The sequence below is a fragment of the Lampris incognitus genome, chromosome 8 (genome assembly GCF_029633865.1).
Source record: "Lampris incognitus isolate fLamInc1 chromosome 8, fLamInc1.hap2, whole genome shotgun sequence".
In the NCBI taxonomy this organism is placed as follows: domain Eukaryota; kingdom Metazoa; phylum Chordata; class Actinopteri; order Lampriformes; family Lampridae; genus Lampris; species Lampris incognitus.
Window position 1 is genome coordinate 42,208,886 of NC_079218.1, and position 129,175 is coordinate 42,338,060.

Consider the following 129,175-nt stretch of genomic DNA (forward strand, 5'->3'; position numbering starts at 1 on the left):
CGGCAGTAAATTCAACATTGAAAGGTTTAAACTGCGTCTTTCACTCCAGGGCTGACCTTTAAACGGTGGGTTTCCACTGAGGCTCACTTACAACAACCTCAGGACATAACAATGCTCTTTTTTATGCCTGTTTTTCATGCTGTGTCAGTGTCATAGCTGTTAATCGTTTACGTGTGTGTTTGTGTATCGGATGATATCTGTGGCGAAACCTCATGACTGTCATAGCTTTACTTTCATTCTCTTCTCTCCGTGTTTAAGCTAGCTAGATTGTTGAGCATCCCTGTTTAGTCGCCTTCTAACATGATGTTATATTGTCAGTACTGCTGCTGTGACGTCATCTATCGAGCACGGTTGGGGAGAAACAGATGCAACATCAGGGGACGTCAGTAAATGATAGTAGGGGAAAATACAAAGGGTGGGGCGTCCAGGTAGCGTAGTGGTCTATTCCATTGCCTACCAACACGGGGATCGGTGGTTCGAATCCCCGTGTTACCGCCGGCTTGGTGTCGGGCGTCCCTACAGACACAGTTGGCCGTGTCTGCGGGTGGGAAGCCGGGTGTGGCTATGCATCCTGGTCGCTGCATTAGTGCCTCCTCTGGTCGGTGGGGGCGCCTGTTCAGGGGGGAGGGGCAACTGGGGGGAATAGCGTGATCCTCCCACGCGCTACGTCCCCCTGGCGAAACCCCTCACTGTCAGGGGAAAAGAAGCAGCTGGCGACTCCACACGTGGTAGTCTGGCACGTGGTAGTCTGCAGCCCTCCCTAGAGCAGCGACCGGGATGGTTCAGAAGAGTGGGTTAATTGGCTGGATACAATTGGGGGGGGGGGCAATAACATAAATACAAAGGGTAAATAGCTGCAGTTGACTCCTAGTAAGCAGTCAGATGCCCTGTACCTCAAGTAGTTATAATACCCAGGAATTTGGTTGGGGGAAAGTGAACATAAATTTCATCATCGGATGAGACACACATTTTTGAATAAATTATGAATGACATGGCAGACAGAAATGGGCAGGAGGTGCCACATTTTGACTGCAACCTCCCCAGCCGTGCTATTAATGCATACGGTGTATAGTTACTCAAGTAATGTGTGTTCGGTTACTCCTGATGTCTGAGCCTGAGCGAAGAATTTGAAGGTGAATAATTAGCAGTCTAGTAGATGTGATTTGTCCAGGTATGTTTGTTTGTATGTGTTGTGTTGTGTACAAATAATCTGAATATCGGCCATGTGTATGTCCATGTTGAGCCTTGATACAAGCAATGGTATTCTTGTGTTGGAGCGGGACTTGGATAATATTTCGTTTTGTGCGTGTGCGTGTGCGTGTGTATGCGTGTGTGTCCTTTCTCTTTTATATTGTAACCTGCACAGAGTACCTGACTGATGAGGCTTACGTCACCAGTGTATTCATAGAGTCAGCCCAGTCGCCAATGGCAGGGCTGTGATTGTTTAAGCCTTGTGCACAGATCGTATTGTCCTATGTGGTACATAAACCCCGCCCATTTACCATTTCAAAGAGGATGAAACGGCGTCCGGGTGGCGTGGCAGGGTATTCCGTTGCCTACCAACACGGGGATCGTCGGTACGAATCCCCGTGTTACCCCCGGCTTGGTCGGGCGTCCCTACAGACACCGTGGCTGCGGGTGGGAAGCCGGATGTGGGTGTGTCCTGATCGCTGCACTAGCGCCTCCTTTGGTCGACCGGGGTACCTCTTCAGGAGGGAGGGGGGAATAACGTGATCCTCCCACGCGCTACGTCCCCCTGGCGAAACTCCCCACTGTCAGGTGAAAAGAAGCGGCTGGTGACTCCACGTGTATCGGAGGAGGCACGTGGTAGTCTGCAGCCCCGCCCCCGATCGGCAGAGGGGGCGGAGCAGCGACCGGGACGGCTCAGAAGAGTGGGGTAATTGGCCGAGTACAATTTGGGAGAAAAAGGGGGGGGGGATCCAAAAAAGAAAAAAAAGGGGGGGGTGAAACCATTTCTATGAGGATTTTGGAAATCCTATTTGACCCAGCTTCCATCTTTGCCCACAGGTTTCGATGGTGCAGCTTTCAGGCTGCACAGAAGCTATGAATGTAAACACGTAATGGACACGGCATGTTCGCTTCTGTCTGTAGTTTGTCACACGACATATGTCTGCTGTCCATTTATGTTTTTGTCAACATATGTTGCACTGAAAGGTGGCACGAGTGGGTTGTCCAAAATTATACACGTATGTTTTCATGCTTATATGTGTTGTGTTAAAGCTAAAATGTCACATTGAACATTGTTGGTTGTTTTTTTTGTGTCTGTTTTTTTTGGGACAGGATATTTTTCTACCTCCGCAAGAGAAACATGAGCGTCTCCTCATCTCTGTCAAGACTTGTGGATAAATTATAGTTGTGTGTTTGTGTTTGAATAAAGGAGAGAAATTTGAAATTGTATTGGCTTTGAGTCTTGACTTTGAGACAGTTTTAAGCTCGCACAGTGACAATAATAAAAACACATTTGTATTTATTTGTAGAGGTGTGTGTGTGTGTGTGTGTGTATGTGTGTGTCTGTGTGTGTGTATGATTTTGTATATAATGCAATGTTAAGCACTGGCTAAAACCCTAATAGCTGAGAGTAGGGATACAGAGTACACACACAACCATACGTGTAGATTTTGCGCACGTGTGTGTGTGTGTGTGTGTGTGTGTGTGTGTGTGTGTGTGTGTGTGTGTGTGTGTGTGTGTGTGTGTGTGTGTGTGAGAACGTCAAGGCTGTGATGGGCAACGGCAGGTGCAGGTAGTCACAGTCGCTATAATCAGCCGCTGTTGAGGAAATACAATCAGCTATACCGTCTCAATGCACACATACAGTATGTACATAGCCTGGCACACACAAACACAAATACACAACTTTTTCATTCGCCACCATTTGCATTCGCTGCCGCTGTTTTCTCTCTTTTATTTTGACTGGATTTGTGTGTGCATACGTGCATGCATGTGTGTGTGTGTTAGCCAGCCAGTCTGTCAGGCCTGTCATTGTTGTGCGTGTGCATGTTCATGTGTGCGTGTGTGGTCTTGTCGATGTACCATACGGCAATGTACATAATGCGCTTTTAACTGTGTCCCCATGTGTATTGTCCTGCTTCATTACTGAAAAACGTTTGCCAAGTAATAAACAACAACCCTTCATTTTCTCTTGAGAGCCATTAAGGTGAGTTGTGTTTTTGTACATATCATTTTTTTGAATTGAAAAGCTCATCTAAAAGTGGACGGTTTCCTAATTGGCTGGCATGATTCAAAAGTAAAACGCCATAATGTGCAGCGATTAGGACAGCTGGCGATGCAGTAAAAGAGTGTGAAGTAGGAGAGTCCGGTTTTGTCTCCTGAGACCACGTGGACATGCCTCACATGCCATGTGAAGCATGGCATCATATGAGGCCGCATGGTCCCAGGAGTTAAGCCCTCGTACCTGCAGGCGTTCGCCCTGCTCGGTGTCGCCGAGCAGGAAACTGAATCCCTGCAGGGGCCACGGGCGTTAACTATGGCCCCTGCAGGGTATGAAGAAAAAGAAAACTTCAAGCAATCATTATATCCAGATTTCTAAAAAATAAAAATAAAAAAATAAATTGGATAGATTAGATAAAAATAAATATATATAAAATCAGTGAAGGTCTATGCTGTTTTGTCATCAGCTGCATGGAAGAAACTGCCTTCACCTCAGGTTCAGGTGTGGTTATATGACGAGTATTTATTTTCCCCATGCAGCATGGAGAGAAGATACGAACAAATCCTCATCAGACCTCTGTCTCTGAACCAGCCCCTGCAGGGAGTACTTATACTCAGGATTACATTCAGGTCAGCGGTGAAGCCTACATTTGCATAGAGGGCACATCATGGCCATAGATATATATCATGCAGTTAATCCTCCACACCTAGAGAGGTCTTGATCTTATCAGGAACGTCCCTGGTTAGCCACAAAACAGGACCTGCACACCTCTCAGCAAACAACCCCGGTAGTGATACCGAAGCGTTACAAAGGCATGTGTGGGAAGGGGCAAATAAGGGAGGATGGGGCATTTAAATCTATGGTCAGAGAATTTCCTTACCAGTTGGCTGGTCTAAACAACGTGTTGCCAGTGGAATAAAGTAGGCTTCTCTTTTGCATTCTTCCTTTTTCCTGCGGTTTTCAAATATATGGTCTGCTTTTGTCTCTCTCTCTCTCTCTCTCTCTCTCTCTCTCTCTCTCTCTCTCTCACACACACATCTAACTATCCATCCATCCATTATCCAAACCGCTTATCCTACTCAAGGTCACAGGGATGCTGGAGCCTATCCCAGCAGTCATTGGGCGGCAGGCAGGGGGACTCCCTGGACAGCCCGCGCGCGCGCGCACACGCACACACACACACACACACACACACACACACACACACACACACACACACACACACACACACACACACGGACAATTTAGTACAGCCGATTCACCTGACCTACATGTCTTTGGACTGTGGGAGGAAACCCACTCAGACAAGGGGAAGAACATGCAAACTCCACACAGAGAATGACCCGGGATGACCCACCAAGGTTGAACTACCCCGGGGGCTCGAACCCAGGACCTACTCGCTGTGAGGCGACCGGGCTAACCACTGCACCACCGTGCCGCCTATATCTAACTCATATCAGTCAAATCTACAGGAATCCTGTGCCTTAATCCCTGTAAGGATTATTTTTCTAAGAAAGGACATTAAAAGCGATAAGTATGAGTGATTTAACATAGACAAACCCAGCGTTTTGTGTCTTCTCTCCTTCTTTTTGCCCTCCCACCCCGCTAACCCATCAGCAGCCCCATCACCATGAGCACAGAGCCCCCCCCCCCCCCCAAAAAAGAAGATAGCCTGGGTGTGTTTAGCTGATTATGAAGCGTTAGCTGAGATTAGCTAACAGGGAACAGGCAATCGTAGATATCATGGGTGGTCACCCATACTCCCACACACAACAACACACCCATACACAACAACACACACACACACACACACACACACACACACACACACACACACACACACACACACACACACACACACACACACACACACGTGTTGACAGAGAGATGCATGGTAATCCCTGGAGATCGAAACAGAAAGGCCCACGGCTCTCCCTCAGGTGTCCGTTTCTCTGGGCGGATGAAATACATACATGTGCATGCACATGCACATGCACACATATACACATGAACTCTGACACACAAACCCTGACACACAGCTCGTCTTTCATTTACTGTTTAGCTAAACATTCAACGTGTTGCCTAAACATTCATGTTTGGAGTGGTATGGTGATGTATATTTCACTCTATTCTGCTGAGTTGCATTTTGGAATATATATATTGTGTGTGTTTGTGTGTGTGTGTGTGTGTGTGTGTGTGCGCGTGTGTGTATGTGTGTGTGTGTGTGTGTGTTTTTCCAAGTATATATCATAATAGAAAGTTTACAGATTCCTAGCTCTGAGTTGACGTCAGAACTATAACTGACCTTGTATTGCCTACTGCATTCCTGAAAAAGAGAGACAGAGATAGTGAGAGGGGAGGAAGAGAGAGAAAGACAGACAGACAGACAGACAGACAGACAGACAGACAGACAGACAGAGGAAGAGACAGACAGACAGACAGACAGACAGACAGACAGACAGACAGACAGAGGAAGAGAGAGACAGACAGACAGACAGCGCGACAGAGAGAGAGGAAGAGACAGACAGACAGACAGACAGACAGACAGACAGACAGACAGACAGAGCGACAGAGAGAGAGGAAGAGACAGACAGACAGACAGACAGACAGAGATAGAGCGACAGAGATACTGAGAGAGGGAGTGAGCGAGAGAGAGAGAGAATGTACTTCATATTTGCACATCTGTCCTCTGTTACAGACGCTAACAGACACAGAGCAAGGGGGTTTTTGACTAGTCAGCGAACTTCAGAAGTAAATTTTCTGAAACCTATCAAGGAAGTAATATTTGATACACTGACACAGATAAAAGGTTTTGGGGTTTTTTTGGGGGGGGGGGTTCAGATAACATCCCCTACTGTGTAAAACGCTGTATCCAGATGAACTGATAAGACCTTCTTTGATTTTCTTACCTGGATTGAGCATTGCTAAACTGTCCCTAGGTGTGGTGTGTGTGTGTGTGTGTGGGCCCTGTGATGGCCTGGCGGCCTGTCCAGGGTGTCTCCCCGCTTGCCGCCCAGTGACTGCTGGGATAGGCTCCAGCATCCCCGCGACCCTGCAAGCAGGATAAGCGGTTTGGGTAATGGATGGATGGATGGATCATTGAGCATGCATCAAGACGTCCCCTAACGTGGTGCTGTTTAGTTGAAGGGGGGGGGGTCAACTTCAGGCAGTCTAAATCAATTTGGTCACTGACTCATCAGAAATGGAGATGCAGATGAGGCAGAGGGTACATGAAGATGGCGGTGCAAATTCACGTTTGCGGCAGCCTCATCCAGTACCGTCCATGCAGTGTCTTTGTCCACATCTGCGTCTAAATTTGTCTTCGTTTGATGGCTGGGAGAGCTGGTGCTGGATCGGCCGGGGGAGCTTGGTCTGCTGCATCCTGTGGGCCCAGGGACCACGGCCCTGCCTGCAGCTGTGCCTGAAGAGGTAACACCGAGGGTGGTCTGACAGGACGCGGAAGTGGGGCAGGCTAAGCTAACTGCTAGCCCATGCAGACCGGCAGTTCCGATAACACCAACAGTCTGGAGGCCTCGCCTGGCCTTGACTGTGTTTTTAGTGTCACCGTGTAGAGTGCGGGGAGGTGTGTCGAAGGATTCTGGCTGGGAGAGCTGGCGTTGGATCGGCTGACAATCACCCTGGCTGGCGTTCGTTCCCCTGGACAGTGATTTCATTTATTTATTTATTTTTAGTTATTATTAGTATATGTGTTCATTTGGATATGTGTGTTCTTGTAGTTCTTGTCGTTTTTGGATGTGTGTTTTTGTCTTTGTGTTGCACCGCTGTGGGATGGGGGATGTAATGAAAGGACACATGACGTGTGTCTGATTCTGGTTGTGATTGTGATGTTCCACCGGCGGAGTGGCTGTGGCTCTCCTGTTATTGTGCACTGTACCGGTAGTTGTCTGTCTCTAATAATAGAGAGGCAAAAAGGTTAACAGCAGAGTTCAGCTGAAGTCACCTTCTTCCTTCGTCCTTACGCAATATGTGTGCACGTGTGTGTGCGCGCATGTGTGTGTGCATGATTTATTGTGAAAGTGTGTATTTATGTGTGTAAATGCAGGCATGTGGAATGTGTTAGTGCGGGGTAGGCCGCTGTGCATGACTGTGTGTGTGAGTGTTTGGGCAGGGGTATCACGTGTTTGTTTACGTGTTAAGTTGTTTGTGTGATGGGGGTTTATGTGTGTATGTTTGGGTGTGCGTTTGTTTGTTTGCAAATGTGTAAGTGAGGCACAAGGTTTTATGGGCTGGGTCATCTGCACGTCTGGCATGTGGCTGCGGTTGTGTGCCTGTGTGTGTAGGCGTGTGTTGCCGGCTGGGTGGATGTGAGTGGAAGTGTGCTCCTCTACAGTGGATCGGTGTTTAAACTCACGTATTACATAATGGTTCTCCACCCTTGGGTCAGACACATGAGAGCAATGGAGTACGAAGCCCCTGCTGAACCACAGACCCCGGCAAAGAGCTGCTTCATTCTGCACGTTTCACGTGTTTTACAAACAGGCGGACCTGATGTTTCTGTTTCACGTGTTTTACAAACAGGCGGACCTGATGTTTCTATGTTTCATGTGTTTTACAAACAGGTGGACCAGATGTTTCTGTTTCATGTGTTTTACAAACAGGCGGACCTGATGTTTCTGTTTCACGTGTTTTACAAACAGGCGGACCTGATGTTTCTATGTTTCATGTGTTTTACAAACAGGCGGACCTGATGTTTCTGTTTCATGTGTTTTACAAACAGGCGGACCTGATGTTTCTATGTTTCACGTGTTTTACAAACAGGCGGACCTGATGTTTCTATGTTTCACGTGTTTTACAAACAGGCGGACCTGATGTTTCTATGTTTCATGTGTTTTACATAAGTTTACTGGACGGATGGATTACCCTCATTACTCCTCGTGTGTCTGTTATTGTTTTGGGTTTTTTACCTGACTGCACAACAAATTTCCCAACCAGACCAAAAAATATTGCTTGACTGTAAGAAAGAAAGAAGGAGAAAGCAAGAGAAATAGAAAGATATAAAGAACAAAAGAGAAGGAAAGAAAGAAAGCTAGAAAGAAAAAGAAAGAAGAAAGAAAGAAAGAAGAAAAAGAAAGAACGAAAGAAAAAGAAAGAAAGAATGAAAAGAAAGAAGAAAGAAAGAACAAAAAGAAAGAACCTAGAGAGAAAAAGAAAGAACCTAGAGAGAAAAAGAAAGAAAGAAAGAACGAACGAAAGAACGAACGAACGAAAGAAAGAAAGAAAGAAAGAAAGAAAGAAAGAAAGAAAGAAAGAAAGAAAGAACCTAGAGAGAAAAAGAAAGAACCTAGAAAGAAAAAAGAAAGAAAAAAGAAAGAAAGAACGAACGAACGAAAGAAAGAAAGAAAGAAAGAAAGAAAGAAAGAAAGAAAGAAAGAAAGAAAGAAAGAAAGAAAGACAAAGAGAGCTAGAAAGAAAGACAGACAGACAGACAATGACGGAGGTGTGTTGAGTGCTGGGTGAGGTGGTGGTAGACCAGAGCTGATGGAGAATATTCTGGATGTCCATCCAGCAGCTTCAGCCAGTACAAACACTGTCAGCTCCAGCGGTGATGTATAGAATCAGAATCATGTTTACTGGCCATGTGGGTTTGCACTACATGGAATTGGACTGCGGTTTCGTGGCTCTCTCAGTGTACTTCACATAGAATAACAACACTACCACACAACACAACACTCTTCAGATACACACAAGGACTGACTTATACGCAGGTGAAATGAGAGGTGGTAAAGTGCAGTGGTGCAGGGAATATATCAGAGATGCTGCAATAGATGTCAGCAGGTTACTGACATACATGCCTGAGGTAGATGGACATGACAGAGTACCAGTATACGTGCAGTGTACAGTACAATATATACAACATGGCTGGATTTATTTGACAATTTGAAGTGTTCATCTGGATGAGCCCGTGGAAAGAAACTGTTTTTCTTTCTGGTTGTTTTGGGTACAGTGCTCTGTAGCGCCTACCAGAGGGGAGGAGTTGGAACAGGTTGTGACCAGGGTGTGATGAGTCTGCAGTGATGTTGTCTGCCCGTTTCCTGAGTCTGGAGGTGTGTGAGTCCTGAATGGAGGGCAGGTTGGCACCAGTGATTATCTCTGCAGACCTAACTGTCCGTTGTAGTCTGTCCCTGTCCTGTTTGGTGGCCGATCCAAGCCAGACAGAGATGGATGTGCAGAGGACAGACTGGATTATTGAGTGTAGAACTGAGTCAACAGTTCCCGAGGCAGGTTGAACTTCTTCAGCTGGCGGAAGAAGTACATCCTCTGCTGGAAAGTAGTATCTCATCTCCATATTGACTAGCTGTTGAAACATATATATGGGTAGCAATACACATCCCCTTAGTAAACGCAAACTCGACTGTGAGCCGAGTGTGCAGTTCCTATATTTTGAGAGACGACAACATATCTACCTACAATACCGAGCATGAGGATCTGTGTGAGTGTGTCTATTGCTCTGGCGCCTGTCAGTTTTACTGTCACATACATGTGCCACATGCTAAGCTTTGCTAGGCTTTGTGGCTGGGCAAAAAAACCACTGTTTGCTTCCCAGCATGTTTTGCAACACATTCTCATCATTGGGGAGTTGTGATTGAATATAAGCCTTTCATAATGGGTGGATTGGGTTCAAGCTGTGGCCCTGTGTGATGGCCTGGCGGCCTGTCCAGGGTGTCTCCCCGCCTGCCGCCCAGTGAATGCTGGGATAGGCTCCAGCATCCCCGCGACCCTGAGAGCAGGATAAGCGGTTCGGATAATGGATGGATGGATGGTTCAAGCTATTGAAGTTATTATTAGAGAAGTTATTCCGCCATCTTGAAAAAATACACGACGCTAGATCAACAGCTCATGTGGAAATGGATGTGTTGGAGGTTTTTCATTGTGTATTTGGACCTACGGAAAGGATTACGGGCGTCCGGGCAGCGTAGCGGCCTATTCCGTTGCATACCAACACGGGGATCGCTGGTTCAAATCCCCGTGTTACCTCCGGCTTGGTCAGGCATCCCTACAGACACAATTGGCCGTGTCTGCGGGTGGGAAGCCCGATGTGGGTATGTATCCTGGTCGCTGCACTAGCGCCTCCTCTGGTCGGCCGGGGCGTCTGTTCAGGGGGAGGGAGGGGGAACTGGGGGGAATAGCGTGATCCTCCCACGCGTTACGTCCTCCTGGCGAAACTCCTCACTGTCAGGAGAAAAGAAGTGGCTGGCGACTCCACATGTATCGGAAGAGGCATGTGGTAGTCTGCAGCCCTCCCCGGATTGGCAGAGGGGGGTGGAGCAGCGACCGGGACGGCCTCAGAGAGCGGGGTGATTGGCCAAGTACAATTGGGGAGAGAAAAAAATTAAAGACCTCACACTGTACAGGAATATTTAATGGGCTGGGTAAAGAGCAATGGAAACAGGGAGGGGCGGCCTGTGCTGCCTGGTGCCGTGTCCCCTGGGCTGCACCCTAAACGGCTCAGGTTTGTGCAGGGAGGGAGGGTCATCTGTGAAAGACTCCAGATGTCACACGCTGTACAAACAGCAGCCGTGCCTGCAGGTCCTCACAAGCGTCCCTGTGCCAGAAGTGGAGGTGAAACCCCAGGTAGCCTCCTTTACACAACCCCTCCACTGACGTTCAGCCCAAGAGGAGTCCCTCTGATTCTGTATATGGTATTTGGGGCCCAGCTTTCGAAGCCAAACACGCCATAGCCAAGGGCTGCTAAGCTCTCCAGACAGTCTACAGGGACAAATTAGGTGACGCGCATCTATACGTTACCCGAGGAGGAACAGAGGTACCACCACCACCACCTCCGATAAAGCCACAGCTCTTTTTAACCATAGTTGGTAAAAGAGACATTGTTCTGCATGTCATGTTTTTCAAAGACAGTAGTAATCATTATTATTGTTATGATTAATTTGAGTAAAAGTTAGGGGTTTTTTTATATACAAATTGCATGGTTGAGCATGTTGCCTTTATAAGCACATAATTGAATGGGACCTTAGGATTGTGCCCAGCAAACAAAATAAACACAATAAGTCATAAAAGCCCAAAGAGTGGTATTTTGGAGCCCATGTTTGGTACAGAACCACCTTGTTTGATAGGAGGTTATGTACAGTGCACACCTGCGTGTATGGGGGGGGGGGGGGATTGTCTGGATGAGAGGGCACACGGAAGAGAACTGAAATAAGTTTAAATAGCTGTCATAACATAGTGGACCGCTGTAGCTGTTGGCTCATACCATGCCAATATTTCACAATTCTTGCTCGCAGTGGAACCAGACACACTATTAAGAAACCCTCGGATGCTGCAAGTCCATGTGTCTGGTTGCGTGTGTGACCGCATGTGTGTGTGTGTGCACAAAAAAGGCTTGTAACACCTGACCATATTAGCTGGGTTAACAGGTCATTGCCGTTGCCAGTAGTGTTCCCTGCTAACATATGGAATCATGCTAGCTAGCTGGGCAGCCGCCCTGGCGATCTTGTGTGTGTGTGTGTGTGTGTGTGTGTGTGTGTGTGTGTGTGTGTGTGTGTGTGTGTGTGTGTGTGTGTGTGTGTGTGTGTGTGTGTGTGTGTGTGTGTGTGTGTGTGTGTGTGATGGCCTGGCGACCTGTCCAGGGTGTCTCCCTGCCTGCCGCCCAATGACTGCTGGGATAGGCTCCAGCATCCCCACGACGCTGAGTAGGATCAGCGGTTAGGATAATGGATGGATGGATGGATGGATGGATGGATGGATGGATGGATGGATGGATGGATGGATGGATGGCTGTTATTCTTATTTAACCAGATTGCTGTTTTTCATCAGCATTTTTCTCATGGCTCATGTATTGCTAACATGTGGCCTGGTTGTGCTTTGGCAATACAACATGCATCATTTCAGTCATGCAAATAAAGTAAACTGAACTGATTTCCACCAAACTAAACTGACTGAAATCAGAGATCCGAAAATTACAAGAAAGCCGACGAAGAACCTGAGAGAGCCACGTTTATCCTATCTGGAACATCCAGATATTATTAAACTGGTAATCTCAAGGGCGATTTGGCCTAATCCCTCTCTCTCTCTCTCTCTCTCTCTCTCTCTCTCTCTCTCTCTCTCTCTCTCTCTCTCTCTCTCTCTCTCTCTCTCTCTCTCTCTCTCTCTCTCTCTCTCTCTCTCTCTCTCTCTCTCTCTCTCTCTCATTGTTCCTGATCTGGTACAATGGGGGTAAATGTTCTTAATGTGAGTCTGCATGTGCTTAAGGGTACGGCCATGTACCGTATGATGGGGAAAACCCTGAACACAGAAAATGTGAAGTGGTCGGGCTGATACACCCTGGAGAGCCCAGCTGGGCCTTGGGGAGAGAGTGTGAAGCCGGTCTGGAGGGTTTTATACAATCCACCCTTGATTAAAAAAGCTGGTGGTCTGCAGTGGAGGGGGGGGGGGGGTTCTTGCATGGCACAGTGGCGGTCAGTGCCTCTGTTTCTGTGTTAGACCCTCATGTGAATGACAACTGCCCCTACTGTGCCCGGAGAGAAACCGCTTTTCATTGGGGTTTTTTAGGAGGTGTGAGGCGGACACCCCTGTTTCTGCTATCAGAACATTTATTTAGATTATCTGGGGGAAGTTTTTGCCAACAGAAATGTATTTTTGGTTTCAAATATAACCAGCAGGGCAGGCAAAAATGGCTTGAGGAGTCTGTACAAGGTGGTGTTGAAGTGTTGCTTAGCAGCATGGTCAAGGCCTTGGGATAAGGGTAGGTTTTAATGATGCCAAGGCAGTGAGGGATCTGGACACCTTCACAGCCATGTGGTGTTATAGAGGGGTGCTGGGTTCAGCCATTATTATTACTGGGGTTGTTAAAAGATGCATGCTGACTGTGTGTTTGTAGTTTGACAAATATTGTTTATATCGTTGAAAAGATTTCCGATCTGTTTTTTTGATCATTTTTTTTGTTAAAGACTTTTTAAAAATACAAAAAATTATCTCTCTTCCTTTATTGCCCTCTCTCTTTCTCTGTCTCTTTTAGCTCTCCCCCTCTCTTTTTCTCAACTCAATTCAATATGTGCTTTATTGGCACGACATACGTTTGTGTACACACTGCCAAAGCATGTAAAACAACAACAACACAACACAACAATGATTATAATAATAACAGCGACAACAACAATGATTATGATATCGAACAAATCTCTTTCTCTTTCTTTATTGCTCTCTCGCTCTCTTTCTCTCACTCTTTCTCTCTTTCTTTATTGCTCTCTCTATGTCTCTCTTTCTCCCTCTATCTCTCTCTTTCTTTGTTGCTCTCTCTTTCTCGATCTCTATCTATCTCTTTCTTTCTGTATTGCTCTCTCTCTTTCTCTCTCTTGATCTCTCTTTCTCTCTCTCTCGCTCTCTTTCTTTATTGCTCTCTTTCTCATTATCTCTCTTTCTTTCTCTCTCTTTAGCTCTCTCTTTTTATTGTCTCTCTCTCTCTCTCAGTCTCAACTGATATGTGAATGGGTTGTGTGATGGAAAATGAAGTCTTTATTGGACAGGTTAATGTGACGGAGTGACCCTTGTTCATATTGTTAAAAAGATCTCCTGTTAAAGTCTGTTTCTTGTTAAATGAAGACTTGTTTTAAAATTCAACTCTCTCTCTCTCTCCCTGTCTGTCTGTCCCTTCTCCCAGTCGCTCTACATGCTAGTGGGGAAGCGGGTGACAGAGGAGAGTGGGTGGGAGGTTGCTGAAGATCCTAAAGAAAAGGCAGGTAATAGTAAATCGATTGAAGGACAGCCAGCCCCCCCCCCACACACACACACACACATCCTGTTAGTCCTTCTCTCAGTCAACTGGGTGAGAATAACTTTAAAGCTCATTAACAGCCTGTCCCCTCCGGGCATTATCAGACCCATTCTGCGGTTTTAGGGTCTGTGCTGAGGGTTGAGGGTATGTGACAGATTACGGCTAACAATAAATCAATATAACCCCTATCAGCCCTACCTTCCACACAGATGGGACAGTTGGACATCTCCAAATAGCGCGACGACTGAAGGCACCGTCTGATAGATAAAAGGGCAGGTGTGAAGCTGTAGGCTTTTGGCACACAGCTAGGGTCAGACAGTAAATCAATGACAAGCCTATTAACTCTGTGTCAACTGTTACCTAGACGGGAGGGTGAGCGATGGGAGATGAAGGACCGGTAGCCGACAGAGAAAGAGGGGAAACAGATCGGCGTTTGGGGTGAGGGGGTGCAGGGGATAAGATGGGAAGGCCAGAAAAAAAAACACAAGGGGAAAATAGCCCAAGGTTTATCAAGAAGAGCCTCCTGCGCGGGTCTGTGAGGAGCATTTACTGTGTTGGTCAATACTCCGAGAAGGTCAGAACAGCCCAAACGATTTCTGGCTCTGTCACTTTGGTGCGTTTTTGTGCTTTCGTGGTTGGGAAGAGAGGGGTTTGTGTGGGCTGCAACACAAGTTTACACCAGTAACAACACATGGCATGGACACATGCACATACGTGTTCGCACATTCAAGTGCATACGTGCACACACAGACACGCTCAGATACACACACAACAAATGTGTTTGCACATGCAGACACAAATTTGTGTACACACACGCACACATGCACACACACACACCACTAACAACAACAGCAACAGAGAAACATCACACATAGATAGACAGATAGACAGAGAGAGATGCATACATACAGATAGATAATGTTTATACACGCACACTTAAACACAGTTGTTTTGTTTTTGTCAAGTTTTCACGGTGTTACTCAAACTCTCTATTGCCATCTACTGGTAGAAAATGATAACGTCACCTTGGAGTTGATTAAATATGGAATCTGGAACGGTATCTTGCAGGCATTTGAGTCACTCCACAAGTAGTCATGTGTTTTAAAAGACACAAACGTGTTGTCTCAAACTAAGCACATGAATGTGTTGTGCGCCAATACATATCCTTTTCTGGGTGTCGGGCATGATGAGCTACTCTGGGACTGCTTAAACCCCCCCCCTTCAATTAACTTTGTACATTTTTTCCCTGTTGGGCTAAATAAAATCACAACAGGTCACGTATTTTAAAAAGCAGTAAACTGCTACTGTTTTGCAGATAGGAATGGCATTGTGCAAAAACACTAACAGCAGATAGAAACCATTCCAGCTTTCTGTTACGGGAACTACCCACATGGAGGGAAGGTGTTTTGAGGTTTTCAAGTCTTTGAACATGATGACCCGAATATATTTGATTTCTAGGCTACGTCAGAAAACCTTTGTCTAAGCCACAGCTTGGGAATGTGTGCAGCAGAGAGAGAGAGAGAGAGAGAGAGAGAGAGAGAGAGAGAGAGAGAGAGAGAGAGAGAGAGAGAGAGAGAGAGAGAACCCTTGAAAAGTCAGGTCTAAATTACATTTAATGGCTGCACCATACTCACGTAGATTAATTGAGAGACTTTGAAATTGTTTGTCATTTTTGATTCCTCTTGTTCCTCAAAATTGCAGAAATCATGTTACCTTACACAGACAAGTAGAGTGCAGTCGTGCACACAGTCATCATATAGGCACAGGCCCCTATCAGCAACCCAAAATGGTGTTTCTGTAAAAAAAAAATCTATCTAAAAATCTAAATCTTGTTAGGTCGAATAGTAATCAATTTATTATTTTTGTTACCATTACATTACATCATGCAGATAAGCATGAAATCAAACCCGGGTATCTGAGCGTACGCTGTACTCGTTTGATTCAACAGGCTTTTTTTTTTTGGCGCATGTTGGCGTCAAATAATTGTAATTCCAGACCGCAGTTTTTGTAAAGCGACTCCTGTTATTTGCGCGCGCGCACGTGTGTGTGCGCGTGTGCGTGTCATATTACATGAAAGTCTCCAACCCTAAAGATAGCAGCCAGGCGGGGCTGTCCTCGCATCCAGGTGTAACACTGCTGCACTTGGCCACGGAAATACACGGTGTAGAATAAAGGGCACATTACAGTAGAATGGAATTGAATGGAATGGAATCGGGGTGGAATAAGTGCAAAAATCCGTTTTCAGTAAAATTTAGACATATTTGGCAGTTGACGCTTTGACTTTGCCGAGTTGAGATTTAAACGTGTTGTCCAGTAAGTCGGTCCACTGGTCACGCAGCAACATAGGACGGGTGTGTGTGAGGTGTCCTTTTTTTTCTGTTAATCTGGATCACCGTTATTCCGGTTTTCCTTTCTCTCTTTCCCTCTCACGCAATTTTCTATCGGTCACCTTCTACTGATGCTGATGCTGGTGATGATGATGATGATGATGATGTGAGCTCGCTCTCTCCGCCTTTCCCACCGACGATGCCCGCGCACCGTCAATCGGGGGGGGGGGAGTGGAGGAAAGAAGGAAGGAAAGAAGGAAGGAAGGAAGGAAACTAGGAAGAGGGCAGAAAGAAAAACAAGAGAGGGGCTAGCTGCGGGCCGGGGGTAGCGAGTCGAGGCTGCGCAGCTGAAACATCCATGGGTGGCTGTGTCGGGAGCCACCACGATTCCTCAGGCAGCTTAAATGAGAACTCAGACGGCACCGGAGGTAGGACAGGCCGAAGTGAAGACGCGTGGTGGTTTTCTCTCCATCTGTCTGTCTCTCTGTCCGTCTCTCTCTCTCTCTCTCTCTCTCTCTCTCTCTCTCTCTCTCTCTCTCTCTATCTATCTGTCTTGTCACACTCTGTCTGTGTACGTGTTTGCCGAGGTCCCCCCTTTAATTGATGCCGCCCCATCTCACGTCGAGACGGGCGGGCAGATGGGAACGGGAGCCCGCTCGCCCCTCTCCGCGGGGCCTTATGCAAAGAATGACGCCACGTCTGCCCGTTATTTCATTAACTTGTTTATCTCAACCTGCCGCCTGTCTCTCTCTCTCTCTCTCTCTCTCTCTCTCTCTCTCTCTCTCTCTCTCTCTCTCTCTCTCTCTCTGCCTCTCTCTCTTTGTTCATTCTTCGTCAGGACGTTTTGTCCACAGACATGTATTACCCGGCTAGCGAGCCTGCCAGTCCCAGCCTAGCAGTTAGCGTGCTAGCTTTGCTCTGACGAAAATATCGAGGTAGATGACGATCTAGCTAGCTAGCTAGCTAAGATAGATATCTGCACGAGTCACAGACAGCGGCGGCATGTAGGAGCACAAACGCACTCAATGGATGACGGGATGCGGATTCGCCAACAGCTTTGCCGGCCACTTATAAGCTGCTAGCTAACAGCGGCGCGTGTTTTCCTATCGATTTGTTTTCTTAAACGAGGCGGAGCGGCGCGTCTCGTGTCCGCAGCCGCAGAGGCGAAACTTAACTTTTAACATGACATCGTCCCGTGTAAAACGTTCAATAATGATCTTTCACGCTCGTAAAGGACGTTTTTAACAAGTCTGCCATACTGCCACTGACCGCGTTTCCACTCGTGTCGGCGCATAAAGGAAGAGAACAGGCTTGTTGTACCGAGGTGAGGCGGGGGGGGGGGGGTTCTGCCGCGAGCGCGGTAGATAATGACAGACAGCCGTGGGACGTCAGCACTGAACGAAAAAGCGCCGGAGAGCCTCGTTTTGAGAATAACGCCGTTGTGCTTGACGGCGTTTGGCTGCTGGACTGTGAAGGGGGCCGGGGGAGGTGTCTGTTTTGTAAGATGTGGAGAGGTGCTGCGCGTAAACGGTGAAACCCAGTGGATGCAGAGATACGTGAACCTGCTTCCCCCGCCTGTCTCATCCTGCGGCACTGTCAACTTTCCCTGGCTTTTGTTAGTCTGTTTCTCAAGAGTTTCTACCCGTCTGCCTTCTAGTGTTCCCCACCTTGTTCCCATGACACAAACTGGACCTGCAAACCCCCATAGCTTTGCAGCAGTATGGGTCCTAACCGGTGACGTTGTAGTGCTATAGCCAAGATAGGTGTGTAACTGCTAGGACGGCCTGCCTTTATTTACAGAGACTATATCAGTGTTTCTCAACCCAGTCCTCAAGGAACCCCTATCCTGCATATTGTCTTTGCAACCCTGAATAGGTACCTGTTTGTAGTTATTCAACCAATCAGCAATGAATTTTGTCAGATGTTGCACACCTTGCATAACTAAGTGCTGCGAGATGATTGGTCGAGTAAGTACAAGCAGGGCTGCCTATGCAGGGCTACAATGAAAATCTGCAGGATAGGGGTTCCTTGAGGACTGGGTTGAGAAACACTGCTCTATATGATCCTAGACCACACTTTTGTTAATGCCAAGTCTCTGTTTTCACGTGTCAAAGTAAGAATAATAAACTTTATATCACACCTTTCTGAACAACATTGCAAGGTGCCGTACACAACAGGATAAAAATAATGCACATAGTCGAGATAAAACAACAAAATACAATAAAAATATAGGCCATGATGCCAGATCCGCTCCACACACCAACAATTGTTTTGCAGAGTAGTTACAGTGTATTACTTTCTCTCTTCTCAGCATAAATATTGCTTGACATAGCTAGGTTGATCTCATGGACTTGCAGAATCACAGGTTATCTGGGGGAGTAGGTGAGTATAGAAAAGAGCAAGCAGAGAAGTCAGAAATAGAGTCAAGAAGTCTGCAAAGCATGCACACAGCGAGACGAGAAGATGTGCAAGAACAGACAGGCAATTTACTTTCTACTTTATATCAATTTAGGTTGAAAGTCATTTGGATTCTTAGCATACAGTCAGATTTGCCATAAGGCCAAATGCTCGCAGGAGAAAGGTAAGTTAAAGAAGACAGTCAGCAGTTAGTTGTAGTCTGTTGACTAGAAACAATCACTTGCAGGTGGTGTCATTCGATCAGTGTCGTGATCAGCGCACATGTGCAGCTCGGCAGGTGTAACACAATACTTTGATCAGCTGGTCTTTCACTGTGTTTCTCACTCACACACACACACCTATATCATGGTATCCTGTACTTCTGTCCCCTTCTTCAGGGATCCAGATGATGTTGTTCATTAGCTATTCTGCTGGAGATGGAGCACAATTAGATAGCAAAACTTTTACCTGGCATTTTTATATGGCAGTACATGTTCACTGACTCTGTTCTGCAGTTTTCATCAGTCCTTATGTGTATGCGGGCATTTGTGTGTGCCTGTGTGTGTGTGTTTGCATGTATTGGTGTGTACATACTTGTTTGATGGTACAGGCCCATGTGTTTGGTGTCAGTTGGGTTTAGCTGTATTGTTTTGTTAGCGATGAAGACTGTCTTGTGTGTGTCTTGTTCTCTCTATCCTGCTGTTCTTCTGTCTCCTCTTAAATCACTTTCTCTTTCCTTTTCCCTCTCTCTCCTTCTGCTCCTTTTTTCTTCCCTTCCTCCTCTCTTAATTTTATACTCCTTTTACTTGTGCCTCATCTATCTATCTATCTATCTATCTATCTATCTATCTATCTATCTATCTATCTATCTATCTATCTATCTATCTATCTATCTATCTAGCTCGGTTTTAATGCTGTGGTCTCCTCCTCTTCTTCCTCCTCAGTGGCTCTAGGGCGTAACCAGCCCCTGAAGCGAGAGCGGCCTAAATGGAAGAGTGACTACCCTATGACTGAAGGCCAGCTGCGCAGCAAGAGAGATGAGTTCTGGGATACGGCACCAGCATTTGAGGGCCGGAAGGAGATCTGGGATGCATTGCGGGCCGCAGCCAGCGCCTTCGAGAGCAACGACCACCTGCTGGCCCAGGCGATCCTTGATGGGGCCAGCATCACACTGCCCCATGGTAACCACGGTTTTTATACACACTGCAGTGCAGGTAGTAGACCTTGGTCAAACAATACTGACAAATACTCTTCCCATTTTTTGTACCAAATGGGAGGAGTATGCCGCATACAGTGAATCCCATAAAGTTAGGACATCGCTGGGAAAGATTCAGTTGGTTATTCTGCATGCTTTTTTTTGTGTGGTCAACATCCTACCTCATCCTGGAATAGCCCTGATCTGACAACCACTCCCCAATCTGTGGCTCTTTTAAGTGTAGTTAAACAAACCCTAAGAATGATTTGTTAGTACTATTTGACCCAGGCCTGATAGAAATTGCCACCAGCCAGCAACTTTCCCACTCTTGCCACTGTGGGATGCATACTTTGTGAGCTGTACACATCAGCTGTAAAGTACACGATGCCTTTGGATTCCAACAAGACAGAAAATGGTGAGAGGACTGAAACACCCCTTGGAAGTGTGCTGTACAGATATCCCACTTGTTCAGAACACGAGAGGTTCAAAAATGGTCAGACATCAATGTTTTCTGAAATGGAAAGTTGCAGGGTTGCAAACTTGAGAATTAATTTCTTTTGTGGGGTTTTCTTAGCCATCTGCTGTCATTTTAGCTAATCTGCATTTTCTTCTTTTCCACTTTATATACTATGGTGTGCTGTACTGTACTATTGTATTTAATTCAATACTTACAGTATCATACTTCATTGTACTGCACCACACCATGTTACATTGTTCTACACTCTACTATGTTAAACTAAATTCTAAATTATATCCCATGTGACCTAGCTCAAACTCAGCCTGAACGTGCAAATTATTTCATTTAATTGCTACGAGGATTGGAATGGGATTTCATTGCCCGACTGATTAATCCCCAAACATCCTGTTGGCTTTCAGTGAAGAGTTTCAAGTTATGGTCTCCCTCCTTTTGTGATCAGTGACTGCATTCTCTGTTTAGCCACTAGAAGAAGTGGCGACATAAGCGTCATGTTGGGGTCATACTTGGAAAGCAATTGCTGCACGCTAGCATTTTAGTACTGTATCTGTTATGACCAAAATAATAACTTTCTATGCCTTTTGAGATGCTATGGGATGAATTGATGTAACTCAAGACAATATTGCGAGGGAAGGTGCCCACTTGTTAAAGCCATGACACGTCTACACAAATGGGCTCAGCACTCTAATAGCCAGTTTATATAGTTTAATAAATGATGCTACCTGTGAGATGGGCCAGTAGGTCGGTAATGATACAGCTTAATAGTCTCTAAGTTAACTGCTAACAGGTTAGCACATTTGGTTTGGATCAAATGTGCCAAAAGGTTAGCACATTTGATTGGGACCAAATCATCAAATTGTCTGAATAAGTCTTCAGTGTCAGTGCTCACTGTGGAGTGCAGCATGAGAATTGTTACACGATCCTTTGTAATGGTAAACAGTATATAGTGCATGTGTAATCAAACTCAGAAATTCCTCATTCATGTGTCACCAGTGTCTCCTCCTGCTGTTTCACTCCTGGTTCGGCCAGGTCAAACCAGAGCCAGCTGAGCTGCAGCTGTGGATTCCGCAGGTCTTATGTCACCGCCTTGCTGGTCCAGTGCTCCAACGCGAGGCACAGTCAGACCCGTCTCATATGTTCAGTTTCTGTTTGGGTTTACATGTATAGCATCAAGTTCAGAGTGAAGTTGCTTTGGTAGATCAACCAGTTGATAGCGACCCACAATTTGTTCACAGTTTTGATTTCCATAGGCTCACACACAGGTAAATGTATTGAAATGGGACCAAGAGTAGACCATTGAGATGTTGTTCAGTCTGTAACGCTGATGTGTGTGTGTTTGTGTGTAGTTTGATGTCAAACCTGTTCTGCCATTCTAAAAGTAGACATAATACTTGATGGCATTGATCGTAAGGACATATCTGGCCCAGTTGGTGTTGTTTTTTTAGTCAGATAATGTCCGTCTACACTAGATGGCTTGAACATTGCCTAACCTCTCAAGTTGAACTGTTGGGTGGAGTTGTTTGGACAAACAGGACTCTCCCTCCGCCACTCTGTCTTGTTAGAGCTGTTTTTCAGAATTTTACTGGATCTTTGGCATCATAAACACAGCTCCAGTGCAATTTCAAATGGACATGTCCAGACGGATTTTTTTTCCCTCCAGTAATTTGTGTTATACTGATCCCTTCCCTGTCTGCTTGTGGCATGCTTTTCATTAGCGATGCTCCAATTGATTGGCCCATTTTTAACTGTATATAATTAGATTAGAGACCCACCTGAATGCCAATCCCCCAAACGGATATTGTGAAGCAGAAATTGGGAGCTGTATGAATTAGATGTTGGCTTTCATGCTGCCTGATGGATTTTATTTCACCTGCTGCTACCACTGACAAATAGATTGGTTAAATATGTTGTATCAGTCCCGAGAGCTTTTTCTTTATGCAATAACTCAATTTAAAATATTCGTGCTGCTGATGAATGTGAAACACCTTATTGAATTTATTGGCATTAAACCAGCTGAGCTCCACAGCCCATGAAACCCAGGTTGTGCTGTTAGCAATAGTAACATGCTAGGCCTGGAAATTATTTTTTTTTCCTACCATCCTAGTATTGTCTGGAACTCTGAAGTCAATTGCTTCAAGCTCAAATGTTGCTCTGAAGTAGTAAATCACTTGTTATACTACTTGTATTACTACAACTGCCGAACATTTGCCAGAGTATTACCAGCTTCTGCGGTTGCATGGTGGATGCAAAAGTGATATAATCCCAGTGAGCAAGACTCAATTGCAACCATGTCAGTTCTTAATATTTTGTTGTCTGGTTTATGCAGTCAGGATTATAGATTGCTTGATGCAGGAATATTCTTTTGTGCCGGGATCATCTCAAAAGACATGTTCAATCATCCTGAGTAAAAAAAAATTTGCCAGCCCTGGGGTTATGGGGATGATAAAATAATTTGAGCCCTGTATACACTGTCCAAGTGTCCTTGAACAAGACCTCTGACCCTGTATCTGCTGGCTTACCCCAAGGCACATAGGATGAGACAAAATAGTTAAAGATGAATGTGTTATGACTTTTGGTTTCTGATCTTATTGCTGTGCAAAGTAAAAATGAATTGATCATGGATCTGGGTGGCATGATGGCTCAGTTGTTAGCGCTTTTGCCTCACAGCAAGAAGGTCCTGGGTTAGAACCCTGGGGTTGTCCAACATTGGGGGTCATCCCAGGTTGTCCTCTGTGTGGAGTTTGCATGTTCTCCCCATGTCAGCGGTGGGTTTTCTCCGGGTGCTTCGGTTTCCCCCACCATCAAAAAGACATGCATGTTAGGGTTAATACTGCTGTCTGTGCCCCTGGCCAAGGCATGGCAAGACGAACTGGAGTTGGTCCCCGGGCGCTGCACGGCGGCTGCCCACTGCTCCTAGCTACACAGTTAGGATGGTTTAAATGCAGAGAAAGAATTTCCCCATGGGGATTAATAAAGTAGTAAAAAAATCTCTCTAGTCCAACTGTGGATTGACTTTTAATGATGGTGGGGACTTTTTTCATGCATAGCCTCCCATCGCCTCTAACAAAATGACAACTTGAGTCACTGCATCAGGCCAGCGAAGTATTTGTCTCGTAAGCAGTGGAAAAAACAAAAAATGTTGGCCAGTCTTTTTCACACATCTGCGTCCTTTTTTAGGTGAGTTTCACCCTAAGGAAGAGGTGATCCACCCAAACTGCTATGTAATGAGGTAATTGATATAATAAGTGATGGTGATGGAGAAAGTGGGCCAAGCAAGATGTTTAAGCGCTCTCTCTCCCTGTCTCTTACAGATAGATAAGTAGTCATGAAATCACTCTGACAGACTGCCCTTAGAGGGAGGTATTTGTTGGCCTAATGTGCTTACCTTGACCATAGCAGCCATCATGTAGAGAACAGCATCCCGTGTACCTCTGTTGACTCATCTTGCTCTCGCTTACTGTAACCATACAGCCTGGCTCAAGCCCCTTTGTCAGGCCCGCTTCCGTTAGTCATAAAACCACACATGAGTGTGGGAAGACCTTTTAAAACTCTGGCTTTAAGAAAAGCCATGGCTATTTTACCGCACAGAGGGGATCAGACATTTCCATATCATTTTGAATGTTCTAGTCTTTAATGTCTTAAAAGTTCGAGATTAAAAAATAAACCTGTGAAATCCAAATTGGATCCAGTGACCTGAAAAATAGATTCTTATGTTTTGCATTTGATATACACATGCTCAATAGACATGCAGCTTTTTTGTGTGTACATTGATTTTGCTTATTCTTATTCAAGAAAAACAACTTTTACTTATGGTGGGCAAAGTTTTCATCCTCGTTTTAGTGACATACTCTATCTTAGTAAAAGCAGCAGAGTAGATTGTAGGATTTGAATTTACTGAATTGGAATATGTCGGGGCGGCACGGTGGCACAGTGGTTAGCACGGTCATCTCACAACAAGAAGGTCCTGGGTTCGAGCCCCGGGGTAGTCCAACCTTGGGGGTCATCCCGAGTCATCCTCTGTGTGGAGTTTGCATGTTCTCCCCGTGTCTGTGTGGGTTTCCTCCGGGGGCTCCGGTTTCCTCCCACAGTCCAAAGACATGTAGGTCAGGTGAATTGGCCGTACTAAATTGTCCCTAGGAATGAATGTGTGTGTCTGTCTGTGCGTCTGTGTGTCGGCCTTGTGATGGCCTGGCGGCCTGTCCAGGGTGTCTCCCCACCTGCCGCCCAATGACTGCTGGAATAGGCTCCAGCATCCCCGCGACCCTGAGAGCAGGATAAGTGATTAAGATAATGGATGGATGGGAATATGTCGGTCATTAGATTTTCCCTTGAGCAAGGCAAGGAACCTGTTCTTCCTCAGTGGGGCACACTTCCTGACCTGCACTCTGGCAAAAGGCAAATGTGTACTTTTTCTTATGCCGGGATCAGACTACATGATATTTTTGTCTTTCACGATGGTCATCATGTCCGTTTAGGCAGTTGTAGTGCCATACATTCTTGCCGTGTGTTGGCTGGGAGACTGGCAGCACTACAAGTATGACCCCAACCAATCATCGTATGCTGCCTTTCATGATCTTGCATGAGTTCATAAGTCTTTGGGGAGGAGGGTCAAGAAATTGTCAGTCATGGCTACAGAGGCTTTATATTTATTTAGTCTGACTAACCACTGTGAATTCTTTTTTTTTTAATATCGCTTGTTGTGCCCTCACCTATGTAGGCACATGTTCATTCACTCATTCATCCAAACTGCTTATCCTGCTCTCAGGGTCATGGGGATGCTGGAGCCTATCCCAGCAGTCATTGGGCCGCAGGCGGGGAGACACTCTGGACAGGCTGCCAGGCCATTACAGGGCCGACACACACACACCTAGGGACAATTTAGTATGGCCAATTCACCTGACATGCATGTCTTTGGACTGTGGGAGGAAACTGGAGTACCCGCAGGATACCCATACAGACACGGGGAGAACATGCAAACTCCACACAGAGGACGACCCCTAGGCGCATATTACTATCTTAACAACAGTAAAAATACTGCACCATTGACTTAAGACCAGGTTTTTGTTGGTCAATTGGGCAATCGCTTTCCACTGCCTCAAGATAGCAATGTGACAATAATGTGCCTGACCACCTTCATTTTAAGACCAACACGCCCATGGGCACTCCGATGAGTGCAAGTCCATTTGCTATTTCAACAACGTGGATAGGAAAATGACAACTGCTTCGGTTTGAAACTAGCAAAGACACACTTGCATTGCATGTTGCGCTGCTTTTTACCGGGTGTAAGATAGAGCCCCGTGTCCCTGTACTACTCTGGACAGTAGAAGACTGCTGCTGATATCCAGCAGCTTAATGTATTTTTAGTAAATACATACAACCTTATCATCATATAGGCTGTAGAAACTCTGGTTTTAGAACTGCAGCCCATGTGCAGCTTCACCTATTGATGCTCAGAACACTAATAAACTTGTGCAATATTATTTAGCTCTGTGTACGTTTTGGTGTTTTTCTGAAATTTTGTTTTTTTTCCCAGACATTCAGAGTCTAATCCTTGTCAGTCAGGTACAGTCCAAACATATGAACATATGACCTGTTTCTTAGATTTCAATTTTTAGTTACTAGAAATCTTTTTATTCTCTACCATTTGCTTACTCAGAGCCTTTTTCATCACTGCTTTTATTATTTGGTCATTGTTTTAATTGTCACACATAGGACCGTTGCAAGCAAGCCAAGTCATATTCCTTGCACGTGTAAATTTACTTAAAGCAATAGAAAACAACATGCATGGGTTGGTAGCTTGTAATATTCAGAGCCCATAAGAAAATTCTTAGGCATGTTGATTTATGAGAAAGTTGCGTTAAAATGTAAAAAGTTATGTAAGTTACGTTAAAAGTTATGTTAAAGAGGGCGTCTGGGTAGCGTAGCAGTCTATTCCATTGCCTACCAACACAGGGCTCACCAGTTCAAATCCGCGTGTTACCTCCAGCTTGGTCGGACGTCCCTACAGACACAATTGGCCGTGTCTGCGGGTGGGAAGCTGGATGTGGGTATGTGTCCTGGTCGCTGCACTAGCGCCTCCTCTGGTTGGTTGGGGCACCTGTTTGAGGGGGAGGGGGAACTGTGGGGAATAGCGTGATCCTCCCATGCGCTACGTCCCCCTGGTGAAACTCCTCACTGTCAGGTGAAAAGAAGCGGCTGGCGACTCCACATGTATCAGAGGAGGCATGTGGTAGTCTGCAGCCCTCCCCTGATCGGTAGAGGGGGTGGAGCAGCAACCGGGATGGCTTGGAAGAGTTGGGTAATTGACCGGATACAATTGGGAAGGAAAAAGGGGGGGGGGGTTAAGTTAAAGTTTATGAGAAAGGAAGAAATTCTATTTATGAGAAAGTTGTGTGTTTTTGTATTGCTAGTCTAATGTCACTAGGTGGCGCTATGTATTCTGCTGAAATAGAGATTTTTGTCATCTCAGATTCAATGCTGAGAAACTCAACCGGTGTCCTCTTCAATACAGAAGGGGCTATATTTTATGTTACACAATTTATAAGCTATATTATAAAATGACATATTTATCTATTTATGAAAGGAAGGACATGGTTTTGGCTGAGCACAAGCTTTTTTTTTTTTTTACAGTGTCTCTCACTCACAAGAGTGGGTACGCTCAGGTGCTGGAGCCACTTCCTAGCTCTATCTGTTCAGAGTGGCATGTGTGTGGGAGGCCAAAAAATTCAAAAGCCTAACCAAACAAGACACCTCCTATCCAACTGGGCAGAGCAGCACTGTCCGGTTGGACGTAGTGCATGAACCAAGTGGGCAGGGCAGCGTTTTCCGGTGAGATGTTACAAGCCACTTCTTTTTTAAAAAAAAAAAGAAAAAAAAAAAGAAATAAAGAACAGCAGTAGCGTTGTATGGCAAGTCGAACTGTTCAGAAGACCCCGTGAATCAGAGCAGGGACATGAAAGGCGCATTTTATTTATTTTTACTTTTGTACTGTACTGCCACCGATATAGCATGTTATTTAGAGGAACTTAATTGATGTTTAATAGACATATAGTAAGTCACTTTTCGCACTACAGCATCATGCCTTCGAACATAGTCACCGTCTCCAGGAGTAACATACGTTTTCTGATGACGATGTCCAACCTTTTGACCGCTCACGTAACATTAACATTGTATATGTGGTGTTATGTACACCTATCATGCTGATGATCTCATAGCGTTTGTAACGTGTACAGGGCAACGATCTGGCACATATCGTTACTGAGCTAATGGATGGAGTGAGGGAAATGTTTGCTCAGGCGGATTCTATTCTCCACCCCCAAGCAACCTCTTTTTTTTGTTATCTTTGCAACAAACGGGTGGACGTCCAAGGTACGGTACCTATAGTGTAGCACTTAGCAGTGTTTTCTATATTTTTAATGTATGGGTTTATTGTAGCAGATAGCACCCAGCAACAACTCCTCTTGAAAGACAAATGTAGGGGGACTTATGTAGGGGGACTTTCTTGTCCTGGTGCACCATATGTGTATTCTTTGGTTAATCATTATCAGTGCTTTTTTTTTTTTTGGCATTTGGTTTCCAGGTATCAGCAATTGGATGAACAAATATCCAAGTTCAGAGACAGTGGAATGATATTGGCTTCCATTGCTGATTGTCTCGGCATCAGTTCCGAAGACGACAAGAATTAGGCATTGTACAGAATTTCCATCCCATCCCAAAATTCTATATCAGGCAAAATTCTTTCAACAAAAATGTCATTGTAGTTCCACACCACAAAGTCACAAAACTCAGCATCCACAGTGTGAAGCTGTGCCTGGACCTGGAAATAGTAAACATAGCTCCTGTCCAGTGTAACATCATCCCCATCATTGATAAGGCAGTATCCCTTTCCTCCAGCACACAGGCGCAGATTAACCTCATCTTGCTTGCTGTGGGGACACTAACATTTAACAGTGAAAAGAATATGTAAAAAAAGGTTAATTTTGTCTGACTTTTTACTTAATTTATTGATTCTTGTATAAAGACAGGTGTTTTTTACCTGACGCTTTTCGACTACCAAGCCTGCAGTCTTCATCAGAGGTGTTGCCGAAGCGTCCTGTCAGCTGATTTATGTGGACATGGTCATCCTACCTGTTACTGCATAAATCAGCTAACAGAAAGCTTCAACAACATTTCTGATGAAGACTGCAGGCTTGGCAGTCGAAACATATCAGGTAAAAAAAAACACCTGTTGTCTTTATATAAGAAATCAGTGAACTAAGCATGTAAACAAGTATGTGTGCCAATATCTTTCCAGTTTAAATGCTCTCTGTCTTTACATTAAAGTGAAATTATGAATTCATATGCTGAACATCTTTTTTAGCACGTTTATAATGAACCATAATATTACCTGCCCTGTGATGGCCTGGCGGCCTGTCCAAGGGGTCTCCCCACCTACCGCCCAATGACTGCTGAGATAGACTCCAGCGTCCCCGCGACCCTGAGCAGGATAAGCGGTTTGGATAATGGATGGATAATATTACCTTTATCTCACAAATCCCAGTTCCATGACAGTCGCAAGTGACTATCCCATCAGGCGAGGCTCCCATGTATGGCCACTTGTGATTCAGCCAGAGACCACTTTCCATACAAAAGAAGCCCTTGTGCTCCAGACCCATCAGCTTCTCATACGCTGTTCTGGCTTGTGCCTCATGTTTACATCCATAACTGTAAACAGTACACAGAAACAAAAAATGAAATGGTAATTTAATATTTAGTGTTGAATTTAGAAACTTTGCAGTGGGTCAGTATTGCAGGCAACATTATTACAGTTCAGTGGTTTAAATATTGGCTATATTCAACCCTACCCCGGCCTAACCCTTGACTTATAAGCCTATACTGGATGTTGACCCTTGTACTAGTCTTACCCAAAATCTTGCCTCTGTCTTATCCTAATTCAAACCCTAAATACCTTGTCACGATTGTTGTGACCTTGTGTGCCTCTGGGTAACATATGTCCATAATCAAGTTCTTGGGTGGTTACAGAGGGTTAGTCTTAAAAGTTTGTTTAAGCTTAGAGGCAGTTATGTGTCCAGCTCTTTGTCAATACCAAATGCTGGATGCACATGTACCCTGGCTTTGAGTTGCCTTCTCTGCAGCCTGGACCTGAGAAGGGGTTAGCTCTTCTAGCTGGAAATCCTGCATAGCTCTCCAAACTATGTGGGGGGGGGGGGGTAGCTGCAGAGTCTCTGGTGTTCTGTATTCAAGAACAGTTTAAGGCAGCATGCAAGATTTGGGGACAAATTCTTTGTAATTCTCCTTAGCCATCAATGCAGCACTTTGGACAGTGTCTGCTAAAGGAATCACAAAACCTAACTTATGTTTCTGACCCTATCTTCACTCTTGGACATTGAAGTGGTTTCTCAACCTTAAGTTGTTCAGTTCACCTCCCAGTGATGGCATCATCCAGTTTTTGTCTTTTGGATTTTGCTGAGGAGAAGTCTATAAGAGGTGCAGGAGTGACAGGAATCTGAAAAATGTGAAAAGCATCTACTCCTGTATTTTCACAATGTGTGTCTGGTGTGTGGTGTGTGTCTGTGTGAGAGTCTATAAACGGCCAAACTAAAGCACTTGGGGCCTTGATTCTTTTTGGAGGTTATTGGGGATGATCAGGGGCACCTATAAAAAATAGCAGAACATTAATTAAAGTTATGCACAATTATGCATAAATATGCAAAATATGTGTTTTTCTAAAAATGGCTAAAAACCACTTTTCTCGGCATTTCAGATGATTCTGAGCATCTTTGATTTTTTCACCTATATAAAAAAAAAATTCTGGGACTTTGAAATGTTTTGGCATTATGCAAAATATGCATTTTTGCAAAAATGTACTTATGATCCTCATTTATTTTGGAGGTGGTAGGTGTTGTTCCAGAGAGGACCAGAAAAATAGCAGAAAATTAAAATAATTATTCTAATTATGCAAAATATGCATTTTCTAAAAATGGCTAAAAACCACTTTTCTCGGCATTTCAGATTAATCTGAGCATTTGGGGGGAGGGAGTTGTAGTGGGGGGGGGGGTTAGGGGCAGGGGGAAGGCGGTTAGCTGGCAGGATGAAGAGGAGGGAGATTTAGACGGGTGGATAACCAAACCGCTACATTGTAGCGGGGTTCTTCTAGTAAAGATCATAAAGTACTGCCCTACTAAGGAATATGATAGTAACTGACCATTTCTAACACACCGTTCTGTGGTCCATAACATGGAAAATTTAAGATATGACATTGCAACTACAATTTGTGGTGTGTCTTAGTTTAAGACAAACATAGAAATTGCAGTTGCAGTGTTTGATCATAGTTTCCCCATGTTAGGGTCTGCTGAAGTACGTTTTAGAAATTGACAGTTACTGTCATTTCCCTTAGTAGGATAGGGTAGGCTACAATTACATCTACATACATCTTATACAAAAACAAAAGCAATAATGTACATTTAAACACCCTTATTACATGTGGTGGCATCAGCCACATGCACTTTTCTGTTGTGCAGGAGGCTGTATCTCGCATCTTAACACCAGCTTTAATGGGAAAGAGAACTGCCCCTACATGAGAACAGGAAAATCTGTGAATAGAAAAGAATAGACATTTCTTTATCAGGAATCAGGACCACTTTATTAACCACAAATGGAAAATTGTATTTTGCACAGTTCATCTGTGGGTGTGTACTGGTGATAGATTTAAAACAATTGCTACAAGCAATACCACTAACACTTAAATCAGGGTTAACAGTTACACAAAAGACAGTCGAACGTAAATAACTTAGCCTGCCATGCAATTGCAATGAGCTGCAATGACTTCAACGTTTTGTTTTGCGATGTTCCACGTCTTAATGGCATTTCACCGGACCTTTGAGAGTGGTTAACCTCGTAACATTAAGTAAACAACTGTAACATTAACTTTGAGAGGCACCGCAGCATTGCATGTTTGTTGCTAGGTTAATCAAAATCAGGTTTAGTGGCCATGTAGGTTTGCACTACATGGACTTTGACTCCAGTTTCGTGGCTCTCTGTGTACTTAACATAGAATAACAATACTACAACACAACAATCGTCAGATATATACACAAGGATTGACTATATACAGGCGAAATAAGAGGGGATAAAATGCAATGGTGCAGAGAATATACAGTGGTGCTTGAAAGTTTGTGACCCCTTTAGAATTTTCTATATTTCTGCATTAATATTACTTCAAACATCATCAGATGTTCACTCAAGTCCTAAAAGTAGATGAAGAGAACCCAATTCAACAAATGAGATAAATATATTATACTTGGTCATTTAGGTAGGGGCACTACTGCCTAGCTGCTTTGACCTTGAATTTTCAGCAAATAAAACATATTTGAACACACTTCTTTGTCAACTGTCTTGCCCTCAGAATCCAATGAGTCTCTCTTACTTGGGTTAAGGTGTCCTGCAGACCAGAGTGCATCAACTCATTATGAGATTTCTGGACAAGCAACTCCGATAAGCTGTCCTGTGTTGGTAATATCCAAGGGTGTTTTAATCTGTGTGTGCCCACCTCGTCTCCTGGAGTCTGCCTCCAACACACGAGTCCATATTCATCAAAGATAGGGTTCAAATTGGAAATCTTTGATTGTTTGTCAAATCCCTTGTTTGCCTTTAGTTGTTCAATTTCTTGTGCAAAATGCTTCCGTTGAATTAGTTTGATCCAATATCTCTTGGCCATTTCGATTTCTTCAGTGTGCATTTATCCCGCAAGTTTATCTGCTTTTCGGGTGTTGTGTGCAAATCTCTGAACATCAGTGGTTACTCTCAGCGCTCTTTGAAGACTTTTGCTTTTGCTAGCAAAAAAAGTGTTTCGGCAGTTTTACGAGACTCACTTGTGACCATTTGATTTTGCAGAATACACAACAATTTCTGTCTTACATTCTGTTTCACTGGACTGTTCAGATGGTCTTGAGTGCATGGATAGCCAGTGGGGTCCCCTCCATCACAATTAATCGATGGTGAGAAAATTCATGCTTATTCCCTGTGTTCCACATTCAGCAGGATTGTCTTTTCCACTGCTATATTTGCAGTGTTTTGCGAGTGTTATACTTTGAATTTCAGATACTCGATTTGCAGCAAATGGTTTCTATTGCTTAGCTGTATTTTTGATCCAATGCAGAGTAATCATTAAGTCTGTCTAGTAATGTACCTGAGCTTCATTCATTTTCAAATGAGTCATTAAATAATGACCAAATCTCTCTCCAAATACAGCACCTAAGAGTTCTAATCTGGGCAATGTGATTCTTTTCAATGGAGCTACTCTTGTTCTGGCTCAAATTTGACTGGTAGTACAGCCACTATCTGAGCTGATAGTGTGCATATAACCAACAGCACAAATGAACTGAGCATCACTGGACACATATTTCTTTTGTTGACTCTAAGTCTGCACTTGGTTTTAGAGTTTTTTCATAGTATCGGTCAATGTACAGATTTTGCACATCTGACAATACAGCTCACCATTGCTTCCAGCTATTTGACAAATCAATTGAGAGTTTTTGCATCCCATTCAAGGCCTCCTTCCCACATCTTTTGAAATAGGCATTTGATTCTGATAGTAAATGTGGATAGGAATCCAGTTGGGTCAAACATAGTATGTGCCGCTGATTGTAAGACTGCTCTTTTAGTATATCGGCTTTCTCTCAAGAATTCTTCCTGCTCATCAATTTCAAAGACGAAATGATCAGTTTAAGTTCCCCAAGTTATTGCTTACACTTTAAGTGTCAATTTATTTAAAATTTTGACCTTTTCTGTTTGTTGCTTCATCCACTTAGTTTGCAATTCTGGTGAGTTTGTTTTACATTTGCGGTGTCATACCTGCCATTAATATGATTTCCTTAGTCCTCTCTGTTATTTCTGCGGCTGTCGGTACATTGTGCTCTCCAGTAAATAGGTCATCAACATAGAGGCATTCCCTCAAACTACTACTACTACTACTTTCCACTCCTCCTGTCAGTGGTTGCCACAGCGAATCATCCTTTTCCATTTCTTCCTGTCCTCTGCATCCTCCTCTGTCACACCAGCCACCTGCATGTCCTCTCTCACCACATCCATAAACCTCCTCTTTGGCCTTCCTCTTTTCCTTTTCCCTGGCAGCTCCATATTCAGCATCCTTCTTCCAATATAGCCAGCATCTCTCCTCCACACATGTCCAAGCCATCTCAGTCTTGCCTCTCTTGCTTTGTCTCCAAACCTTCCAACCTGAGCTGTCCCTCTAATATAATCGTTCCTAATCCTGTCCTTCTTCATCATTCCCAACGAAAATCTTAGCATCTTCAACTCTGCCACCATCATCTCTACCTCCTGTCTTTTCGCCAGCACCACTGTCTCCAAACCATATAACATAGCTGGTCTCACAACCATCTTGTAAACCTTCCCTTTAACTCTTGCTGGTACCCTTCTGTTGCAAATAACTCCTGACACTCTTCTCCATTCCACCCTGCCTGCACTCTCTTCTTCACCTCTCTTCTGCACTCCCCATTACTTTGGACAGTTGACCCAAAGTATTTAAACTCATACACCTTCATCACCTCTACTCCTTGCGTGCTTACCATTCCACTGTCCTCCCTCTCATTCACATATATGTACTCCATCTTCTCCTACTGACTTTCATTTCTGTTCTCTCCAGTGCATACCTCCGCCTCTCCAGGCTCTCCTCAACCTGCACCCTACTGTCGCTATAGATCACAGTGTCATCCACAAACATTATAGTCAATGGAGACTCGTGCCTGATCTCGTCCGTCAACCTGTCCATGACCATTGCAAACAAGAAAGGGCTCAGAGCTGATCCTTGATGTAATCCTACCTCCATCTTGAATCTATCTGTCATTCCAACTGCACACCTCACCACTGTCACACTTCCCTCATACATATCCTGCACCACTCCTACATACTTCTCTGCAACTCCCGACTTCCTCACAAAATACCACACCTCCTCTTTCAGCACCCTGTCAAATGCTCTCTCTAAATCCACAAAGACACAATGTAACTCCTTCTGGCCTTCTCTATACTTCTCAATCAACATTCTCAAGCATTCCCTCAATGTGGGGACTATAGATAATACTATAGGTAATACTTGTTGAGATTATGTCAGATTGTAGCCGCTAGCAGGAACGGACTTAAGGATGAACTCACGTCATGTACACAGTGTTGCTTCTTTATTTTGTTTGGGAATTTTTAGAAAAAAAATGTATTTTGATATACTTTATTAATCCCCGAGGGGAAATTATGCTCTGCATTTAACATTACATTACAGTCATTTAGCCAATGCTTTTATCCAAAGCGACTTCCAATAAGTGCATTTAACGTAGGAAATCAGGAGAACTACTAGTCATCAGAGGTCATAAATGCATCTTCTCTCTAAACAAGCATCCAAGAGCAAAACCAGTGCTAAAGTAAAAGCGTAAGAAAGAGTTTTTTTTTTAAATGAGTGAGTACAATAAATGCTAAGAGCAAGTAACAACCCTGTTACTTGCTCTTAGCATTTATTGTACTAGTTCTAGTAGTTCTTGAAGAGGTGAGTTTTCAACCTGCGCCAATGGAAGAAGCTGTTCCTTTCATTGCCCTGTAGGCTAGCACCAGAGTCTTAAACTGGATGCGAGCAGCTACTGGGAGCCAGTGTAGGGACATGAGAAGAGGAGTTGTGTGGGAGAACTTAGGGCGGTTGAACACCAGATGAGCTGAAGCTTTCTGAACAAGCTCCAGAGGTCTGATGGCCAACGCTGGGGCACCAGCAAGGAGGGAGTTGCCGTAGTCCAGCCTGGAGATGACCAGAGCCTGGATGAGCACCTGTGCCATCTCGTCGGTGAGGAATGGGCGAATCCTCCTAATGTTATAGAGGAGAAATCTGCAGGAGCAAGCAACCAATGCAACATTTGCAGCAAACGACAGTTGGTCATCCAGGATCACACCCAGATTCCTCGCAGTCCGAGTTGGCATCACCACAGTGTTGTCAATGGTGATGGCTAGGTCTCGGTGCGGGCAACCGTTCCCCAGGAGGAACATCAGCTCTGTCTTGTCCAGATTGAGCTTGAGGTGGTGTGTCGCCATCCACTCCGAGATGTCAGTCAAGCACGCAGCAATGCGTGTCTCTACTTGTGTGTCAGAGGGAGGAAAGGACAAGATTAGCTGGGTGTCATCAGCATAACAATGGTAAGAGAAGTCATGCGAGCGAATAACAGAACCCAGGGATGTTGTGTACAGGGAGAAAAGGAGAGGACCCAGAACCAAACCTTGTGGAACGCCTATAGTCAGTCTGCGAGGCTCCGACACAGATCCCCTCCATGTCACCTGGTAGGGGCAACCTGTCAGGTAGGATGCAAACATTGAGAATGCAGAGCCTGTGACATCCAGCCCCTCGAGGGTCGAGAGGAGGATCTGGTGGTTCACTGTGTCAAACGCAGCTGACAGTTCCAGGAGTATTAGGACAGAGGAGAGAGAGATTGCTCTCGCAGAGTGCAGCGATTCTGTCACTGCAAGGGGGGCCGTCTCTGTCGAGTGACCCACCGTGAACCCAGACTGGTTGGGGTCCGGGAGGTTGTTCTGGTGGAGGTACAAAGAAAGTTGGTTAAAGACAGTATGTTCGAGAGTTTAAGATAGAAAGGGTAGAAGGGAAACTGGTTTGTAGTTTTTGCCGTCAGATTTAATCCATCCTAACTGTGTAGCTAGAGGCAGTGGGCAGGCAGTGGGCAGCCACCGCGCAGCGCCTGGGTATCAACTCCAGTTCGTCTTGCCATGCTTCGGTCAGGGGCACAGACAGGAGTATTAATCCTAACAAGCATGTCTTTTTTGATGGTGAGGAACCGGAGAAAACCCACCGCAGACATGGGGAGAACATGCAAACTCCACAGAGGATGACCTGGGATGACCCCCAAGGTTGGACAACCCCAGGGTTCTAACCCAGGACCTTCTTGCTGTGAGGCGACAGCGCTAACCACGCCGCCCAATTTTTCGTTTATCCATAGAAATCTCAATGCATCGCTGTCTTTTTCATTGATGGAAATTTGTAGAAAATGCTTTCCTTATATATGCCATTAATGCTATTCTGTGCTGTCTAATTTTTTTCAAAATACTCAACAGGTCTGTATTTAAACCAGGACCTGTCAGCAGACACACTCAGGCAAATTTGTAATTTGTGATATTGGGCTATACAAATAAAATTGACTTGACTTGGCTCATTTAATGACTTGTTATCTCTGACATGACAGGAAGTATCAAACACTACCCTTAATGTAATAGTAGATCTGTCATATTTAATGACTGCATGATGAGGCAAGCAGTAGATTGGGTTGTCTGAGGCCTGACTAAAACCTTCCTCTACAATTCCCTCACTCACATATTCTTGTATGACTTCATTGTATGAAGTCATATCTATTGTACAGGACTGAATCCTTTTGGAATTTTCTGATCAAATTATCAACTCTGTTCTTTGCAGTTGTGTAATTTGAAGACATATTCACCTGTTCATCTCTCTGTGGCAACCAAACTTCATATTTGCCTTCACTGTATTTCACACTCTTCACATTTCTGTAGAACTTCTTTATTCATTGAACTTTGTTTATTTTCCAAGAGTATTCCAATAGATTTCACTTCCTAGAAGTTATGCAGTTGATCAGAGAGCACCTTTGTTTCCCCGACACTTATAAGCAGTATTCCAACATCAGGGAGATCTGTGATGGTGTTTAACATTGTGACTATTCCCTGAACGAATCATCCAAATTTGTTTTCCAATGCGACAAATTTGTCATTCAGTCTTTCCATTTGTCCGGAAACCACTTTCCAGCAATGACCACCTCTGATCAATATTCCCAATTCCTCAATTTCCATTCCTCTGATTGGGTTGTCTGCTACTTGAAATCCTCTCTCTTTGAGGTTTTTTTCTCATTTGCTCACTTGCCATTTTGATCTGGGATGTGCAAACTAGGGGTTCTCTAGCAGATCTATGGCTACACCTTGATTTGATTTGAGATTTCTTAGTCGTACTCTCACTTTATGTCACATTATTCTTTTGGGATTTACTGAGCCAAAAGTGTGTAAGTTCAAAACGTCTTCACTAATGACTAACAGGTTAAGGGCTTTCGATAGGCCTTCTCAAATGAAGCTACATTGGCTACCGCTGTGTAGCAGACACCTGACTACTTGGCTCTGGCTAGAAGTTTCTATCCAAACAGTGGCTGTTTGTAGAAGCACTGTACCACAGGTTTTAGCTTCAAAATTGGCTGGAGAAACTGACACTACTCTTATCTGATGTACTAGACTCTGTGCATGTTTCACGCTCCATGCTCTGATTGGCTTGTTGGCCTATTCAGGATGATCGGTGGTGTCTTCAGCCACATTCCTCACATGAGATTCCTTGAACTCTACAGCTCTATATGTCTGGCACCCAAACATATGTAACATTTACCTAGCCTCTTGAGTTTACTTCAGAATCAACTTATTGGCCAAGTGTGCCTATGCACATGAGGAATTTGACTCCACTACACAGCAGCTTCTAGCACTTGCAGACATCCCTCACACACAAAAAAAAGAAAACAAAAAAAAAACAAAACAAAAGAAATTCTTCTTCTCTGTGCTTCTACGGTTTGGTATGTACAAACCCCAATTCCAATGAAGTTGGGACGTTGTGTAAAACGTAAATAAAAACAGAATACAATGATTTGCAAATCCTTTTCGACCTATATTCAATTGAATACACTACAAAGACAAGATGTTTAATGTTCAAACTGATAAACTTTGTTTATTTGCAAATATTCACTCTTTGAATTTGATGCCTGCAATACGCTCCAAAAAAGCTGGGACAGGGGCATGTTTACCACTGTGTTACATCATCTTTCCTTTTAACAACACTCAATAAGCATTTGGGAACTGAGGACACTAATTGTTGAAGCTTTGTAGGTGGAATTCTTTCCCGTTTCTGCTTGATGTACAACTTCAGTTGTTCAACAGTCCGGGGTCTCTGTTGTCGTATTTTGCGCTTCATAATGCGCCACACGTTTTCAATGGGAGACAGGTCTGGACTGCAGGCAGGGCAGTCTAGTACCCGCACTCTTTTACTACGAAGCCCCGCTGTTGTAACACGTGCAGAATGTGGCTTGGCATTGTCTTGCTGAAATAAGCAGGGACGTCCCTGAAAAAGACGCCGCTTGGATGGCAGCATATGTTGCTCCAAAACCTGTATGTACCTTTCAGCATTAATGGTGCCTTCACAGATGTGCAAGTTACCCATGATGCCATGGGCATTAACACACCCCCATACCATCACAGATGCTGGCTTTTGAACTTTGTGCTGAGAACAATCTGGATGGTCCTTTTCCTCTTTAGCCCGGACGACACAACGTCCATGATTTCCAAAAATAATTTGAAATGTGGACTCATCAGACCACAGCACACTTTTCCACTTTGCATCAGTCCATCTCAGATGAGTTCGGGCCCAGAGCAGCCGGCGGCGTTTCTGGGTGTTGTTGATATATGGCTTTCGCTTTGCATGGTAGAGTTTTAACTTGCACTTGTAGATGTAGCAACGAACTGTGTTAACTGACAATGGTTTTCCGAAGTGTTCCGGAGCCCACGTGGTAATATCCTTTACAGAATGATGTCGGTTTTTAATGCACTACCACCTGAGGGATCGAAGGTCATGAGCATTCAATGTTGGTTTTTGGCCTTGCCGCTTACATGCAGAGATTTCTCCGGATTCTCTGAATCTCTTGATGATATTATGGACTGTAGATGATGAAATCCCTAAATTCCTTGCAATGGTACGTTGAGAAACGTTGTTCTTAAACTGTTGGATTATTTGCTCATGCAGTTGTTCACAAAGTGGTGAACCTCACCCCATCCTTGCTTGTGAACGACTGAGCCTTTCGAGGATGCTCCTTTTATACCCAGTCATGACACTCCCCTGTTTCCAGTTAACCTGTTCACCTGTGGAATGTCCCAAACAGGTGGTTGTTGAGCATTTCTCAACTTTCCCAGTCTTTTGTTGCCCCTGTCCCAGCTTCTTTGGAACGTGTTGCAGGCATCAAATTCAAAATGAGTGAATATTTGCAAAAAACAATAAAGTTTATCAGTTTGAACATTAAATATCTTGTCTTTGTAGTGTATTCAATTGAATATAGGTCGAAAAGGATTTGCAGATCATTGTATTCTGTTTTTATTCACGTTTTACACAACATCCCAATATCATTGGAATTGGGGTTTGTACAATCTTTAGACCTATGAGCAGTTTCATTGCAAAACACAATGAGATTAATCTCTTATACTGATTGTGTGAAAAGTAGTGGCAAAGGAAGTGTAAAGCTGGGTTTTTTTTCACTCTGTGCCTGTCCTCTCATACACCTTATCAGAGAAGGCTTACGACCGTGTACCCCAGGGCACTCTGTGGGGGGTACTGCGGGAGTATGGGGTACTGGGGCAGTTGCTACAAGCCATCCGGTCCTTGTATCACCAAAGTGAGAGCTGTGTCCGCATTCTTGGCACAAAGTCAAACACGTTTTCGGTGGGTGTCGGACTCCGCCGAGGTTGTCCCTTGTCTCCGATTCTGTTTGTGAAATTCATGGACAGGATTGCAAGGCGCAGCCAAGGTGAGGAGTGTCTCCGTTTTGGAAACCTCAGAACTGCATCTCTGCTCTTCACAGATGATGTGGTTTTGTTGGCTTCATCAGAACGCAACCTCCGGCGCGCACTGGGGCGGTTTGCAGCTGAGTGTGAAATGGTTGGGATGAGAGTCAGCACCTCCAGGTCTGAGGCTATGGTTCTCTACCAGAAAATGGTGGATTGCTCCCTCTGGGTTGGGTATGAGTTGCTGCCCCAAGTGAAGGAGTTCAAGTATCTCGGGGTCTTGTTCACGAGTGAGGGTAGGATGGAGCGGGAGATTGACAGACGGATTGGTGCAGCATCAGCAGTAATGCGGACCTTGTACAGGACCGTTGTGGTGAAGAAGGAGCTGAGCTGGAAGGCAAAGCTCTCAATTTACCAGTCAATCTTCGTTCCAATCCTCACCTATGGTCATGAGCTTTGGGTAGTGACCGAAAGGTTGAGATCACGGATACAAGCGGCTGTAATGAATTTCCTCTGTAGGGTGTCTGGGCTCAGCCTTAGGGTGAGGAGCTCGGACATCCGGAGGGAGCTTGGAGTAGAGCCACTGCTCCTTCGCATCGAAAGGAGCCAGTCGAGATGGTTCGGGCATCTGATTAGGATGCCTCCTGGGCGCCTTCCTTTGGAGGTTTACCGGGCACGGCCAACTGGGAGGAGACCCCAGGGTAGACCCAGAAGTCGCTGGAGGGACTACATGTCCAATCTGGTCTGGGAACGCCTTGGGATCCCCCAGGAGGAGCTGGGGGGCGTTGCTGGGGAGAGGGACGTCTGGAGTGCCCTACTTAGCTTGCTGCCACCACGACCCGACCCCGGAAAAAGCGGCTGAAGATGAGATGAGATGAGAGAATGCACACTGCTCGTTCCTTTCATTAAATAAATCCAAATTCGTTTGTCCAAGACGGCTGAAAGATGCACATTTTGGACAACCTACTGTTTTTTGTTTGTTTTTTTTTTTTTTTTTTTTTCTGCCATCAGTTCTTCTCGACATAAAGCAAAAAAGAACGCTAGCTAGCTATACTATGTTTTCACTACTGCAGTAATGCTGCGCTTGTCGGCAGATCAGCGAGGGAGGAGGAGGGGTATGATAGACCAAGTAGACAAGTAACAAGCACTTACTTGGGCAGTTAGTATCTATTACTTGTTAAAAGTGTCTAGTTATCAAGTACTTGTTGCCAAAACATGGATAGAAAGAGAAAACCCGTGGCCGGCGGTGCAGAGAAGGTGGCCAAAAAAAAAAAGGAAAAAGGCTTTGCTGGCTGATGCCACATAGTGTGCTAAGATATTGGATTTATTTAAGCAGTCTGGAGGTGATGATGAAGACAGTGGCGAAGAAGCAGAAACATCAAAGAGTTTGAGCAGGGAACAGGTGCTTTGTCTTGCTAACATGCTATGTGCTGTGAGCTAGCTAAAGAACATGTTTTTGTTAACCTTGGGGTTTCAATGATAGAGTCCCGCTGCAGGTTTGACCATTTCCAAGGTTTAACTTGTCAGACTCAGTGCACAAAGAAGTTTTAGAGAAGTTTACAAAAAATTTTCTAAAGTGTTTAAAAAAATGGTTATCAACTTTAAATGGGCAAACTAAACATGTAAATTTGATCATTTTCTTCTAAACTACTCTTTTCTTTTTTTGCAATATAGCCTTTAAAGTATATAATATTTGATAGCCAGCCCAGCAATAAACATAATTTGTTTAAATACTTACCTACAATCTAAACAAACAGGTGAACATGGCTGTCAACAAGAAAGGGAAAGGATAGAGGAGGACGTAGCTGGAAGCAGCACAGATCCAATCAGAGGTGCACTATTGAATATTATAGTTTGACTGTGAAGTAAATTAGAGCACAATACATCATTCATATGATCAGGTTGGACTACTCCATTCAAATTGTTTAGTATTGCATTACAAGAAATGCAGTACTAAAACAGATGAACCTGAGTCAGATAGGGAAAGTTTTGATGTCTTTGCAGGGGCCTCTGTGGAGACCGGTGTATGTGACGACCAGCCACTAAACAACAGAGTTTAAAAGTAATTCATTAATTCAGCTTCGAATTTTTGATCTCTATACACACAAACATGGGGAGGAAAACCTTGGAAAATTAGTTTCATAGTTTTACATATTAGTCCAACACAAAAAATACAAAATGAACAGATTGTGTTTTTTTTATTAATGATTCGTTGATTGTAAGTAGTAGGAGTAGGATGATTCGTTGATCGACAAACATGTTGTCAGTTCGAATTTGGTGTATCAAAATTGGGGCCTCTTAACGGCAAATTCCTGGGATGCTTTTTGTTAGCAGTCGAACGTTGTGTAATGGTGACCGTTATAAACTACTGTGTATGTTGCTGAGGGTGGTCCCCTGGAAATCCCCTGAAAGGGCCAGCTTACTTTAAATCAGGTAGCTAGCTGATAAATGTTATGACACTATTTTTTCTTTTGTTTTCCCTTCCTCCAACTCTTAAGTGACTCTTATTGTCTTTATTCTGAGTCACAGTAATTTCAGTTGTGAAAGTCTTAAAATTTTGTTTCACTGAGACACTTGAACTTGGAATTTAGCAGGCCTATGACGTTCCCTCTTCCATGGTCACCTCATGTTCCCCATCAGTTTCACTGGACTCCGTTGATCACAACTCTCATTTCTCTTTTCTCAATTCCAGCAAACTGTGGAATTGAGGTCAGGTTTTGATTCACAAAAAATAAAATAAGAATTTTGGAGGGCTTTTTTAAAAGAAAAAGGGAGAGAAATTAAAAGCGGGTCAGGCTAAGCTAACTGCTAGCCCATTCAGACTGGCAGTTCCAACAGTCATCCTGGCTGGCGTTTGCTTTCTTGGACAGTGAAAATTTTTTGGGGGATATGTTGGATATATGTTTTTGTAGTTTTGTAATTTTTGTAGTTTATTTATAGTTTTGATATATGTGTTCTTGTAGTTTGGATATGTGTTTTTGTCTTTGTGTTGCACTGCTGTGGGCTGGGAGAAACAATATTTTGTTTCCTTTCATGTACGCACGTGCATGAAATTAAACGACAAATAAATGTTCCCGATTCCTGAAAAAGGAAAAAAATATAAACATTTTAACATTTCAAACATTGTAAAAGTGATGAGAAATTTTCAGATCATGGCTTAATGTTGGTGGATTTACAGTAGCATCGCGTCTTTACGGCGAAACTGCCTCTTAGGAAATGTTTCTTATTTGCTCTATTTTGTTTTAAGTATCCATTTTCCTCGTGCTGTCACAGGAGCGTTGACTGAATGCTACGATGAACTGGGGAACCGTTACCAGCTGCCAGTCTACTGCCTGACTCCTCCCGTCAACATGATCGAGGAGCGCTCCGACGAACCTGACCTCTCCGACCCAGACTCCGGGGCAGCGGACCCGTCCTCGGGCAGCACCGGCGACCCTGGCTGCGGTGGGGAGTGCCAGTTACGGCTGCGGCTCTCCACGGGCCGTGACCTCCGGCTGGCCGTCCGCTCCACGGACACGGTGGGCGTGATGAAGCGCCGTCTTCAGGCGCAGGAGGGAGTGTCCGCCGCAACGCAGCGCTGGTTCTTCTCTGGTCGACCATTGACGGACCGGCTTCGCCTAGACCAGCTCAACATCTCCAGAGACTACGTAGTGCAGGTCATCCTCAGCCAGCCACCACCACCGCTGCCGCAGCTGTCGACTCCAGGGCACACGCAGGGAGCCGCAGGGCCTGCAACTGGGGAGGGAGTGCCCCCACTGCCTCAAGAGCCCACGCCGGTGGAGAACTAGCTAGTGCCAGCCGGGAGACTGGCATGCCAGTGGACTGGTACAACATGAGGACAATGACGATGGAAGAAGGGAGGAAAGAGAGAGATGTTTGATTCTTTCAGCTCTGTTGAATTTCTCTGCTCTGTTCTGTCCTCTTTCTGTTGTCTCTTCTCTTCTCTCCTGAAATCTGTCAGTTATTTTTTGAGGCATGCTGAGAAGGGTAGATGGAGGATGCATGGAGTGTGGGGAGGTGGCTGTCTGGTGGAGCAAAGGACTCTGGGATCTGGACGAGAACCTTCCTCCTGGTTTCACATGTTGACATTTCTACCTTTTTGAAGTCTTTTTAAAACTGTTCTTGTGGAAACCAAACAACGAAAAGGAGTAGGACTGTCAGAGGGGCAACAATTTTAAAGGGTTTTTATAAGCGATGGTCTTGTTCTTATGTTTTTGTGGTGCAGTCTCCTCTCAGCTGTTTTACAGCTGGGCTGTGTTGATGAGATTCTATTAATGTGGCTACAGGGTTATCAATGTATTTCTGATTCAGCCAATCCATGAAAGAGGGGACAACACCAGTAGTTCAGCAGTTGAACAGCATTTATTCTTGCTTATAAGAAAATGGGTTCATTTTTTTTTTTTTTACTTTTTCATTTTCTACTTTGAATATACTCCAAGCTACCTTCCCCTGCTGTAGTGGCTTGGTAGATATGAATTGATGCTGCAGAGCAAATGGGGATCAAAGCCCCACCACCCAGAGAACACTTGTCAACACCGTCCCCTGTCTCCTGAATATTTACATCCAATCACATGGGGGGGGGGGGGGGCGACTCGGCCTGTGAGCAGCCATAAAGAAAGAAACCTGCTGTTGCCTGTTAGAAGGTGCAAGGATTTTGCTGTGAAATGGTTTGCAGACTGCCAAGTCAGGGGACATATCTGGAGTGTTGCTAAAATGCCACCACTTAGTTAGATACTGTGTTATAATCTACTTGACAGACCTATCAGACCTGTCATATACTTTAACATTAGTTAACAGCCTGAGTGTGCGTGCGTGCATGTGTGAACGTATGCGTTAGGTCACATCCACACTTAAATCACAGGGCAAAAGGTTGGATTTCAAAGACCACGGGTGGATATTTTGATGAAATAGAATGTTTTTAATTAAATCAATCGTCATTTCTACCCCTGGATATGTTTCTCATTTTGTTGTACATGTTGACATCATGGGATTTTGTTGTTTTTTACTATCACAAGTGTAAAAAGTCACAATGGGGGAAGCTTTTTAAGTCACACGTTCTCAAAAAACACCAGTCCGTCAGCCCAAACACGCCGAGAACGACGTTTTCTCACATCCATACAGAGACTGAACTCTGGTCACAGAGAGAGCGAAAGGGAGAGCCTTCTTCAGAACTCAATGGCTTCCCTTCATTCACGATTCCCCGTCTTCCTCCTGGTCGAGCTGCTTCACTTCTCCCCGACAGAGCTGGGGAAGCCCCGGGGAGGGAACACTCAGCGGCACAGACACTTCCAGCAAGAAGAGACAGGACGTGAAAAACCAGAAGTGTCGCCACCACATGTGCTGTTACGGACAAGGATGAAAAGTCGCTGCCCATCGCCTCAGACTCACTGACGGGACGAGGCACAAGTCCACCCATCTGTCTGTTCCGCTGGCGCGTTTCGGTCACTTTACCTTGCCCCATATTTATATACAACAGCAGGCATGAATCATGTGTGCCAAAGGTTATGCCGTGCAGGAGCATAGGGCATTTGGGGAAGTGATAGAGAGATGTTGAAGTGTTCAGGTATCATTCCCACTGCTGGAGTTTTTACACTATGTTAAAAAAAATCTAACTTTAAACACTTTTTCTGACAAGTCCATGACTAGATAGATAAACAGATAGCCAAAATTTTGCCCGCACGTAACATGTTCAGATCACAATTCCTTTATCGTAACATTTAACGTTTTCAAATGACACAAACAAAAACACACAGTATTTTTGAACCAAAACAGCCTATAAGACGGAGCCACTGGAATTCTCTAATGGAACCAAATCAGTAATTTGTCACTGATAACGCTGATGAAGGGGAAGGCACAGGAGTGTATGTAGTTCCCCTTTTGTTTCTCTGCCACAATGCACCGGGATACTGGGGCTCCCTTCTCCTTTCCACTTCCATCACAGTGTCGTCATAAAAGTTTTTATATCTAGTGCAAGTTCCTGTGGAGCAGTGCCGTCACTCACCAATACCTATTTCCTGTCAAATCCATTCCGGCACACACACGCACGCACACACAAATACAAACGGAAATTACTAATGCAGCAGAATAGCATTCTTGATTTTTATTTTTGTCCTGAACTGTCAGTCATTGTTCTGAGCAGCCATCATCAACAATTTTGTCATAATGAAAACCATCGTTATTGTCAAAGTTATAATAATCTGTCACACACACGCTTCATGCTGGTTAGAATGTATGATTTTACCTATATCGCCTTTTTTATCCTCTACTCCTGTCTCTCTCTCTGTCTCGCTCTTTCTCTCTCTCCCCCTCACTTTCTCTCTCGTGCTCTCTCACTCCTCGCTCACGCTCTCTCTCTCTCTCTCTCTTTCTCTCTCAGGTCCTCTATGATCACTTGCCTTACTAAGGTTATGACATTCACCACAACCCCTCTGCATGTGTACACATACGCAGATGTGCACTTTTGCACATGCGTGCACATATTTCTGCATTATAGGTGGTTGTTCATGACACATCAGCCAGTTCCTCAACAGGACTTTTTTGAACACAAAGGTGCCTGCCTCACTAAGTCCAGTCAACACACTTTCACATTCACAAACAGAAACAGTCGCCTGGCAGTTCCTCTTGTGTATGTTGGAATTTTTCAACCTTCTGCTTCCATCCTGTATAAATACTTGTGTCACACTGGCAGGTATGACAGAGCCTCTCGGATCACCGATGCGCTCATATTTCAGCTTTGCTTGGTTTTGATGATATCGGTTCAACTCTGATTATCAAGGTAAGGTCAACACCTGCACGCTGACTTACGTTGTTCGATACGCTCTGTCATCACTATAAATCTATCCGTCAACGCAATGTCTGATTACTATATTCAAGCAAACTGTTTAACAACGGCACTTTTTTCTCATGAGACCCTCTGGCGCTTCTGAATTTAGTTTCAATGACGCTCTGAGGTTAGTAACTATACAGTTCGGATTAGGGTTTACACACATTGACTCAGTTTGCCGGCCTAGTGGTTTGTGTGAAAGTGTTTACTTGTCCGTGCATTCGAGTCTATTTTAGTCCTGCTGGTGTAAATTGCACTTGCTTGACGTAACTTACGAGTTAAGAGTCTGTCATTAGAAACCCACGAGTTAAGAAAAGGGTGCATGCTCTGGCAATGAGACCTTCTGTGACGTGTATCAGAAAAACAGAAGCTTAGATAAAAGTTTTTTTTTTTTTGTTGGATAGAATCTGTGTTCTTCAAATATTCAGCTTTGTGGAACGAGACCCTGCAGTCAGAGTGGATGGCTCAGATCAGATCTAGTCTCCCGGAGCTCACATTTGCAAGGAATGGTTCAAATAGCTAGAATGGTTGAAATATGGAAATCAAACGGTGTGTTCACGCCGGCCGGCCGAGCAGGCAGATTCTCCTGCGTTTCACCAAGTTATCCTCCTTTCCACCAGATGAGAGTGTTGCTGCTCGTGGTTCTGTGTGCAGTGCTACAGCGGGGAAGCCAGCAAAATGTTGAGAACATCATGAATAATGGTAACCACATTTCTCTCTTCCTTTTCTCTTCCTCTCTTTTTCTCTCACACACCCCCTTTCTTTCTCCTGCTCTCACTCTCTCGTATCCTGTGTCCGTAAGGAAGCCTATTGGTGTTAACCTCTGTGTGTGTGTTTCTATCTACTCCTTGACTAGTTCTGGCCTTGAGGGTGCCCCATGGTTCACATCCCGGTTATAACGTTCCTCTTACCTGTGGCGAGACCTATGAAAGCCAACCAGTGTTTTGGAAGAAAAATGGTACTACAGTCATAACTACTACTTCCATTACTGTTACTGCTGTAACTAACCCTGCTACTGCTACCAGAAGACATTGGTCGAAGAAATGTTGCAAGGATGAAAAGTGGTGAAACGTTTTCTTACAGTAAAAAGTTGCAAACCAGGGTCAACTGCATTGCTAGTCCAAACATAAACCTCCAAATTGAAATTAAAACTCTTACTCGACACCGCGGAAGAAACTTCTGCCCAGTTTATCAAAATAAATTGAGGATCAACATGTCTTGATGCAAGCTCAGTAATCCAGGTGTAGAAATCCCACAAAGTGTCCAGTGTACTCCAATCCGGGCCCGAGTCTCATGACCCGTTTAAAGTTTCAGCCATGTTTCCACAAGTAATGTGGCTCCAAAGAGGGATGGGTTTTTAATTTATATGTTTTGATGCATAATTATTTGTGGGGGGTTTCCCAAAGCTTCAGGACTCGTTAAGCAACGGAATTTGTACGGAAGAAGAATAAGATGAAGAAAGAGAAGAATAAGTTATGACGAATCATAATGTGTCTTGTTTTGCACAGCAGGCACATAATGATAAAAAGATATATAGTGAAGATAACTAGGTGTGGTTTCTTCAGTTTGCTGCAGCAATCACACAATGACACCTAACGATGCAAAAAAGACATTTATGTCCAAGGGACTATTTCTGTGCTGCAATCTTTGAACAAGATAGATTTAGATTTGTTTTGCTTTGGTAGTATATACCCCATAGAGCATACACTTATATACCCCCCATGGAGGTGGGTCCTCTAACTATGGATGTGTCACTGTCTAAGGTAAACAGCTCAGCTCAGCTTCGCGGGGCAATCAGATTAGTGTATATGTGGAGGAGATGGACGGAGGAAACTACACCTGTCATCTCGGCCGGGACGGACCATACCTCAACCACACCCTGGTACTGGTCCAGGTGGACCCAGACAACAAGTCTGTCATACTGGAGAGAATACATCACAGGAACCATGGAGGAGGTGAGATAAGAAAGATAAAATGGATGCAGAGAAAGAAAGAGAGAAATAGAGAGAGAGGAAGAATGTAGTTACCAATGATCCCTAACAGTGGCGTTTCTGTTCATCTCAGGGTATGTCTACTGTTCAGCGCACAACTACAACGGCTCCTTCCAGTGCACTTGGAAGAGGACGCCATACCGCTCCGAGGCCACTGTGCTGTCAGTGACAGCAAAACGGTGAGGTCACTGCTTTAAACACACACATACACACACACACACACACACACACACACACACACACACACACACACACACTGTACTAGTCAGTGAAGGACCCCAAAATGCTGTCTTTAAATATGTCAAATACATACCCAAAATATCTGAAACTGCTGGTACTGTATCGACCAACTAGTAAATCTGTAAGCCATGTTTATCCTGCTATGCTTACATGACAGAGTACCAAGACCAGCCTGCCATGTTTTTAACCTTTACATGGTTTTTAACCTGTAGATGTCAGCAGACTCACTAAAATGGTGTAGGGTGAAGTTACTGTTTAATGTGTTCACTAAACTGAATGCTTAACAGTAGTCTCTGTGTGACTAGTCTAATGCTACCCGGTCTATCTTTAACTCAGGGATTCTTCGGAGATTTCCTGTGAGGTGGATGCTGGTGGCTCGGGTATGCATTGTCAGGACCCCGGCTGTCCATTTAAAGAGGAGCAACGTCCCATCTTCCTCACTATCTACATATACAATGTGGCACGATTAGAGGCTTACAACACCAACTTCTACCTCAGAGACATAGGTAAGCCCTTTCGAATGCTGCATATGTGTGTGTGAGTTAAAGCTGGTTCAAATATTATTTTCAAATATATTTTTAATGTGTACATTGAAATTAACAAGAAAGCAAGGAAATTGGGGTGCATACTCACTTGCAACATAGCATTCCCAGCACAGTTTTTGGGGTCTAGTGCTTTGCTTAAGGGCTTTGTGGTGGTGACAGTGAACCCATAGATGTAGAGATAGAAGTAAAAAATGGTGGACAGGTACTTGGCACATAGATGTAGAAATGGTTTGGTCTACTTACAGGTGAGACATGGTGGCGTTTTCCCATCACAATCTAATGAACACCAGAGCGCTTTGAAAATATTTAAGTCTTTTGCTTTCTATCGGTGTGATAGATAGTAATAAGATATTTTTTTTTATTCCGAGTTGAAAAAACCTTAGAAGTTATCATCCCTCACACCTTCCTGTTCACACCTCATCCCACTGTCATTAGTGAGGCCAGAACAGGTCTCTAACCTGCAGCACAAGGAGGGCGGCGTGTTCAGCTGGGACTACCCCGAATCGTGGCAGAAGCCCTGCACCTACTTCTGCCTGCAGTTCCAGGTCAAGGTGGTCCGTCGTGGAGAAACATGCGACTCCAATGATCTAATCGAACAGGTAGGACAGAGCAGTACTTAGATACATACATGTGCTAGCGATGTTACTTTAAGATACAAATCTGAGGGCGTCCGGGTGGCGTGGCGGTCTATTCCGCTGCCTACCAACATGGGGATCGCGGACTCGAATCCCAGTGTTACCTCCGGCTTGGTCGGGTGTCCCCACAGACACAATTGGTTGTGTCTGTGGATGGGAAGCCGGATGTGGGTATGTGTCCTGGTCGCTGCACTAGCAGCTTCTCTGGTCAGTCGGGGCGCCTGCTGGTGGAATAGCATGATCCTCCCACACGCTACGTCCCCCTGGCGAAACTCCTCACTGTCAGGTGAAAAGAAGCGGCTGGTGACTCCACATGTATCGGAGGCATGTGGTAGTCTGCAGCCCTCCCTAGATCAGCAGAGGGGGTGGAGCAGTGACCGGGACGGCTCAGAAGAGTGGGGTAATTGGCCAAGTACAATTGGGGAGAAAAAAAAAAGGGGGGGGGATCACCAAAAAAAAGATACAAATCTGAGGATTTACATACAATCAAGTATCCTATGGGGTATTTAAGACAATATCAAGCCAGGGTATATCCAAATCATTGTCATGGTTACTGTTGGGTATAGGACTTTGCCGGGGAAAAACACATACAAGCCTTTTGCGTGTTCAACATGGCAGTCGAATTGTGCACAAAGACCAGGTTCTATGACAGAAAAGGCCCATTAAAGACCTTTACGAGTGGATGACACAACATGGACGGCCAACGCTTAGGTCCAACCATGTTTTGTTTGACGGTAGAGAGGGAACTTTATAACACCCGGGTAACCGTTTCATTTTGAATGGCCTTCGGGTATCCAGGTTGCTCTGATACCGCCACTGCATTTCCTACAGTGTCAGCAGAACCCTCGGGATTGTGACCTTAAGATATCCTTTACCATCTGGAAAAAAAAAACTCATTTTATGTGTTTTTTGCTGTGATAGAATGTGCTCCAGCTTAGTCAAACCTATCCCTTCCCTCTTGCATGCATAGCTCGACAATACCGACAAGATGAACTATAAAGTCAGAAGCAAAGCCAAGAGGTTTGTCTTCTGTGTGCGGGCACAGGACAAGTTCACCGACGGGCCATGGAGCGAATGGAGATACCATGTGTGAGTACACTAACTTGTTACCAAACAGAAACGCAACAATTATTACTGCAGTTTCCAGCCTAAGAACTAGCTGTACTCCGTTTAGGACGGAGAAGTGTTCAAAATGAGTCTGCCATTACTCAGAGTGTCTCGAGTAAGCTGCAGCATCTTGTGTTAGTTCAACTTGTCCTGGCTGCACATGCAGGGTGAAGAAAGCCACAGGGTGAAGAGTCACTCGTCTGGAGAAAGGCAGGATGGCGAGCAGGAAGAAGAGATAACACGAGGGGACAAGAATTATCATGACCTGTTAGTTCTCTCAATTATTATTATTGTTTAAAAACAATCAGCTTCAGCTGTTTGCTTGTACAGTATTTATTCATTATTGAGTGGTCTCTAAAGGAACATGGTCTCAAAGATGTGTAACGTACTTACGAAATAAAAACTTGACCTGAATCTAAAAAAAAAACAAAAAAACAACGTATTTTCATTGCTGCATGTAACCAGTATGTTCCCTATAATGCAATGTTTCCATTTGGCAACGCTTTGTCTGAGCTCAGTGTAGGGCTGCATAATTCAGGTTAAAATTATAACTCGGATCATTTTAAATAAAATATTTATAAGCCAATATTTCATCATCATGAACAGTGGGAGCTGAATTAACAATATATAATTATATTCCATCAACTATGCAGCCCTATCTTAGTGGAGGGGGGGGGGTGAAGAAAAAAAATACACACAGCAGGTGATTTTGTACAAAAAGAGGTTTACTCTCATATTTACAGCCAGGATATCAGAGATGTGGTCAGTCACGGTTACACAAAAACACGGGAAAACATGAATTTCCGTAAGAAATGAAATTAGATCAACGAAGTAACCTGGAAACCCAAGAGAAATATTACCAATTTCCTACAGGTCCCAGATACTTGTTCATCAGCACCCATCACCCTCCCTGCCCTACTGTACTGTCCCTATGGCCCATCACGTCCCCTTCATCAACACCACCACAGAAAAAAAGAAGAAAAAAACTGGCTGATGACAGCGAGTGTTTGACACATTTGTCTCCCATATGATGGGACAAAAAAAAAAAAAACAAATTTGGTGAAAATTGTGCGCTCATTCTATAGCCCCTGTGTTCCTTATCTGTATGATGCGATTGCTTCATCGGTGAAATTCCCCCGTCCTCATCCCTCCCGAGCCTTATCAAAAGGTCTGGACAGACTTCAGTGAGAACAAAAAGAACAAGAGGTTTGGTTTATCGGCTAGTTGAAGAAAAGAACAAACAAACAAAAAAGATCACTGACAAGCGTCTGAGTGCGAGTAACAAAACACTGGAACCCACCAGGCTTCAACACTCAGTAACGCGGTCGCTTCCGGGCATCCGTGTTCGCACACATACACCCATCCACCACTGTAAACGTTTAGCGTCTGTGTACATCTGACAGCACTGCAGTGAAAATATGCCCCTCAGCCTTCTTCACACTGGATTTTAACCCCACTCCCCCACCCACCCCACCCACCCACCCCGGCCTCACAGTACCTGCAGGGGTTATTGCATATCACTAAAACGATAATAGGTGCCTGTTGTTAAGGTGATGAGAGATGACAACCAAAGACACAGGTTTAGCTTTGATTTTACAGTTGCCCCTTCTTTATATTTTCAGTCCGATTGCCCCCCCCTCCCCCCAACCTCTTCCTCATGATGCTGGTGCAGCGCTGCAGGTTTAAGAGGGTGTTATGTGAAGTAGTGAATCATGCAAGTTATACTGGAGAGCTAGACTCCATTCCAACGCGTTTATTTATTCCAAACAGGTTTTAGTCATTTCAGTTTTTAATCCCCCCGACCCCCTACCCTGGTCTTAAACTGAACCGTTTGTCTCACTGGTTGATTTGCTGTTCAGTGGTTTTCCTTGGCCCTTTCTCTGAAACGCAAACTCTGTCCAGCAGAAATATTAAGAACACATCACAACTGGCCGCAGGTATGAGGGCATGACTGGACAAGACCTGAGTGAAATAGTGTCTGCTTTATAAAACGCTGCTTGGAGTATCAATGGAGGAGTAGTGTGTGTGTGTGTGTGTGTGTGTGTGTGTGTGTCCACTTCGGACAATGAGTAACAGGGAGCTTAGATAACCACAGGGGGTTAGTTATCTGTCAGGTAATTACACCTTGCACTATTCAAATTGTGCAGGTGGAGCAAACTCGGTATATATGGAACTCCAAGTAGATTAAAAACATACTAATTATCATAAAGCACTATTTGACCCAGGTCTCTAGACGTCTGACTGAGGTATGTGTGTGTGTGTGTGTGTGTGCCTGTTGTTAAAGTGTGTGTGTGTGTGTGTGTGTGTGTGTGTGTGTGTGTGTGTGTGTGTGTGTGTGTGTGTGTGTGTGTGTGTGTGTGTGTGTGTGTGTGTGTGTGTTTGTTAGGGCTGTCAATATTCCAAATTTGAATAGATAATCGTAAAAAAAATAAAACAGACATTCGAGTGTGAAAATGATCATTCATTTGTGAAATAAAAAGCGGCACTACCGCGGCTGGTCCGCCTCGTGAATTCTCGCAAGAGGCTCGGCCACTGCACTGAATACACCGCATGACGGACAGGGGTCCCAAAACGTCACTTTCACTGGCTGAAAATGAAATTTAGGTCAAGCTGAAATGAGCGACTAATTCAACAACAACCGTGTGGTGGAAGATGGTAGAGACTTCACAACCCGACTCGTCCGCAGAGTGATTTTATCTCCGAACCATCTAAAAAGCCCCTTTTGGAAATACTTCGGATTGTGATCAAAAAACGGGAAAATTGTGGAACCGCGAGATAAAGTCATATGCAAGCTATGTTAGCATTCCGTGTTTATCATGGAGCAGCATGCTCAGAGCGTTGAATGTCTGTTCTATATACCGTAAAACTTCAATTAATACCCCACACTTTTATTTACTTCGATCGGCGAATGTAACCGGCCTGTTGTTGTTGTTTTTTTTCCCCTTTGGATGTTTTCCCCCTTTTTCTCATCGATTGTATCTGGCCAATCACCCCACTCTTCCGAGCCGTCCCAGTCACTGCTCCACCCCCTCTGCTGATCCAGAGAGCACTGCAGACTACCACATGCCTCCTCCGATACATGTGGAGTCGCCAGCCGCTTCTTTTCACATAACAGTGAGGAGTTTCGCCAGGGGGACGTAGCACATGAGAGGATCACGCTACCCCCCCCCCCCCAAATGGGTGCCCCGACCGACCAGAGGAGGCGCTAGTGCAGTGACCAGGACACACAACCACATCCGGCTTCCTACCCGCAGACACGGCCAATTGTGTCTGTAGGGACGCCTGACCAAGCTGGAGGTGACACGAGGATTCAAACCGGCGATCACCGTGGTGGTAGGCAATGGAATAGACTGCTACGCTACCCGGACGCCCAAACCAGCCTATATTTGGGACAGGAGTTGGGACCTTTAATTCCTTTCGCACAAAACTCTTGCTCAGCAAAGATGGAAAAATACATTCAATTTGTTTATTTAAACCCCTAATCCGTATAAAAACTAGGCTATTGAATAACACATCAATTACAAACCCGAGAGAGAGAGAGACAGGGAGGTCTATGGTCTTTAAATGAAGTTTTACAATATAGGACAATATTTCATTTGTTTATTTTGTAATGTGTAGGTATGTAGGTCTTTTAAAAGACATGATTACGTTGAAATAAATATACCTATACAAGTAGTTATGTCTGTCGTTGTATTGGTTTGCCATCCATCCGTCATCTGAATGCGCAAAAATACATCTGAATGGGTTCGAACCCATGTGTTTTTGTTTTTTTTAGAAGGAATAACCAAACGTCATTTTTGGCCAATTTCGACAGCCCGTGTGTGTGTGTGTGTGTGTGTGGTGTGTGTACAGTTAGACACCAAACATGCAGGTATATAAATAGGGTAGAGCATCCCAGTCCTGAGTTGTTGCGGGTCTGTTGGTTGTTGCGGAGTAGTTATAATTGTGAAATGTGTGTAGAATATGTGATGGGGCTACAACATCAACTTATCCTTGAAGTCTGTCAGAGTGGTCCTCTTTCAATGGCTGTGCCTCTTAGACAAGAACCTATGTAAGGGCACACACGCACGCACGCACGCACGCACGCACACACGCACGCACGCACACACGCACACACACACACACAATTGAAAGATTAGCATTGCCATTTTTAATTTACCATGCTGATATAACACACATTTTAGATTTTTTGTGACTCTCAATTCATTAAATTCATCGTGTGGAGGGTCTCTGTGTATGTCTGGAGTCATCGCAAGCAGAATTTCTGCTTCTTTTTTTGTGCATTCAAAATACTTTTTGTCACTGTTTTATTGCTTACTCTTCTTATAAAACTCTTGTGAACCTCTGCTGCATGGACACAAACCACTGTTACTACAGAACGGGTGACATCCGCTCACCCGTATGCGCCTACCTCTCCCAGTGTTTGTGGTTGAGTCCAGTGAAGTCTTCAAGCTTGGCGATCTCTTTGAGGTACTGGGCTAGTTTATACAGCTCCCTGTCCCTTTCTCTGTTCAGATGAGCCTTCATAAAGGGTCGTATCTAGAACACACACACGCAGACAAAACCACATGTGTTTTAGTCAACAATCTGTCGCAATGGAAACGCTCTCATGTCGACCTACTGTACTGCTAATGATCTGTGTAAGCTGGCGTCTTACCAGCATCCCGCGTGCATCAGCTTGATCTTTCTGTTAGCTATTCTTATCCATTTGATTACATATAAATACAGGAAACAATTCATCTTTACACACTAAAGATGTTTTGTGCTCACTCGCATAAATGCAGTGCTTATTCCTAACACATGGGGCAGTGGTCCTCAACCACTGAGTCGCAACCCCCCCCAGAATAATCAGGTTGGTGCTTGTAACCCCCCCCCCCCCCCTTGATATTTAGGATGGGTTTAATACCAAGGACAAATTGCATGTATGTGTAAAAATGTACTTGGCTACCAGACGGTTCTAACAAAAAATATACATACACTAAGAAGGAGAGTAGGAAAAAATAGCAACAATAAGACAACACAGGTGGCTTACACAAAATGTGGACCTTAAAACAATCTGGATACTTAAAGTGCAGTGAGAAAATATTTTCCCCCTACCTGATTTTCTTTGTCAAACAATGGTTTCAGATCTCTTTTTTGGGGGGGGGGGGTGTATTTTTTCCCTTTTTCTCCAAATTGTACTTGGCCAATTACCCCACACTTCCGCGTCGTCCCGGTCGCTGCTCCACCCCCTCTGCCAATCCGGGGAGGGCTGCAGACTACTGCATGTTTCCTCCGATACATGTGGAGACACCAGCCGCTTCTTTTCCCCTGATAGTGAGGAGCTTCACCAGGAGAATGTAGCGCATGGGAGGATCACGCTATTCCCCCCAATTCCCCCTCCCCCCTGAACAGATGCCCCGACCGACCAGAGGAGGCGCTAGTGCAATGACCAGAACACATACACACATCCCGGCTTCCCATCCGCAGACATGGCCAATTGTGTCTGTAGGGACACCTTACCAAGCCGGTAGGCAATGGAATAGACCGCTTCGCTACCCGGACGCCCTTGGTTTCAGATCTTTATACAAAATGTAATAAGATGACAAGAACCTGAGTAAACACAAAATAGTTTTTAAATGATCATTTCATTTATTGAAGGAAAAAAGTTATCCAACACCCATATGAAAAGTAATTGCCCCCCTGAATTTAATAACTGGTTGTGCCACCTTTAGCAGCAACAACTTCAACCAAACACTTCTTAATTTGAAATCAGTCTTTCATATCGCTGTGGAAGAATTTTGGCCAACTCTTCTTTGTGGAACTGCTGTAAGTGTTTGAGCATGAACTGCTGGTTTAAGGTCCTGCCACAGCATCTCGATGGGGTTCAAGTCAGGACTTTGACAAGGCCACTACTAAACCTTCGTTTTGCTTCTTTTGACCCTTTCTGCGGTGGACTTACTCTTGTGTTTTGGATCATTGTCCTCCTGCATAACCCAATTAGGCTTCAGCTTCAGATCATGGACATTCTCCTTCAGAATTTTCTGATAGAGAGCAGAATTCATGGTTCCTTCAATGATGGCAAGTTTTTCGGGCCCTGAGGCAACAAAGCATCCCCACATCATCACACTACCACCACGTTTGACTGTTGGTATGATGTTCTTATTGTGAAATGCTGTGTTTGCTTTATGCCAGACATAACAGGAGTGATGTCTTCCAAAAACTTCCACTTTTGATTTGTCCGTCCTCAGAAAATTATCCCAAAAGTCAAATGTGAGACTGGCACAAATGTTTCTCTTGGCTAGCAGTGGTTTGCACCTTGCAACTCTCCCATGAATTCCAGTTTTGCCTAATCTCGTTCTTACTGTCGAATCATGAACTGCTTCTTGTTCTGAGATATTGCTGCGGTCTGCTCTTAGGTCCACCAGCCACCAGATGGACCTAAGAGTGTCGTGTGTGTTGCCTCCTTTTCTCATATATCAAGCGTAAACCTGTGGTGATTCCGTATGTGGCGGAGCAGTTGAGACGCATATTTTCCAAACACCTTAGCTGAGGCTAGAGAGGCCTGCAGTTCTTTAGATGTTGTCCTGTTTGTTTTTTGTGGCTTCCTGGATGAGTCATTGCTGCGCACTTGGAGGAATTCTGATAGGCTGTTCACTCCTGGGAAGATTCATCACTGTTCCAAGTTTTCTCCATTTGGAGACGATGGCTTTCACTGTGGTTCGCAGGAGTCCCAGAGCCTTGGAAATGGCTTTCTAACCCTTTCCAGACTGATATAGCTCAACTATTCTTCATTTCTTCCACAATTTCTTTTGATGACAGCACAGTGTGCTGCTTGTTGACACCTTGTAGCCTACTTCACATTGATAAGGTTCTATAAGATATGTTTAGACTCAACAGAGCTGGCAGTAATCAAACCGGGGTGTGTTTGCTCGAACTGAATCCAATGATCAGTTGGTTAATTGGTTTACTGAGTAACTAAGGGGGCAATTACTTTTTCACATATTGGATATTTTTTCCTTAAATAAATACAATTATTTAAATAAAGAATTGTGTGTTTACTCTGGTTCTCTTCATCTCATTAAATTTTGCATGGAGATTTGAAACAATTAAGTGTAAAAAATGTGCAAAAATAGAGAAAATCAGGAAGGGGGCAAATGCTTTTTCATGGCACTGTATGTTTCATGAAAAAGCATGTTGCGTTTTGCAAATTAGTAAGTCTGTAGATCAGTAGCTGATAGTTGCAAATATGTTTTTCTCCGGTCCAGGTATCAAGTATTCATTTTGCGCTCATGTAATAACCTTGACTTTATGCTTTGGAATACGCGGCTAATGACAGAACCAGTGTGGAGACTGACAGAGGCATGTCATTTACACAGTTTCCAAAGCAGATATACTACTTAGGCAAAGCGACCACTGTTGACCTCAGGTAAATGTTACCAAACAACTTTACCACTAGAGGCATTTAAAAATAAAATAGAATATTTAATAATAATAATAAAAACACAAATAAAACTGAGGTGGAGATGATGGTGAATGAGCTACCTTCAGGCCGTTCTGTGGATTCATGAGGAAGTTCCGTCCGATGTCGTCAAACATGATGGTGTTCTTCCTACTGTAGAACTCACCATACTTCCCCCAGATCACACCTAAAGGCTTCACCTGACAACATACATCATGAGTCAAATGCACAAAATCGGGTGTTTCACTCAGCTTGTCAAAGAAAGTTTAATCAGTTCATCTGGACACGACATTTATTGAGAGAGGAAGGTTTCATCACTCATCTAGTGACCTCTTCAGTCTCAACTGACTGCAGGTATACTCACCCTTATAAACAATACAGTGGCACAACAACTGAAAATGATCAGTTTCATATGCAAATTGCCATGACCATTAACTAGTTTCAATGGCCATGTGTACTATTCACAGAGGATTTGGGAATGTTTGCAATCACAGCATTGTAAAATGGTGACAGATGTTCTCTTAGCCCCCCTGGTTCAGGGATGGTTGTTCACTCGTCACATAGATGGCCTCTTTGACTCCCCGTTCGAACAGTGTTCCTCCCCATCAAGGTTGTGCACATCCTCATCCTTGAAAGAGTGGCCACTGGCCTGTAGATGGGTGTAGACTGTGGAGTCCTGGCCTGACTGCGTTAGCTCTTCTGTGTTGTGCCATCCTCTTGGCCAGTCACTGCTTGGTTTCCCTGATGTACAAGTCACTGCAATCCTCCCGGCACTTAACAGCGTACACTATATTGATCCGTTTGTACCAGGGTACCTGATCCTTGGGGTGGACCAATTTCTGGCACAGCGTGTTTTGGGGTTTGAAAGCAATTGAGACACAGTGTTTGGAAAATACGTGTCTCCACTTTTCTGACACTCCCGCTACATACGTAATCACCACTTGTTTACGCTTAGACAGCTGTTGTCCTTTTTCCTCCCTTCAATTGGTTGGTGCACTGTTTGGGCATCTTCCCAGCTTTGACAAATGCCCAATTAGGTTAACCACACTTAACTAGGGCCTGTTTAATGTCGGATTTCTCCCCTTCTCTGGCCGCTGTGTCGGTGGAGACATTGTCACCTCGGTGGTACAGTATCCTGATGGCTCGTGGTCTGTGTACCAGTGGATGATGAGAGTCAAACCTTAACTACTGATCAGTATGTGTTGGTTTTCAGTAAATATCAGCAATTAAATGTCCCCCATCACCAACTGCAATTTCAGTCTAAGAAAGCTAGCCTGTCATTTTTCACATCCTCCCTGGTAAACTTGATGTTGTTGTCCACAGAATTAATGTGGTCGGTGAAATGTGGTACATCCTGAGATTTAATTTTAACCCAGTGGTCGTCCACACATCTGAACCAATGGCTAGGTGGTGTCCCTGGATAGGACATCAGAGCCTCTTTTCCACTTCTTCCATCTACAAGTTGGCCACTATAGGTGAGACTGGGGAACCCATAGTACACCGATGCCTCTGCCTATAGTACTGCCCCGTGTATGTGAAGTACGTGGACTGAAGACACAGCTTCGAGAGCAGACATACTTGGTCAGTGTTAACGGTGGTCCTATTGCTACGGATGGGGTCGTTTTGTAATTTCATACAGACTACCTCCACTGCTCCATCAACAGGAATGCACGTGAAGAGAGACTTATCATATGAGACCATTGTTTCATCCCCCTCCATAATGATGTCCCTCATCTTATCCACAAAATCCATAGTATTCTGAATGTGATGTTCATTACTGCCTACCAACAGGTTAAGAAAAGATGCCAGAAACTTAGAGATGTTATAGATCACTGAGTTAATCATACAAACAATAGGCCATAATGGCACATCCTGTTTATGTATCCTGGGTAATCCATACAGACTAGGTGTAGCTTCCCCTGGGTGCAATCTGTGGTACAAGAGTCTTCCAATAGAATTGTCCTGTTCTAACAGCTTCAGAAAATCCATCACCTTTTTCTTGTAACCACTGCCTGGATCTCATTTCAGGGGCTCATAAGTATTCATGTCGCTAAGTAGTGTCATAACTTTCTCATGATAGTCCGTCTGTTTAATACACCAATGCATCTGCCTTTGTCTGCTGGAAGGATGACAATGCTATTGTCCTTACTGAGAGTCGTGAGAGATTTCCTCTCATCTCTACCGATGTTGAACGACAGCACCTTTGCATTGCTGAGGCAGGCTGAAACTTCCGTCCGCAGTTGCTCCGCTTCCAGGTCCGTGATGTGGTTTTTATGGATCGCTGATTCCGTGGCTGTGATTAGCGAGGATGTCTTTCTCCGCCTGGGCAAATTGTCTGTCGGACAGATTCTTCACCCACTTGTGCACATCGCCAGCGTGTGTCTAGCGTCCATCTCTCTGTCTGCTGTTGAGGGCGCTGTCCGTTGTCTGTCGATGTCTCTGGCGTGCAGTAAGTAGGTCGAACTTCTTTTGAACTGGTTTGAACGGGGTGTCAAAGAGGCCATCTGTGTGAAGTGGGAACGACCATTCCTGAACGGGGGGGGGGCTAAGACTAGATCTGTCACCATTTTACAATGCTGTGATTGCAAACATTCCCAAATCCTCTGTGAAAAGTAAACATTGCCATTGAAACTCTAGTTAATGTTCACGGCAATTTGTATATGAAATTGATCGTTTTCAGTCGTTATGTCACTGTATTGTTCATAAGGGTGGGGATACCTGCAGTCAGTTGAGACTGAAGAGGTCACTGAGATGAGTGATGATACATTTGTCTCTCAATAAACATTGTGCCCAGATGAACTGATTCAACTTTGATTTTCTTTTGCTCCACTGTGGCGGTCTTATATTGACTGTGTGCATAAGTTTGACTGTGTGTGTGTGTGGGGGGGTATTCTGTGCGAGTGTTTTTCTGTGCAGACTAACCTCCACCACTCCTCTCTTGGGAGTGTGCACCGTGATCATGGCTGCACTATCCAGCATGAATGCGATCTTGTAGTTGGGGTTGTCCGTCACTCCAAGTTCCTGCATAAACACACACATACAAGCACAAACAAACAAGCATAAATTAAGAGTTTTCCCTGACAAATTCAAACAGGTAGAACTGATGTACAATGACATTGACCAAAGTAAAACAATCTAACAATTTGTTCTGTAAATTTTTTGAAAATGGAAAACCTTACTTTCATCTTGGCATCAATCCACTTCATACTTGTGGCAGCTAAAGCAGAAAGAGCACAGTTGTGATATATAGATCCCCAAGTGTCAATTTTTAAGTATGATCATCCTCAGATTTAAAAATGACCTATGACTCTGACTCTGTTGAGCACTAGTTACGGATTTCACACAAGGGAACAAGTGGATGAAATTGGATATATCACACACACACATCTACATATCTCTATATCTACATATATATAGTTAGGTATTTCCAGCATGGCCGCTACTGTTTTTTTCTTTTAGTAACAAGAAAACCCATTTTGCACATGACTATTATTTTTGGTTTAATGTGCAAAACTTTAAAGTATTACCAGAGATCACACAAATCAAAACGTTGTGAGCTAATATGTAAAACCCCATATTGTTGTGCCTATGCACTTATAACTTCAAGAGAAGAGGAGAGAAGATACATACACCAGATGACAATGTCATAGTCCTCATAAGCAGAGGTCAGAAACTCGTGGAGGAATGGCCTCATCAACTCTTGACCCGTCTCTGCACAAGACTTGTGATCTAAAAGTCATATAAATTGTAGAAATCAACTCATAGAATCCAATTTTAAAATAAAGACCGGTAAACAGACAAAAAAAATGATAAATTTCTCTTTGGCTGGGCATGGGCTGAGCCTCAAACATTTTTCAGCCCAACTGAAAGAACACTGCGGCCCAGTGGCGCAGTGGTTAGCGTGGTCGCCTCACAGCAAGAAGGTCCTGGGTTCGAGCCCTGGGGTAGTCCAACCTTGGGGGTCGTCCTCCATGTGGAGTTTGCATGTTCTCCCTGTGTCAGCACGGGTTTCCTCCGGGGGCTCTGGTTTCCTCCCACAGTCCAAAGACATGTAGGTCAGGTGAACTGGCCATATTAAATTGTCCTTAGGTATGAATTTGTGTGTGTGTGTGTGTGTGTGTGTGTGTGTGTGTGTGTGTGTGTGTGTGTGTGTGTGTGTGTGTGTGTGTGTGTGTGTGTGCGTGTGCGTGTGTGATGGCCTGGCAGCCTGTCCAGGGTGTCTCCCCGTCTGCTGCCTAATGACTGCGGGGATAGGCTCCCGCGACCCTGAGAGCAGGATAAGCGGTTCGGATAATGGATGAAAGAACACTATTGGAAAACACAACATTTTTTTATATTGCTTTCAGTCCTGCAACAGTGCACTGGTAGAGGTGGATTTTAAATAATTGCAGGTCCGGCTAAAGGCATAGGCCATTTAGGCGGTCACCTAGAGCACCACTTTCTGGTGGGCGCTGGTCGCCATCAAAGGAAAAATAAATAAATAAGGTGGCACGGTGGCACTGTGGTTAGCGCTGTCGCCTCACAGCAAGAAGGTCCTGGGTTCAAACCCTGAGGTTGTCCAACCTCGGGGGGGGGGGTCATCCTCTGTGTGGAGTTTGCATGTTCTCCCCGTGTCTGTGTGGGTTTCCTCTGGGTGCTCCTATTTCCTCCCACAGTCCAAAGACATGTAGGTCAGGTGAATCGGCTGTACCAAATTGTCCCTAGGTGTGAATGTGTCAACCCAGTGATAGACTGGCAGCCTGTCCAGGGTGTCTCCCTGCCTGCCGCCCAATGACTGCTGGGATAGGCTCCAGCATCCCGCGACCCCTATTGGGATGAGCGGCTTGGGTAATGGATGGATGGATAAATAAAATATAAAGAGTTGCCGATGGGTGCCCTTCCTCATTTTCTGCCTTGAGGGAACGAATAAAGAAAAAGATATACAGCACATCTTTCTTAAAACAGAGAGGGAATAGTTCTCTCTTCTCTCTTCTTTACAGCATTAATATTGTAATGATTTACATGTAAAAAGGCACGTAACGCAACCCTGCAGACTTCATTTTAAAAAGTCGCGTTAAGTAGTCGTACAAATTTGTCCGTCCATTTATCTGCTAAGTCTCCAATCTGTCACGGTCTATTTAAACCAAATGATGTGATGTTCAGCTTGTGGCTTTAAACTTGATTCTGCAACAGAACTGAGTTTTAGTTCAAAACCTCAGATGGATAAAAAGTTTGACAAAGTGAATGATGATTAATCTCAGTATATTTTCAGAAATGAGACTTATTCCAACTTAACATGAATTGAGAAATGTGAGTTAACGTTAACAGAGAGAAACTATTCTGCCTTCCATACGTTGTTAACGGGCTGACGTCTGTTATCCAGACTGAACTGCTGAATGGTGTTTCTATCAAATCAAAGTTTCTAATAGAAACTCTGATTTAATAGAAACTTCCTATTAAGTCACCCATCCATCCATCCATTATCCAAACTGCTTATCCTGCTCGCAGGGATGCTGGAGCCTATCCCAGCAGTCATTGGGCAGCAGGCGGGGAGACACCCTGGACAGGCCGCCAGGCCATCACAGGGCTGAAACACACACACACACACACACACACACACACACACACACACACACACACACACACACACACACACACACACACACACACACACACACACACACACACACCCCTAGGGACAGTTTAGTATGGCTAATTCGCCTGACCTACATGTCTTTGGGAAGAAATTGGAGCAGCCGGAGGAAACCCACGCAGACATGGGGTGAACATGCAAACTCCACACAGAGGACGAACCAGGACGACCCCCAAGGTTGGACTACCCTGGGGCTCGAACCCAGGACCTTCTTGCTGTGAGGCGACTGCGCTAACCACTGCGCCACCATGCCGCCCTATTAAGTCAGTTTCTATTAAATCAAAGTCAGCCTGGTCAGAAGACTCAGGGTGCAGATGCTGAAATTTCAAAATTCACCCGACTTTGTGGAGTTGATAGATGAGTCACAGACACGTCTGTCTTCCTACCTGTCTCTCTCCTATACTATCTCTGTCCGTGTCTCTTTATTTTCTCTGTCTGGCTGTCTCCATACCTGTTTCTCTCTCATACTCATCTCTCTGTCGAACAGCTATTTCAGAGAATTTCAGTAGAATTTATTTTAATGGAGGTCTTTACAGGCTCTGCTCTTCTTACTGTCACAGTGCTTTTTAATCAATATGGGCTCTGAATTAGATGTAGACACTGTAAAGTAAATAGATCTATCTATCTATCTAGATTCCTATCTGGGATGTTAATAACAGGTAAAGGTAGTTGGTAATATGTAACAATTTATTCCTTCTTTGATATGTGATTTGTTTGTTTGACAAGTAATTTTAATTCATAAAAATATATATTTTTGTTTAGAAACCACTGTGGTGTTTGTTTTCTATATTTTTACTGTAGAATGAGTGGGTGGTGATGAGGCAGTAGTGGAAGGGTAATGTGGTGGTGGTGGTGGTGTGTGTGTTTGGGGGGGGGCACCAAAATGGCTAGAGCCAGCCCTGAATAATTGTTCCAGTCAAGCAACTTGAATAAAGCCAGAATGACATTCAAATCAAATGATCAAAAACAAAGACATACATCCAGAAATGCTTGGCAGGTACTCAGCAAAGTGGCTAGACAAATATAAGGGCCTGCATGGTCCCAGTGAGTAAGCTTATCTTCAATTAATAATCACATTTTGAAATGGGGATGTATCAAACCCATTTGCCTTTCCTCAGGTTGTGTACAGACAGAGTGTGTGTAACCATTCAAGCACACGGCAAAAATCAGAAATGCAGTCAGTGTTGTGACAAAAAACTAACACGCAAAGACAAAAAAAGCAAGGCTATATTACCGGGGTAAAAGGCACCATTTAGATGATATGATTAAAAATAGGTCACACTTTATTGGGTTTTTGCTACAGTTAATCCCTTTATTACAGTATATGGCAGGGTGAATAAAACTGTGTACTGTCACTGTCACACTCAGAGCATTTATATATAGGTAATAGCCCTGGGCCAGTACAACTCACCAAACAGTGTGTAGTCCACATCCAGCACCAGAAGCCTCTTGCCCTCTCTGGGAGGATTTAGCTCGTCCACCTTATAGTCTTTCACTCTTCTAGCTATTTTAGCTAGGTTCTCCTCTCTAAATACATACAACACATATTTATAATTACAGTTGAGAAGAGGATAATTATGATTAGTGTATAATTATAATTACATAAACATTTTAGTTTACAATGTGAGCCACGTTTGTTGAGCTCTTTTCTATACAAGCACAGAACACACACGCACATAGATCTACCTGTTCTCTACTTCAATGACCTCCTCCTCAATGTCGAAATCATTCACCACATCATCATTCTCTGGAGGAGGGGCTAAAACATCTTCCTTTACAAGAAAAAAAACATGCATATTAAGAGAATACCACTCATTCATATTTGACCAATCAGGTTTATGGTTGATTGGCAGATAATTTTATTATCAGTCAGAAAGTCAGTCAGCTAACAAACCAGCAAGTCAATCTGTCAGTTAGTTGGTCAGCAAAGTAGCAAGCAAGAGAACACCATGCCCTGTTAGTCAACCAGCAAGCTAGATAACGACCCAATCAAACATTCATCAAGAGATTATCTAGTGCTTGGTAGCCTGACTGCCAGCCAATAAACTAACAAATCAGCCAGCAGCAGCTTGCTACAGAAACTGTTATTTTGCAAGCCAGTCAGTGGCTTAAATAACATATTAGTATAAGAACAGAGTTGGTCAGGTTGCCACTCACCAGTCTCCCGTGTGAGGTGAACGAATTGCTAGGCAAGGGTTGAATAGCAACCCAGGGAGTTAATTGATTAGCCTGCCAAACAAATGGCTTTTCAGTGAGTTAGGCAACATTCACACAGAATCAGGCATGTCACAACGTGGCCCAATGGGATCAGTGATCCCCGCAATGGGCCATCGCAGGAATCATGACCCACGTGGACATCTTCAATCTGATCGCCGGCTTACACGATTGGCCACCGCAGTGCGACATCCAGTTGCGTTCCGGCAAAAATTGAATCTGGTTCAACTCTCTTGCCGGACACTGCTGCGATTTTTTGCTGAAACCCCTGCAGAACACACTGCCCTCATTCAAAATGAATGGGAGGACTTGTGTTTTTTGACGCATTGCCCGATTCTGTCTGAATACGGCCTTATTAGTCTGCCAGTCAGCCACCTACCAGACTCTCCTCTCTGGTGCCCATCATCATGATCTTGGTGTTAGGCTTCAGCTTCAGAGAGCCAAGCTTCACCTCATCCTCAGCTGGCTTACCTGATGGGAAGAAAGTAAAAGAAAAGGAAAGAAGAGGTGGAGAGACAGATTTACTGCACTGAGGAACCCAGATTAATGTTACATAAATTAGCAGTCATCTTGAAAGACATACATCTACATAGCAAAATGCGAACAAAGTGACACGTATGTAGAAATCGGGACTGTGAAAAGTAAACTCTTGTGCATCTCTAAAGGCTTATTCGGTGTAGATAGGGGTTGGGGCTAGGGAAAGAGTTGGAATCTCTAGTAGGTTCTCAGGAGGTAGCAACACAAGAAGTTGATTTTAAGAACCCAACCTGACGGTGCAGGGGACACAAAGCATGATTAACATTATAAGCACAAAGGGTCGAGACTTTTACGAGCGCTCACCTTTGACCTTTAGTCCCAGCAATTTCTGTCTCTCTGGCAGCACACCAGTCAAGGTCTTAATCGATTGTTTAAGGTCCAGCACTGTGTCCTCCTCAGACAGAGAGCTGATGGAGTACTCCTGGCCACCCCACTTAATGATCACCGATACCGACATGGCTGTTGGAGGCTGCTCACTCAAACATACACACTTTTAGCAGCTGCAGACAAGAGCACTCGCTCTCAAGCAGCTGGCGAACCTGGAGCAGCAACGTGACACACAGGAAGACAAATGCAACGGATGACCACAGAGCCTTTGAGCTGTCAGAACAGATTTTGTCATTTATCTTGCAAAATCGCGGTGATATGAACCAAAACAAAGCATAAAACAAGACACAGACAGATTAAAAGGTAGCGGGGACTTTGCCTGGCTAATGTTCGAGGGGGGGAAAAACGCCTCCTAGTCGGACCAAACGCGCCTGCGTTGTTGTTATTTTTAGCATGACATAATATTACCTAGCAGCTAAGTAAACAGTCGCGTCCACTACTTAACGTTAGCTAGCAAAGGTTTGGGGATTGTGAGTCCTCACCTTGCTAATTTAGCTTTCAAGCAATATTTTGAAAACCGTTTTCGATTTCCCTTTTTGCAGTTAAATGAATGAAGTTTACTGTCCAATTTCATTCAACGGACTTCATGGAGTTCCAAGCCCTGCCGGAAGTGACGTCAAAGTAATTCCTCGTTGCCATGGTGGTTTTTATCGGCGGCTGGCATCCGAAATTTTGCATTATCGCCACCTACTGAAACGCATGAGCGTCACTGTACGGACTACATTGTACACCCAAAGTGATCCCATTCACGACATTGTCCATTCTGTAACCCAGACCCAGCCCGAGTTGATGCAAATCCTTCCCGCAGTGTAGATCTCCGGATATGTCAAAAAACATTCAAACATCTCCTGGCAGCGTCCGGCACCATCTTGATTCTTGTCGACTCCCCCCTTTATTTCAGCAGCGCAATGAATGACCGTGACGACTAACGCCAAAAACATTTTCTTGTCCGTGCAGATATTCTGGTCAGCTCCATTCCTTTTCTGCATTCTCTTTGCAGCTTCAGCGTACGACAATCCAATTTCTGTTCTCATTTTATTCCCCTTTTTCTTCTTTTTTGGTCTATGTGCTGACCCAATATCGCGATTTCCCTTGCAGGGCCAGGCACTTTGCTTGCGCGTTCTCAACTTTACAATCTCCAACATTGCGGCTGTCCTTCCCACATCTCCTGACATACTGCAGCAACATGTCCATATTCTTGACAGCAAAAGCATCTGAGAGGAGCTCTCTCATGCTGTCTAGCCCTGTAACTCACATAATCAAGGTGTACACTCTTTCCGGCAATTCCCCCTTCCAAAGTCAAACCCCGAATTATTGTCCTCCTCCTCCCCTTCACGGAATCTAGCCGTTCTTCTTGCCCCACACACGCCTGCAACATCCCGAAACGACAGCCTCTACTGACGCTTTGAGATATAATCAATGAGAACGTCCCACTTCTAGTTATCCCGATCGATCGTACGTCTCCCAAGTTTTCCCCCCTGCAAACTTACCGACGTCAATGTGGGTGCCTGGAAATCCCGTCTTCTCTCGTCACGGCTGTCATCCCACAAAAAAAAAATACATCGCCTCGGTTCTCAGTGACTGACAACAATCACGGGAGTGATTCGTCGTATTCTTCCGTCTCTTACTTTCAAACCCTCTTGTGTCTTCGTTCTCATTTCCAATTTCGCTCCGACCCTGACGTCATTTCCGCCATCTCCGACCCCCCCCGAACGAAAATATTGATTAGCCGTCTCACAATGTTCGCCTGCCAACTTCCAAAACAACACTGACCGTCGTTGTTCCTCGTTGCCACGGTTACGCCTTTACAGGAGTGAGGAAGATTGACGCAAAATATTTCTCTCGATACTAATATGTTAAATCCAATGCTATTTAGGTAAAGTACTTGTGGTAACTTTCTCAAAAGAGGCAGCGGACTTAAGACTGACATGTTTCTCTCTATAAAAACGGACTGCGCGTTTTAAATAGCAAAGTCACGTTTATTCCATCCACGGAATGTGACACGGAGGGCATAGAACTGGCTCCCATTCCAGATCCTTCCCTAAAGACATACTCACACTTCCACTGTATCAATTACTGGTTGGTATTGTAACCGGTTATTTTCTTGCCCGGCGCGGGATTCGATACGAGGTGTATTGCACCACAAGGCGACACCACTAACCGCTCGGCTAAAGGGTCAGACCCATTAACTAGCGGCTAACGTGTCTTATTAGTAGTTTACAGTATCTTTACAGTAAATGCAGCCTTGTAAAAATATTGTGATAGGCCTAATATGACCGATTTCTTTCCTGATCAAACCAATTAAAAATTCACTCAATAAATCCAAATGAAGAAAAATAAAATGCAGCCGTTTTCCTCTCTTTGGATTTTCTGCTTGTCTAACTCGTTTCAGAAACAATAGCGTGTAAAAAAATTTGAAATTCAATTTCTAAATGAACCTGTTCATTCCGTTGCACTCAAAACTTTTTTTTGAGTTCTTGCAATCTCAATGCAGTCTTACTTACCTTTATTGAACTTATATTAGCCCGTAACCAAGCAACTTTTTTAGATTAAAAGGGAATTTGCGTCATAAACTGTCAAATTCAGAATTAAGCAGTGTCGATTATACACTCATTGTGCATCACAACAAATGTATTAACAAGTTTGCTGCTAAAACAGTCTGTGCAGTACGATGTATGACGTCACCGGTTATGATCGCAAAAGTTTATTTATGCCCGTATCTTATGCATGCCCAATAATCCAGGTAAGAAAATCACACAAATTGAATCAGCTCGTCTGGATACAACGTTTACTCATCACTCATCTAAGTGACCTCTTCAGTCTCAACGGACCGCAGGTATCCCCAGTTGAGACGCGAATTTTTCAAACAGTGCGTCTCGGTTGCTTTCAAACCCCAAAACACGCTGCGCCAGAAGTTGGTCCGCCCCAAGGATCGGGTCCCCCGGACACAAACAGTGCACGCTGTTAAGTGCCAGGGGGATTGCAATGACTTGTACATTGGGGAAACCAAACAGACACTGGCCAAGAGGATGGCACAGCACAGGGGAGCGAACACGTCAGGCCAGGACTCCGCAGTCATCTACAGGCCAGTGGCCACTCTTTCAAGGATGAGGACGTGCACATCCTTGATAGGGAGGAACGCTGGTTTGAACGGGGAGTCAAAGAGGCCATCTGTGTGAAGAGGGAACGACCATCCCTGAACCGAGGGGGGGGGTACATCTGTCACCATCTTACAATGCTGTGATTGCAAACATTCCCAAATCCTCTGTGAATAGAACACATAGCCATTGTAACTCTAGTTAATGGTCACGCCTGTATATCAATCAATTTGCATTTTACATAGCGCTTTTCTAGCTGCAACAGCCACTCAAAGCGCTTTACAATTAATTCACACACACACACACACACACACACACACACACACACACACACACACACACACAAAACACGAGATCGTTGTTTCCGGTCGTTATGCCACTGTATTGTTTATAAGGGTTTGGGATACCTGCAGTCAGTTGAGACTGAAGACGTCACTTAGATGAGGGATGAAACGTTTCTCTCAATAAACGTTGTGTCCAAATGAACTGACTCAACTTTCCGTGATTTATTCATGCTCCTTTACAGCCATCATAGCTATTAGATAAAAATGAATGCGATCACAATTTAGACTGAAATTCACTTCATTAACATTTCTTTTGAACACACGATTATTTAAGAATGTATTTTTGGGGGGGGGGTTACAAGCACATAAATCATTACGCACCAAGTCTGTCATACAGACTAAGTACCAATGACAGATCTTGTCTGCCTCATAACAGCCCATCCCTCCTTCATGGAAGAACCTTTGTGTCAGGCTGTCCACAACTCGTTTATGTTCGCACACAAGGTTGTCAGATATCACGTCTTCCAATTACAGTGCACCACTCAGACGTCAAAACATTCATAACACCTTCCTCTCCCACACATGCATGATGAATTCTTATCCTCACATATCTCTCTCTCTCTCTCTCTCCCTCTTTCCCTTTGCCTCTCATAAACAGTTTTTATTTGAATAATTGCTACGGCCACCAAGATCTACCACCAAGACACGCATGCGCACTCACGCGCGCGCACACAGGAACAAGAATGACTCAAAGTAAGTTTTGAACGCCAAATGTATTTATAAGAGATTAATGTTTCAGGTGATATAAATACAGAGTCAAAAGAATTTCCAGGACTAGTGTACTGCGCATGCTCGGAGCATCCTTCTCATGATTACATGGTAATGGCTGCTAGGTGAGATGAGCACACGGGCCGCTTCCTCGGCGGAGGTTCCATCATTTCAGGACCGTTAACTCGGGTGTCGCCGAGTTAAAATGGTTGATATCCGACCAGACAAGCAACCCAAAACCGCGTTAAACGTCTCGATCATCTTTCTTGAAATGTAAGTTCGTTGTTTTGTTTGTTTTTTTATTTGCTTTGGGTAGTCGTTAACAGTTTACGCCTAACCAGTTTAGGACGTCTACTAGTTAGCTTGCTAGCTGGGCTAACCCGCTTACAAGAGGCAGCTAATATTTCTCATCAACCATCGTGATGTAGCGTTAATGTAAAAAAGAAATGCCAGCAGGTTGTTATGTCCATGTTTAGGATGTAACTGCAATTGATTTATGTTCTCGGGTACTTTATTTTCTTGTTTCAGTTTTCATCTATTAGCCTCGACTAGCCTGGCTGTTGACACAAGTTAGCTTTTGGCTAGCAAATAGCTGGGGTTAGCTTATTAGATCTAGTTTACATTTGCTGGCACTGTGCCTGGTGCCAGCTCAGTGCGGCTCATCACCTCCACACAGCGCCAAAATGGCTATATATTTAGCACTTCTGTCAACTTTTCACATCTTGGGAGAGAAATAAACCCGTTATTTGGGTATATTTCGTTGCTACACTTACAACACGGCGTGTAGGCTTCGTCAGTTTAGATAGCCCCGTTGCAGCCTTGGAGCACAGCGAGCTGAGGTTTTTTTCCCCCCTCCTCTCTGGTGGAGACGATAGGGTTTACTATAGTTCATGGCGTGCTTGCTACGATCGATGCAGGAGTCACTCATCCTTACTTTTGCGGTAGTGTCTTAGCATTAAGTGTGTTTATCCAATTAAGGTAGATCTGACTAAACGATTAATTGTTGCTGCTGCTGAATTACTACAACTGATCCTACGGCGGTGTTAATGTGAAGTGGGATTCCGCGAAGCGAGATCTCCCCGGCCATCCTGATCATGATGATTCTGGAATTATGTAAGCGAACGGGTTCCTGTCCCGGGCGCTGATTTTTGTTTCCTAGGATGGCGACGGAATGTCACAAGGAAAAATGCCAAATTTGGTTTAATGGTTAGGTGTCTTTATGCTAATGCATGCTCAATAAACCAGGTAAGAAAATCAAAGAAAGTTGAATCCTTTCATCTGGGCAACGTTTTTGTCCAGATGAGCTGATTCAACTTTCATTGGTTACGATTAATGTTTGAATTAGGGTTAAGTTAGGTGTTAGGAACGAAACACTCGATATCTCACACCGACCCCATCCCCAGTTTCGGCAGTACGGGCAGCACTGCGAAGTGAGTTTTCGAGGGAAAGGGCACTGACCCACGTCCATTACTTTATCAGCCACAACCCTGCAGAACAGCACGCCTCGACACTGGTGAAGAGTTAACGTGATCCGGGTAGCGTGGCTGTCTATTCCGTTGCCTACCAACACGGGGATCGCCGGTTCGAATGCTCCGGCTTGGTCGGGCGTCCCTAAAGAACAAATGGCCGTGTCTGCGGGTAGGAAGCCGGCTGTGGGTATGTGTCCTGGTCGCTGCACTAGCGCCTCCTCTGGTCGGTTGGGGTGCCTTTTTATTGGGGGGGGGGGGACTCCTCACTGTCAGGTGAAAAGCGGTTGGCGACTCCACATGTAACGGAGCAGGCCTGTGGTAGTCTGCAGCCCTCCCCGTATCGGCAGAGGGGGTGGAGCAGTAACCGAGATGGCTCGGAACTCGGAAGAGTGGGGTAATTGGCCAAGTACAATTGGGGGAGAAAAAGTGGGTGGGTGGGGGGGGGTTAACGTGAAACCACATGGCAGCCCCTGATGCGTGGTACTGGGTCGCAGGAGGCGAATTTCCAAAATGCAGGGTGGCAGGGGAAGGCTCGTTAATATTCATAAAAGAAGCGCTGCCTGATTGGCCGATGAGCGGCAGGGGAAGGCTCGTTAATATTCATAAAAGAAGCGCTACCTGATTGGCCAGTGAAACTTTTTTTTATTCACAAATTGTTGGCAAACAACAGTCACAAATTAAGACAATAAAACAACACAAACAACAACAAGGACAATTAACATATCGGGATCATAATAAAAATGAAATTAAAATAAAGCAAATCAGCTCTGAAAATGCCCAGTTGAGTGCAAAGATTTATAGTTTTAATGGCTTTCCTATTCATTCAGAAATATTAAGAAAATTATAGTTTTAATGGCTTTCCTATTCATTCACAAATATTAAAAAAGGTTTGCGACTGGAGAATTTAGACTTATGGATATGTGAAACGTTGGCGCTTTGATGTTCACATTGCTCCTGTCAAAGCACGTGATTCCTTCATTGCCCTGACAATGCTTGGCTAGTCAGCTACGTTAGCTAGCACAAGTTATAATCGATCTTCGCCCATTGCATCAATATACTATACATATTTATCAAAACAACTACTTGTCCTATCTCTATATATTAAAGTAATCCTATCACCACCACAGATATACTCAAAACATATCTTCATCATTTTCATAGGCGCAATAATGTACACCAGACTAGTATTGGTTAGAAAGATTATGCATCAGCTTAAGTAACGTTAAGAATTCTGGGGGGAGAGAGTGGAAGTAGGAGCATTTTGAGGATCTGACCCTTAAGGGGGTTCAACATAAAATAATTGTGAAGTATGCGTAACACAAACATTATAGTACTGTTCTGTTATATCTTTTTGAAAACTTAATAAAAACTTCAGTGAAGGAAAAAAAAAGAATTGACTGTGTTGGTAATAGCTGATGTAGAACGTATGTCTTCTTTATTCCCGTTATGTTATACAAAAACATATTCATATAACGTTATCAGTTCATAAAAGTTAATGTCTTAAAGCTTGCAAAATTCATATTCGTATAACTGTCCGTTAACAAAAGTATTAACACTTGCTTACCTTACGCTCAACTCCTCAGGATGTCTTGACAGGAGCAACACAAACGTCAGAGCGAGCAGCAGCTTTTCACCGGCCAATCAGGCCGTGCTTCTTTTATGAATATTAATGAGCCTTTCCCTGCCACCCTCCATTTCGGAAATTCGCTGGCAGGAGCTGTCAGACTTGGTCCAGCCTTATGGAATCAGCCCCACCTCTTAGTCTTGCACCAAATTTGGGGCCCTAATCCTACCAGTTAAGCTACGTATGATAACAGTAATATTGGGCTTGTTAGGAGGGTGGGGACGCTAACCCCTTCTGTGTACTACACAGACCCATGTGACCTCTCCATTATACCCCCGTCTTATCGCGAAGGTCGGTGATTTGTCTGTTATTTGGAATTTATTATTAGGAAAACGGATGAGAAGGTGCTGTATCCTTCACACTAACCGCGCAAAGTAGGATCAGAGTCTATTGGCATTATCCGTTACTAGTTTAAGGTGTCCCATTCTGACTCTGTGGTTATGTGTAACTTAATTTGTTGTTTATTATATCAAGCTATGTCTTCTAAGGTTTAGGTTGGTTGAGGTTATGGTTGGGGTCTAATTTGTTGTTTTATTTTAACCCTATTCTGAAATGGTTAAGTTTAGGTTTTGGATTGGTTTGGGCCTAGTTTGAGAAAATGATGGCAGAGTTTTAACAGGAAATTTGTGTAAATCTTTGGGGGTATTAGGGCTGAGGTTTGGTTAAGGTTAAGGCCAGGTTATGGTTAGTACCCGATTTTTAATGCCTTAGACCATCTTTGGAATGGTTTAAGGTTTTGGTTGGGATTTGTATTAAAAATCAAAATGGTGTCTTGGGCAGGAAACAATGACGGTTCTGGTGGTGAAAAAGCAAGATGGTGGACTTGGGTTTTCAGGGTTTCTCCATGTTGTTAAGTTCCTAAAAGTCTGTTTTTTAAGGGCTACGTTTGGTTGCGGTAGGGGTCAGGTTTATGGTTAGGGCCTACTGTGTCATTTTAAACCGATTCTGAAATGGGAAAGGTTAGCGCCAGGCTATATTGGGGCCTACTGTGTTATTTTAATCCTATTCCGATATGGTTGAGTTTTGGTTTTGGTTTGGTTAGGGCCCCATTTAAGAACAAAATGGTGTCTTGGTCAAGAGACAAAGTTGGTTTTGGCAGGAAAATTGAGCAAGAGTGGTTTGGGTTATGGTTAGAGTTAAGGTTAAGTGTTAGGAGGAGATACATTCCCAATTTCGGCTGTTTGTGTGGTTTTGTGAGCTGAGTTTGCAAGAAAAGGCAAAGGCATCATGACTTATCTGCTGCAATTCTGAAGAACAATGCGCCTCGACATTAGTACAGAGTTTGGGCATGGTCACACATGCGCGAAATAAACATTGGCGAATGTTCGCCTCTGTTCACTTCCGTTCTATGCGAGTAAAGAGGCAAATCGCTTCCACTCGTGTTGTTGTAGTCAAGACCACACCAACCGAGACCAAGACATTATTGAGACTAGAGAGTATCGAGACCGAGACAAGACCAAGACATTTGGAGGTCGAGACCAAGACAAGACCAAGACATTTGGAGGTCGAGACCAAGACTGTATATATCAAAGAAAAATCACAACAAAACAGAACAAATGACCAGTATCTTTTTTTTAATCAAGTTTGCTTTTACATAAATGCAACAGCAACATTTCTTTTCAGCAAGGTATTTTTTAAATTATTTTCTTGAACATTTTGCATTTTGGTGCTCTCCCAGCTATTTTGACTCATTTTCAAGCAATTAAGTCTTTTTTTGTTTATATCTTGCAAGAAGATGTTAATCTGGATTTGTTGAATTATTGTGCCTAAGTGTAAACAGATAAATACATCATCTGAAATAAGATACACTTTCTTTTAGTTTTTGCACGAGTCTTATAAAAGACATGTAGATTTCCAAAGATGCAAAAAAGTGAGCACACTCACATAGAAAAAGAAAAAACAACTTAGGTGCATGGCTATGAAGAACTTTCACAACAACAGAGAAGGCCAGACAATGTCCTTTTTATAAGTATTAATTCTCCTGGGCAGCCATAACAACTTTGCTTCATAAAATTAAAGCATACATTTACTAGGAATAATTTAACTGAAAATTGTGGCATGCCAAGCATGAACAAAATGCGTAAAACCATTAAAAATCTGAGCTCAACACTAAGAATACACTCACAAAGGGGTGGTTGTGAAAGACCTCAAAGGTCCCATTTCTGGGCCAGGGTTAGGGTGAGATGGGATGATCCTGCATGGCTGTAGGGATGAGGAGGTTAAACAAAAGCTTGGTTGCACTTCAGAAAAATTAGAGCCTGAAGCATTTTGTGACCTAAACAGGCTCGGTGGGGCCTCATGATGATGCCTCCTCTACTAAATACCCTCTCAACTGGTGCAGAGGATGCTGGAACTGACAACACCTTCAGTGCCAAGTTGTGGAGTTGTGGAGATCTGTCATGGTTTTTGTCCCAGAAGACAAGTGCATCATCAGTTTCAGTATCCTGTATGGCATCAAAGTATTTACTTATCTGTGCCCTGATACTTGTATCTTGGCCTGTGCTGCGCTTTTTGTGAGCCTTGTAACAAGAAAGAAGGCGAGGGCATTTGACTGGAGGTGAATCACCAAGTGACTCTCATTTCTGGCTCCGTTGTCCATTGCACTACCTTCACAGTCCATCAAGTTTTCAACCTCAGCGATCAAAGTGTCTGAAAAACACAAGCAAATGGAACAAAAAAAAAAAAACAGGTTAGATTAAAGGATATACAGTGTCTGCAGGTATCAAATAATAAACTGCTCTCACAATATTTTTCTCTTGATGTAAAATGTATGTGTGTATACCTGTCAGTGTTTTCTTCAGCTCATCTCTAAACTTCATGAGTGGCGTTGCATTTAGCCCATTAGTAACATCCAGATCCACCCAGCTTAATCCAAACTGTGGATCAAGCATTGTAGCTAAAAATAGACATTATGGCTGAAAGGTTCCTGTCCCCCACTGTCTTTAGTCATATTTGTTTTGCCAAAGATTCCACTGAATCTTTTAATCAGAGACTGATGGAGGGCCTTTACTAATGGCCAACACTGTACTCGTGTCTCCCCCATCTTCACAAGGTGTGTATGCAGGTCCAGAACAGTCGGAACAACCATGCTAATGGTAACGGATTTCTCTCCCTCTGTCAGGTCTGTTGCCTCTGAGAATGGTGCGAGAACTGAAGTCAGCTCTTTAAGCTGGTTCCACTCACGAGTGCTGAATACCACTTCTTCATAGTCCTTGCTGCGCATTTCAGTCAGAGCTTTATGGTCCAGAGCTGTGAGGGCCTGCACTTGTTTGAAAGTGCTGTTCCAGCGAGTGCTGTTTGCAGCAGGAATAGTCTTGGTAAAGTCAAATGCAGCCTCAAATTTGTCTTTGAACTATGAGCTGCTGTGTAACAGAGTTGAGAAGCGTGATGTTTTGGCAATGCTGCGAGAGATGGCTTTAACTTCTTTCATGCCATCATTCACAACTAACTGCAGGGAGTGAGCAAAACAAGAAAGACACTCACCTGGTGACCAGAGTAGCGCTGTGTCCTCCACAGAATTCATGTCCTCCCACAGGTGCTCATCATCTAGATTCTCCTCCTCACTGTCATCTGACTGCTGTTGTGGCATCTGAACTTTAAAAGCACACTTCATATTGGCAGCATTGTCTGTGACAATATAACTTATCTTCTGACGGATACCATATTCGTCGGTGATCTCCTCAAAGGCAGAAGAAATTCGCTCTCCACTATGTTTGCCTGTGAAACGTCTACAGTCCAGCAAGTAGGATTCAAGGGCATAGGATTAATTTGACTTGTTGCACACATGAGCAGTTACTCCGAGGAAGGAACGCAGTCTACGATCAGACCAGATATCAGTAGTGAGGGACACTGTTGAGCTTTTCTCCAGCTTCTCAAGAACAGTCTCCTTAAGTTTCTTTACCAAAACTGGTATGTGTTTCTCACAAATTGTTCTCCTAGAGATTGGTGTGTACTTGCTATCTACAATCTCAAGAAAGTTTTTAAAATGTTAATTTTCCACAAGGGACAGTGGCAGGCAACACCCAATTATCAAATTTTTGACAATGGCATCGCTGATGGCTTGCTGCTTTGGGGAATGGAGACTGTAGATCTGCACTTTCTGGGCAAAGGATGCCATAGTTGGCTGTGTAGCATCTGCCTGTTGTCCAGCCTTGTACTCCAGGAACCTGAAATTGAGGAGGAATTAAAATGATTAAGTCCCACCAATACCAAGAGAGAATTCTCAGAAGACTCAAACGTTACATCTCTAACAGGCATGTGCTTAGTGCAAACAAGCAACAAATTATAGAAGCCAGAGAGACATCATGCATCACTATATAGTCAATATATATTCACTTTTTTAAAATGAATGAAATCAAATGTCACTTTAAATTACTGCTTTTAAACAAGCTTTTACATTTTTTAGCATTACCCTTACTGAGTTTTTATTGTCTTAAAATGTGCTTTTTAATGTTTTTTACAATATTTTTTATCAAACAAATTTGATTAACCATAATCATTCAGCGTTATTGACTTTGAACTAGCTAGCACAGCGTTAGCTTTCTGGCTCATTGTTGAGCCAAACGATCTAATTTCTGCAGCCGAAGCACCAACATGGAGGACGCAGTAGACTAGAAATATCTCCCGATGGTCGCATCTAAAGTTCAACCCATTTACTGCATTTACTGGTGTAGTGAACAACGTTTGCATTGCATAAGAACCTCCCAAGTAACGCCTGGGGGCTCGACTAATACCTGGCGGGTGCATTGTTTGTTATTCTGTTATCTTGCTTTTGACAATGCTATGCAAGCTAACTTGGCTGTAATATACACTCGGTGCTCTGAAAGTTAGCAAAAAAACGATCGTGGGAAGAAAAGAGCTTATTTTGGCTCAATGTCTTAGGATGGGGTGTTGAAATGTTCAGATTTTAGCTTTCCCAGTGTAGCTAATTTAACGGTTAATTTACCTGTCTTTATGCTTCCTCTCAATGTGCCGATAAAAGCTTGACGTTGTCCCGGCGGTTTCTGTGAGTTGTGCACCGCAGAATTTGCACACTGCAGAGTGTTTTCGCTTGCATGTCCTTTTACAGATAAAGTCCTTATGGTTTTGGAAACCAAACTTAATGATGGTTGAGTTTGCCGACATTTTTCATGGCGGGTTTCCCGGGGGCGCAGCGTCTCCAGTCGTCTTGATCCACTCTGTACAGGGGGCGTGTCACTCCGGGTGTCACAAAGAGTGTGTGACACCGGGAAGGCAGCAGCTGCATTCTTCTTTTCTCTGTTATCACAGTGCTGGCCCGGTCTCGACCGGTCTTGATCAAAAATCCCGAGTTCGCCCAGTCCGAGACCGAGACAAGACCGAGTAAAAATGCCTTTGATTCCGAGACGAGACCGAGACCCTTACAAAGTGATCTCGAGACCAAGACCGATCTCGAGTACTACAACACTATCCACTCGCAAAGCAAATTTGCATCTTAACCTATCATGGAGTTCAACTTTGGTGAACTTTGAACGGCAAATTGGAGAATTTGGTTTGACACCAGAAGTGAATGTTTTATTCACCCCTTCACTCGCATAGAATGGAAGTGAACGTAAGGCGAAAAATTCGCAAATGTTAATTTTGCACATGTGACCATGTCCTTAAGGTGAAACCCCATGGTGCAGGCCCTGATGCCGGGCACTGAGTGTCAAGACTTGACCCAGCCTTATGGAATCATTCCCTCTCTTTAGCACAATGGTGGTTTGGGCAAAAGACAAAATGGCGGTTTTGGCAGGAAAATTGCGCAATGGTGGTTTGGGTTAAGACTGGGGTGAAGGTTAAGTGTTAGGAACCATATGCTCTATCTCACACCGACCCATTTCCAATTTCGGCAGTACAGGCAGCTTTGTGAGTGGAGTTTTCAAAATTTCATCAGGTATTTTTCTGTCACAACCCTAAAGAACAGCATGTTTCGACATCAGTTAAGAGTTGACGTGAAACCACGTGGCAGGCCCAGTTGCCCAGCACTGGGTGACAGGAGCTGTCAGTCTTGGTCCAGCCTTATGGAATCACTCTCACCCCTTAGTCTTTACATGTCCTACCAAATTGGGGCCCTTAGGTTAAGGATAGGGTTATCATTAGGGTTAGGCATAAGTTGGTTATGGCAAAGATTAGGGTAAGGGTGTAGAGATTGAATGTAAGTCAATTAGTTCTTCCATCGCTATCCTAGGAAACAAAAACTCAAGTCCCAGGCTGCAGGGATAGCAATGGATGGAAATGTTTCCATGAGCAATACTGGAGGGAAGCATTTGGGAATGAGAAAGAGGGTAGAAAGCCAAAAAAAAAAAAAGCTTTTGTTTCCTCTCGAATGTTGTTAAGTGTCCCACTCAACATGCCCACTTGCTTTGAGATTGATTACACATGTTTAGCGATTTAAAATGGCCTCAAGCTGTTTTTTTTCTCTCTCTAAAAAGCCTTACTATGGGGAAATGTTGAGCCCTTCAAACATCGAACAAAAGTTCAAGTGGAATTTAACTTTAGCGCAGTGAATTGCAGAACAGATCATGTAGTCAGTGTCTCTGCAACTTAAAGTGGTTTTAACAGTAGGTGTGTTTTTCAGAATTTGCCCGTTGTTGAAGCGGTGGTTTTGGTAATCAGGGGTTCCTCCATGGTAGAGAAAGGGGACTTCTTTTCGCATTTACTCAGATCGCGATGAAACGTAACTTTGTGAAACTGCAAGTTCGTCACCAGCACCACTGTTCGTTTGGGAGCCCTGTTTAGAATGACTGGTTTATTGGGTTGTCTTTAAGCTTACAAACAGAATGGCATTGTTTGCATGCATACAGCAACTGGACTGTCTTACTCAGTCTTACTTTACTGTTGCGTTTAAATAACTGTTTATGGGCATTAGAAACTCGTGAGTGTTTTCTAGGTCATATTGGATTACTGTTTTCATTAATTTAGTTTGGTTGCAACAAAATGATGACTTAAAATCATATTAACATACTGTGTCAAGCCTCAACTTAATGTGCCCCTGAACATGTTTTCACAGTTGTGTCCTAAGCACAGTTGTTAAAGTTTATTTGTATAGCCCTAAATAATGGTTGCAGTCTCAGAGGGCTTTACAAACATACAACGAAAAACAGATGTGGTAAATGTCAGTCAACGACGCTCAGTATCCTCACATCCTCAGTTTGAATGAGGAAAAATTCCACAGAAAAAAAAAAATGTCAGGAAGTGTCATAGGTGGGATCACTGTTCTAGAATGGATAGGCATGTAAAATGTACTTAAGTCGGTAAACAGATTTAGATCTAAAACGTTATGGCTACGCTTAGTGATCAGGAAACGATGAAAAGAGGACACTGGAACAACACTGTGTGAAGCAGCACGTGTAGCGTCCTCCCCAAACACCACCACATATCAGCACCGTCCCATGCAGCCTCACCACCACACATTTCCTTAGTTGTTGCACATCAGAGCTGAAGAAATGCTGCAATGTAGACCGGGTACGTTAGTGTGGGGCGGAGAGGAACGCAGACAAAGAGAGAGTGCAGACTGAAAATGTTGTGTCGCCAGAGCTGACGTTAATTTATGGTGAAGAACAAACTGACAAAACAAAGGGCAGACAAGAGTTAGCAGAGAGGCCAGGGCCTGGGTCAGTGGGAACAGAGAAATCAGCGCACACAGAAGCCTCACCCCCCCGCCCCAATCAACGCACTGCCCCTGATTATATTTGTCCACACTCCGAGCATCTATGTATGTGTGTGAGGCAGAGGGAAGCCAACAGAAGAGGTGAATGGTAGATGGGGAATAAATAGATAGGGATGTGCCTGGTAATGGCAGCCACTGCCAAAAAAGCTCTCAGTGGTGATGCTATGTAAAACTTACGTCTGTCCCAGTTGATTATTTCAACAACAGCTTGTTTTACCAAGTCTTAGAGTAGAACCCTGTATTGTTTTCAAAAGCCTCTAATATGACATGACTAAAAATGGGTGTCAGCAGCTTTGGAGAGCAGATGCTGACTCTACTCCAGCAGTGTTTGGTCTGACGGACACATTTCTGTGAAGGAGCCAGTGTCTCTTTTTTTTCCATTTTTTTTTTTTCATCAAACCAACACCGATATAATTTGATTTTGCCCATTTTCATCTTGTTGTTTTTCCTGTTTTGTTGTTGCTTTGCACTTCAGTTGTTTACTGGCTTTTATTTTTTATTTCTGGTTTGTGATGCACAGTGAAGTGTGATGTGCGGCATGGCAGTGGTTAACACGGTTGCCTCACAGTTATGTGAATCGGCCGTACTAAATTGTCCCTAGGTGTGAATGTGTGACTGTGTGTCAGCCCTGTGATAGCTTAGCGGCATGTCCAGGGCGTCTCCCCACTTGCCACCCAATGACTGCAGGGATAGGCTCCAGCATCCCCACAACCCTGAGAGCAGGATAAGCGGTTTGGATAATAGATGGATGGATGGTTTGTGATGCACGGTGATGTGCAGCATGGTGGTGCAGTGGTTAGCGCGGTCGCCTTGCAGCAAGAAGGTCCTGGGTTCGAACCCCGGGGTAGTCCAACCTTGGGGGTTGTCCCGGGTCGTCATCTGTGTGGAGTTTGCATGTTCTCCCCGTGTCTGCGTGGGTTTCCTCCAGGTGCTCCGGTTTCCTCCCACAGTCCAAAGACATGTAGGTCAGGTGTATCGGCCATACTTAATTGTTCCTAGGTGTGAATGTGTGTGTGTGTGTGTGTGCGTGTGTGCGTGCATGCGTGCGTGTGTGTGTGTGCGTGCGTGCGTGTCGGCCTGTCCAGGGTGTCTCCCCACCTGCTGCTGAATGACTGCTGGAGTAGGCTCTAGCATCCCCGTGACCCTGAGTAGGATAAGCGGTTTGGATAATGGATGGATGGATGGTTTGTGATGCACTTATAACAATGTTTTAAAGCACTAATGTAGTATTGTTAAGGCAAAGTAGTGATGTTCTTGGATATTTTTCCCACACGTGTTCACGTTTTGTTAGCTTTCACTAATACTGTAATGGTACACAATGACAACTATCGTTCAAAATCTTTTCTAAATTATCCTCGTTTTGTGCAAAACAAAATTGACATTTTTGTTTCTGGAGATCAGGTCAGCAAATATTGTATGGCTAATTAGTTTATCATGTGTTGAAAATTTTATATTCCGTTTACCACAGCCAGATGTTGGTCATTTTTGTGTCTGTGACTGATTAGTTACACAGATCATAGCTAGGATGGGTTAATTTCCAATAACTGAATTTCCCCAAGGGGATTAATAAAGGAGCGGCATGGTAGCTCAGTGGTTAGCATGGTTGCCTCACAGCAAGAAGCTCCTGGGTTCGAACCCCGGGGTTGTCCAACCATGGGGGTCATCCCTGGTCGTCCTCTGTATTTGTGTTCTCCCCGTGTTTGTGTGGGTTTCCTCTGGGTGCGCCGGTTTCCTCCCATAGTCCAAAAACATGTAGGTCAGGTGAATTGGCCATGCTAAATTGTCCCAAGGTGTGAATATGATGGCCTGGTGGCCTGTCCAGGGTGTCTCCCCGCCTGCTGCCCAATGACTGCTGGGATAGGCTCCAGCATCCGACAACCCCAATAGGGATAAGTGGCTTGGATAATGGATGGATGGATGGATGGAATGACTGGTTAGTTAATCTATAAACACCCGTTGTTATAGCAGGGAGCATGGCTTGGCTCTAAATTCACAAGTTTAGAGAGACTAATAACACTAGTAAGACTAATAAGTTTAACCACATGTCACTATGGCCTGTGGATGAAAAGGTTGTTGATTGTGTGCTTGTCTGATGCATATTTATCTCACCTCTACCTTCATTGACCTCCTTTGTCCCACCCCCATCTATCCCTGTCTCTGGACGCAAACTTCCTTCCCCATCCCTCCTTACTATTTCTCACTGTCTGTCTCCTTTTATTACCTTACCTTTTTTACCCTGTAATTCCTTTTCGCCTAACCCCCATCCTACCTTTTTCTCTCTCTTTCATCTTCCCAGCACGGAAACCCTAAACTCCCAGTCTTAGTGGTCAGTTCTGCGGGCTGGTGGGTCAGAGCCTAAACCGAGGCCATGGCAGTAAAGGACCGTGTGGAGGCAGTGTTGAACGTGGGTCTGCGTGTTCCCAGCATCATGCTGCTGGATGTCCTGTATCGCTGGGATGTCAGCTCCTTCTTCCAGAAGATCCAGCGCTCCAGCCTCTCCAACAACCCACTGTTCCAGTACAAATACCTGGCTCTGTACCTGCACTACGTAGGTCAGTGTCGGCACGCTCAAAAACAAATCCACACACACTTATATTACATACACAAAACCTGTTCTCTGTCCTTTACATGCACTACACAGGTGATTGTAGTGCAGCACCCATGCACGCACACACACACACACCCACACACACACACACACACACACTATCCCGTGTCAGTACAAATACCACACTCTATGCTTGAACCATATAAGGTTGGTTAATATTACTGTCTAGGGTTGGGTGATGTGATGATATACCATGCAATGGTAGAAACTTGTCCACCAGTAGAGATTTGGCTATACAGTTCCACCGTGGTAGCCTTTCCCTTGACTATGGGTATTTCCCAAATGACATTCTTGAGGAATATGGGCTTGGTAAGCTGAACTTGGAGATAAATGCACGAGATCCCGAGCACACAGGATGCTCAATTTGAGATTTGCCGGTATTGCACAATACCCTGAGCTAGCAAGGCTTCTTATCGCGGCGAAAAAGTTAGAGCAAATTTTCAAACCGACATTACATTACTTTTCCAAAAAAATGCAGATATTTGAAATCAGTACAGTTGATTTCTCTCTAGAGATTTTCTCAGAAGGGAATTTGGTCACATTAGTTGTAATGTGAAAATTATAACAACATAGTGGGCTTTACTTTGCTCTGCCACTCTCTTGAAGACCAAACTGGTATTTTTACTTGTTTTAGCCCATTTACTGCTAATCGCTAATGCTTAACATTGCTCCCAACCATTTCCCAAAGCAAACCATAATATTATAGAAGTTTTGAAAGCGTTTGTCCTACCATCCAGACAACCACTGGTTTCTGTTCATTTTTAGTGTGGAAAATCAACTTACAGAAACTTGAAACTTGCATGAGATAGGTAGTTCCTGACCGTGAACATTTAGCCACCTTTAACTTATGTCAAAGTTTTATTATTGTTGGCTGTAATGCTGTTGAAAAGGTGGATTGTTTTGAAATGTTTTCCGGTGCTTTCGTTGTTTCTTTTTTACACCGATATTGGCTTTACGTGATTTGGGCAGAACTGCTTCATGTGATTTCCATGGAAGACCAAAATGGAGCCATTATTGGCCTAACATGCACAGCAGCAGCTGTTGTCTTATCAGTCTTATCGGTTGTGTTATCATGGCCCATCGTTTTTTTTTCCTTCTAGTATAAATGTTTAAAGTGCTTGACTATCTTATCAGTCAAGATGGCTCCTGGTCCAGTCCTTTTTTGTAGTAGTTCAAGCCCCAAGTGTCAGTGTTCAGCTTCTGTTCCTTCATTTTGTGTGGAGTTTGGAGTTTAGTCAAAGATTAAAATTCTTGGCAGCCCTCTCACGGCCCATTTAAAATTTCGCCACATCTAGAATACGTCCTTAAGTAGTGGAGTCTCAGAGGCCTTGTTTACAATGATTTCAAAACAGCTCTGTATTGTTTGGCATGGAACAAATAAATCAGATATACCTGCTGTTAAACACACAAAAAAAGATGTTACCTCTGTTTGTTCCTAAAGCACCACAGACCCATCAGCCTGAAGCCAGTTTGCTTCACTACTTGGGCATTTTTGCAGCCATTATAATGTGGTCTTAGTCACTGATGGCACTTTTGCCATGTGAGTCAAGAACTACCAATTTTAATTTACTCATTAAAATTGAAGTAGAGAAACTGTTGGTATCTCAGATGAATTGAAACCAGTAAGGCCTTGCTCTGGAGAGTAAGTCATCCTTCTTGTCACTCCTCAGGAAATGCCTTGCATGCCTATCAAAACTTTGTGCAGAGTACACAAATGGGTTTTCTTTATCCTTATTTCAGCTACCAAGAACAGACAAACTCCCAGCACACTGTGCTCTTACATAACTGGAACTGGTGAGGTTTTATTAACCATAAAAATAAAAAATAAAATAAAAATCCTCGTCTTGTTTTGTCAGATCTGACAGACGTTTGATTTCTGAGCTTGTAAAGACTTTTTTCTTTTTTGATCCTTTCTATGGTAGCATGTCCTTATGTAAAGGGTGCACCTGATCAGCTGGGCAGATTTCTTGGTTTCTTTTTTTTTAAACCTTTTTTTTTTGACATAATACTCCTTATGTTCAATCATAATTAATTAATTAATCAGCTGTCCTTGCTCGGTCTTTTTTTTTTTTTTAGGGTAAACTGTGCTCCTTGAGGGTTCACTGGCATGCACATTAGGTTTAATTGGCGTTGAGCATACAGTGCGGATGAGCAGGGTTAAGTTTGGGTGCTGAAGAGCTTTCTTTGAATCGAACATTAATTTTTCTTGACACTTTTGGGGGAACAAATTTACAGGAAGTTTGTGTGTTCTTGCATGAGGCCCAATGTCTGTAAATTTTAAAAACTGCAACCAAAATGATGAGCGAGCGTGTGTGTGTGTGTGTGTGTGTGTGTGTGTGTGTGTGTGTGTGTGTGTGTGTGTGTGCATGCGTGTGCATGCGTGTGTGTGTGTTGGGTCTAGTCACAACTAGAACTTTCATATGTGCTGTTAAGATAGTCCCCACCCCCGATTTAACAGCTACGGAGTTAGAGCCTGGTTTGTCGTAGTTAATTTCCATTCACACTCTATTGGTTAATAGCAGCCGTTTTGTTTATTTGACTAGGTGGCTTTATGGCATATTTGTTGGTCTTGCCTGTGTGCAACAGTCAACACCAATCAACAAGCACCAATCTAATGAGTACTGTTTATGCTAGCCAGGACTGTAAGTGCATTGATGATAACCTCCCCTCTTTGTCTCAAACCCATGGATACGGGCAATTTTATTTTAGCGTAGGGTTCACAGCCATACCCTGCATATCCTGACAGTTTTTTAACTCCATGCATGAGTTCGATACAACAGGGTCAAGTGAGTCAGACAACTAAGACACAGCAGAAGAGAGATATTTCCACTGAGATTAATGCCCAGGAAGACCCAGATAGTGATAGTGATGTGGAGGGAAGTGGTAACCCAGCAAAGCTAGATGGTTGCAGTGTGATTCGAGCCATCTGAAAGAACACAGCCAAGCAGGATGTTGTGTATGTGTTTTGTGTTTGTGTGTGTGTGTGTGTGTGTGTGTGTGGTGTGTGTGTGTGCCCCCCTTGTAAAACTTGGCTGTAGTTGGAGAATGAGCCAATTGGCTGGGTATGTGCTGATGAATGCTGTTCCTGGACTAGTGTTTATAAAAGTGAGGGGGACAACGGACAAAAAGAGCACGAGAGAGAGTCAGTGAGACCGAGAATGAAGCTAGATGCTAATTCTTGTCATACTTTTAGTCTCTCTCTGCCTCTGACTCTGTCTGTCGCTGTCTCTCTCTCTCTCTGTCTGTCTGTCTCTGTCTCACTCTCTCTGTCACTGTGTATCTCTCTCTCTCTCGATAAGGCTTTGGTTAGTTGCTATCTCCAACCGTGTACAGTAAGCCTATTGGCAGCAGTGACTGTTAGTCTGATTGACTGTCAAAAAATAGCTCCCCACAATTACGTAAGAAACATCTGTCGCACATAAAGCACACCATGTCTTTAAATACAGTGAGCAGTTACTTTTTCTCTGGAGTGGTTGACAATATGTTATGAAGCAAAAAGAGGAAGTGGGAGTGACATGAATATTTCTTTAATTTTTCTCACTCACATGCACACACATATACACTACGGCTGGGCGGAGGAAGGTGGAGGAAGGTATGTCACAGCACACCAGTGAAATGCCAGTATGGATGATTTAGGCTTAGTGTCGAAGAAAAAACATAACATCTCGTATTTGGGAATATTATGGGTTTTACTCAGATGCCAAAGATGAGCCTATGGATATTACACAGCCTATCTGCAAGCTATGTAAAAGATGTGTGCCCGTGAAGGACATGCGGACCACGGTTTATTTGCACACATGCGGGTTCACCATCCCTCCGAGGCAGCAAAACTTTCAATACACAATATTTATGTGAATAAACCTTTATAAAAGAGTGCGAATATTTTATTTGAAATATTTAAACATTAATATTTAATAGCAATTTCTCTATTCAAACATCGGCTCCCTTTTGAAAGTCCACGTGGTTCTGTGACAATATCACAGCATCATGTTCCGTTTAACATTATCTTATCTTTAATACCACAATTCAAATCATATCCATAATGTTAACTATTCATATAGAGCGCAGAGCAAAGTTTTGGTGAGTAGGCTTATGGAGAACAGAGATGTGGGGTGTCAGAGCCATGGAAAAGAGATGGCAAACTGGTTTAAGGATTTAAAATTCACTCGTCACTCATGCTGATTAACGGGGCTCAGCAGGCGGACATGCTGCTCCATCAGAAGCACCCCTAAATGCACAGTAGGGTGCAGATTCTAGAGATCATTTTTATAACATCTCAGTTCTGATAGTAAGTTGCTAATTAATTGCTAAGTAATTGGGCAGCAGGCATGGCATCCAGCGCTTTACCTGTGCCCCCGTCCATAGGGTTAGTGGTTGTGTCAGGAAGGGCATCCGATGTAAACTTTTGCCAAATCATTACGCGGATTGACAAGACCATACCGGATCAGGTGAGGCTCCATACAGGATTGGCTGAGGCCTGGGTTAACAACAGCCGCCATTGGTACTGTGCCCTGAAAGGGTACCGATGAAAAGTGTACAGTCCGCTGTGGCAACCCCTGAGAAACAGGGAACAAGCTGAAAGAAGTTCTGATAGTAAGTTAGTTAAAATCACCTTAATATCGGCGTAGGAAAAACCAATCGTCGATCATCCCTTTAATCATCGATATATGATCCGATCGTCAATCGGCACAAGCCTAATATACATATACTAGGAGTGGGTGATATATCAAATATAATTGATGTATTGCAGCTTGTTCGAAGTGGGATTCAGTGAATATCTACCGCCAACATCGAGTACAATTGTCACATAATTTTTTTAAGCCGGAGGCGTGAGACTCACTCTGGCGTTTCACTTCTCTTGCTCTCTCCTTCACACAAACACAAAAACCCCCAAAAAAACTCATACATACGTCGCACACACTCGCCCGCCCATCCAGAACACTCTCCTGGGTGCGAGTGTGTGTGACATACACCAATCAGCCTAAACATTAACACCACTGACAGGTTGATGACATTGTAGTAGTAACATGGATTACCCATAACTATCTATACAGCTCTGTAACAGCCCTGTAGTAACATTGATTATCTCGTTACAACGGCAGCTGTCAAGGGGTGGGACATATTAGGCAGCAAGTGAACACTCAGTTCTTGATGTGTTTGAAGCAGGAAAAATGTGCAAGCGTAAGAATCTGAGCGACTTTGACAAGGGCCAAATTGTGATGGCTAGACAACTGGGTCAAAGCACCTCCAAAGCAGCAGGTCTTGTGGGGTGTTCCCGCTAAGCAGTGGTCAGTACCTACCAAAATTGGTCCGAGGAAGGACAACTGGTGCACTGCGACAGGGACATTGGCCCCCAAGGCTCATTGTTGCACTTGGGGGAGCGAATGCTAGCCTGTCTGGTCTGATCACATAGAAGAGCTACTATAGCTCAAATTGCTGAAAAAGTTAATGCTGGAAATGATAGACGGGTGTCAGGACACAAAGGGCATCACACCTTTGCAACTCTTAATAATATTTAAATATACACAATATTTAAACATAGACAAAAGCAATTTACCCAAAACAACCAACTAAAATAACAAGGTGTGCACAAAAGAAAACCCTTTTTTTCCTTGAGCTCAGTCTTTCAGCTGTTGGGCCCAGTTCGATTGGGCCCAATTCATCAAAAACGATGCGCGAGGAAGGGGATCCATTTCACAAGTCAAAATCACTATCACAGTCTGGCTCGCCACCCAGTTAACTGGGATCTCAAGGAATCTCTCACAGCAGATGCTCCTGTATGAAACTTTATGCCTCAGTGGAGTGAAGTGGACTCCTGGCATCAGACGCTTCACAGCATTGGAATTTGCTCCAACTTGCAGTTACCAAAACCTGACCTATAGACGGGTCACATCACATCCACATAGTTCGAGTTACATTCATACACTGTCAATATAGATTATGTCTAACTTCTAATTCAGTGTGAATTATCACCAAAAATCAATAATACATTCATTGAAATGTATTATTAATAAATAATATTATAATATTAATGTTTCATAATATTAAATATTAATAATACATGTATGGGGTTGTGTAGCTGCAGACCGATCAGAGTGCCCATGATGACCCCTGTCCACTGCCGAAAGCGCCTACGATGGGAACATGAGCGTCAGAACTGGACCATGGAGCAATGGAAGAAGGTGGCCTGGTCTGACAAATCATGTTTTCTTTTACATCATGTGGACAGCTGGGTGCATGTGTCGTTTAGCTGGGGAAGAGATGGCACCAGGATGCACTATGGGAAGAAGTCAAGCCAGCAGAGGCAGTTTGATGCTCTGGGCAATGTTCTGCTGGGAAACCTTGGGTCCTGGTCATGGTAATAGTATTCCCTGATGGCAGCGGCCTCTTTCAGCAGGATAATGCACCCTGCCACACTGCAAAAATTGTTCAGGAATGGTTTGAGGAACATGACAAAGAGTACAAGTTCTTGCCTTGGCCTCCAAATTCCCCAGAACTCGATCCGATTGAGCATCGGTAGGATGTGCTGGAAAAACAAGTCCGATCCATGGAGGCCCCACCTCGTAACTTACAGGACTTAAAGGATCTGCTGCTAACGTCTTGGTGCCAAATACCAGAGGACACTTTCAGAGGTCTTGTGGAGTCCATGCCTTGACGGGTCAGAGCTGTTTTGGTAGCACGAGGGGGACCTACACAATATTAGGCAGGTGGTTTTAACGTTTTGACTGATATAGATGAGGTGTGTGGAGCGAGCGAAAGAAGTGAAGCACCAAAGCGAGTTTGTGCTGAGTTCGGAAACGTTAATAGAAGATGGAGGCGGAAGAATTGGTTCCTAAAAGAAACGGCGCTGGATTTGTTGCTTTGAGCTCTGTTTTTCCCACAGCGTGTGCACAACTACCTCCATGGGCTATGCGTTGCAAATTGTGACCCCACTCACTCATTCACTCGCTCGCTCTTGGATGACCTGCGAGAGACGTTTAATAGGACGCACTCGCAACTACTGTGTGGACATATGGAGGACAACAAATAGTGCCATGGGTGTGGACAGTATCATGCTTGTTTTTAAGGGTCTTTGTTGAGCTTGAGCTCTACAAAGACCCTTAAAAAACTAGGCCTACATCATGCTATTATTTATTTTCATTTGGCAGCTGTTAAAAGCCTATGTGTGCTATTGCCCGGTTTAATAAATACTGTTTTGTTAAATTCAAATTGTGATTTCCCCCTTTTTGCATGCCAGTTTAAAATTGTTCCAATAGAAATCACTAATGAATATAAACAAGGATGTTTTAATGCAGACGTGTGTTGCAGGGATCATAATACTAAAATCATCATACTGGTGTGATATTTATGTATCAATGGGTTAAATCATGCATTTATGAAGTGCTCTAGAGATTTTAAAACATCGAGATATATATCGTGTATTGCGATATAGCCTAAAAATATCACAATATTATTTATTGGCCATATCACCCAGCCCTAACACACACCCACACACACACACACAAAGCAGAAAAAGCAATGAGCAAATAATCAAGAGTTGTGTTTGTGAGTGTGCATCTCCATGTGTGCTTCTCTTAGGTTACATCCTGAGCTTGGTGCTGCTGACTCTGCCTCGTCAGCACCTGGTTAAACTCTACCTGTACGTCCTCACTGCCCTGCTGCTGTTTGCTGGTCACCAGGTGTCCAGGTATGTACACACAAACACACAAACATAAGTAAATAAATGGATAAATAACTAAATAGAAAGGATTTAATAACAAGCAGGCTTTAAAGCCTCATATCCAAAGATGCCATCAAAGCAGCATCACAGCTCTGACCTAGAAGCGTTGCAGCTGTGCCGTATTTACCTCCTGGCTGCCAGCTTTTTATGCGGTGTTTTGTCACTGTTCTTGCCCTTTTAAAGTGGATGGATGATATCATACCGCTCCTTATATTTCTCTCCACTTCTAAAACCAACATCTTGTCATCCATGTTGGGCCGCCACAAGCCTCCAAATCAACTTCGATACTCCTTGTCATAGATTCTACAAGTGTCTGAACCCTACCGGAGGGATGGGGTGCCATTCCTGCAAAAGATATTCCCGTTTGGTGTTTTGATGATGGTGGTCTAACATGTCAGTCCAACATCTCCCATAGGTGTGCAATTGAGTTTAGTTGTGGTGACTGCGAATGCCATAGCATATGATTTACATCATTTTAATACTTATCAAATCATTCAGTAACCCCTCGTTCCCTGTGGATGGGAGCATTGTCATCCTGGAAGAGACCATTCCCATCGGGGTAGAAATGTTTCGTCATAGAATAAAGGTGGTCACTCAGAATAACTTTGTATTGATTTGGAGTGATCCTTCCCTCTAAGGGGACAGACCCAAACCATGCCAGGAAAATGCCCCCCACAGCATAACAGAGCAACCTGGACCCCCTCACTGTAGGGGTCAAGCATTCAAGCCTGTACCGTTCTCTTGGTATACGCCATGCATGCACTCACCCACTTGTTGAGAATATGGTGAAGGATGACTCATCTGACCATATAATTTTTTCCACATCTCTGTAGATGAGTGCCTATGTTTTGTTTTGTTTTTTTACCGCTGAACTCTCAAACATGCATTTGTCTTATAATGAGGGGTTTATCCACTGTAACCGTACTATATTATCACTCTATGTAGTTGTCAACAGACTGCTCTTGCTGACAGTCTGATCACGTCCTGCATTGACAATCTCAGTCACCTGAGGAAGAGTTGCTCTTCTATTTTTCCTTACATATTACGCTAATGTGTGACCTTGACAGTCATTGAATGTGCGCTTTCGAACACAATTTCTGACCCTATTTACTGATGTCTTTCCCAGATCTAAATGCAGATGTCACTTTAGTCACTGTTTCTATTGAAACACTAGCCGGCTGAGCAGTATTAGTGACTGAAGCTCTTACTATCTTAGCACCGATAATGAACCCCCTTTCAAAGTCACTTAGATATTTTCTTCTTGCCATCTTGATCCAAAATCAAGGTCAGCTGGGTCTGCTTGGCATTTTTCGACATGCTACGGAACTGGATAGAATTGTTAATTGCTTAAATGTATCATGCAGTACACCTGTGTACAAGCACCTGCTCTCATTATGTGTGTGTGTATATGTATGTAGGTCTATTAATTTATTTGGTAATTAGATTATGTATCGTGTTTATATATTTCTTAATAGTGAACAGCTGCACACAGATCTGGGAAATGTTGTAGTTTGGGTATCACCATTCATTCGTTGTTTTCATTCACGAAACTATTATTTTGGCACAGTAAATCAAGAGATCATATGATATACTGACTTTATATGTCTTTATTGTGTATACACACATCCACAAGTCAAAACAGTGTATTTCCACGCTTCAAAGACAAAAGCGGCTCCAGCAAAAACAAACTAGATGAGTAAATTTAGCGAACTGGCCCATCCACATGTGGCCAGTGAACATAAAAACATCGATTGGGACGGCTCCATGTCGGCTCTGACACACGTGGTGCACATGGAACGGATCAGAACCACTTTTGGTGGACATGGGCCCTAAGGCAACTCTGCCTTGTTGAATTAGATGGGGGGGGGGGTGTACATGTAAAGACCTTGCTAACATGATTGTCCTTTTTACCGGCTCGATGCTAATAATACACCTATGATTATAGGCTTGACACAAGTTGCGTCCTTTTTCTCATAGTCATCATTTGTTTATTGGACGTGACCCAAATAAACTTGTTTTCAACTACCTCTTGTGCCCCTACACACTTACATGCACGTACATCCTCATGCAGGCACAGAAATACCCTAATACACCAAATTTTCGCCCATATTTCACACTGAGGGCACGCTGCCTGCATTTTCACTGTATAATTGGCTCTCAAAGAAGATGTTTTACCATGATACCATGATCCTGGACACCTGGATCATGGATCCAGGTATCCAGACCTGACAACTTAAACATTATAATATTTTTATATTTTACCAGATGCTGATCATATTGTGCACAGGGTTTTCGTCATTTAACCTTCATTGCATCTCCAAAACCACTCTGGCCTCATTAGAATTCCTCACTTAAACCAAGGGACATGGCTAGCCTTAAAAAAGGAACCTCTTTAAGGCATAATGTAGTGGTACCACTCCAAGGGATTACTTGTATACAGGATCTAATATATAGTATCTTGTGCTATGAGTGCCTGTGTAGGAAATGAGCTTGTAGTTCTACATCAAGTTAGAACATATTACTATGTAAGTTTGATTTATTGACTTCTCCTTGTTACAGGGACTATGTTCGCAGTGAACTGGAGTCTGGCTATGAAGGACCCCTGTACCTGGAGCCTCTCTCCATGAACCGATTCACTACTGCACTCATAGGTATATGTGTACACAAATACAAACAAATGCATGAATGTGCATGTGCATACGTCAGCAGCACTTTTATGTAACTTATGGAACATTGGGAGCTCCTGTCTCCTTACTTCCTCTTTGACCCTCTCCTCCCTCATGGTTCTCGTACATGTGGAAGAGTTGAGTGAAAAAAGCATGGAAAATCCTTGAGCTAATTCATATGACTGGGGGTTGTACAAAAGCTGTTTAATATCCACTGTAAAAGGCAACAGAGTGTCTATATAAGTGGTCAGGAATGCATTCCTTTAGTTAGAAAAATGTGCAGTTTGAACCCCTGTGACAGCAAATGTCTCTCCTGTTGAATTTACCTTGAACAAAACAATAAATGTTTGCCAACTCCAGTAATGGCTTCTCTGTGGTTAACTCTGCAATGACTGTCCTTTGGAGCCAGGCGATAGAAGGAGATTTTTATTTTTCCTTTGGTAGGATCAATTAAGACTCACAAAATTGTTGGTGTGAGGAATATTTTCCAGCTAAAGTGTGAAGTGATTCCATGGAAATCAGGCTACCCGGCCAATACAGGCATAAACCACATTGAATATCCAGCTGACTTTTTCAAATCCCATCTCGTAATCCAAGCCAGGAAAAAGGTTGAAATTTTGGAAAGGAAAAAATGTTGGGGGGGGGGCGACTATCTGGGTCTGTAGGGCCTGTTTTAATCTTACTGGAGATAAGAGAGGGAGCCTCCTGTGCTCTATATAGCACATGGTTTCACTTCACAGCCAAAGCTTGAGAAAGCTAAAATAACCTGGTTACTGAGACAAAGATACACTGCCCCAGGGAAAAGGGAGGATAGCGAGGGTAATTATTGTGAGCAGGCAGTACAAAAACACAAAATCCCCCCCCTTTTGAAACTTTTGTGGAGCATTCTTTACTGATGTAACTCATGGCTGGTTCCGGTTTTGGACTGAACTCAGTATTTTCGGGAGGAGGAACAGTTGGCTCTTTCAGTTCAGCTTTAGTTTTACGAAACTAACGAATAAAACATACGTAGTACAGCATTAAAATCAGACATGAGGTCATAATAGCAATAACTGTCTGTCCATCTCTCTCTCTCTCTCTCTCTCTCTCGCTCTCTCTCTCTCTCTCTCTCTCTCTCTCTCTCTCTCTCTCTCTCTCTCTCTCTCTCTCTCTCTCTCTCTCTCTCAGGTCAGCTGGTGGTGTGTACACTGTGCTCTTGTGTGATGCAGACTAAGAGGATCTGGCTGTTTTCTGCCCATTTGCTCCCCCTTGTGGCCAGGCTGTGTCTGGTCCCTTTGGAAACCATCGTCTTCATCAACAAGTTCTCCATGATCTTCACAGGCCTTGAGGTCATCTACTTCCTGGCTTCCAACCTGCTAGTGCCATACAACCTTGCCAAGACTGCCTACAGGGAGCTGGCTCAGGTAATAGACTACTTATATTTAACTATTAACATCATGCCATGTTGTTTCAGACTGCAGTCGCCTGTATAACTTCAGCTTGGCCAAGTCTTCCTAAAGGAAGCTGGTCTGTTAATAGCCTGGTTAATTGGACCCGTTAATACCAAAGTTATGTTTGGTACATTAGTTGCTGGTCATTATAGAGGAGTCTAATTACATTGCAAGGACTGCCCATACACAAATAGGTCTGGTAAGAGTTACAGTTATGAGGTTAATTCATTAATTTTAGCAACTGTGAATTATTGAGATGTAGAGTGTTTTTGCTGTTTTGGACTACAGGTCTTCTCTTGAGGAAAATGTTCCTGCTTTTTAATGTGTCTTTGTCTCTGTCGTTTTTTATCATCTTCCTCTAACTGCATTTTACTCTCTCTCTAACCAGGTAGTAGAGGTTTACGGTCTGCTGGCTCTGGGCATGTCCCTGTGGAACCAGTTGGTGCTTCCTGTGCTCTTCATGTGTTTCTGGTTGCTGCTGTTCGCTCTGCAGATCTACTCCTACTTCAGTACCAGAGACCAGCCTACCTCTAGGGAAAGGCTGCTTTTCCTCTTTCTCACCAGGTAGGAGTATAGGGTATGGATGGTTTAGGTTCAGCGAGCTAGAGGTGAGGGAAGAGCAGATGTGTGTCCAGTTAAACAACATAGATCAACTTTGTCTTCAAAGAGAGACTGCTTCTTTGTCTTTCTTATCTGCTAGGTTTATGGACTTTTAACAACTTTTTTTTTTTGAGGGATGAATCTGGGATTTTCATGAAGATTCGGTGAAAGGGATAGCAGAATTTTGATTACTCTTACAAGACTTAATTGATCCCTGAGGGAGACATATTCTTTTGTCAATCCTCTGTAACACAGAGGACACAAAGCACGGTCAGACACATAACAGCCTATTGGATTGAACCCAGGTCTTCCAGCTGGAGAGCAGTCATCCACACTGCACCCTGCTGTCCCCAGTTTGATTTATTAATGAAGTGGTTTTTTAACAAATAAGTTCGTCATAGGGCACTTCACAGATTACACAAATTAGACTCCCAAAAGTGACAATTAAAGAAGATAAAACGGAACAAAGAGAGACGTCACAATGGCTTGACCACAAACCTCCATGTTCAGTCAGGATTGCACATCAGCATCAATCCAGCCCTATCCCCAAAATGAGTCCACATTTTTTGCAAAGTTGGATTGTGCACTGGTAGCAGGGTACAGCTGTTCCCTTTTCAGAGATCAGAGCAATAGGAGAACAAAAAGGGAGGGTAGAACAATAACACTGGTGTGCAGACATAATTACCTCTGTTTTGAGCTTTGCAGAACAACCTGTCTCCAGAGATAGATTTCTGGCTCAGTTCAATTCAGAAATGCCACTACACAGCAACACCATCATCACATTACCCTTGGTGCGTGCAAGAGGACTTTTCAAATCCTAACCACTTACTACAAATACTCTGATGCTGCCATACTGGGACTACTTAATGCCATTAATTCCATCACAAACTATCAACACTCCCATTTCTCATTTAACACATTTGTGCACAGACAACTACCACCAACTGAATGTGGACAAGACAAAAGAAGTGGTCATTAACACACCAAACACACCCCTCACTGGACTGAACCCCATCTCCATCAATGGCAAGACAGTAGAACAGGTTAACAACTTCAAATATGCCTATTAAAAACATGAGAGACTACATAAGAACAGTTTTCACAGATTTTCTGTCTTTCAGTCATCAGAACTTACACTAGGCAAAGACAGCACATCACACACTCTTAACGATTACACTAACAATCAATCACTCAGGACTGTTTTATTTTAAACCAGCTGGAGGTGGTAATATAACACTTTGGATACCAACTGCCTTTAAATATGAAGAAAAACGCTTGCTGAAATTCTTTCGATCGACCGTATCGTTAGAGCAAAATAAACATGAAGGTTGACAACCTTTGTGTGCAATTTTTAATTTAAAGGTTTATCTAGTTAAAAAAAAAATTATTTTGTTATTTTGAGTTCAGAAATTTCAAGAGTCAGCTGGCCTCAGAAAATTCTGCTTCCCAGTTGTTCCTAGCCCTCATTGGCTGTTGTGGGATTCAGCTCCAGATTCTATCGTTGTTCCTATCATGCTACAGGATTTCCAGTTGTAAACATCCAACATGATTGATGTTAATCGTGGTGGCCCCAAATGGTTTGAAAAGACATTGGAAGGCTAAAGATTTAATCTTAAATGCCTCATACTCAAGGATCATATAGGAAGTTAATCTGTTCTGAGCAGCCTCAAATTAGGGCAAACCCCAGATGCTCAAGAGGGGCAAATTGGGCCGAAAATTGGGCTGATTTTAATAGGCACCAGGCTTAAGACACATTAAAAATAACACACAGTACAGACATCGCTTGACAATCACATCAGACAAAGCATCAGCCTTTGTGTGTCAGCCCTCATTGTGTTAAGACTAAATTACGTAAAGACCTGCGAGTCTACCTGTGCGAGTCCACCGAACAAGGACACTGGCTGGTAATTCCCTTTCTACTATTTTCTCTCGTTGTCGGCTTCACCCACCATGTGCTACAAAGACATCCCTGTCATTCAAGGTTATTGAAAAAAAAAGGGCATGTCACAGACAATGCAACCCTGAGAACCTCTATTCACTCAGGAAAGCCTTCTCTACTCACTCCTCCTTGACTTTTGACTTATGGAATTGTCAATCAGTTGTAAATAAAACAGAATTTATCCAAGCACTAGCTGATCTGTCCGACATTCATTTCCTAGCCTTGACCAAAACCTGGATATGTCCAGAAAACACTGCCACACCGGCTGCACTCTGTTGACTCTGCTTTCTTACACACACCCCGTTCTGTGGGGCGTGGAGGCAGTATGGGTGTCCTCATTTCCAAAAACTGGAAATTCACCAAGCTTTTTCCGCTAAGCAACAACTCCTCCTTTGAATATAATATGCAATCATGGTTACTGCCCCTATTAAGCTATTTGTGGTTGTCATATACCGCCCACCAGGGTGTCAACAGCCTAAGGCAGGGGTCTCAAACTACCGGCCCGCAGGTCACATCCAGCCCATGAGGCAGTTTTGTGTTTTAGATATTTTCAGAGATCTGGACCGCGTATCCATTTTGCATACTACTTTTGTGTTTTTTTTTTGTTTTTGTTTTTTGGGGGGGGGGTTAAATGTTTCTGTGTTTCTAGTTCTAAGTACTCCATTAAGATTAGTTGTGAAACCAGTTGTAGAAGACATAGCCTAATGTCAGTTTTGCAGCACTCTCTCACTCACTCACTCACTTACTCACTCACTCACTCACTCACACATTGTCGCCAGGCAACACAAGTACATAAACCCAGTAGGCTAAGCCCACTGCGAAATATCTCACGTGAGCTTGCTAAAGTAAATTGCTGTCACTGCTTGCAGATGTTTTGTAACAATGTCACTTTCAAAAGCCAAAAGAAAAGTTGACCAGGAGCACCAACAGTTCCAGGAAAAATGGACATGTGACTACTTCTTCACTGAATTTAATGCGTCCGCGATCTAGTTTGCAAGGCAGAAGTTGCCGTCCTGAAGGATTTCAATCTGAAGCAGCATTGCACTTCTAAACATACAGAGAAGTATGACTGGTTCAAAGGTGAGGAGAGGGAGAGAAAAGCAGCACACCTTCAAAAAAGTCTGTCCTGTCAGCAGAACTTTTTTCACAAAGCCGAAAAAGACTGTGAGGCAGCTGTCAACATTAGCTATGTGGTAAGCAAGGCAATAGCGAAGGCTGGCTGGCAAGTCATTTACCCAGGGACAGTTTCTGAGACTGCATGCTGCAGGTAGTGAATATCATTTGCCCGGAGAAGGCATCTTTATTCAGAAACGTCAGTCTCAGCTCAAATACAAAGGCAGAACGGATCAGTGAGTTGTCAGGAGACATTTACAAACAGTTTTGCACTAAAACAAATTATTTCATGCACTCAAAGAAAGAAAGCTGAATCAGTTAATCTGGACACATTTATTGAGAGAAACGTTTAATCTAAGTGACCTATTCAGTCTTAACTGACTGCAGGTATCCCCACCCTTACAAACAATACAGCTGCATGAAGAGGTCACTTAGATGAGTGATGAAACGTTTCTCTCAATAAACGTGTCAAGATGTACTGATTCAACTTTCATTCTTTGATTTTCTTACCTGGATTATTCAGCATGCATAACGACAGGTTTCACACACTATTCTTTGGCACTTGATGAAACCACTCATGTAAATGACAATACTCAGCTTGCTATGTTTGTGAGGGGATATCAATAACTGTTTTGAGTTAACAGAAGAACTGCTAACTTGATATCCGATGCAGGGAAAAATTATAGCCAAAGCTATATTTCAGGTGCTGTGCAATGCAATTGAGGGTGCTGGTCTACCCTGGAATAAATTAGCTGGAATCACCACTGATGGTGCCCCGTTAATGACAGGAAGAAAAAATGGGCTTGTAGCACTGATTCAAAGAAAGCTGGAGGAAGAGACTGTAGATCCTGCTATTGCATTGCACGGCATCATTCATCAGCAGGTACGCTGCAGCAAAGGCTTGAAATTTGACAGTATTATAACTGTTGTGATGAAATGCATTAATTACATCAGATCAAGAGGTTTACAACAACGTCAGTCTGTGCATTTCTGGAGGAAATAGATGCAACATATGGAGATGTGTTGTACTTCTCAGAAGTGTGCTGGTTGAGCAGGGGCAGTGTCCTGAAAAGGTTTTTTTTTTTTTTTAATTGAGGGAGGCGATCAGAGAATTCATGAAAGCAGGCAGGCTACATGTCCCTGAGCTTGATGATCCCAAATGGCTCATGGATTTAGCTTTCTTAGTTGAAATCACGCAGGCACTTAACACTCTTAATTTAAAAGTGCAGGGGCCAGACCAACTTGTCACTGTTGCATTTGATAGTGTGAAAGCCTTCTCTGTGAAACTCGGATTATGGAAAGCAGCTCACAGAGAAAAGATTTGGCCTCTTCCCAACATGCCAGTCAGTTATTGATGATGGTGCTAGGGTCAATGCTGATGACTATTTGACTGCCATGGACAATCTGCAGCAGGAGTTTGAGCATCGCTTTTCTGATTTTAAGACTCACAGCACTAACACAGGCCTAAGGTATTCAGAATTCATGATAAGGGAGAAGTCATTTTGGATGCAGGATGTTTTGTATGATAATCTGTGATGCCTCCTGGAGGGCAATGGCGGGAAAAGGTGGTGAGCAGGGTGAGCAGGATAGTGGCTTCAGAGAGGATTTATTTCTGATTTTTCCCTTTTTCTCACAATTTAGTGGCCAATCGATCCCTATTTTAATTCAAACACCCACCCTCATACTCTATGCGTTCGCCAACTGCATCTCTCCGGCCAGCAGTCTCGAAGGAGACGCCTCGTCACTTCCGTGACAAGGCGAATCCAGGCTGAACCACTGCTTTTTCCGACACACACAGAGACGCATTCATGTGACGAACACAAGCCGACTCCGCCCCCCTCCCGAAGACAACGTTGCCAATTATTGCTGCTTCATCGAGTCTGGCCGTAGTCGGATCTGACAAGACCGGGGCACGAACCCCAGTCCCCAGTGGGCAACTGCATCGACACAAAGCCAATGCTTAGACCGCTACACCACCACGGACCCCAGACCAATGATTTTTGACGCTGTAACTATAGTGTGCATGCACATGTGCGTACATATGACGGACTAGTATCACATTTGACCGAGCTTTCTTTAGGGCTGTGGTTTTCAATCAGGTCCTCAGGACCCCCGGTGCTGCTGGTTTTTTCTATTCTGCCACATAGTTGAATTTACCTGTTATGCCAGATCTAAAATCCCCTGATTAGATGGCTGTGGTACATGAGACAACAATTGAACATAGTTTTTTATCCATCCATCCATTATCCAAGCCGCTTATCCGAGGTCGGGTCGTGGGGGTGCTGAAGCCTATCCAAGCAGTCATTGGGTGGCAGGTGGGGAGACATCCTGGACAGGCCGCCAGTCCATCAAAGGGCCGACACATTCACACCTAGGGACAATTTATTACAACCTACATGTCTTTGAACTGTGGGAGGAAATCGGAGCACCCGGAGGAAACCCACACAGATACGGGGAGAATATGTAAACTCCACACAGAGGACGACCTGGGATGACCCCCAAGGTTGGACAACCCTGGGGTTCGAACCCAGGACCTTCTTGCTGTGAGGTGACTGTGCTAACCACTGCACCACTGTACCGCCCATAGTTTTTTATTTGCTATCTAAAAACGGCAGTACTTGAGGTTGCCAAGGACCAGATAGACAACCAAAGCTTTATGGGATGGGGTGTGTTGGGTAGAACTGTGATTGTAGTTTCTGCTGTGATCATACTCACCAGGGATTCTTTTTTGGTTTACGAGCCTGCTTTTTGGGGATTGGACAACCTGAGTGTTAATTTATGCTATGTCATTTATCTTCCACTTTCCCCTCTTCTCTCTCCCCCTCCCCTGTTACCCCCACCCCACCCTCCTATAGTATTGCAGAGTGCTGTAGTACGCCCTACTCCCTACTGGGGCTGGTCTTCACCGTCTCCTTCATCGCTCTGGGAGTACTTACTCTCTGCAAATTCTACCTTCAAGGCTACCGGGCTTTTATGAATGACAACACCATGCACCGGTCAGTCTGTGTGTCTGTGTATGTTTGTTTACAAAGTTTCTTTTTTTACACACTCTTGAGTTTTCTGGCTGTGTTCCTAAGTGGCTGTGTTCCTAAGTGTCATGTCAAGTCAGATGTATTTATGTAACCTTAAATCACAGTTATGTCCCAGAGGGTTTTACAACTACATTATATTCTCATTCTTACAACAGATGAATAGAATATTTGATAATGTATTGCACCCAGCATCTTTATCCTGGATTTGGATACAGAAAACTCTGCAGAAAACCTTTTTTTAGGACAGAAATAATTGGAGCAATTCTGGAAGACCATCAGAGTAGTGAGCCCTCTTCAAGGATGGATAGGCCTGCAGAAAGGGGCAAGTGGGCAGAGCAGACAACTCAGTAAGATTTACAATAAGCACTAAGTGAGGCACTAAATGACTACACGTAATTATGCTATAACAATACAAATACATAATGTCAAGCATCTCTTGGAAGGGAGTGTGTGTGTGTGTGTGTGTGTACAGGGAGCGCATGTGCGCATGCATGTGACTGTTTGTCTATTGTTAGTGCAGATTGTGTTTGCTTGGGCATGTACTATGAGCAGGTTTCCAAAACTATAATCAATTCATGTTTCATGTGTATGTGTCCTGTGTCTCTGTCCAGCGGTATGACAGAAGGCATCACCCTGCTGATCTTGGCTGTCCAGACGGGTCTCATCGAGCTGCAGGTCATCCATCGAGCCTTCCTCCTTTCTATAATCCTCTTCATTGTCGTGGCATCCATCCTTCAGTCCATGCTGGAGATAGCTGACCCCATTGTCCTGGCCCTTGGTGCCTCCAGAGATAAGTAAGAAAGAGATCAGGCACTCGTGTGCCACACACACATTTTCTTACAAAAACATTTTCTCAGACCTTCAGCTGTGACTCAGAGACCAAAGCCATCTGTAGTCTTAATTTATAATTTTTAACCTTGTTGTTATTTTGGACGAGTCTTTACTAAATTTTATGCTACTGCTGAAGTTGTATGGTGGGCGTGTACCCTTTGTTTATATAGAGGTGTTTATATAGATGGTTGCTTCTTAACCTTTAAAGAGTAACATTATTCCCTAGTCTAAGCTGTGTCCTGCCCCTTTCTCATCTTTGACAAATTCCTCAAAAATTACTTTTTGTTTTGGGGAGGATTTTTCTGTAGTTTCAAGTTTCTGGGAAAAAAAAGTAAAGCAAGTGAAATGGAAACTAAAAATGCTTGTTCTATCTCAACTCCCCAAGGTTAACCATTTTCCGCAGATAGTTTAAACAGTTAAGTATGCAAATTCTGTTACTGGCATAAAGTATGCAAATTCTGTGCTATCTTGTACAGGGTAGGACCCTGTAGTAGAACAAGAGGTTTGCAGCATGAACATGAGGCCAACAAATATGCAAATACTGTGTGGTGCTATGAAATCAGCCTGGACCAAAATCCCAAAGAAACCTTTGCAACACCTTGTTGAAGCCATGCTGCAAGGAACCCAGGCAGTTCCGATAGCACCACACATATTTGCATATTTGTTGGCCTCATGTTCGTGCTGCAAACCTCCTGTTCCAGCACATCTCAGAGGTGCTCTACTGGGTTCAGATTGATTGATTGATTGATTTTTATTTCGAACATGCTAAAATAACAAAATAAAATACACAGGCAGGAATACAAGAACAAATGGAAATAATAGTGAACATATTTTGCAAACTCTCTGTAACAACGCAAGTAATAACTAGACCATGTTCGAAAAGGGCGTAGGATGAAGTAAAGAACATTTCTGGTCCTACCCCTTTCTTATACTTTATCAATCAAATCAAAACTTTCAAGACAAAACAAAAGTGGAAAAAAAGAAAAGAAATGCCGATGCATAGAGATAAAAATTAACAAAACAGTATAAGTCAAACAAGGCACCTTACACGTCATGTATCATGCACAATAGGCCATATGAGAACACAGAAGTCAAAGGCTGCCCCCTAATAGTCGACCACACATTAGTCGACGAGAAGTCTCAGTTCACCAAGTTTTCATTGGTCGCTTAGTCACCAAAAAAAAAACCAAACCTGTATGAAACGCATGAGGGCTTTTAATTTGAAATGATGGACACATTCAGTTATTCATTACTTCTTACCGGTGTTGTTAACAGGGCTCGCTTCGTGTGTGCGTTTGTAAAATTTACATTCTAAAGGCTCATAAATTATTGTCTTGGTGTTATAAATTCAGTTGTGTGATGTTACACTATGTTGAAAATTAACAAAATGTTCAGTCTCCTGTCTGGTTGTTCCAACACATTCAGAATCATTAACACTCTTTCCGGTGCCGTTAACAGGCGTTTGTGCGTGCGCTTGTAAAATTTATATTTTAAAGTCTCATTATTACGGTTTTGTATCTCTCTGTAATGTTAACAATGTCACTTATAACATTGTTACTAAGCCCTGGAATTCAAACCATTTTCTGATGCCCCAAAAAATATATATGTATATAATAAAATTAATGTCATAAACATGTGCCAACTAGTCAACAACTGGCTTGAACTAACGACTACTATCCATCGATCCGTTATCCAAGCCGCTTATCCCAATCAGGGTCGCGGGATGCTGGAGGCTATCCCAGCAGGCATTGGGCGGCAGGCGGGGAGACACCCTGGACAGGCCGCCAGTCCAGCTCAGGGCGGACTCACACATACAAACACACACTTTCACACCTAGGGACAATTTAGTATGGCCGATTCACCTGACCTACATGTCTTTGGACTGTGGGAGGAAACTGGAACACCCGGAGGAAACCCACGTGGACACGGGGAGAACATGCAAACTCCACACAGAGGATGACCTGGGATGACCCCCAAGGTTGGCAACCCCAGGGTTCGAACCCAGGACCTTCTTGCTGTGAGGCGACCGCGCTACCCACTGCACCACTGTGCCGCTAAGTTCGCTGATGATTTTAGATCGAGTTTGGTTTTTTTGGTCGTACGCTACATTTGCTGTAGTCTGTGTGTTTTGTTTGTCATAGTTTTTTTTGTGTGAGAGAGCTGGCATCCTCAGAGATGCTTTCTTTCTCTATCCGACATGAAGTGCAGGTTCAGCCCAATCCATCTTTTCTGATAGAGGCAGTTCTCCTGGCTGTGGGAGACGGAGTGGGACACGCCAACCTGTCCTATGCCTCCAGGATGAACAAAGGTGTGGTTGTTTTTCTTAAAGAGAAGCTTTTTGTGGCTGAGCTAATAGCGAGCGGCGTCTCTCTGAATGGCGTCTATCAGCAGGTTTCCCCACTCGCCATGCCTTTCATCCAGGTCACCGTCCCCGGTGTTCCTGAGCTGCAGTGCTTCAGGAAGCTGGCAAGCAGTTTTAGGGCTGTGGGGTTAGGCTGTATGAACGATAAAGTGAAACATGTCCAATCCCTCCAGAGACAGGTGTTTATGTATCTGAATTGTCCATCACAGACGCCGGAGGTTTCCTTCAGAGGGAAACATGGGAAGGGACATTACATGGTGTACGCTAGCACAGGCAGCATTAAATGTTTTGAGTGTGGGGATGTGGGGCACAAGCGGAACGCTTGTCCTCACAGGCTGGCCGAGGGACACCCTAGAGCCGGGGCCAGGCCAGCGCACCAACACTGGTGCTCCATCAGATGAGCCAACGGATGTTGCTGCTCCGTGGGGGGGCAGCAGCACCCTACTGACTGAGCCTGAGGCAGGAGAGGGCTACAGCAGGCAGGCAGATAATCGGGCAAGGGAACAGTGAGTTGTTTCAGGCAGTGAGAATGTGATTGATGACAGCACAGCTGTCCCGAGTGTCACAACAGACGAAAAGAAAGGAGTAGAGGAAAAACCAGCAGCAGGGAAAACCAGCAGAAAAGGGCCAGCAGCTAGACCTGACTAGAGTCAGGCTGGTGGTGCAAAGGAGAGAAAGGGTGAGTCGTGCGTTATGGAGAGTGTTGCAGGTGAAGATAAGGTGGAGGAAATAGGGTGTGACACTGACTCTGACTGTATCTCTGTTACAGACTCACAGTCATAAAGTAGAGATCTGTACATGCCAAAGGAAATTAATGGTTTCTTAGATGACACCTTTGGAAAATCTGTGAAAGTATCTTTAGTATTTTCCAGATACAGAAAAATTCATTGAACGTTTCTTGACTTTGCAGAAAATAGTTGGTTAAGTAGTTAAGACCAATACAGGAAAAGGTTCCTAAAGGTTAAAGACTAAGTAAGGTCATGATGAGTGTGTTGCACTGGGTGATTTCCTCTTACTGTTTCCTCTACCAGTTTATATCATCTCTTTCTCTGTCTTTTATGCACAAGGGGAAGGATGGCTCCTCCTCCCAAACTGCTATGCCGGTGCCAATCAATGTCAAGGCAGTTATCCTGAATCCCACAGCAACCAACAGAACTGACTTGATCACGTGCCGACTCGACTCCAACAAAAGGGATGCCTAACATATGCTGCTGCAAAGAAGGCCTCCATCACAGAGATGCTTTCTTCCTCGGGCCAACCCAGTCAGGGGAAAATGATTGGCCACAGAGGCGTGGATGCCTCAGGAGAGACCACCTACAAGAAGACCACTCCCTCTGCCCTGAAAGGTGCCATCCAGTTGGGTATAGGTTACACAGTGGGTAACCTGAGCTCCAAGCTGGAAAGAGAAGTGTTGATGCAGGACTTCTACATGGTAGAAAGTATCTTCTTCCCCAGTGAGGGCAGCAATTTGACCCCGGCCCACTATTTCCCAACACTGAGGCAGTAGCTCAGCTGCTCAACATGAAGGTCTACATGCCGCACAAGAAACATTTTAAATCTATGGATTTAAAAACTGTCTGAAGAGGAGCTGAAGATGTTGAGGGAGCAGAGCATTCACACAGAAATCACCTTTTTCCGGAACTTGGGGGAGTATTGTGCTCAGTGGGGGTTGATGAAGATCTGGTTTTCCTTTTCTAATTTGTAACGAGGGAAAATCCTGGCTGTATTGTTGGCTTACGTTTTATTTATTTATTATGTAAATTGTTTAGAGGTCCCTCCTCTGTTGCTCTCCTTGAGGTTTCTTTCTATTTTTTCTCCATGTTAAAGGTTTTTTTTTTAGGGAGTTTTTCCTTATCCGGTGCGAGGGTCTAAGGACAGGATGATGTGTTGCTGTAAAGCCCCCTGAGGCAAATTTGTGTTTGTGATGTTGGGCTGTGCAAGTAGAGTTGACTTGACTTGACTATTAAATTTGTAGTTGAGGTCCTTTTGTCTATATACCATTGTAGTCCTAATGCAGAGATCTTCAACAGGGGGTCCACGACCCCTAGGGGGTCCTCAGAGTTACTGCAGGGGGTCCACCAAATTATTTCATCCCAAACTTTTTTCTTCCAAAAATATGTCAGAAAATATGCATTAACATAAATACAGCCTATAATAAGCAAAGATAAATCCTCCTATTCATTAAAAAAATGTTAAAAAATTACAAGAAAACATGCTCTATAAATATATGAATCTGTCAATAATTATTATTTTAATGGCTTAGCATTGTATACACCATTAGAGAGTGCTTTTATACAAGGCACTATAGGCCACCCTACCCATTATTGTTGGAATGGTTTAATAAGCAACGCAATTTTATACGATATGTAATAGAGGGTCCCTCCACCGTGTCTCTATCAGCCAAGGGATCCATGGCCTGAAAAACGCCGAAGACCTCTGTCTGAATGGATTATGTAAACTAAGTAAATGTGCTTTTGAAAATCAAATCAAAAATCTCTAATCTCTCTCTCTCTCTCGCTCGCTCTCTCTCTCTCTCTCTCTCTCTCTCTCTCTCTCTCTCTCTCTCTCTCTCTCTCTCTCTCTCTCTCTCTCTCTCTCTCTCTCTCTCTCTCTCTCTCTCTCTCTCTCTCTCTCTCTCTCTCTCACTCATAAGGAGTCTGTGGAAACACTTCCGGGCAGTGTCCTTGTGTCTGTTTCTGCTGGTTTTCCCAGCCTACATGGCCTACATGATTTGTCAGTTCTTCCACATGGACTTCTGGCTTCTTATCATAATTTCTTCCTCCATTCTAACCTCCCTGCAGGTACAACACACACGCACACACACACATACCTCTCTGTCTCTCTCTCTCTCTCTCTCTCTCTGTCTCTCTCTCTCTCTCTCTCTCTCTCTCTCTCTCTCTCTCTCTCTCTCTCTCTCTCTCTCTCTCTCTCTCTCTCTCTCTCTATATATATATATATATAATATATCATGCACAGCCATTCATAAATACACACAAAGTCAAACACCTACAGGTAACTCTCTCACACTTCCTACTCTTTCCCTCTCTCACACATATACATAAACAGGATCCAACCGACAGACCAAATCATGAGTAAGCATACTATGTTCATCCAATTCCCCCAGGTTCTGGGAACCCTACTGATCTACATTCTCTTCATGGTGGAAGAGTTCCGAAAGGCTCCGGTAGAAAACATGGATGAGGTCATTTACTGTGTCAATGGCACCTACCGCCTACTGGAGTTCCTGGTGAATACACACACACACACTCTGTCACACACCGTCACTCTCACTGACATTCAGTAACTCAATATCTCTCATTGTGTCTGTCTGTCTCTGTCTAAAAGACTACTTCTTGTCATCAATTGCTTGATTGGTTGCTTGGCTGTGATTAAGTTTTTATGTAGTTTATTTGGAAAACTTGCACCATTTACATAGCAGTGTAGATTTACATTGCCGATGACTACATTCCATAGCACCACAATTTGCTGTGTTTTCATGAGTCCCAAACTCCATCTTGACACGAGTGGTCAGTTAGGATTTGGTAACAGACCACAACTGTTTTTACAGAAAAGTGACAACAGTGGCAAGAGTGATGACCCTGTCATTCTCTGAGTCGGTGGAACAGTAATGAAATTAAACCTCTATTTTTTTCCTGGTGAACCTGCTCAGGGATATCCTGGAGGTCCTTGGACCGTACTCAAGATGTGGCTGCCATAGACTAATGAACATTCCATTCAAATTGATTTCCTCCCCTTGCCAGGTGGCAGTGTGTGTGGTGTGTTATGGAGTGTCGGAGACGGTGTTCGGGGAGTGGAGTGTGATGGGTAGCACCATCATCCTGGTCCACTCCTATTATAATGTCTGGCTCAGGGCCCAGCTAGGCTGGCAGAGCTTCTTGCTCAGGAGAGATGCTGTCAACAAGATCAAAAGCCTGCCGACGGCCAGTAAAACACAGCTTGAGCAGTACAACGACATCTGCGCTATATGCTACCAGGTAAGGACGGGGGCGAGATTATAATGTGTGTATGTGAGAGACTGTGTAATGATTTATGAAAAAAGAGTGTAACGGAAGGAAATGTTGCCCCCATCTCATTATTTTAGCAGGTGTCTTCACTTCTTGTGTGTGTGTGTGTGTGTGTGTGTGTGTGTGTGTGTGTGTGTGTGTGTGTGTGTGTGTGTGCCACTGCATGCCACTGCATGTATTTAAGTGACATTCACCAACCTGATGGTCCAAATGTGCTTAAAAGATTTAGGGAACATATTCAGATGGTTTATTGTTTCTTGGAAATTAGTTAATGAAAATTTTGAAAATCAGATGAAACTTCAATCTATCTCTCTCTCTCTCTCTCTCTCTCTCTCTCTCTCTCTCTCTCTCTCTCTCTCTCTCTCTCTCTCTCTCTCTCACTCAGTGTCTCTCACACACACACACACACACACACACACACACACACACACAGAAAATTAGATTATATTTAAGTTAAGCTTAAAATTTGGGGACAAAAGGGGGGGGGGGGATCCAAAAGAAAAAAGTTAAGTTTAAAAGTAAAGCCGAGGCAAGATTAACCATTGTTGAGATTAAGGGTAAACAAATGATTGAAAAGGTAAAGCACAAGCGCGTGTGTATGTTTATTTATTTTTTTCATGCACTCTCTCCTCCAGGACATGAAGAATGCCGTGATCACGCCATGCAGTCATTTCTTCCACGCTGGCTGTCTGAAGAAATGGCTTTACGTCCAGGAAACCTGTCCACTTTGTCACTCACAACTCAAGAGCCAATCACCAGCCACCAGTAGTCCAGCCCAGGACACACCTGCAACCAACCAGAATCCTGCAGAAATGGGTCAGGGGGCACCATCAACCAGTGGGAAGGAAAAAGATTCTCCCTGTCTAGCTTTTAGTGGAGAGGAAGGTACAGGGGAGGATGGAGGAGGGAATGGACCTGCCTCGTCAGCTGGAGAGAGGTGTTCCTCCTCCTTGTCCTCCAGCGAGCCCCCTGCTCCGAAGGACTCAGTCAAGACACCAGACAGCCAGGACTGCTCATCCTCATTGTCCCCTTCTCCTTCACGTCCTCTCCTGTCTGACTCTCTGGAGAGCCAGGCTACTATCTCAGCAGAGCCTTTACTCGTCCCTCCCCCCTCCACCACCAGCTTTGACACCCTGGACATGTCCTGCTCTTTATCAGCCTCTCCCTCCTCCTCCGTTTGCCCGCAGCTCACCTCAAGGGTCAGTACTTCTACTGCCTCTGTCTCCACGCCTCATCTCAGCCCTGGTTCTTTATTGGACAGCCAGGATTCATCCAGCTAGATGATTGGTTCCGCCTCTGCAGTCTGAACCACTCAATCTCTATGCTGAGGGACGTCTCCTCCCCATGCAGCCTCTAAGCCTCATCAGAACACACACACACATGCACACACATGCACGCTCCTTCCAAATTCTGCCCTCCTACTCCTGTTGCCATAGGCTAAACCAACATCCTTGATTCAAATCCATGATTGTGAAACATTATCTTCGTTTTGAACGAGACAAATCCAATCAGAAAGTCCCCACTCTATATTGTGAGGGGAAGGCAGAGGCCTTGTACTCATTTTAACCAGGTAAGGTAAGGTGATTTTGTTCTGAGACAAAGCTCTTGACTTGTACAACCAGTATCCAGGAATGTGAACTGGAAAACAAACTGACTGGAATATGGTGCCCTCCCGTTAAAAAATAACGGGGTTCCGTGGCCACAAAATCCTGACACGGGGAAAGAAAAAAACTGAAAAATCTCTATGTCAAATAAACCTATCTCCTTTTCTTTCAAATCAAGCCTGTAGTTCTATCACTACAGCCAAGTTCCTCTCATTTCACTCCCAGACATTTCATTTCTTCATGCCCCGTCTTTCTTCGGTCTGCATGACTCACGTTTCACTGTTAGGGTTTTCTCTTCTGTTCTGCTGTATTTACATAGTACCTTGGTTGGGTTTTCAAGCGGGTGCTACGTAACAAAGGGGTATTGGTCTGCTGACCCTCGATAGGCTGAATAGATAACCATGTGTCAATGGATCAACGTGTTGAATTTTTAAGTGGAAACAGACAACTTTTCAACTCCCCCTCCCCCTCCCATTGTTTCCAAGTGGCATTATTGTTTGTGCCGCTGTCGCAAAGACAACTGTATCACTTTCTGTTTGAAGAAGAAAAAACTGTAGAAATCCCAGTTTGAACTACAAATCTCAGTGCTATGATTAAGGTAGAGTAAAGCATCTGGTAGTATTAATAAGTAGGCGGGTTGTGTTACTTACTGATCCAGTAAAAATAATACTTCCTGAATGTCGGTTCGGAACCGTCTCAAGTCCTGGAGCTCTCCTAATCGAGTGAATGCCCATCCAAAGCTCACTCTTGTTTTACCTCTGTTTCTGTCTTCTCTCCCTCTTCGCCTTCATTGCCTCCTCCGTCAGCGGAGTTGTTTTTCTGTTGTCGGGTAGAGTTTACACTGTCACTTCGGTTGTTCCACCATCCGCCATTTCCGCTACTGGGGACAGCTACCAGGGAAAACAAAAGTGTAGCCTCTTCCTCTTTTGGTTGCGCAATGATTGACACACTTCCTTTGTTCCATAAATTGAGCCTTCATTTTGCCAGGAGATGGTGCCCAGTGGCAGACAGAACTGCATATTGAAAGCGAGGCTTATAGGGAGCCAGTCTAAACACCGATGGTGTCATTATTCTATAGCCATTACACTGTGCAATCAACACTTCATAATGATAATTTAGTGCTAATAAGTTGTCTATTTCCACTTTATACGATGACAAAACATTTTTTGAATTTCAGAACATCAAAATTTGTAAAGATCTCCATTGGGCAATTTCAGAGACTACAGATACCCACCTGTTTTGTAGTCTACATCTGTTGATACTGATTGACAAGCTATGGAGACTAGTTATTGCTGCAAGGAAGTTGTGCGACCGGACACCTGGTTCGCAGTGAAATATACAAAGTTTTGTCAAGTATTGCAATGTGAACGACTTCTAGTGTTCACACCGGGCTAGAACAAAATAAGCTCAGATCATTTCATGTGCACCCCAAATTCTTGGTTATACTGTGTGAACATTCAAATCAAAATGTTCAGGCTGGTCCCAGCTTAAAAACCATCTGACTCCACCCTTGCCCCTCTGTCGCCACGCTTTCTTGGAGTTGTCAGGGAAGCTGAATTGCATTTTTATGTTTTGTTTTTTTTTTTTTCCTTTTCTTTTTTTTCTTAAAGACTGTTCTGGCATTATTGCTTGATTGGCCAGCATACAGTGAAAAGTGCAACAGGGCATGCTGTGAATGTTGAGCCCATAACTTGACAATGACATGATGCATCCCTCAGCACAGTGTGCCATCAGGAATCCCAAACTTGATGTGTTTTGATGCTGTCATCTTTACCTCATTCAGTGTCCAGACCACGGTTCTTATCTCCTCACCCGCCATGCCTGGCTAGCTCATACAAAATATACAGGCAAACCCAATCTATCCCAACCAGCCATTGACCCAGTGATTGTTAAGAGGATGATTTTTATGAAAGGCAGGAGTCACGCTCACAACCCTCCTGCTGGCTTCTTGTAAACCAGCAGACCTCACTTCACCCGTTCTTTTTAAGACCATCATCCCACCAGAGCTGCTCAGTCTCTGTAATCACTCCTCAAATGGAACTACCAGCAAAGTGGGCTGTTTGATCAGCTAACGTTAGGAGTCCTTTTTTTTTCCATCTCTCACCCACACGGTCCCTGGTTGAAGGGGCTGGGCAGGGAAGAGAGATGGCTGATGATCTTCAAGGACTGAACGGACACACAATTGGACCTGATGATGGAGGAGCTTAGGACTTAGGACTTGCTCCATTACAATACCCACTGTTTGGTTGTCCCTCGAGCCCTGTAAAGTTTCGACTGATGTTTTCTACCATTGTTTTATTATTTTAATGTTTTGTTGTTGAATTTGCACTAATGTCATTATTAATGCTCCAATGCTGTCCTGTGGCTGTCTGCTACAAAATACCTTCTGGTGTGTCTGTACAAGAGGACAGCAGTCTGTTCTGTTAGTGTGTAATGTATATAAATGTTGCTGTATATGGCATCTATATGATGAGGAAAAGTGTGGATATGTACAATATGACCTGGACTTCATTTGCCAAATGCATTCTAGTAATAAGTTTGTTTGTGGTACTCCGGAGGTCTATGAAAGGTGGCGATCCTAGCACTAGGTTGCTTTTGGGAAACAAAGCTCTGTGATGCGATAGACCAGCCAGTGTTACTGCCTCTCCAGTCTGCATGACGTGGCCTCAGGCTGGTATGAACACTCCAGTGCCCTCTACTGGTAGGAGTGGGAACGGCATGGCGCAGATCGACAGGAGACGCACTGGCTAACCCTTAGCAGTATTACTACTACTATTACCAGTGTTCTTATTGATATCCTCAACACTTCATTATTGTAATTGGTAAACACTGGCCTCGGGACTGAGAATGAATACATGCCAAATGTAGGATCGTCAAACCTGGCCAGTGCTATTTGTTTAACTTTGTTTTGTTTGTTTTTTTTAGATATGAAATGTAGAGTTTGGTGTATTTTGCACATTGTTCCTCTAAAAGGTGAATTTAAAGACTTGTTAAATGACTTCTCATTTTATTATTATTAGGATAGTTCTGTTCCTGATAGAACTACATTGTAAAAACTGCATTTGGAAAGGGTTATGAAACGCTTGATACTCAATTAGGTTGCCTTGCCAAGCACTTGAACAGTCTCAAAGAGATGTCACTTGCAAGATAGACTGTCAGATGTTCTGTAATCTGAGGTAATACAGTAAATTGCAACAGTATTAGCACAGCTGTATGTGCGTGTTGCATTGTGTCAATTCATCAAACTTGCATTGCTGGATCGACTGACTAACAGTGGGCTGATGCTGGTATATCAGGTGTTGCCTTTGCATTTACTTTGGCATTAAACCACGTTAAAAGGATTTTCATTTCTTGCAGCCTGTCAAAACAATGCATTTTTTCTTTGTCAATATTTTTTGCAAATATATAATTTATACCCCACCGTCGCATCGCATTAGCCACACACAGGCTGACAGATGTGTTGGATTTGCACAAGGTTGTATGTTTTCACTTGCTTATTCTCAAGTTCGGTCTCGTTAGTTTCAGACACATCATACACATTATGGACTTGGTCTGTGAAACCCTGAGTCTGAATGGCAGTTTGTATTCTGTTAACTGTTCCACGGTTCTTGAGATTCATGCCTGCCGTTGCCTTGGTTACTTCTCAAAAGACTGAATGTCAGAAATAAAATGAACCCTCCGCTCTCGTCTCACCCTCTATTCTCAACCAGGGGTTTATTTGATGCATTTGTCTCAACTGTATGCGGTAATACGACACGACGGGGCCAGGACATATTCGGTGGTGCACCGTGAGAATACCCTGATGAAACAAGGGGAGGCGGTTGGCGTGTCGTAGCTGAGCAGAAATGTGCAGGAAAGAAAATAGGAACAAGGAGGGTTTTTTGTTAAAGAGTGAGAAAATGGTAGGAGGTTTGGGGTTATCGTGTGGGTCAGAATAAAGCTTCAGATATGCTAATTCAAGTGAGTTGTTAAGAGTGTGGGACCAGCTAAATTAATGTGGCAAGGAGGACGTCGTATACCTGATGTTGCAGCAAAAGACCGCGAGCAGCAGACGTTTCTCTAAAGAAAAAATCTTCAGACAGTTTAGCTGATGTCACTTTTTTGCTTTTAACTTTTAGGGAGCCGTCACACTGTCTTCTGTGCTTATGCTGACAAGTAGTGGCACTGATTTCACTTCCTAGTCCTTCCAGGAGACAAAGTGATCAGTCCAGCTGGGTGGAAAGACTCGCACTGAGAAGGTTTCAGTGCAAAACACGTCCTTCGTTTGTGAAATGAACACAGACTTCCTCAAAAGGCGGGAAGTAGATGATCGGTAATGTTCTTGTGAGTGGGGTGAGCTGACCTCTGAATGACTTCCAACATCTGAAGGTGTTGGTGTTTGATGTTCGGACACCTTCCCCCTTGGTGCAAAAATACTGTTTGGGAATGGATGGTGAACCGGTCCAACTCGCTCTAACTTTTACTGGCGGGGAAGTAAATGAGAGTGAAGACGATGCCAGGGGCCCAAAGAGATGTCAGCCTTTCACTGCAGCATCAGCAGAACGGTATCCGTAGTATCACTATTCAAGTTTGTATATTCGTCTTTATTTTTTCCAGAGAAAGCTATGAAGAGAGGAATTTAAACCTTGGTGTTGTACATAAACACAACAATCCCCCAGCTCAGTCAATTATCTTCATGCCAAACTGCACTTAATTCGTAGAAGATTCAGTGGTTTCTCCCATCTGTGATGGCCTGGCGGCCTGTCCAGGGTGTCTCCCCGCCTGCCGCCCAATGACTGCTGGGATAGGCTCCACAGGGCAGGATAAGCGATTTGGATAATGGATGGATGGTTTCTCCCACTTTTTTTGTTTCACAAAAAGAAGAATTCTCCCACCAATAAGGTATCTCCACTGCTTTTTGCAGTTTGAAAAAAAAAAGCAGGCTGATCCAAATTGCAGTTGACCAGAGTTACGGACCTCGAGGAAGATAAACAAGCGCTTGCTGTGCAAGTTCTTTTGTGTTGTACCAAAGGAATCGCTCAACCTTTTGGGTTTGGATAAGCTCTTTGATGCTGCTTATTTCCACACGCAGTCTTTTCTCAGTGACTGACTTTGTTGACTTCAGTGCATCAGCCAGTGAATGATTGCCTGTGACACAGGTTATTGGTGCAGCATGTTCAGCATCACCAACAGTCAGTTCGGAGGAGAGGAGTGTAGCCAGAAAGACGGCATTATCAATTCCATCCGACACTGTCAATGTTCCAGCTGCAAGTGCACCATGCGCAATCCACTTGACTCTATTTGACTGCCACGAAAGGGGTGAGAACTTTCCATTTCCCCCCATTAGAACAATAAGATGCCCTCCTTGAGTGCCTCTGTCAGAAAGATTTCCAAATGAGGCATCACTGAACACAATCATCTTCAAGGCACTGTCTGCAGGAGAAATTGAACTGATTCTGTGTCAAAGAATCCGGTATGCTTCCTAGTAAGCATAAAAATGGGCTGGGTAGGAGTTGTTGCCCTATCGCCATACTTCTTTCTTTACATATCGCCTTCCAGAATAATTGAGATTTTTTTTTACACTCCCAAATACAATGTTTGGGACAATTTGGAGAGGCTCCTGTTGTACACTTACTATAAACCGATGTAGACATTATGTAAAATATTATATTGCAGCTCCCTATATCTATTGCGTATTGATATCCTGGTAGGCAATAGCAGGATTCTCCCCATGTTTCTTTATCTACTGCGCCTGAAGTAGTGTACTCCACGATGTTCTTAATGGTGCAAGTCTATCCAAGTTCAATTTTTGTCACTCAGGATAAAAGTTTGGCACAGAATGTTCAGGCTTAACGATGGTCCAGAAAAATTCTTTCTAACAAGTGAGAATCATCGGGGGAACTGAGAGTATTCGTTTTCTTGTACACACAGTGCCTGACTTTTAAATATGTGTAGAAATCCTTGGTAGGTATAATGTACTGAGCTCTTAAAGAGTCAAACGTTTTTAAAGTTCCCATTACCACAGAGATCATACACCCTTGTTGTACCTGCTTCTTGCCATGTCTTCAAATTTGATCCTGCACCCTCTACTGATAAATCTGGGTTATCCACCAATGTTGTCAGGGCATTTAACGGGTGAGTTTCCTTAAAAAGTGTCCTTAAGCTACTCCCTGTCTTTGTTATATTAGTTATTAATAGATTGTCCTTAGCTATAAAGGGCAAGGGTAAATTTACAGGGGCAAAAGGTTTACAAATCACTGCTCCTATTTTAAGCCAAGGCAATCCAGTTTGTTCAACCGCCCATAAAGAAATAGTTATGGCTTGTACTGACAATACATAACTCTGCTTTTTTTAATGTTTTAGACCTGCAAATCAGCCCTCTCAAAGACTACATGGAGACGGGACCCTAGCTGTTGAGTCACTGACCTGGTCTTGTTGACCGTCTTCATGTGCAGTCTGGGTTCAACATTTTGGCAACAATTTTGGAAATTCAAACTAGAATTTTGAAGTTTGAGAAATTTAACAGTGACAGACTCCGACCACACGGAGAGGTTCATGTTGCTTGTTGTCAGGGAACCATCGTTCAAGGATGGCGTGTGTTATTTGAAAACAGTTCTTGTTCCTCAGATGTCATTACAGCGTTCTGAGCAGTGGAGGTCATAGCTGGTGTCTTCTCCATCCGCGTGGGAGCAGCAGAGTGACCCGAACCACTGGACGGCCTTCACAACTTCCACACAGACCTGTGGTGGGTGGAGAGCTCCACGGGAGTTCCTGGCTCAGATGGACCCGAGCTGGTGCCAAAAGCAAAACCCTCAACATTAGAAGCTGAGCGTTGGCTGTTCTCTGCTCCGTGCGTCACCGTCTGCCTCGTCATTCAAAAGGCCATCCACCAATTCATTCATGTAAACACCGAGAAGGGTGAGATGGTGGATGTGCTGGTCCTTCAACTCAGCAGATCCCTCAATGGGAGAAAACAACACACATTTGTGGCGGCCTATAAGTATTATTACTGTTAGTGTGGCGCCAGGTTTATAAGATCAATATGGTAATATTCAATCTGCCATTCCTAGGACCCCCCATACAGTTTTCATTTATAAATTCTTGTCCATTTATTGTTTTTATTTTAAGTTGCTTATGTGTACAGCCAAGAAAGACAAGCTCAAGTGGTGTACATTAACGACTCCTTGCCACAAGGTAGCGATACTGACAATGGCAGAGTGACCCCATAAGGGCAGAACGTGAGCGAGTTTTCTTCAGTGGTGAACAACTTCCTGTTCCTGTTCCTGTTTCTGTGCCATTATTCCGATACGAATCACATCTAGATGTCGTTCTTGTGTTATTTACAGTTACAAACTGGAACGTTTTCAAATTAAAATATGTGGCATCAGATTACCTCTTCTGTCATCAATCTGCGCCTGTTACATATTTTTGGTGAGCCAGCCAGGAGGGGCTGTTAGGGTCGGACCCTTTAGTTGACTGGTTAACGTAGTCGCCCGTGGTAAGTGGTAGATCCGGGTTCGCGTCCCGGTTGCGGCGGTTCCCCAAATTCGCTACGTTGGTGTCAGAAGTGGGATGGTGAGGCCATCGGAACCACGTGCGCCCAGAGACGTGAGGAAACTGATATGCTGCGCGCTTCCCGAAGAGGGGTGGTACTAGCCCTTAGCCAACCCTTTTAGTCGACTGGTTAACGTTGTCGCCCGTGGTGCGGGGGATCCGGGTTCGCGTCCCGGCTGCGGCGGCTCCCGCGATGCCCCCCCCCCCGAATTTGCTAGATTAGTAAAAAAAAACTTTATTTTTTTTGCTCGTTAAACATTAGTTAATGACTGGTCAAAAATGAGGTGAAAAAGACAACCTCTCTTGTGCATCTCAGACAATTGGGAGGAAGAAAATGACAACCATTAAAAACTCCATGAAAGTAACACTCAAAGCAAAATGGCAGAGAAAGGCTTTCGCTCATCACGAGGCTTTTCAAATTCTTTCAAACACGCCATATCAGAAAACAAAATTATGCTATGCCTACACGGAAATGCATTTCCATGGTTTTGATCATCTCTTATTGCCAAAAATGTCCCCAAGTCAGAGTTCGGGGTAGGCAAATGTAAAGAGAACTGACATCAAATAGATTGTGGCGTTGCAAACTGGCAGTCAGTGCACCCCCCCTCCCCAATTTGTATCTGGCCAATTACCCCGCTCTTTTTGAGCCGTCCCGTCCGCTGCTCCACGCCCCGACCGACCAGAGGAGGCGCTAGTGTAGCGACCAGGACAAATACCCACATCCGACTTCCCACCCGTAGACACGGCCAATTGTGTCTGTAGGGACGCCCGACCAAGCCGGAGGTAACACGGGGATTCGACCCAGCGATCCCGTGTCCCCTGTCTCCGATTGGCTGGCCGGTTCCTGCACACCTGCGCCCAATCTCCATGATTAGCCTCCCCTGTCTGCACAGTAAAAACCCGAGTGTTGATTTTCTCAGAGTTAAATTAACACTCAGTATTTTACTGTGTGGGTATATATGCCCACTGGTTGCTCCGGGTCGTCTCACACTCTGAGACTCAGACTTTTAGCGCCAGAGTGCCTCGTCTTTTGTGAGCTTTCCTCGTGTCCAGTCCTGCCGTTGTTCCTGCTGTTTTGTAAGTTTTGCCACGTTCTGTTTGCTGGCCCTCTCCGCTATCTGTACCCGCTGTTTTGTTCCGTGTAATAAGAGTTTGCCTCCACCGCCTGCACTAGAGTCCTCCTCTCTGCTACAACCGTGACAGTACGACCCGACCAAGTATGGACCCAGCGGATGGTTCACTGAGACAATGTAGGCCGACTCTGGTGTGAATGGCCTCCGGCTGGGGGCAGGCTGTGCCCTAGTCTGCTGGCTCTGGCCCCACTAGCCACCAGCCCGGTAATCCGCCAGTCGATGGGTGGTGCCGAGCCTGCTCCAGCCCTAAAGCCATTCTGGGGATCCCGCCTAGCAGGGGGGGGGGGGGGTCCCAGGAGTCTCCGCCAGTCCCATGTTCCTCGGCAGCCGGCCGACGTCCTGCCCGACTACCAGTCGCCGGCCGCACCGGCCGACTCCTTCTACAGGTTCCCGTTCGGCCGGCCACTTCAGCCGACCTGTCGACCGGCGCCTCCGAAACCTGCTCCACGAGCGGCCGTCCCGCCGCCTCCGAGTTCAGTTTGCCCGGCGGCCCTCCAGCCACGGCGGTACTGTCGGCCTCATCCATCTGCCCGTCCGCCGGAGATGCTCTGCGTCCTGGTCGCCCTCCCGATCGGTCCAAGCCCTCGGGCCGCCTGCCTGAGATCCCTGGCCCCATTCGTCCTCCCCCTCGGCCCCTCTGTCCGTCCTGCTGGGTCCTTTGGTTGTGGGACGCCTGGAATCCGCCCCTTGAGAGGGGGGAGGGGGGTCCTATCATGGCTGTCCCATCCCCAGGTTGGTGCTTTAATCCACCTGCGCCCGGGGTCCTGAATGACCCGGATTGCTTGGCTTCACTCAACCTCCCCTGTCTCCGATTGGCTGGCCGGTTCCTGCGCACCTGCGTCCAATCTCCCTGATCGGTCTCCCTGGGTATATATGCCCCTTGGCTGCTCTGACGATTGATCGGGTCGTCTCACACTCTCTCTGAGACTCTGGAGACTTTGTGTCGTCAGGGTGCCTGGTCTTTTGTGACCTTTCCCCGTGTCCGTTCCTGCTGTGTTGTAAGTTTTGCCGCGTCCCGTTGGCCCTCAGAGCTGTTTCTGCTCCGTGTTGTAAGAGTTGTCGGTACCGGTTTGCATCCACCGTCTGCACTCGGCTCCCCCTCTCTGCTACAGCCGTGACGGTCCCAGCAGGCGGGGAGACACCCTGGACAGGCCGCCAGGCCATCACAGGGCCCACACGCATTCATACCCAGGGACAACTTAGTACGACCGATTCACCTGACCTGCGTGTCTTTGGACTGTGGGAGGAAACTCAGGCAGACACGGGGAGAACATGCAAACTCCACACACAGGACGACCCCCCCCCCCCCAAGGTTGGACTACACCAGGGCTCGAACCCAGGACCACCTTGCTGTGAGGCGACCGCGCTAACCACTGCGCCGCCACAATTAAGACGGTTTCTAATTGATTTTGGATTGGGTCCAGCAGCCTCTAACCTCCACCGCCCTTGATTTCATGGAGTGCATGCGTCATCACATGGAGCCTATATGGATGATGGTCTGAAATGGATCAAGAGGAAGAATTGGGTTATTTTTTTGCGTGAAAGTAAATCGGATGAAGACGGCTAAACTGGGCAGCATTTCCATTAATTGTCCAGACGCCCAACTTCACCGATCAGCCAAAACACTAAAACCACTGACGGGAGCGGTGAATAACGTTGATTATGTCGCTGCATCCCACAGAAGCGCTGCTGTAGCTCAGACTGCTGCTGAGAAAGTTGATGCTGGCTATGATAGACAGGTGTCAGAATACACAGTGCATCACCGCTTGCTGTGTATGAGGCTGCATAGCCGCAGACCAGTCAGTGCCCATGATGACCCCTGTCCAGCATCGAAAGCGCGTGCACATGAGCATCAGAACTGGACCACGGAGCAATGGAAGAAGGTGGTCTGGTGAATCACGTTTTCTTTTGCGTCATGTGGACGGCCCGGGTGCGTGAACGTCGTTGAGCTGGGGAGGCGATGGCACCAGGATGCAAGCTGGCGGAGGCGATGTTCTGCTCTGGACAATGTTCTGCTCGGAAACCTCGGGTCCTGACATCCATGTGGATGTTACTTTGACACGTACCACCTGCCGAAGCGTTGTTGCAGACCAGGCACGCTCCTCCACGGCCGCGGTATTCCCTGATGGCAGTGGCCTCTCTCAGCAGGACAATGCGCCCTGCCACACTGCAAACAAACTGTTCAGGACTGGTTTGAGGAACATGACAGAGTTCAAGGTGTTGCCTTGGCCTCCAAATTCCTCAGATCTTAATCCGATCGAGCAGGACTGGAAGGATCTGCTGCAGCTAACGTCTTGGTGCCGGATACCAGAGCTCTGACAACGACTCCTAGAGGATAAATACTGAGTCTCATCAGCAGCCAGCCAGACTGGCTTGGTCTAGTCAGAAAGGCACCAACTGAGGAAGCCTCTTGGATGAGAGGCGAAACGTCTGCACGGATATATACCAAGTCCGGTTGCACTTGATTCAACTCCTTTGGATACCAGAGGACACTGTCAGGGGTCTGGAGTTCATGCCTCGACAAGGCAGTTTTTTTTTTTGGAGGCACGAGGGGGGGGGGTCCTAAACAAATATTAGGCGGGTCGTTTTAATGTTTTGGCTGATGTGTGTGTGTATACGACATCTAATTGTCCTTATGCCTTACATACAGTGAGTCTGTTCTTGAGTTTTGTATTAATCATATGATCATCTACGGTTATTTTGTCGCAACAGCTCCCTCTGAGCCAACTCATCAGCTGTGAAATTGTAACACAACTAAATTGTATCTTTGTAACATTATAAATTGTATCGCTGCTGATTTTTTTTTCTCCCGAACAATTTACTTCATTAAAAGGAAATAAATCATTCCATAGTTGATGTTTCTGAACATTTGTTTGAGAGGGAACTGTAAGGGGGGGGGGTGCCTGACCGGTGTCAGCGGAGGGTTGGATTCAATGTAAATGTGTGAAATCCCTCTGCCATTGCGGAACATGAACGCACGGTGGCGCCATTGTATGGTCGTATAAAGGGTCACGACACGTACGCGCGGTAGTAACGGAGGGCTCGCCGTATGGATGCCGGCAGACGGAGGAGCCAGGCCCGCTACCAGCGACCCTGACTCCTCACGGGTCTTCCGGCATAGTTATCGCTTCATCTCCCCATTGTTGGGCACATTTTAACTACAGGGATCAAAACTTCTCAATCTAGATTCCTTCTGATTTCGGAGCCCCCCCCCCGTTAGTATCAATTAAGAGAGGTAGAAAGTCACATCTCCTTTTCAGTCAAATAAATAAATGTATATATAAAATATCTTTTTCTAAATAAGGCGGCAGCATAGCGCTGACATATACGTCGCCTCGTCTGATCGTTATGTTTCTTTGAGTTAGGCGCGAGCCCACATACCCCTACGGAGTTCTGCCCCGCTGCCTTCCTCCCCGCACGAGACCCTAACCTGGAGCGTTATAAAGGACTCTTCCTCTCCATAATCAAGGTCAAGAGCGCCTGTTCAATGACCCCCCCGGGTGTTAAAGCCCGGGACGGCGCCTCTTCGCCCTGTCAATCATTTTTACTGACAGCTGATTAGAACGGAAGCTGCCGAACTTCTGCACGAGCACCTATCGATGGTAACAAAGTCGCGATGTCATGTGTGTGAGCGGCTTTGTGGGATCATTTTAGAGGCGCGCGTGTGCGTGCGTGCGTGCACGCGCGTGTGCGCAGGCGTTGCTGGGATTCCTGCGCGCCGGCGTCGCACGATACACTGGCTCAAATAACAGATGGCGCTGCGACGAGAGACAATATTGGGAAATCTGGCAGCAATTATCCTCAATTATGTCCATTGTTAGTTTGAGCTAATTATTGTTATCGTCACTTTGTTTTGGTTTTGGTGTCTTGCGGCGTTGTTCTGCCTTTAGCAGGCCGACGGGAAACAACAGGGGACAGGAATATGTGCCGGTTATGAAATAAGGCTTTCATAAGCGAGTGTAAACACCGGGTCTGAACACGCGGCCCATAGCAAAGCGTCCCTGCCGTGTTTTCACAGCAGCTCAGCTCGGAGGGCCTTCACGATGACCCGCTATCTGCCCGCGTGGACTGGCACAAGTTGCGCTAGTTTCATGATCTAATGAAAGAGTTTATTCGACACCGCCGCTCCTTATTATTGTTTACAGCGCGCCTGCGGACGCGGCGGATTGTTGTGTGTATGCCGTAGGCCCGATCGCCAAATAAGACCAAATAAAACGAACATGCCAGAAGAGAAACTGTCAGCTTTACAGTCTGCCAAGGGTAGATGGTGGCTTTCACCATTCATTTCAGAAGTCATATTTTTTTTCTTCTTCTCTATTTTAACTCGCCTGTTTCAGCAACTGGGATCCAGGTAGCGGTTATATGCACCACTTTTGTAAAGGAAAGGAAAAACTTTTTTTGGGGAGGAAGTTTTGGTCCTTGAAACTTCTCAACACCTGCCCGCGAGACCCCCGGAGCTCTAATAGAAGCCAGAGTAGAGCTCTAATGGAACTTAGACTGAATGGGCTCTAATAGCAGTTAGACTAATAGGGTTTAGAGAGACAGAGGGAGGGAAGGGGAGGGCGGGAGGTGTGGAGAGGGGAGGGGGAGGCTAATGAGTGGAGGGTCTCCGTGGGTGTACATGGGGCGGACCTGACTGCGCTCTCGCCTTTGTTTGGGGGCGGCTCCACTCCACCCCTCATCCCTCCCGCCCTCCCCATCCTCCCCTCCCCTCTCCTCTCTCCCCCCTCCCCTCCCCGGGGGCGAGGAGGGAGTCCGTGTTTGGTTCTCAGAGTCCTTTGGGGAAGAGTCACAAAGCGTTTTTCCTCCGAGAGGAGCGAAGAAACAGGAGGGGGGGATTTACACCATCCGGAACGATACAGGACCCCCCACTCCCTGCAAAAAAAAAAACAAAAACCGTGCGGACGAATTAAGCTGGACGGTGTGGACCTGCAGGACCGGGAGAGGAGAAAAGCAAACAGAGCCGAGAGAGAGAGAGAGAGAGAGAGAGAGAGAGAGAGAGAGAGAGAGAGAGAGAGAGAGAGAGAGAGAGAGAGAGAGAGAGAGAGAGAGAGAGAGAGAGAGAGAGAGAGAGAGAGAGAGAGAGAGAGAGACGACATGTCAGATGAAATGATGACATCTGATCTGGGGTGCTACAGTTGATCTCTCTTTCCTCCCTCTGTTCTTCCGCTGACAGCTGAAGGAGCGGAGGAACTCCGGGAGAACCGGGACGGACTTTAAAGCCCTCTCCCGCACCAGCTCCGTGGTCCCGCACGCGTCTCGCTGGGCGCTGAAACGCCTCTTTAAAGAAGTCATTCGGAGCTCTTGGATAATATTTTCCACATATTTTCCTCCCTTTTTAAAAAAATATTTCCAGCCCCGGCTTGGCTCGGCTCGGCTCGGCTCGGCTCGGGCGGGTCAAGTTGTCACTGCTTGGCTTCTGTGGCGACGCGAACGCCGGCAGCGCGCCCACGCTGGTCCTCCTCCACCGGGCTCGGGAAAGAGGAGAGAAATAAGTATAGAGAGAATAAGGAGATAGGGGAGAGGTGCGTGCGTGTGCGTGCGTGCGTGCGTGCGTGCGTGTGTGTGTGTGTGTGTGTGTGGGTGGGTGGGGGGGGGGTCCAGCCGTGGTTTATTGATGTTTGGGATCCAGGAGAGCATCCAGAGGAGCGGCAGCAGCCTGAAAGAGGAGCCGCTGGGGAGCATGAACGCGGTGCGGAGTTGGATGCAGGGGGGCGGTGTGCTGGACGCCACCACGGCCGCGCAGAGGTGAGCCGTCAGCGGCGCCTTCTGACACCCAGGAGGCGTTGTGTGTGTGTGTGTGTGTGTGTGTTTCCCGCGGGACAGGAGCTCTCACACACCTCGGGGGGGGGGGGGGGACAGGGTCTCCAGAAAACGCTCGTGGTGACCTGATCGTTTGGATTAACCTGCGCTCGGGGACACCGGTCGGTCTAGTCCATCGATACAGGACCCAATTAAAGATCATTGTGCCGATACCGAAACTAACGATACCGTGAGTACCGGGGCCGCGGTGCCCCGTCATTTCACGGCAAGCGGCTGAAGGAGGGTCGATACCGGTGTTCATGCCGGAAAGAGCGCGCGGCGTATTTCATATGGTAGCGTCATGAGGACCACCGCTAAAAAAAAAAATAGAAAAAAAAGAATAGCCCAAATTTACTTCCACCGCTTTTATTCTTTGCTACACCTATATTATCCTCCATCCGAGCGGGGTGTAGTAAGACCGGTCCTCCGCCCCTATATGGCAGAATATACACGTTTTCCTGGGTAATACTTTGAAGTTTTTATTTTGTTTTATTTTATTTTGTAATTTTTCGTAGCTCATTGGTGCATCCTCCATCACCGACTCCTTCTTGCTTGTGTGTCCGCAGTGGAGTGGGTCTGGCGCGGGCTCACTTTGAGAAGCAGCCGCCCTCCAACCTGCGCAAGTCCAACTTCTTCCACTTCGTGCTGGCGCTATACGACCGGCAGGGTCAGCCCGTGGAGATCGAGAGGACCTCCTTCCTGGCTTCGTGGAGAAGGAAAAGGTATATACGCCCACAACAAAACTCTGTTAAATTAATATCAATAAGTACCCGATTTAACACCCCCCCCCCATTAAACTGTGGCTGGTCTACTGCGCTGCGATCAAATGGAGAGCCAGCTGGCGATGGGTTGAAGACACGTGCTTTCTGTTGAATTAAGGACTGTGTGGTGACCTGCTGAACGTTACAGCAGCCTATCAGAGTCCTTATCACTATTATTATCACTATTATCACTATTATTATCACTATTATCACTATTACCATTATTATTGTCATTATAATTATTATTATTTTGTTATTAATATTGTTATTTTTGCTGTTGTTATTGTTGTTTTTATTATCATTATCACTATTATTAGTAGTAGTATTAGTATTATCATGGTTATTATTATTATTATTATTATTATTATTGTTATTATTATTGTTATTATTATTGAGTTTTGTAGCCAGCAGGAATATCAGATAATTTAGGCCAGACGCAAATCAGAAACGATACATTTCAAATCTCGTTGCCCCATTCGTAGGGCTGTTTAAATTCAATATCTCGTTTTGGACAAATTAAATTGATATAATAATTCGGGGCCGGGTCCCGGGCTGGGTCCAGACCCGCCACTTGTTCTGGGAAAGCGGCGGCCTGCTCATCAGCTGTGCCGCTCTTTCCATTACAGCAGGTCCGCTGTAGGAGAATTTCATTCTGGATTTATTTCCCTTATGCGCGTAATTAGTAATTATAGGGGGGAATTAAAACGCCACAATAACGCCATAATTGCATGCGGGGTGAGAAAGATTTTTTTTTTTTGTCAGGCAACTTTAATATCCCAGTTATGAATATAAATCACTACGCGCCTGTAAAACACGGCCCGTGTAGAGAATTCAATAAGTTTAGGTACACTCTCATTTTCTACAAACAACCTGTGTGTGTGTGTGTGTGTGTGTGTGTGTGTGAGTGTGTGTGTGTGTGTGTGTGTGTGTGCGTGTGCGTGTGTGCGTGTGTGTGCGTGTGTGCGCTCTAGGAGACGAGCGGGGAGAAGACCAATAACGGGATTCATTACCGGCTGCAGCTCCTCTACAGCAACGGTGAGTCGTCTGGGCTCGCGCGGAGCCCGTCCGGCGGGATGGGGTCTCTGCTGGCGGGGCCGCACGTGGCTGCTGAGCCCGGCACCACACACACACCCCCTCCCCACACACGCACACACACGCATGCACACACACACACGAAGTTCGTGTTTTCACCGAAACGTTTGTGTATAACAAACAAACAAACAAACAAACAAACAAACAAACAAACAAACAAACAAACAAACACACAAACACACACACAACACACACACAACACACAGCAGCCCTGTGGCGGTCCTGTGTTGGGTTCATGTGCAGGTTTTGTGCGCGCGTTATTTTAACGGTAATAGTGAGTCTGTGATCGCGTGCGTGCTTGCACAGCTGTATTATAAACTTTCTTATTATAGCCGCGAGACACTCGCTACGTCACAAGGGCCGCAGCCAGCCAGCTGCGCGTACTACTACCCTGTGTGTGTGTGTGTGTGTGTGTGTGTGTGTGTGTGTGTGTGTGTGTGTGTGTGTGTGTGTGTGTGTGTGTGTGTGTGTGTGTGTGTGTGTGTGTGTTTAAGCCACTCAGCGTTTGCATGGAGATGCAGGCTAAACGAGAGTCG

At 44.5% G+C, this 129,175-nt stretch overlaps 5 protein-coding genes and 1 long non-coding RNA gene across 7 annotated transcripts in view; 4 read left to right on the plus strand and 2 right to left on the minus strand.

Moving 5' to 3' along the window:
• The first annotated feature begins 16,564 nt into the window (after nt 1–16,564).
• On the plus strand, nt 16,565–44,851 carry ubtd2 (ubiquitin domain containing 2). The gene is made up of 3 exons (XM_056285169.1): nt 16,565–16,695; nt 19,609–19,845; nt 43,198–44,851. Exons 1-3 carry the CDS (start codon nt 16,626–16,628, stop codon nt 43,710–43,712), a joined length of 822 nt encoding a protein of 273 aa, XP_056141144.1. The 5' UTR covers nt 16,565–16,625; the 3' UTR covers nt 43,713–44,851.
• Nucleotides 44,852–46,639: 1,788 nt separating this feature from the next.
• On the plus strand, nt 46,640–51,659 carry il12bb (interleukin 12B, b). Its single transcript, XM_056285318.1, has 9 exons — nt 46,640–46,699; nt 47,368–47,449; nt 47,604–47,705; nt 48,511–48,702; nt 48,812–48,917; nt 49,315–49,484; nt 49,959–50,122; nt 51,129–51,247; nt 51,432–51,659. Exons 2-9 carry the CDS (start codon nt 47,368–47,370, stop codon nt 51,451–51,453), a joined length of 957 nt encoding a protein of 318 aa, XP_056141293.1. The 5' UTR covers nt 46,640–46,699; the 3' UTR covers nt 51,454–51,659.
• Nucleotides 51,660–54,813: 3,154 nt separating this feature from the next.
• Nucleotides 54,814–69,044, minus strand: ublcp1 (ubiquitin-like domain containing CTD phosphatase 1). Of its 2 annotated transcripts, none has more exons than XM_056285316.1 (11): nt 68,967–69,044; nt 67,393–67,628; nt 66,932–67,023; nt 66,025–66,110; nt 65,750–65,865; nt 62,337–62,435; nt 61,886–61,923; nt 61,629–61,727; nt 58,790–58,906; nt 55,677–55,804; nt 54,814–55,312 (listed from the first exon to the last, which is right to left on the minus strand). In XM_056285316.1, the coding sequence occupies exons 2-11, from the start codon at nt 67,544–67,546 to the stop codon at nt 55,285–55,287; spliced, it is 957 nt and encodes a 318-aa protein (XP_056141291.1). In that variant the 5' UTR covers nt 67,547–67,628; nt 68,967–69,044; the 3' UTR covers nt 54,814–55,284. The 2 variants fall into 2 exon arrangements, with proteins under 2 accessions (XP_056141291.1, XP_056141290.1); XM_056285315.1 differs by lacking the exon at nt 68,967–69,044 and adding an exon at nt 67,959–68,074.
• A 2,710-nt stretch (nt 69,045–71,754) lies between these two features.
• On the plus strand, nt 71,755–112,975 carry LOC130116631 (RING finger protein 145-like). The gene is made up of 12 exons (XM_056284599.1): nt 71,755–71,899; nt 84,685–84,940; nt 92,575–92,683; nt 95,276–95,367; nt 96,550–96,785; nt 97,201–97,376; nt 103,320–103,460; nt 104,108–104,290; nt 109,343–109,490; nt 109,814–109,936; nt 110,451–110,684; nt 111,350–112,975. The coding sequence occupies exons 2-12, from the start codon at nt 84,757–84,759 to the stop codon at nt 111,992–111,994; spliced, it is 2,271 nt and encodes a 756-aa protein (XP_056140574.1). The 5' UTR covers nt 71,755–71,899; nt 84,685–84,756; the 3' UTR covers nt 111,995–112,975.
• Nucleotides 103,623–113,107, minus strand: LOC130117127 (uncharacterized). Its single transcript, XR_008810621.1, has 3 exons — nt 112,969–113,107; nt 104,129–104,278; nt 103,623–103,806 (listed from the first exon to the last, which is right to left on the minus strand). It is a non-coding gene; the product is annotated as an uncharacterized LOC130117127 (long non-coding RNA).
• A 13,494-nt stretch (nt 113,108–126,601) lies between these two features.
• The window catches only part of LOC130116394 (transcription factor COE1-like), a 76,666-nt gene continuing 74,092 nt past the window's right edge, over nt 126,602–129,175 (plus strand). Inside the window, 4 exon segments of the mRNA XM_056284310.1 lie at nt 126,602–126,732; nt 127,353–127,486; nt 127,489–127,508; nt 128,519–128,582. Of these exon segments, the coding sequence (XP_056140285.1) occupies nt 126,602–126,732; nt 127,353–127,486; nt 127,489–127,508; nt 128,519–128,582 (349 nt within the window).

Coding starts and splice junctions, on each gene's coding strand:
- ublcp1 (XM_056285316.1), bottom strand. CDS start 67,546: ATGTCGGTATCGGTGATCATTAAGTGGGGTGGCCAGGAGTACTCCATC. Junction 66,111..66,931: donor GCACCAGAGAGGAGAGTCTG/GTAGGTGGCTGA, acceptor TTTCTTGTAAAG/GAAGATGTTTTAGCCCCTCC. Junction 55,313..55,676: donor AACCACAAACACTGGGAGAG/GTAGGCGCATAC, acceptor GCCCTTACATAG/GTTCTTGTCTAAGAGGCACA.
- ubtd2 (XM_056285169.1), top strand. CDS start 16,626: ATGGGTGGCTGTGTCGGGAGCCACCACGATTCCTCAGGCAGCTTAAAT. Junction 16,696..19,608: donor GAACTCAGACGGCACCGGAG/GTAGGACAGGCC, acceptor CTTCCTCCTCAG/TGGCTCTAGGGCGTAACCAG. Junction 19,846..43,197: donor CAGCATCACACTGCCCCATG/GTAACCACGGTT, acceptor GTGCTGTCACAG/GAGCGTTGACTGAATGCTAC.
- LOC130116631 (XM_056284599.1), top strand. CDS start 84,757: ATGGCAGTAAAGGACCGTGTGGAGGCAGTGTTGAACGTGGGTCTGCGT. Junction 103,461..104,107: donor AATGACAACACCATGCACCG/GTCAGTCTGTGT, acceptor GTCTCTGTCCAG/CGGTATGACAGAAGGCATCA. Junction 109,491..109,813: donor CCATTCTAACCTCCCTGCAG/GTACAACACACA, acceptor CAATTCCCCCAG/GTTCTGGGAACCCTACTGAT.
- il12bb (XM_056285318.1), top strand. CDS start 47,368: ATGAGAGTGTTGCTGCTCGTGGTTCTGTGTGCAGTGCTACAGCGGGGA. Junction 48,918..49,314: donor CTGTCAGTGACAGCAAAACG/GTGAGGTCACTG, acceptor TCTTTAACTCAG/GGATTCTTCGGAGATTTCCT. Junction 51,248..51,431: donor AGCGAATGGAGATACCATGT/GTGAGTACACTA, acceptor CTGCACATGCAG/GGTGAAGAAAGCCACAGGGT.